The sequence below is a fragment of the Arvicanthis niloticus genome, chromosome 13, assembly GCF_011762505.2.
Source record: "Arvicanthis niloticus isolate mArvNil1 chromosome 13, mArvNil1.pat.X, whole genome shotgun sequence".
Lineage (NCBI taxonomy): Eukaryota > Metazoa > Chordata > Mammalia > Rodentia > Muridae > Arvicanthis > Arvicanthis niloticus.
The window spans coordinates 53225152-53354023 of NC_047670.1; the positions used below are offsets into that span (position 1 = coordinate 53225152).

Sequence of the window (128872 nt, forward strand, 5' to 3'; positions counted from 1 at the left end):
CCAACCTAGACTAATTAATGTTGTCCAGGTCCCAATGAGAGACTGTGTCTCAGGGGAAAAAAGGGAGATAACTCCCAAGGAGGGACACCTGAGGTTGACCTCAGCTTCCATAGGCACACCTGCACACACACAATCATTCACATGTACACACACATACACATATGTAATATGAAGAGAAACCAGCATTCAAGAGCCATGACATGGTAGCTCATGCCTGTAACCTTAGCACTTGGGAGATGCAAGCAGGAAGATCAGAAGTTCAAGGTCATCTTTAGCTACATAGTGGGTTCAAGGCAATTCTAGGCTACATGAAACTCTGTATCATAAAACAAACAAAACCCAGGATCCAAGAAACTTTGAAAGTTTTAAAAATCCCTTAAAAGCACAAGGAGAAAACTCCAAAGACAGCCACCTCCTGCAGTCCTGTGGATTGTGTCTGACTACTTGAGCCATGTCCTTACCTCTCCTAAAGGGACCTTGATGGGCATAAGTGAAGCAAAGACTTCAAACTGAGCCAAGCTCTCACTGCTTGGTCTTGCACAATGCCTTTCTATCTCCACAGGACATCCTCCACTCCAGCCAAATGGGTGAGGTCTCTCAGGACTGGACAATTTAAAGTGTTATGCAAACTGAGGCCAGTGTCATCTCCATTTTGGTTGCTGTCATCCCTGGCTGAGACGCTCCTGTCCCTGCGGTCATCTTCTGTTCACATCTGCTCTTCTGCCTCTTGACAGCAGCCACAGGGATGTGGTGAAGCACAGATCACCTCACACTGCTTTCTTAAAATCCCTTATGGTTCACGTGCTTGGTACCCTGGGTGACCTGGATCTGACCATCTCTAGCTCCTGGCCTGTAATGCATTCTCTCTCTCTCTCTCTCTCTCTCTCTCTCTCTCTCTCTCTCTCTCTCTCTCTCTCTGGCCTGAATCTAGCCCTAAGTGTTTTCTTGCCCCAGGGCCTTTGCATGAGCTCTGTCTTCTACATGAAGCAAAAACACACTCTTCTCGTGCCTTTTCTGGGTGTCATCTGTTTCTTCCTCCATAGATGTCACAGAAATGTCATCTTTTTAGAAATTCATGTTTCTGTCTCCCAGACCTCCTAGATCTAACCGAGTTCCCTGGTTTTATTCTCCCCAGCAGGCCTGTTTCCTCCAATCTATCCAGTTTGTCATTGTCTTTTCTCTGGTTTGTTTTATAGGGCCCCATGTTATGCAGACACGGGCACCATGTCTGCTCTGTTTCTTCCTGCCCTTTCCGGCTCTAAGCCTGGCATGGTGGTTGTTCTCAACACTTCCAGTTGGACAAGCATGATGTTTGCAGCTCTTTGCTGGGTGCTGTGGGTACTTCCTGTTCTGAGCTAGAAAAGTAGTTGGAGTGTCCCTCTCTCTCAGGCACAGTGCTAGGCTATAGCTGTAGGCTCTGCCCACACCCCTGGGTTCATTTAACCTCCATGGCATTCAGGAGATTCAGAGAGATATGTGTGGCCATTCCTTTCTCTCTTACAAATGCCTTTGACCCTTCTTTAGGCAAAAGGTCTCCTGTTTTTCAAACAAGGACCGCTGAGGACCAGAAAAGTCAAACATTTTATCTGAGAACACAGTAGATCTGGGTGCAAGGTAAGGTGCTTGCATTTTATAAGGACAAGACTGTCGTTCCCACCTGCCAACCACGGTACAGCATCAGGGTCCTCAGACCTAGGGGAGGAGAAGAGAGCCCCCACCCCTGACACCAGAAGAGCAGCTGGCCCATTTCTCATGCCCTGTGCCTCCTCTTAGTCTTCAGCAAGCATCCTCCCCAAGGGCAACAGCAGCTGCCTCCACAGAGCTGAGCCCCAGACGACAGGCTTTCCCACACCAGGACCCTTGGGGGACACCACACAGAAACTGACCTATATTAATTTCAAGTGCTATTTGCAGTCTTGGTCCCTTCCCACCCAGCTCATAACCCAGCCCCACACAAGCTCACAAACACGTTGATCAGCCCAAGGACATTATAAAAATAAAATGATCTAAACCCGGCCTTCTGGGAGTCTCCGCCCTCCTGTGCCCCTGCTCCCAGGCAAGGGGACAGTGCTCACAGCCCAGTTTGAGGAAGGGATGCCATCCTCCTGGGAGGGGACAAGAAGAAGGCAGCAGCTAAAACAGGTGCAGGGAGCTGATGGATGTGACAAGCTAAGGGCCGAGGAGGGGGCAACAGAGGGAGGAGAGAAATTAATAAAGGCTCCCCGGGGGGCAGGTCACACCAGGGAGTGAAGGAAAGTGCTAGAAAGAACAGTTGCAGCCTCGTGGAGAATGAAGACAGAGAAGGGAAAATCCTGAGAAGACTATGTTGGAAACGGGGACAGTGACATCGGAGGACACAGAGAGCTCACGAAGGGAACAGACAGAGACATGGGAGGACACAGGCCATGAGAGCAGATGTTGGGACCCACGGCTAATATGATTAGGAAGGTTTTTTTTGGGGAAGGGGAGAATGTCCTGGAGAACGGTTAGGTGTGTGTAGAGGGTACCGCTGTTAGAACAGAAAGTTGAGGCCTGGCTTTAACATGGCTTTCAAATCAGCAGAAGCCAAGATCTAACACTCAAGGCTCTCCTCCGACCTTCATGTGGGAGCTACTGCATGTGTGCATACACACAAACACAAAGAAGATTAGGAGGGAGGTCTTGTGAAGATGTAAGAAGAGTATGCCATAACCCTGGTGTCACATTTACCTGACTTTGGAATCCCAGGACAGCAAGGGAAGGAACCCTCGTTCTGAAGCCTCCAGGCTGTGGAGTTTCTCGTGGTCGCTCTTACATACCACCCCCAGTCCCTCCTGTGACGTGTGCTCAGCTTTCCCCAGGCCTGTCTTTGTCATCTAAGTCAGGGCAGGCATAGTCACCCCCTTGGGGGAGTTCTTGAGTAGACAAGACAAGCTCTATTGTGTAACAGGAAGGGGCTTCAATATATGCTTAGATGTTCTCTGTCTCTCTGGAGGGGTCTAGAAGGCACTGCCGTGAGTCTTGGTGAGGTCTTACCAAAAGGCTTCACTGTCACACCCGTGGGTAAATCATCTTCCTGGTAGAGATCCCAGCTTTGAACTTTACCCAGAAGTCACTTCTCAAGTGGAGAACTGTTGTCAAGTGAAGTCTGGGAATCAGAAACATCCAAACCCAACCCATTTGGTTTATTTATAGTTGCTGTTTAGTCATTGGCTTCTCTTATTGACAGAGCCAGGATTTGAACTCAGGACCGTTACCTCAAACCTTGTGCACTGGCTGAGACCCTGTTGCCCTGGCATTGTGGAGCAAGTAGGAGTTTTGTTCAGTCCTGAAAGAAGGATGGATTTGAAGCAGGAGAGACACTGAGGAGCATGCCAGGCATGGGGTTGACACTGGCTAGAGGTACAGGAATGGGAGAGCACCAGCCGACAATCCGTTCCCACCCTTCCTTCCACCTTGCTCTGTCACTCAACACTTGGGCTCTAGCTTCCATTTCCTGGTGACCACTTTTTACGTTCCCTTTGCAATGTAAACATGACACTCTACTCTCCTGCCACTGGAGCACACAGTTCTATCTTCCTTTAGAATGTCCTTCCTCATCTTGCCCACCAGCACAGCGATGCTTTCACTGCGGTCCAACATGAATGACACCTCCACTGCAAAGCTTTCTGTATCAGTTACAACCCCTGCTTGTCTGAACGCAGGGTTTTCTCACTCTGAGCACAACGGAGGGGAAGCTGGCTAGTGAGGCTGGTATCACTCTAAGAAGCTGTGTGGTCCCCAGGTTCTTCCCACCCAAGGATCTGCCAGTGTCTAGGAGGGAGGTTTGCAACCTGGGATGGGTTTCTTTTGTAAATAAAGTTTTATTGAGACGAAGTCAGGCTGTTCAGTAACATTTTGTTGAGAAGACTGCTTTAGCACAGCACAGCCGAATTAACTGGCTGTGACAGAGACTGTATGCCACAGCCAAATTAACTGGCTGTGACAGAGACTGTATGCCACCAAAGCTTAAAGAAAACACTTGTTGGCCTTTGCTTTCGTGGTCAGGGAAAAGAAAGTGTGGAAGACTTGGGGGAGGACCAAGGATGTGCAGTTCCTTACTTCCTCTCATAGCCCACTGGCTGTGGTAGCTGATCACGTGACACTAACGAGCTGCAAGGATGTTGGGAAATATAGTCTTTCTCAGGTGGCTGAGGGAGTAGGTCAGCCTGATGTACAGCCTAGTATCTCCATACAGTGTTCCCCAAACTGTTTCTCTCTGCTCTGTGCAAGGGTTCCATTCCACCCACCTGCAAGACCCAGGCTGGAGTGCTGGGAGGCTTCATGCTTCCTCAGCCCTCTTACCACAGAAAGTCAGAGCTGGGTTGTAAATTCTACACATCCCTTGCCCCTTGGCAACCCATTCTGGGTGTTCTCCTAATAAAGGCCCTGGTGGCTGCAGTGGAGGCTTGGACTTACTGGTTCCCCTCTCCCTCATTTCACACCTCCACACTGCCATTGATATTACCTCCCAGAACAAATTCTGCCCCTGGACATCTATTTGGAGAATGTCTCTAGAAGAATCCAAAATAAGACATTGCTGTGTGTATATTAACTAGACAGGGAAACTGAGACATGAAGAAATTAATACCAGATATTGAAGAAGACGACAGCATTGAAACTAAAATAGTGTGTGTGTTGTGTGTGTGTGTGTAGATAAACCAAAATAAAGTCAGGGTTGGAATTTAGGCTACCAAGACAAGGGCACATGAGGCTTTAAAAGGCTTCAAGTAGACCAGTTGTCTTCTGAACTGTAGAGACAGGGTCACTATAACCAGTTAAGAAGCCTTTGGTGATCATTTGAGGGGTCATCAAGGCCAGGGCCACTTAATTCAAGGTTCTTTGCACTGATACCCCCCAAAGACTTCCCTCTAAGGAGGACACACACCTGATCCTCTTAGCATCCTTTCCACACCCTGTTCCCACTAAGGCCTCCCTCTCTTTTCCCTAGCCTTGCCTCTGCTGGGGAGGGTCTGTGCTAAAAGCTGGCATCTCTGCAGACTAGCCAGGGTCAGCAGCTTCAGCAGGCAGTCAACCTGGCCTCTGATGGCCATGCAGGGCCTAGAGGCAGCACGTGGCTGGCAGGATGCTGCTGTTTCTGCCTCAGTGTCCTGTGTTGCCCACACCACCTGAGAAGATAGTCTTGTAAGTGAATGGTGTCAGGAGGGTCTGCTGGCTCTACCTTCTTCTCCTCTGCTTCCACTGGGCTCCGCTACCCTTTTCTGCTGTCCTGGGTGAATTCAACTGGCTAGACTGTATGGTCTGGCCAGGCATGGTGTAGCCAAGCCCTGGAGCTCAGTGTGGGGGGAGCCAATTCTGGAGCTCTGCACAGCCTCAGCAGACGGCAAGCTGGGAGGATGGTCAAGTGGATGGCCACTCTGAAGATGAAGGGGCTGCTGACCTGAAAGGCGAGCATCCTACTGGATGTCTGGGCAATGCATGGAAGCCACAGGAAAATGAAGGTGTTTGCTGCAAGATGTGGACAGGGCTTCGAAGCACACGCCCCAGTTGCAGCTAGAGAACCCCACTCTGCTCCAACCCCAACTCCTCAGGGCTCCCACTGTCCTTCTGCAAAAGCCCAGAGTGGGGATGAAGCTTCTTCATTCTCTCCTATACCTTTCCATGCAGAGACCCTAGCTAGCTGCTTCCTCTGCAATGGGGATATCTCAAAACGACCCAATAAGAGACCGGGGTTCTCTCTAAAGATCTATCACTTTCTTCCAGAGAGTTTCCACCACTTGGTTTTATATATTTGTTAACTGCTTATTGACTCTTTATAACCCCAGAATCTATGTGCCTCAGAGCAGAGCAAGGGGCCATGTTTGAATTGTGTGCCTCGCAGTCTATATAGACAGATCCTGGTCCTGGGCCCTTGTACTGAGCTGGTTTTGTGTGTCAACTGGACACAGGCTGGAGTTATCATGGAGAAAGGAGCCTTGATTGAGAAAATGCTTCCATGAGATCCAGCTGTAAAGCATTTTTTTTTTAAATTAGTGATCAAGGGGGGAGGGCCTCTTGTGGGTGGTGCCATCCCTGGGCTGGTAGTCCTGGGTTCTATAAGAAAGCAAGCTGAGCAAGCCAGGGGAAGCAAGCCAGTAAGTAACATGCATCCATGGCCTCTGCATCAGCTCCTGCTTCCTGACCTGCTTGAGTTCCAGTCCTGATTTCCTTTGGGGATGAACAAAGTATAGAAGTGTAAGCTGAATAAACCCTTTCCTCCCCAACTTGCTTCTTGGTCATGATGCTTGTGCAGGAATAGAATCCCTGACTAAGACAGCCCTTCATAGGCTGTTTCTGCTTGCCTGCCTGTGTGAATGAAGAATCAAAAACCTTTAAATTCTACGTACTCAGAGGAAGTTGAGCCAACCTGTCAGTACTGGTAGGGGCTGGCTGAACTCAAGACTCCAAGCTCTAGCCTGATCACTCTTTAGTCTTCTGGAACTGTGTGGCTACCTTTCCCCCCTTAGATCACCTGGAGGCCTAGGTGAATAAAGGCCTTGCTCTGAATGAAGGGTGGGGGCCTCAAAGCTGGCCATTTGTGTCACCCAGGAAGAGGATAAGAGCAACCGCATTAATTGCTGGCTGTGCTGCCAGGGCTGGGCACTCTCTAGGGATCACTGTGTGGTGATCTTGGGCTCTCTTTGGGGCAGGAAGTAACTCCAGGTCCCTTTGGTGAAGTATCTGAGCAGAGGCCGCTAGCAGACAAGGGTAGACAGCAGAATCTGAGCATGCGCCAGGACTCCATTTGTCTTGAGGAACTGGCCATCCCTTCTTATTGGAGCAGGAACACTGTCGTGGACATCAGGAAGGACCCAACCTCTTCGGGGAGGAGGGTTCTCCTGAAAGTTAGATATGTTGAGCAGTGCTGTGGGTCTCAGCTGCCACTGGGAGTCTTCAGCCTCCTGGGGGGGGGGGCAGGGTGTAGTCTGAATGATACACAGAGAAGGCTGGGAAGATGCTGTGGCTTGGGGCTACTTCCCTCTCTTTCCCCAGCTACTGAACCAAGCAGTCTTTTGGGTCACTGTCAGGAAAGTCTGCAGGTAAGGGGTTTGAGTCAGAGGGAACCCGGGGGAGGTCCTGTTACCTGCCAGGCACATGTTTCGATCCTGTGAAGTTAAATGCAAAACATACAAGGGGTAGATGTGCCGGGCAGTGGTGGCACACGCCTTTAATCCCAGCACTTGGGAGGCAGAGACAGGCGGATTTCTGAGTTCGAGGCCAGCCTGGTCTACAGAGTGAGTTCCAGGACAGCCAAGGGCTACACAGAGAAACCCTGTCTCGAAAAACCAACCAACCAACCAACCAACCAACAAACAAAAAACAAAAACAAAACAAAACAAAAAAAACCAAGGGGTAGATGCAAGGAGACAGGCAGGTGTTTGTCCTGTGTCTCAGCCCTGATCCCCTCTCCCTAACTTTAAAAGGTTGTGATTTAAAACAGATCTGGGGTGTGAAATTTCACTCTGCCTTTGTATAACTGGATTCTTGTTCACGAAACTTGGCCTCGGCTTAACCCTTTTTTTTTTTTTTTTTGAAACAGGGTCTCACTATGCAGCCCAAGCTAGCCTAGAACCCACAATCAGCTCCCTATGTGCTGGGATCATACCGATGAGAGCGCACTACGCTTGCAATCTTCCTTTTGTACCAGCAAGAAGCCCCGTGACCTGGACTCTGCCGGCTTTTATTCAAGTTTTTTAGTGTGTGTTGCAGCAGCAGGGGTGCAGCTCAAGTGTAGAATACTTGCCTTGTGGAGTGTGTGCAAGACCCAGGGCTCCACCACCTGCTGCTGTTTTGAGTGTGTGTGGACAGAGGTGCACCCGTGTGCTGCTGTGTGCAGGATACAGGTTATCCCGGCTGCGCATCCTGAGGGTGATGTTTTATTGAGATGGCTTCTCACTGACCTGGAACTTACTGACTTGGCTAGGCTGGCTGTTCAGCAAGACCCAGGGATCTGCTTGTCTTCAGCCTCTCATGGGCCACAGTGTTTGCCTGACTCTCTCTCTCTCTCTCTCTCTCTCTCTCTCTCTCTCTCTCTCTCTCTCTCTTTCTCTCTCCTCTGTTCTCCAGTTCTGGGGATTGAACTCAGGTTTTCATGACCTGACTGCACCAGCCAAGGCATCTCCTCAGGCCCCACTCCTGCTCTTAAATACTGCCTTATAAATGATATGACCCCCTCCCCAGGTCCTCCGGATTTGGTGGCAGGTGCTCAGCAGATGCCACCGTGGGCATAGCTCTGTCCACTGCAGCAATGCTTGGCTTTAACCTTACACGGGTTTTGTCTGGGTGTTCAGATTCAACACATAAATATGGCTCCAGAGCCTAGAAGGGTGGGCCCAAGGCTAGCAGAGATCTTGGCACACACTTCTCTCTCACAGAAGACAGTCAGCCTAGCCCAGCCTGTAGCAACAGAAGCAACCTGCTCTCCATCTTCTCAGTGCAGAGCCAGGCCTCAAACTTATCTTCCCTCACACTTGAAATAGAGTTTAATTTTGAAGGCTATAGAAAGGAGGAGGGAGAGGGAGGTGACTGGGAGGAGGACTTGGCAGCAATGGCAGGCAGACAGGAAGAGAGGCATCGAGGAAAAGGGCAGGTATACACCTGTGCTACTGCCTTTAGCTGTGTCTCAGAGCAGAGTGAGCTGGCCTGGGCTCTGGGTCCATTTGTGCTACTTCCTATAGCTCTCAGATCCATCTTCTCAGTGATGGGCAGTGCAAGGGAGCTGAGCAGTGCCCAGTGCCAGGCTGTGGCCATTAGGGCTTCTGCTATGGGAGCTGGGGCAGGCTGCTCTCAGTTCTTCTGAAGAAGCGGCTCTTTAGAATGGATCCAGAGTCTCCACTCAGGGTCTGTTCTCAGTCCCCACTGAATCTCAGCTTTTGGGTTTAGTCTGCCACAGTTGCCAGTGGGCCGTGCCCGGAGGCTCTCCCTGCACCCTGCTGCTTAGGCAAGCTGGCTTGTATCTGGGAACTCCCCTGGGTCACTCAGCCCAGGCTCCTCTTCCTTTTCTCTCTTTCTCTGCATATTCCTTCCTTCCCCTTAATTTCTTGTCATTAACAAGTGCAGGTTGTCCAGGGTGCTGCTCCCTGATGCTGGGAATGTCAATCAGACTGGTCCCCTGGAGGACAGCTTGTCACGTGGTGCTAAAGCTTGAAAAGTACACAGGCTCCGAGCTGGAAAGTCCCCTTCTAGGAATCCGTCCCATAGACATCACTGGACAAGGGTCTGCTTTACGTGCAGAGGGGCATTGCCTGGGTGCTTTGTAAAAATCTAATGACATCACAATCTTGTGACGTCAGTGGAAGATTAACAGAAAAGGTCAAGTAAGGAGGAGATGAACTGGAAGGGAACCTTGAGCCTCACAGGAAATGTGGACTTTGGACACATGCTCTCGCTCTCAAGGAATCATGGCTGACTTCATTAGCAATGCTAATAACCATGGTGCTGAGAGGTGTGATGCTAGGTCTGGTATTCCGCTGAAACCTTACAACAATAACCCAAGAGGAGCAAGGTCGGCCAGAGCTGCTGGGAGGACAGGAACGTCTGCTCAGCTGTGCGGTACCAGTGAACTCTGTGTCCTCTTGTTGTGTATGTAAACACTTTTTGTGATTGTAAAAGAATGAGGGGCAGGGATATAACTCAAGGGTAGAGAGCCTTCTAGCAGGTATCAGGCCCTGGGTTCAAACCTTTGTACTGGAGAAATCAAGCAAGCAAGCAAGCAAGCAAGCAAACGAAATCTCTCTCTCTCTCTCTCTCTCTCTCTCTCTCTCTCTCTCTCTCTCTCTCTCTCTCTGTGTGTGTGTGTGTGTGTGTCTGTGTGTCTGTGTGTTTGTGTGTGTCTCTTTGTGTGTGGTATAAGCAAGAGGTTGATTTCAGGTATCTTTTTCAGTGGTTGGTTCTCCACTTTATAATTAGGGGCAGGGTCTCTTGCTCATTGGTTGGCCAACGAGTTTCCGGGACTCATCTGTCTCAGCTACTCTATACTGCCCCAGTGCTGGTGCACAAGCGCTCCTGGCTTTTTACAAGGAAGCTAGGGATCCGAATCAGGTCCTTATGCTTGTGAGCACTCTACTGATGGAGCCATCTCTCCAGCCTCTATTTCTGATCTGAAATCATGTCTACATGATACTCTACAGTCAGGATGGCTATGTTGGCACAGACCTGTCCCACTGGCATTGGACACGATGAGGCAAGAAGACCTTAAATTCAAGGCCAGCCTGGGCTACACAGAAAAGAAAACAAATGAAAGACACTGTCAAGTGAAAAGAGCCAAGTTCCCAATAGCACACATAGTGACACAGGTTTTTGGTTTTGAAATCTGTATTTTACATACAGAAGGGTGAAGATTCAGGCCACACACCCCTGGCCAATGTCGGTGTCTGTCCCTGAGTGGCTTGAAAACCTTCCATATTCTCATCTGTATTTTCTGTGGGTCTGCTTTTCTGCTTGTCTCTGAACAGGGTCTTCACTATGTAGCTCATGTTGGCTTCAAACTTACAGCAATCCTCCTGCCTCCGCCTCCTGAATGCTGGGATCACAGATTGGGATTGGATACCACCAAGCCGGCTTCTTTTCCTCTTTTTATTTTTTGTAGTTACGTGTACATTCATGCTGATAAACAAGCAATAATTATCATTGAAAATTTGAGCATTTCCTATAAGGTTGTACCTTCTAGATGGTGGCTGTGTATATCCGATTCCAGTCAAAAACACTGGTGAAGGTGGTGATACCTTCACCTGATAGATGGGGAACCTAAGGATCAGAGAGGCTAAGTACCTTGTCTAAGGACACACAGATAGGATACTAATCCCTCTGGAGGAGAAAAAATGTTTTTGTTTGTTTGTTTGTTTGTTTGTTTGTTTGAAATCAATCCCCAGCAACTTTTACAAGGAGGGCAGACCTCCACAGTCGGAGCTCTCTTGGTCTCCTGTCCCAAGTTCCACCCCCCTCAGCCACTTAAGTAATGGCTTTGCTGAGAACCAGCTCTGCACTCCAATCACAGGCGAGAGGCAAAAACTGCCCGTTCAATATTTCCTCCTAATGAGCCTCCACACTGCTGTCGCCTTTTAGGATGGAAGCGAGCTCTCTGCCACCGTCGCCCTCATATTTATCAGCTCTGTTTACCTGCAGGGTGGCAAAGGGAAGGAGCGGCGTTATACATAAATATCATGAAATCCACCGAGGGCAGCAGGCAGAGCGCTTAATCCCACCTCCGCCGCTAACGACTTACAATCTGAAGAAGTCACTCTCCTCTGTTCTCTCTGTCTCTAAAGTAAATAGAGGGTAACAGGCTTTAAAAAAAAAATCAATTGGTGTTCCGAAGAAAGAGGATGTGTGCTGACAGGGGTAACAGCTCCGTGTTGGACGGACCCGCACTCCCTTCGTTCTGATAATTTAGGAGACAGTGACCTTTGTCCAACCCCACCTGTCAGCTCTCCTCCCAGGCCTGAGAGTATTGACACCTCCCCCGTCACCTCTGAGCTGCTCTCCCAGGCTGCTTGGTTCCAGGTAAGTCATTTCTGTTGGGACCCTCCCTCTGGAACACACCAACTTTTCCATTTTGGATAAAAAGAACTCTGTGCTCCTGCCCTTCCTAGAGACAGTTCAACCTGTGCCCATGCCCACAGTGGGGCCAGCAAGTGCTCACCATCTTGCAGAAGACCACATAACCCAGGGACCTCACCCAAACCACAGAACCCCCAGGCTGCTCCCCCAGTCTGAGTCATACTGAGGCCCTGAGTCTGGGGAGCTATAGATCAGGACATTGGGGGATGGGCATCAAGGGTTTTTACACAGGGAAACAGTTTTATTTTTGAACACTGGATCCAAGACATGACCCCACTTCCATGGCCTCCCCAGCTGTCTCTGTGGGAGGAAAAGAAGTAGCCAAAGGCTTGGAATTTAGTACAGTTGGTTGAATGCGCACCTAACATGCAAGCTTGATTTCATCGGGCTTGATCCTTAGAACCTAAAACATTGGACCTGTTAGCATACCCCTGTAATCCTAGTACACCACAGGTCGAGGCAGAAGGATCACGAATTCAAGAGTCATCCTTAGCTGCATAACCAGTTTGAGGCCAGCTTGGACTACATGAGACCTTGTCTCAATGATAACAAAAGGGGTAGCCAAGGGCATTGTTGCTGGCTAGCTTCATGGTCCAGCTTCATAGAGTCTCAGACCATGAGCCACAACGGAGGACCATGGGCAGAGCCCGCTCCCCAGTGTCTGGGTTGCTGTGTTCCTGAGGTGGTCTGGAGAGACTTTGGGCTGGATACTCCATGTATCCCCCGGAGGTTATAGGCCCGCTGTTGTCTCATTATTCTCTTCAGACTGTTGGCAAGGGTAGAGCCGAGCTGCATCCATGTGCATGGCTCCTGTTCATGGGGCTGAATCCCTGTCCTGGCTGCTGCAGAGGGAAGGCTCCATCTTTGAGGGTTGCAAAGGATACCAGTGGCTCTGCCCGCTTCTAAATCCAACTTCAATGGCATCTTTATGGAGAGATCTTCCATGACCTCCTCAATTCATATTACAACACTCATCTTGACTCTGCATGGCCTCTGTTCTCCCCTGCTCTTTTGGCCCTTGACAGCAGGCACTAGTAACCTTTGTCATCCGACTTCTCTCCCATCCTACAGGAATACAATCTTTGAGCATAGGCATGACTCCCTGGAATGGGTTGGTATGCAGCAGGTGCTCACACACATCCAGGACACTAGACCCGAGGCTGGGAAAACAGTCCACTCAGCAAAAACACTTACAGTATAAGGACTTGAGTTCAAATCCACAAACCCATGTAAAGTCCTGGCACAGACACGCACGTCTGTCACCACACCACTGCTGAGGGGATACAAGCGAGACAGGCAGATATCCAGAGCTTGCTGGCTATGCAGTCTGGCTTAATCTATGAGTTCCAGGTTCAATGAGAGACCCCATCTCAAAAGTGGGAAGGGACAGAGGAAGACGCCTGATGTTGACCTCTGCCCCCTCCATCCAACCTACACCCATAGTTACACTGTGAATGGCTGCTCACAGACAACAACTCTTCAAAGGGGACAAACCATTTGCCAGGCTTCTGCAGCTGCAGGAGGATGGAAGGGACACACTGTTTCTTCTAACTGGCTTCTGTTGCTTTGGAGTCAGACACGCGTTCCTCCCACCCAGGCCTCTGCGATCCACCTCCCTGTTTCCTTTCTCAGCATATCCTAGACTAGCCATCATTGGCCTGGAGCTCCTCTCCAGTGGAAAGCTCCAGAGTCTTTGGACCATCCATCCTTGGTACCCATGACTATGCCCCAAGATAGCCACATGAAGACAGACCTCAGTTCCGATATTCCCTCTTAGGAATATCTAACCCAGCCCCACCCACTACCCCAATTTCCAGCTACCTCTGCTCCATTTTATCCTCTATACTGTTTGAAAGGATCTCATTTACTGTAGAACCAGCTTGCCAGGGAATCTAATGCCTAATGCCATGGGCTCAAAACCCAAGCCCCATGCCTTCTCTATTCAATGGAGATCCGGCTGCGTTCACCAAGGCTTCTCAGCGTGGTCAGGCACGCTCACTCATTATGCCTTCGATCAGCCAATCTAAAGCTTGTGAGTCTGTTCAAATCTCTTCCTAGGAAGGGGAGGGAAGCATGCATTCATTCTCTCTCTCTCTCTCTCTCGCTCTCTCTCTCTCTCTCTCTCTCTCTCTCTCTCTCTTTCATGCCATGGAAGGAGTGACACACTCCCCACTCCCCAAGGTCCCATCTCCTTCGGGTTTGGTCTGCAGTAGTCTCTGTAGATTTAGCACACCTGTGCCCCTTGATGATAAGAGGCAGCCAGGACCCTTTCAGCTGTCATCTGATCAGTGCCCTTCCCCCGCTCCCCCTCCAGCCCTTTTCCAGGTAGGAAGCAGCTTTTGCCCAGTGCCACCTGGTTTGAACATGACTCCTTTCCACATATCTCCATCAGAGCTCTCTGCAAGGTCTCTGGGAAGCAGGCACCCCTCCCCTCCATGAGTGCCCAGAGGAGCAGCCCAACTGCAGGGACACTTCCTAGGCTCCTACAAGGGCACTGGCACCCAGTCTGCAGTTGTCACCAGCTCTGCAAGCCTCTCTGGCCTCCAGCCAGGGAGCCTAGTGCCAGTACTTCTTCTTGGCGGTGCCCCTAGCTGCAGGATACTTGGGGGACTTCCTTCACTAGCTTCTGGGGTGTAGAGAGGTGACATATTTTAATTCCACTTTGGCTACCTTGATCTCACAGAAGGGTAGAGTCGGGAGAAGACGGGTCAGAGGTGGCTGAGGGCAGCCACAGAGACAAGTGACCTTTTCAACATGCTTTCTGTAGCACAGGGGTTCTGGAGAGATTCAAGGGTCCGAGGAATCAGTTTTAGGGTAAAGGAAAATGCTTCCTGGTCTCTTGGCTGCACACTGAGGACTTTTTGTAGCCTGGCATTGCCAGTGTCTAGACGTGTGCCTGGCCTGTAGTCAACCCTCAGCTGTGGTTTTCTGAGGTTGCCAGCTTGTGGTGGCCACAGTCAGTGCATGCTAAGGAGTCATGGCATGAGGGAAGATGTGAGGGCTGGGGTGTTGGCTGCTGCTCTGTGCCAGAATGCCCTGCGCACAGTTGTTTCTCCTTCCTGTGACCTTGGCACAAAGTCTGACCTTCCCCCTCTGCAGGGCAGCATGGCCTCCACAGCTACTGCCACGCTCAGGGGGAGGGAGGAGGGAACCCAAGAGCTGCTGGCTCTGGTGTCGAGCGTTCTGGCTCTGCTGCCCCTTGGCTGAGCTTAATTCTCTCCTTCCAGCTTGTCATTTGTAAAAGTAGGATATTAACAGACTCCACGCTGCAAGGACAGAATCAGTGGATGCATGTAATGTGCTTAGCTCATGTAGAGACGTGATGGGTCACCAACAGCAACCAGAGCCATCCCGTCATGGCCATTATCACAGGGACACACCAGGGGCTGTACACTATCTCGTGCTGTTGGCATGACACACTCTCCCATAATATAGAAGTCTGCGGGCAGGAGGTGACAAAGCCCTGTGGGCCAGGGGGTCATGGAGGAAGTAAGGGTGTCCAGGGAAGACCGAGATTCCCAGGAGGCCTCCGGTGCCAGCCTGTAGCCACAGCTCTGGTGTGGACAGGCCTTCCCTGGGGAGCAAAAGGGCGAAATGGTGATTCGGGACTAATCTGGAGGCAGTGACAGCACAGAAAGCTGTCTAACTCAATGCAGAGGAAGACACAGCCACATAGCTCTTGAGTGGAGAGGTGGCCCTTTCAGGAAGAGGGCATCTCTCGGCTGTCTGTGAACTCAGGACTCTTAGCGGTTCAGTGGTGTAGCTGGGAGAGGCTGGCTGACCCCCATGCTGAGCAACAGGCACACAGCAAGGCAGGCAGGCAGGGGCCATTGATTTCCCATGGACAGTAGCCCCCTCAAGAAGTGTGGAACCTGGAGGCCCTCCAGACAGGGGTGCTTCCATGGACTGGGGCCGCAGAAGCTCACAGTTACTTTCAAACCAGCCTGGGGTTCACCCTTTGTACTGAAGGCCTACAGGGGGCCTGCAGAGCAGGGAGGCCCTATACACAAAGGGCAGACAAAGGGGTCAGGTGTCCTCTGTGACTGGCCAGGGAAGCTTTGGAAAAGGCACAGCCCCCAACTAAGAACGGAAGCCGCTGCTGCTCTTCTCTCCTCATTTTATTGAAAACCGTAGTGATATTGAGAAGTACCAGGCAATCCCGTCTTCTGTCTCCTGGAAAGGCAAAGGTCTGCTGGGCTCACAGCAGCCCAGCCCACCAGAGCGGCCAGCCCTGTGGGACAGTCCCCTGTACCGTCACACCAGGGTATGGAATATGTCCACCTTCTCCCGGTACATCTGGTAGAACTGCTTGGCCAGACAGTGGAACGGGGCCTCGTAATTGTCCATCTCCTTCTGTAAGAGGTGAGAGGGATGTGAGAGTCTAGTCTAGAGAAGCAGGCGCCTGCTAGAGGCTTCTCTCCCTCTGGGCTCCTGACACTTGGTGTTGTAGCATCTTCATTCTATTTGGGCAGCTGCTGTGACAAGGCAGATTTTATAGGGAAACGGAGACGTGCTGACAGCTGCATGACTGTGATGAGTGGAGCCAGGGTCTGGGCCGAGGTCTATCTGTGGAGCCATCCTTGTAGCCACTAGGGTTCTGTGTGGAGGACATGAAGATGAATCCCCTTACTTAGCTCTGACAGAGATCCAAAGGCCAAAGCAAAACAGCAGACAGATGTGTTACAGGAGAAAGACTGACCATAGGCTGCCTCCTGGCCACAGTCCAGGCAGGAGAGGTGCAGCACACGCAGCCAGCCCCCTACTCAATATGCCAGGCTGCAGAAGAGTCCTTCTACTCACCTCAGAGACCAGGAAGGCCAGCGGGGTGGACGGCAGGGCCAGCTGGGAAAAGGCTTATTTCAAAGGAATAAGCTGAGAAGTCCGGGATGGTGCCAGGTCCCAGCAAGCATGCATGGCTCCTCCCATGGGGGAGTAGAGGGAGGGCATCTCTGACACAATAGGAAGTACAGAGCTGGCTCTCTGCTGGGGTTTGACGGGAGTGGGGGAAGTTTTCTTCATCCCTGACCCCTGGGGTAGCACTGACTGAGTGAACACTTGCTCTTCATAGCCAAAGGTGCCCAGCGGACATTTCTATTGTCCGGAGAATCGGGAAAATTAAGGAGCCTGCTTTAGGTTGCATCTAAGAGGAGTCAAATGGTGGGCCCTCCAAGGCGAGGTCAGAGGGGCTGAGGGGAGGAAGGGTGCACATGTGCACAGCACCCTTCTGGCACTGTGGCCACTACACACCTGAAATGTGGGTGCCTGTCTTTTCTGTCTGTGTTCCTGTCCCCCAAGCTTTGCTTTTTTTTTTTTTTTTTTTTAAATTGGGCCTAATGTTGAATCACCATGGGACCCAACACAGGAGCTGGTCTCTCAGACTGCGTGTTTGTTTGTTTGTTTTTTGAGACAAGGTCTCACGTAGGAACTCACTAGAGCCAAGGTTGACTTTGGATTTCTGATCCTCCAGCCTCCACCTCTGGAATTCTGGGATTACAGGTATGTACCATGGTGCTGGTGATCAAACTCAAGAGTGCCCTGCATGTTAGATAAGCACTTGACCACCTGAGGCATATCCCTAGCTGCTACCATCATCATCATTATCACCATCATCACCATCATCATCACACCCACCACCACCTTCACCACCACCACCACCACCACCATCATCGCCATCATCATTCTAAGATAGGTTCTTGCTAAGCCATCCAGGCTAGCCTCGAATTCTTAATCTTCCCACCTTGATCTCCCAAGTGGTAGGATTACAGCCACACACCACCATACCGTCTGGGTATTTTAAAGCGGCAGACAGGACCTACCACACTGCAGACAGGAGCTGTAGCTAAGAGCCTACAAGGGCCTGTCTGAAAGCTTTTCAGAGGCTGGCAAAGGCACAGCCTGGATAAGAGGCATTGAAGAGTCCCTGATGGAGCGGGAGGCACATCCCAGAAGTCCGTGTGGCCATACTTTACGGAGGAGTGGATGAAGCCAAGAGGGTGGAGTGGCCCAGCTGGACAGTGTACCCTGATCCCAGGCAGGTGACTGTTTTATGGTGTGGCCATAAAAAGGACAGAAGGGCACTAGGCCTGGGGGAGAAAGCTGCCTGGACCCCACAGCCAGGGAGAAGGAAGTGCAGTCGGCGGGGGAGTCGCTGAATACAGGGCCTAGTGCCGAGAGCATGCTGGGCCAGTTGGGTGGTCTGCCACCCAGTGAGCACCCGTGCATGCCAGCCTCCTCAGTCCCGAGTCAGGGGGAGTCCCTGATCAGGGCCCAGTGCCCAGTGTGCTGAGCAAGGTGGACAGTTTGCTGTCCAGTGAGTGGCTGTGCGAGGCTCCACACAGGCACTCAAGCCTCTCGCTTCTGCTTGTGTGGCCGTCGTGTCGTGTCGAGGCCAGTCAATGTCACTGAACAGCTTCCCTCCCCCTCCCAACCAAAGTGTCCTCAAGCACTGAGTGGACACAGGAAGGAGCCTGTGAGACCCTGTGGGAGGGTTTTTAGACAGAGTCAAAAGCTCTCCAAAGCACTAGCTGGGAGAACCCATCATAAAACGTAAGGAATTCAATGCCCAGGAGCCTCGACAGACACCATGGAGCGCGTGGAAATAGATGGAAATTGAACCATTTTCCAAACGCATTAAGGGGGCTGCCAGCGACAGAAGCCCTTTTATCTGATGACTAATTATCATCTTGTGCACAGTTTGGACACTGACAGAGCAGGCTGTTGGGAGGCAATGTTTGGAGGGAGGCTCAGGCTAGCTCTTGGTTTGACTTAGAATTCTGTCGCCAAGAGCTCCCAAGCAGGTCTGCTAAGGGGGTCAAGGGTTCAAACTCCTGGAAGACCTGACTTTCCAGGTGGACAGGGCTGCATTCTCATATTGGTTCTGTTTCTCCTTAGCCGTGGAACCAGGGAGAGACGCACAGCCTCTCCAAGTCCGCCTGCTAATTGAACAACAGAGACAGGAACAGCTGCCTTGTCAGGTTGCTAGGAGGCTGGAAACAATCTTTGCAACACCAATCAAGCAGTAGGTCTGCCCGGGAGGGGTCGCCTACTCACGGAGATGAGGGTTGGCCTTGCTCTTGTACTTACACGTCATCCCACTTTAGTGAGAAACAGTGGATTTTGATTTGGGTTTTGAAAGTCCTTTAAACTTTGTTCAAAGGAATCCTTTTTGACTTTGTTGTGGGGTGGGGGCTGGAGATGTCAAGACGTGGAGAGGTGCTTAAGAGTCAAAGGACCACAGAGGCTGCCACACTATGGAAGAAGGGAGGAGGGGATGGGCTTGGCAGCATCTCAAACCACGTTGGGTTATGTTCCCTTTTTAATTACGGCTTTCTTAACTGAGCCACCAGTGGTGCCCCTGTTAGCAGCAACTCAAGGGGGACTAGTTAACTTGCACAGTTAATACGGGAGCGGGAGCGCTCAACCGCAGCCTCCTCAGGCAGAATTTATGCGCATCCTTCCTGACACCTGAGCAGGAAGCTGACCAGTAGCTCTGGGTGACTGACTGATGATGCACTGGGGTGGGTTTTAATTTCTAGGAAATATGGGGCGTCGGGGGAAGGGTGTGTGACTGAAGAAGGCAGAGGAGGAAGGGGTGAGGAGTTACTTCTGGGGCTATAGGCACACAGCTTGCTGCCTGCTCAAGGACGTGAGGCTCGGCACAGCCGGGAGCCCTGTGTAGTAGGAGCTCTCCCCTTCGAACTAATCTAGCATTGTGATATTCGAACTCAAGACAGAGGTGACTTCCGTCTCTGTATCAGCCGCTGGTTCTGGGGTTTAGTAAGGAGTAACAGTAAAAACCCTATAGTAAGGGATCGTGTCTGTTTAAGAACACTAGCATGGTGAGTGTTCACTGGGTACCAGACTTGGTGGTAAGTGTTTTTCATTCCTGTGCGTGATGGGCCCCAAAGGGCAGCTTCCTATCCCTGTATCTACAGGTGAAAAGCCTGAGGCCTCACAGTGTACTGCCCATGCCCAGGGTCCCAGAGGCAGTTTGGCTTCTTGCCCATGGAAGGCAGAACACTTGCTTTGGAAGCTATGCCTTGTCTGGGGAAGTGTGCCAGTGAAGGACACCATAGATGCCCACATCCACACAGCAGCAGAGTGCTGGCTCAGGCTGTTCTTTAGGCATGACAGAGCCTGCGGCTGGAGGAGGCGACTCCCAATGTCTATTTTGGAAAGCTATATGGTTGGGTCTAGAGACCCTAAAGTGAGACCACATACGTACGCCATAGCTACCGCAGGCCAAACAGGACTCTCTGGCAACGATCCTGAATGAGAGCCATGGCTGCCTATGAGACAGTGGTGTCTAGGCCCCCTCATGCCGGCGGTGGGGGACACAGAGCAAGGGATCTGACTGGTGTGATTAGAACCATGTGGCCGGAACCCCGCAACTTTCAAGGTTCCGGATGTAACCTTGAAATGCCTGATGGCAGTTGCCCATCATTCTGAGTCTCCCACTACAAGATGGCTCTTACATCAAAAATGACACTAGATGTTCTTCTGGGTATGGGAGAAGGTGGGGGTTCCCGGGACTGGGTACACCCTGATCATGTGGGCCTGGGACTACTCATTTTTTTTCCACATCAATGCTGAATTTGGAACCAAATTAGGGGCCAATTCCTGTCTCACAGAACTACCCAGAGGGCTCTTTGAAACAGTGCACAACCTTCAGCAGCTCTCAGAGTCCAAGGGTCAGGGAAATGGTACACCCCTCCAACGCCCCCTGCCCCCGCACCCCACACTTCAAAGTGTTCTCAAGAGAGATGCGCACAGCTTTGCCCAGGGTAGGCTGTCTGCCCTGCTTTATTCACAGCGCCACACAAAGACTCTCATGAAATACACTGAGCAGAGACCCTGGGTAAAATATGAGCATGGGGTCTAATTTAGACTTTGCATCTGGTGGTAGGACCACTTGACGCATCTCAGGTCATGATCAAAGCTCCAGCACAGAGCAACCCCTCCCCCCCCCCCAGTGGCTCAGAGGGTAGGGGTACTCACCACAGATGTCTCAAAGAATTCCAGGCCTTGACTAAGCGCCCATGCCTGGGCCTGAGCAGAATCCACTGTCTGTCGGCCAGCCAGGTCTGTCTTAGTTCCCACTAAAACACCTACGCAAAAGAAATAACCACAATATTGGTTTCTGTGGTGGCAGGATGGGAGGGGCGTGTGGCACATCAAGTGACAGAAGCTGCCCACTTGAGGTGGTAGGTGCCAGTGGGGAAGGTCCCCAAGGGCCACAGAAGGCAGACTGGCTTTGCTGTGCACATGCAGCTCAGCTCATGGCTTCAAAATGTATCTGTTTCTCACCTCCTTAGGGCTGTAAGCACCAGGCAGGCCTGGATCAAGTTTAGAGAAGCTAATTCTCAGCTCATGAAACCAACCTCGGACGTGGTCATTAATGCTAATCTCGGGCCTGGGCTCGGAGTCAGGGACTCAGGTAATTGAGCTCCGTTCCCAGCTGCCTCGGCTGCGCTAATTTCTCAGCCCGTCTCTGGAGGCCGCTTTCCCTGGCCTCTAATGAGGAGAATTTGTTGATCTCACACAGGGATGAGAAAGAAACTGATTTAGAGCACGCAGGAGTGGCAACCAGGCTGGAATGTAACTTGTGCCCAGCGTACTGGGGAAAATGAGGGATTCTTCCCTGGAGTTAGCTTTCTGGAAACATCCAGCACCTTCCTTCTTATTATCTCAGCCCTCCCAGCTCTGCCTGGTGGGTGGCATCATCTCCCCACCCCCAGGCTCCGGGAGGTTTTCAACACCATTTCGAGGCTGAGCAAGGACACAGTGAAGGACGCTGAGGTCAGAGAAGTCAGGGATTCAGGCTCTGTTCTATTTCCACAGCAGCTTGCATAGTGACCCGAGGCCGTTGAGTTGAAGGATGGAAGTGGGGTTGGAGAAAGGCCCAGCTACAGTTGATACCTGGGAGGGAGATGCCCGAAGTCTGAGACCGGACCTTCTCCAGCCACTTGGTGCAGCTGATGAAGGACTGCTCATTGGTCACATCATAGACAAGACACAGGACGTTGGGATTCTCCCACTAAGCAAGAGACAGGAAAAGCCCGTTTCAGGGATGTGACAAGGACTCTTGGATGGGCACTGGGGTCGGGGGAGAAAATGGACTTTTGGGGAGGTGGGTGAGGGAGGGGTGTGAGCTGGAAGACTGTCCCACCCTCAGATGGTCACAGGTCACCATAGATAAAGGGAGGCCAGGTGCAGTGGCACTCATGAGGGACAAGCATTCCCACCTCAGAAAGGGAAGCTTGAAGCTGGGTTGAGGGAATTCCTACCCAGAAGCAGCAGTGACTGTCAGGCATCCCTCCCTCAGGAACTGCCTGTGGATCACTGGGATGGCCCCGGGCAGGAAGGCTGTCTAGGAGAGTCTCACTCTGTAGCCGAATCAAATAGCTCAGACAGGCCCCATGTGACAGGCTCCAGGGGCAGCCAGGCTGGGCAGGACAGGGCTATTTGTCACCCGGAAACCCTCTTTTGTCTGTCGTGGTTCTACTAACTTATGCACCGCAGTTCTTTTGGGAGCCCACCACTACGAGGCTATGGTGTTCTCCCAAACTGCAGGCTGCAAAGGGCAGCGTTCCTCCATTGTCTAGTCCCTGGATCTTCTTCACAAGGGTGGGCTTTTCAAAAAGTTGGGGGCTCTTTGGCTTCATGTATGGTGTTGCCATCAACCTAATGCACATACACTAACACCCGGAGGCGGCTCCGTCACCCAGTGAAGAGCCAGGATTCCAAGCTGAGGACTGTTGGCCTAGGGTTGGGGAGGACTCTGAGTCCCTAAAGATTCTGCTGCCCGTGATGAGGTCACGGGATGTCCTTGCCTGGGCTGTGAACCCTCCCTCTGATACACACATGCTTTCATCTGGGATATCAGTGACCTTGTGGGGCCTGTGGTGTCCTATATTCTAGTCTCCTCAGAAGACCAGCCCAGCAGGATAAGCCCAATGCTATGCATGATCCTTCTTGGTGAGGTAGAAAGGGCTGGGCCTCATTTCTGGCTCTAGGCCTCCTCAGAGGGGTAGGGATCAGTGGTCCTGTCCTGGGAGGCTGGAGGGGGCTGAAAGACTCTCAGGAAGGGCTATTAAAAAACAGCAGGCTGCGGGGGTGGGGGTGGGGCAGCTACAAGGACTGACCAGCTTCATGGCTCCTGGAACATTCTGGAGCTAAGGCTGACTATGATGGGTAAACAGGAACATTCTATATTTGTCACGTGGCTCAGAGCCCCAGGAGGAGGGATGCCCCTTAAAGGATCCTGCCTGGCCACTTCTGATGCTCCCAGGGTATCCCCCCACTGGGTGTGCCACCGGGAAAGGGGTCAGGCAGAAGTGGGTGGTGAAGGTGGGTAGGAAAAAAAAAAAAACCCAACACACTACTTGCCAGTTTATCCAGCATCTCAGAGAACAGCTCCTTGCCGGCTGAGTCAAAAATGAAGAGTTCCTGGGCCCACAAAAGCTCGTGTCAGAAGAGATCTCGGGACGAGTCAGGCTGAGGTTTCCCACTCAGCTTCACGGACGTGAGGCTTGCGCACAGACCGAGTGCGCATGCCCATGCACATGGCTGCCTTCACACACGTGCTATCTTCTCCGAGAAGATCCCCAGAGAGATGGCAAGAACAGCCCCGAGTGCCCGAGAGGCAGAGGTGTAGCAGCTTCCGTCCACCTGGTGTGACCTGGTTGGCAGGTGGCTCACCTTTCCCAACCTCAAACACAAAAGTCTCGGGGGAGTGGCTGACTGCCCACCTGGCAAGACAGAACGCTAGGCAGGCCGGCAAGTGTTCTGGTGTCCAAAAGGCCACGCTGTGCTTTGTTAACCAAATGGACTCTCAGATCATCTAACAATTCTTGATAAAGGAGGTCACTGAGGAGGCCTGGGGAAGGCGCTTAAAGTAGGACAGCCTGTCACTGCTCTGAGGCAGTGAACATGTGCTCTGTACACAGAGTACCTTGCCTTCCGAGACCAGGTGGAGACCTTCCCAGATGCCGCTGCTTGCTTGGAACCCCCTGAGATCCCTGAGCCCCATCCTGGTACCCACCTCCTGCCTGGCTCTAAACCCTGGTGGGCAGCACTGGTCTGCCCTGCATAGTATGGTTCCTATCTTGTCCTTTCCTGTGGCACCAGGAAGCTTCTGTGCCTTTTTTTTCCTCAGAGGTCTCCTTAAGCATCCGATGGATGCAACAGACCCTGTCTCCCTGTCATCGATTTGTCTCGTGCTCTGGCGAGGCGCGATTTTGCCAGCCAGACAGACATGATATGTGTGACGCTGTACCATACCAGTCCTCCCCGAGAGCTGTGGGAGTCTTTGGAGGGATCCGATTAAGAACTCAGATAAAAGATGACAAGTTCCTTTTGGTGAGGCCTGAATCCCAATCCCTCCCTCAAAGTGTTCCTGTGTCCTTGCTCCAGGACCCTTGGAGTGAGGGAACCCCAGCCTACAGGAATAGCCCTAAGTGCCCTGGCTTCAGGGCAAGGGTACCACTCACCACACTGTCATTTGTGTCAAGAACTGGCACTGTCTTCACCACCAAATCCACTCCGGTTGTCTGCAGGGGACACCAAGATCACAGGCCTTAGGAGGCCCCACACTGGGACAATCAGAATGAGGCACGTCCCCACCTCCCTGCAGAGGTGTTCCCAGTCAAGCAGAAGTCAGAGGCTCTGAGGGCCTCCCAACTCCATATAGTGAGAATTTTGATTTCTTTAAAAATACAGATATGTTATGTCAATATTATTTTGTTCTAATCCCAGCTGTGGGCTATGGGACTGCTTCAGTCTGTCCACAGCAGCTGACTACGATTTGTCTCGTGCTCTGGCGAGGCGCGATTTTGCCAGCTGAAGATAGTTTATATTTGGAATTCTGGGGCCTATTCAGAGGATATAAAAATGCCATAGCCTGAGGGAGGAGGCTGCTCCCTGCCGACCACTGTTCCTGGCAACCATGTGGTATCCTGGTTGGTCCCTTACTGGCAGTCAGTGGAGGCTGGATCTCCATGTGGCCATTTCCCCATCTTTTCTCAGGCCTCTTAGGGCATCATCTAGGGATCTTGACAAGTCTCCCTCTCATGGCTGACCACCATGTTTCAGTTACATAGTGGCCAGGCGGGGACTCTTGGGTCCCAGCTCACCAGAGTGTAGTTCTTCTGGAAATGGGTCCCGTCGCTCCGGAACATCTGCACCAGGGCCGTCTTGCCTACGGCTGGGTCTCCTGAGGCCAGAGCAGAAGAAAAGTCATTGCTTGGGTCCCATCAGGCATGAGAAGCTCCTCCTGCTCTAGAGTGCTTGCCTCGAAAGCAGAGACCTTGCTGAGTTTTCAGAGCAAGCGTCTGCAGCTCTTGTGAGCAGCAGAGGGGTTGCCAGCAGAGCAACGGGTCCGGGAGACCCAGCTTACAAGCTTATGTAGGCCAGAGTACGTTTCTATAAACCTCACAGCCCCGTCAACTAGAAGACTGACCTAGAAGGTAACGGCTCTGGCAACAGAAGTTACACTCTTCCACCAAGGTACACCCTGTGGGGAAACCTGTCACTTTCAAACTCCCATTTACTCTCGATTCTGGTCTGCAGAAAGGGGTGAGCAGCAACTCGAGACCCCACCTGGCTGAGCCACTGCCTGCTCCCTCATCTGCACAGCAGTGAGGAAGTCAAGAGGCCGCGTCACTGTGAGAAATCTCATTTTCAAGTGATGTTCTCCATCATGGTGTGCCAGGTGGACGCTGAGCTGCCAGACTTAGTTGCATGCACGCGTGCGCACGTGTGAGCGCGCGCACACACACTCACACACACACCCCACATCTTCAGTCACTTCCAATGGCCTCTCTGCCCAGCTGTGCCCTTCCCTCTCTCTTTGTTCAATAAACAGCTCCAGGACCCCACACATCAGAAACAAAGTTTCCTGTCAGCTTTCAGGCCCAGATCCGAGTCTTTTCCAAAATAGGAGGGAGTGGTTTTATATAGAGTTCATCCAGGGCTGTCATGGGGACAGCTCAGGGTGCCCTGCTCTCTCCACTGTCCCACCTGACCTCCGCTGACATGGTTGCTTTACATATTCGGGTGTCTTTCCCACCTTGAGAGCAGGATACTGATTCTCACTCCATTGCCCAGGTGTTTTCAGGACACCTGCTTTCTCATGTTCCTGATCCTCAAGGATGTGACCATGACGACGATGCCCACCACCACCATCAGCACCACCGCCAACACCCATTCCTTGTTTCTTGATTCCCAGTGTTTGGAACAATCGCTCTCTTCATTGTACTTCACAGCGAGCGGCTCCCTCTGCCTGACCTCTCCAGGCTGCCTCTCTGGACACCTACGCTCTTGACTTTTCCCACCTGTAATCTTCCTATATGAGACAATTACGAGACTGCTGTGGTGTCTCAGTGAGGGCTGAGTGAGCTATACAGGGCTTCTTAGAAGGGAACAGCCTCTGGCCAGGCTCTCCTCACAAGCTCTCCATCACTCTCATTCTGTCCCTCCCATGCTGTGCCCTACACCCCCCCACCCCCGAGGTCGCAGGTGAAGACAGCCAGGCTCACAGAAGCTAGGTGACTATCTGAGATTTTAATACTACCTTGTTTCGCCAGGCTGGTCTGGCTGACTACTCCCCAATACTGCCTTCAGCCTCTTCACTATGTCTTCTCAGGGTCTGTGGGCCCCACCTACCCCCGGGCACAGGGCATGCGGCCCAGCATTTCCTTCTCCACGCTTACCTTGACGACCCCTCACTCTGGAATGGGAGTCAAGTCACCACCATCCTGACACCCTATTCTGTTCCTAAACCCGGGAGGAAAATTGGCTCTTTCTCCCTGGGAGATTCCCCACAGATTGGCTTTCGGTTAATTTCATGAATCTTTCTGCTGACTGCCAGTCACCAAGGCTGGCAGCGGAACTCCTGTGTGGGCTGCGAGGAGGGATCTGAGCATGGAGAGGCGGGGGAACTGATAAACACACTCTAGGAGCAACAGGATGACAAGCGGAAAGCCAAACAGCACAGCTGAGAAGCAGAGCATCCGAGGGAGCAGGGGAGACCTGAGAGCCTGTGAGCCCAAGTGGTTGCTGGGTGCAGGGGTTCCCCAGGTGCGGCTGGGGCAGGAAGACTGGACTGCCTTGGGAAGGCCCCGTGAAAGGCTACTAGTGATCTCGTAACTAACTGCCAAGTCTGGTGGCCACTCCTGGGCTCTCACTAGTGAACTCTCTAGATGGGGTGGCAGCCTGCAGCAATCCCCGTCCTACCCCCTACCCCTGTCCTGTGGTTGTGAGGACCCTGAACAGGCTCTATTTTGTCGCCATCGCCTGCTCCTCTGCCATGCCCCGACACGTGTTTATCCGCTTCAGTTTTCCCAAAGGTGGGCACTGCTGGGGTCTGTCCTCTGCGCTCTGATCCTGGCTCTTTTGCCTCAGCTAGCCCCTCCCCCTCATCTTAGTTTGGGCCTCCAGCGTGTGAGGAGAGGGCGCTGCTACTGCTACAGCCACGCCTTGGCTTCTCTTATCCCTTGACCCTTGCTGTCCTAGGCCGGCTCCTTCCAACCCTTGTGAGGGCTTCCACTGGTTTTCTGTAGTTTGCTTGTCCACGGTCACATCTTACCACAGACCTTTCTCCATCTGTCTCTTTCTGCTCATAATGAAGCCATGGACTCATCCTCACTATCTGAGGGTATGGTCACCACCTCCTCCCTATCCTGCTGTCTTCTCTCTAGTCCTTCTGGTTCTGGGCTGTCTCTCAAGCCTACACTTTGAGCACTTGCCCCATTACCCAAGGCTGCCCCAGGAGCTCACACATCATCTGTAGAGCTGGGAGCCCCCTCTTTGAGCTTCTATCTGCCCAGCCCTGGAGGCATGATCCCCACCTCACCCCCCACATGACTACCCCAGTGCCCCTACATGACAGTCCCTGATGTACAGCATAGTCGTTGCTAGGAGACAGGCCTCACATCTGTCCTAAACACAGAAATGGACTGGGTTGCACCTGGCTCTGAAGCTGAGCTGAGTCCCCTGCCAGAAGAAGCAGGTCCTGGTGGCAATGTGGCATGTGGTAACATTGCTCTAGTGTGACTGAACTGAATGCTGTCCCAGCCAGGCATCTCCCCTCCCCAGAGGCCTGCACCTAGCTCAGTGGCCTCCTTCCGGTCTGCACCACTGCTCTGTGTCTCTGTTCCTGCAGGCTGACTCTGGTCTCTTATAGTCAGGAACTGATTCTGTCATTAACTTTCCCTGACTCCCAAGCCCGCCCAGCTCAGCCTCACCAGAGAGACAGTCACAGAACAGAACAGCTGTGAGCCCCCTCATTCGCCCACAGCACACATCTGTAGCTCTTCCATTCAAGTGCTAGGTGACCACTCCAACCATCTCCAGCTGTCCCTTATAGAAAATCTGAACCAGTATTCTTATTCTTTTTTCCCTGGACCCTCCTTCCACCCCCCTGCCCCCCTGCAACTCTCTCTCTCTCCCTCTCTCCCTCTCCTCTCTCTCTCTCTCCCTCTCTCTCTCTCCTCTTTCCATTCCAAGTCGGAATCCTGTTCTTTCTTTGTGGCAAAGCTCAACTGGCTTCCTGTATGGCCTCCGAGGTCACCTGTCCTTCTGTTGTCTCACCAGGCGGCTATGATATCAGGTTCATATAATCGGGCCGGGTGCTTTGGCTATACTCCATGAGGGTGTGACCACTGTCCCCACATCCCTAGACAGATGAGCATCCCCTGGCAAAGGCTTGGATCCAGACTCCAGTGCCACACTAGCTGTGTGTTAAGTAACTGTGCCACCTAAGGCCTCTGGGCTCAATTTACTACATCTGTAAGATAGGCTAACAGCTTCTGTGAAGGACCCACTTCAAAGAGTTGCCAGGGGTAATGAATCAGTGTAGCCCGTGTCTGGTGCATGGTGCTGTTGGTTCAATAAATGAAACACAGATGCCTGTCAACTGTGCTCCCTCTCTCTCCATCTCAAGCCAAAGAAGCGGCAGTTGTGTCTGAGGCAGTTGGCAAAGTCTGACACGTGAAGGGCCCATGATTCACACTTGCACATCTGGGTTCTTCCTGGTAAAAGGGTTGGGCTGACTGCAGCTTGCATGGTGATTCAACATAGTAGATGCTCAATAAACATCTGCTGACTGACTATACATGTGGACTGGCGATTATGTGAGAGAACATGTGGGCCTACGAGGGATGAGAAGAAAAAGCTAGAGGAAGGGTTTGTGTTTGTGTGTGTGTGCACTCGCACATGCGCTCGCACACGCACAAGGGAGGCATGGAGATTAAGAATCTGAATGTGGTTCCATTGGGGTCTATTGGTCCCTGGAGGCTCTCAAGGGGAAACACTCTGGAGGCCTTAACCAGAAGCTGTAGACTGAGGACCAGACTGGAGTGGAGACCAGGAGCCGCTGATGACTCTGGTTGGGGCTGGAATCATGACAGGTATAGTGCCAGGAGGACTGGGGTCAAGCAGATCACCGGGGTCTGGACCCAGGGTCTGAATCACATGACCCAGGGTAAGTGTCTCCATTGCTCTGGGCCTTGCTGGCCGCTGTGAACATTTGGCCAGGAGACACTGAGGGCGTGACACGGGACCAGCACACAGTAAGTCTAAGGAGAGGGGCTCACCACAGGAGCTCCCTGAGAGCTAACCCGCTAAGAAGGAGCTAGCCAAGAACAGCAGGCAGAACCGCCCACTTAAAATGAAATTTAACTTTAAAAAAAATGTCCCCAACTTACCCATGCAGAAGCTGAACACTGTCCAAAGCAGCAAAGCCGGGCAGGGACTGGCTGCTTTTGTTACACCACACTGCCTCCCCTGGAGCCCTGAGAACTACAATCCGCAGAGCCAGGCTTCCTTCTGCTGCACTAGGGTCTTAGTGATAACAGTCACTCATCTCTCTGCATGACGCTTTTGTTTTCAAATTATTATGGGCAGTGCCCCCCTCCCCACACTCCCATTCTTACTCTGCAGGGTAAAGATAAAAAGACATCCCTGTTGCTAACCTTTGGATTAGACAAGCCTCTGGGCATGCCTGTAGGAAATGGTCTAGCTTAGGTTAAGGTGGAAGGCCCGCCCCCAAAGGTGAGTGGCACCTTTCTAAGGGCTGGAGCCCCTGACTGAATAAAGGGGAGAAAGAGAGCTGAGGGCCAGAGCTCATTTCCCGACTATTAATGCCAGCCTGCCTCCCATTCCTGCCACCATGCCTTCCCCACCATGATGGACAGTCCTCTGGACCCGTGAGCACAATAAACTGCCTATTTCCTGTCCAGTATGTTGTCCCAACAAGAAGAAAGGTAGCCAACACTTCTGACCCACAGGCAGAGCTCTCAATGCATATGACCTCCACTGGGGGTTCACCCATGGCAACAGCACTCAGTGCCCCAGTCACATCAGGATCACACGGAACCTACCCGGGTGTGCTGTGGCAGGGAGGGGTTAAATGAAATACCCCCAAATGACACTGGCATGCAGTGTCGACTCAGTAGACTCGCGCGTGCTCTGCTGTTAATTAACCAGACTGCAAGCTAAGCATATAGGCTTCCACATGTTCAGACTGACTCAAGGCAAGTCCACAGGCGTGAGCACCACGAACTCACTCTGTGTTTTTCTATATAATACTCATCCAACACTCGGGCTTTGTGCAGGCTATTTGCCTGACAGTCAACAATAATAAGCTTCTTACTTCCAGGGAAACTCCAAGTTCATGCTCTCAGTCACACCACACCGTTAATATACCCCACCCCATCTTCCTGACATCAGAGGGAGTGGCCCCTGACTCTGGGGTACAGTCCATGCTTGTACTGAAATATTTGCTCAAGTTTGTCAAGTCTACCTGGTGAAGGTGGTCTCAAAATATAGGAGGGAGCTGCATCTACAAATGTGCCCTAGGGGAGGGGGGCATCATGTCGTGTCCCTCACCCCCCCCGTGCGTCTTCTAGAATCTGCTCTGCTGGTCACTACAGCCATTCTTAAGGCAGGCAGACAGTGGACGCGATCGTGAACCAAACTGCCTGAGTTAGGACGGCTCAGGCTCTGGGGACCACGCGTTCAAGCACATTTACCACTCACCTGCCAGGATGCATTTGGCGGCTAGCTTCACCATAGTAACCAGGTACTAGCAGAGACGCGAGGATGGGGGAGGGCACTGAAAAGGGGTTAGGATTCTGGGACAGCTGAACCCAGGGTCTGAGGCCGTGATGTAGGGATGGATGGTGGCCCGGGTGCTAGGGTTGGGTGGACAAAGGGCCCCAAGCAGCCGGCAAAGGTGCCGGAGAATCGGAGCGGAACCCGTTTCAAACCTAGCCTTGGTCCCGGCCGAAGAAGAGTTGGGACACAACCACTAGTCCTCTGGTCCCAAGAGTCGCGCCAAACAGGCTCCTGGCAACCATCATCAACCCGCCTCCTCCCTCCATATTGCCCTCTAATTGGTTGATATCAAAAGCTCGGAGACTTCAGAGACCCAATAGAAGAAGGAGGCGGGGAAAATCGTCTCCCACAGCGGGACAAAGCCGAGAGGTTTCTGCTCTTTAACTGCTCTCAGCTTGGCCAATGGCTTGATATGATGTCAATCACCGCTGGGCTCCGCCTAGCGCCTTTGGAGAAGCAGCCCAACCAGGATGCAGCTGGAGGCGGGGATTAAGGGGACTTTTTGATTGGCCAAAACAAGGCTTGAACCATCGCGAAGAGTTCGAGGTTCGCTGCACCTCACCCCGTCTTCCTGGGAATGGGTTCGCCCACACGGGGTGGGGCGACGCCAGGGGAATGGCGCCTGCGCAGTAAAGGAAGCTGCAGTCGTGGGTCCTCGATGTTGTTCGGGCTTTTCCCAGACCCCAGGTGCAACGGAACACTCACAGACCTAACTCTTGCTTCATGTCCAGAACCAAAATGTCATTTTTAAGGCCTAAGCATGTTATGACCCTTAAAACCTGAAATAGCGGTGACGGAAGGATGTGCAACGTTGAGCAATGAGGAAGAAGTTAACAGTGTAGATGAAACAGGAAGGCCCTGCATGCTTGCACAGCAAACAACTGCGGACAGCACCATGCTGCGCACCTTCAGGAAGCGGGGCAGTAGGAGGAATGTTCACAAAGAAAGTAGAGACCTTAGCTCTAATGAAAACTCATACAGTATATTCATATGTAAATACATATCACTTGCTATTATATATCAGTTAAACTAAGCTTAAATATAAAATCTAAAGTAGGCATAGTTTGACGTGATACCTTAATGGATGGCAGGACACACCTACTTTGTTGGGCAGATTTGTGCTTTCCTCTTAGTCCGTTTCTGCTCTGGAGGAAAGAATGCCATCCTGGTGTTGCCCCTAGTGAGGGTAGGGTGGGTAAATGCCACCTGAGTTTCATGGGAGCTCCTCTTGCGTTGTCACTAAGAGGGATATGGCTGGGCAAGGCACGGTAACCTCTAGACCTCTGAAATAGATAGAAACCCACTGCATGAGTAAAGAAAATAGGCAAGTGCCCATGCACTGGAGTTTTGTTACTGTAGCAAAATACCTGAGAGAAACTATTTAAAAGAGGAAAGGTTTAGTTTGGCCATTTGGTTGAACATCTTAACAATAGCAGCATATAAGCATATAGCCACCTCATGTTGGGAAAGGAAGAACTAGTTCCCAGGATGTGCTCCCAAAGTCACACTCTCTTTCAACTAGGTTCCATTCTGCTGTATCCCACTGCTGCTTTCTCACTTGTACTGGATGGCAGGATTCTGACCGCAAACACTTAGAGAGGGACCCATCTCTCTGGGAAGATGCCTGCATCAGGAGGAACTGTTGGAGCTATTGTGCCTCAGAGTTTCCCAGGCTCCCCAGTACCCTTGTGTATGCCGCTGTAACAACCCTTATAATCTGATTGGTTTGTCCCACTGGACATGGGCAGGGTTTCTCTGGTCTGTCTGTCCTGTTTGTCCTGTTCTGCCTGGATGAAGAGGTGTTTCTCTGGAAAAGTCAGGTGATGCCTTCTTTGAGGACTTCATCCCATGGATATTTAGAGAATACTTACAAAGGGCAGAGTGGAGAGTTGGGGGGAAGAGCCAACAAGCCCAGCTGGGAGGCAGGTGACTGAGAAGACAATCCATAGATATTTGGAATCAGTGTTGGGTAAGGGAAGATTTAGGGCAGGACCACAGTTGCTCTCAGGCTGTGATCCGTAAGCCCCCTGGGTAATTTCAAGTGAGCTCTAACGTGCAAGTAGCCATTCTTAGATGGTGCCAGGGCTGCTCTATTTTTCCTTGAGAGCATTCCTACCCCAGGGCCTTTACACTTAACGTTGTTCCTAGCATGGCTGCAGGGCTCTGTCCCTCATGACCTTCAGCTCACAGTCCCAGTGGCATGTTCCTAGCAGTCCATCCCTAGCCATTCAATGGAAAGACTTTCTTTCCATCTGGCAGCTTGTCACCTTGCTTTACTGTGCTGTCTCTCTGGCATTGGCCACGGATGGAAAGGGTGTGCCATGGTGCTTTGCAGAATTCTCCACTTGAAGGTCAGCTTCATGAGAAGAGACACTTAATAGCGCTTGGTTATTGGCCTCTAGGACAGTCTCCAGCATGGTGAGACAGACATTCAGGGGATGTTTTTGAAGGGATGAATCTCATAGGGTTTACCCTTCTGGTATTATGACAAGTACTAATTGTTTATTTATTCTTTATTGTCTGTGGTATTGGGACTTGAATCCAGCGCTTTGTGTCACTAGGCAAGGGCCCCACTACTGAGCCATGTCCCCCACCAACAAGCACCTGATCTCACACAGATAATACTGCCAGTGGGAGGGGTACAGGAATCATTCAGATGGGGCAGCATTTGGTCCTGGCTCCTCTCTCCCCCCTGACTGCACTCTAAACGAGAGCTGAATTTTCTACTGAAGAGGAAGGGTTAACGGTGCTGCTTTTAAAGCTGGAGGTGTGGCTGCGGGCTTTGCATGGAGGGCTTTGCTTGACAGTGGATCACAGAGGCAGCTGCTGACACATTGTTCCCAGGGACCTTTGGATCATTCTGGGGTCATGGGGCTCCTGACAGCGTGGACAGCAGCATGGGTGAGCTGCAGTACAAAGCCAGTTGGTGACGGCTGCCACACTCTGTGCAGGAGGCATGGGCTACTCAGGCCCACTGCACAGCCTGGGCTTCTCCATCATCACACTGTGAACGGCTCAGGGTTCTTCCTCCCTCAGTCTGGATGACATTAGGGTCCAATCACCCACACAGTGTAGTAGTAAGATAGCTGGGGGAGGCGTATCTTGTGTAGTTTAGACTGAACCTTGGGAAGAATGATTTCTGGGGACTAAGACTCATTCACTTTGGTGCATGCAGGTCTGAGGCAGTGCCGAGTAGAGACGGCAAGGACTTTGTGGGTCTTGTGAATGTGGACCACTAAAGCAGACCTCATGCACCTCCACAAGGAGACCCTGTGCCAGGTTGTGCCAGGCTTCTCCTGGACACAGCTGATACTTTAATATGGGGGTGGCCTTTTTGTTTGGGGGGTGGGGAGCTGCTATGAACTTGCATCTCTGACCCACTAGTTACCCAAACCACCAGACCTCTGCAGACAACAACAAAATGTCTCCAGACATTGCCAAATGTCCCCCTGGGGTCAAACTCTTCCAGGGACAGAAACCAATCTCTTAGAAAAGGCTACTGATTTAAAATGGAAATTCTAAGGTCTTTGGACCACACTGCTTAGGTCTAAAACCTCATATCTCTCTCTCTCTCTCTCTCTCTCTCTCTCTCTCTCTCTCCCTCTCCCCCTCCCCCTCCCCCTCCCCCTCCCCCTCCCCCTCCCTCCCTCTCCCTCTCCCTCTCCCTCCCCCTCCCTCTCCCTCTCCCACTTCCCCTGCCCCCAGCTTGTCCCTTGGGTCCAGGCAGCTCAGTTGTTGGCCTACCTATTCCCATGACAGAACATAGATGTTCAGCACGAACACTCATAAACACTGGCTCTGATGCACAGCCTGGGACGTGATGGGTCTCCTGGGGGGCTGCCTGAGGCTACAGGCATGTTCTGCTTTACAACTGGCTGTAAGGCAAGGCACTGCATCTGGTGTGAAGCTTCCGGTGGCAATGACCTTTGAGGTTTGTGTGCCCTGCACTCGTGTGGGCCCATTCAATTGTGGGCCTCTGCTGGTGCGGTGCTTGTCAGTGGACATCTCAATAAAGAGCAGAAGCTGTGGGACTGACTCACCTCCCCTGTGTCCTGAATGCAAAGTGGGAGAGCCCACAGCTGTGTGTCCTGCCTGCTGGGAAGGCTGCCATATACTGATTTGGTCAGCAGGGGGCAGCAGTCGCTGGGGAAAACGGCAGCCACAGGCAGGCGCCAAGGGCTTAGACTTGGCTTTTCCTAGTCTTTGGAGCTTCTTTTACTTAAAGTTGAGCAAATCACCTCTCCAGTCACGCAAGGCTTTCTTTAACAGCCCTCTCTGACAGCTCATCTGTGAAAGCCAAGACATGCTCTTCCAGGACGTTTTATGTGTGTCTTGTCTTTTCTTGGGTAGATGAGGGACTAGGAGACTGGTGGTGGGCAGATAACTCAATTGGCTCTCCCTGGAGGCTCACAGCTTGGATGTACACCCCGGTTGCCAGCCCCTTCCTGTGCTGTGCGCATAAAGTTTGTGTTGCTATGTTCAGAGGGCTCAAATAGCACAGATGGTTTCGTTTGTCAGAGGCCAAATTCCACTACAACAAAGCAAACTTTTCTTTAGTGCATTTCTTTGTTTTTCCTTTTGCGATCCCGTCACACTCCGTAATGCCCCAAGACTGGAGAACATACCACTCTGCCCGGACTGGCCGTTACTTGTTCCCTGAAACTACTTGGACCCCATCTTAGCTTGTCCCTTGGCCTCCTAAAAACAGCACAAGCTGCAATCTCTGGCTTTCTTAAAATCCACTATTGACCCCCGTTGTCCCTTTCCACTCAGCAGTGAGTGTCATCCTTACACATTTTTAGGGCGAGAGAGATGGCTGGACGGCATGGGGGAGGGGCGCATGCAGGGTGGTGGTGGTGGGGAGGTTAAAAGGCCTGCTGCCAAGCCTGGTGACCTTGAGTTTGATCTTTGGGACATGTAAGCTGTCCTCTGACCTCTCTACATGTGCCTATGGTGCATGCCTCGGTGCTTTGCTCTCTGTCTGGGACTGTTGGCTTCCTGGGACCAGCAGATTGGACCCTGACTGTGCTGCCCCAGGGCCTTTGTGCAGACTATGCTTTCCTTGTCTGAAAGCTTTATTGCCGACTGGCAGCTGGCAAGGTATAGCTGGCACACTCTCTGATGCTTCTCTAATGTGTTGGGGCGGCTCCAAAAGTGGTAGTCCTCTAGGGCTCTGGCCCCATCCGTCTTTCCTTAGTGCCTCACTGCTGAACATAGTCTTTCTGTGATTGTCACATAGGAGGCCACTTCTATGGCTAGATAGGGGAACACACACATCAAAGTCTCTTGCTCTCTCAGGAGCTACTATGAAGGTGCAGCCTGAGAGCTTCCACTGCCTAAGACATGCGATGCAAACTATAAAGTCCTGGGCAAAAACCAGAGGTCTCCCTGCCACCAGGATGGACTCCATCCAGAGGCCAGTTACCAGGCACCTTCTCTAGGTAACTTTGGAGTGTTACCATCAACACCTCAAAGGAGCTTTTGTGGCTGACACACAGCAGCGTTAAAAAGATACCTGCTGGTGGCCCTCAGGACAGAGCTGAGGGCCCTTCATGGATGAATGGGACTAGCCAATCATATTAACAGGGGTTGGGTGAGGTAGGGTATGACTGGAGCCTCCAGAACATTCCAGAGCCCTTGCACCTCTGAGGTCTTCTGTGAGTTCCCACAATAGCATCTGTCACATTCTGTAAAGGGAGCTAGTAAGAGAGAAGGTTCTTCAAACCTCCCAGCTTACCAGGCCAAGTGTCACAAAGGGACATTCCTGGATCTCTCAGGTGGCAGAGGGACAGGTAGGTGGACCTTTAAGTCAAGAGATTCCATTTGGAGTCTGACTGTAAACAAATTACACATCAGGGAGCCAGGAGCCAGAGGCTGCCTCAGAAAAACAAGGGCTATGGCTAAACTACAGTTTGGAAACTCGGTTGGAAACTTGAGGATCTGAGTTTCGTCTTCAGAGCCCACATAAAGAATCTGGGTGTGAAGGCAAGGGTGAGTAAGCCCAGTGCGGAGGATGAGGAGAAGAAAGATTCTCAGCACTCAATGTTCAGCCATCCTAGCCTAGCCTACCTGGTAAACTCCAGACCAGAATGAGTCCTTGTTTCATAAAATAAGTTGAAAGGTGACTGAGGAATGACACCAGAGGTAACCTCTGGACTCCACATGCAGCTACACACATGTGTAGTTCCTAACACACACACACACACACACACACACACACACTCATTATGAAGACACACAGGCAGTGGTGTGTACCTCAGATCACAGTTATTTAGAGGGCCAATGCAAGAGGATGTCTCCAGTCTAAGAGTTCAAGCCCAGCCTGAGCACCACAGATACTGTCTCAAAAAACCAAACCAAACCAACAGGAGTGCATATGCTGGAGTCACCTGCATGTCCCCCACCTAGAAGAATTTTAGAATTCCCCAGATCTGATCTGGTGGGAACAAACACTTGGAGTCTGGCAAAGCTAAAATGCAGATGCCAAGTTGTACACCATCTTGGTCTTGTTCGAGCTTCTGCTTTCAGCGCAGACATTTGCCAGAGGAGGACACAGAGGTTCTGAGACACTCATCAGACTGGTGTTTAAACTATATGACTGAGTTTAGTGTTCTGATCTGCCCACAGCATGACTCTCCCAACTGCAGGCTGGGCAGCCCTGGGAGAGCAAATAAACCCAACTGAGCCTCCGTCTCCTTCTGTGAAAGATGGAATTGCTCACAGGACCCACCCTGAGGAGATGCATGGTCTAAATATGTGCAGAGAACACTTTGCATGGTGACACCGTAAACTCCAGACAGGTGTCACCTGTGATTACGATTCTAGAACACCCTGTTTTAAAAACTAATGAATAATCAAACGGGTAAACTCATAATCTAAAGACTCTCTCCTTTCCAAAGACAGGAAGCTTCCTTTGCAAGGATTGTGAGACCCAGAGGCAATGCCTTTTAGGCAGAAATAAAATACCAAAGGGAGGCATTTAGGAGAACTGGGTGTCTCTGTAACATCTACATTCTGAAAGAACCTTTCTAAGGCCGGCCCCACATGGTGGCAATGGTCTCTATAAGCTTGTTGACAGAGCATGGAGGCTTGTGACAACTGGGGAACAGCCTTTCTGCAGCAGACCCCTGCTCCAGTGTGGGATTTTGCAAGGCAGCAGGAACGCTGCCGTTTCTCATACAACAGCGGCATGTGGGGCAACTTTCTCAGGGCAGTCTGCGGGACTGATCATCCTCCGCCCATTTCTTAAGAGTTCACAGATGTGAGTCTTACACACACACACACACACACACACACACACACACACACACACACACAGTGACAAGTGACTTGAGACCTGGAGTAATAAGAGATGGGAGCTGGCTTCTTGCTGGAGAGCGGCCAAGTCGGCAAGGCGGGTGCTGTAGTGAATACAGAATGTGATACAACACTCTCTGTTTCCCAGCATGACTGTCAAGAGCCTGCAAGATCAGAACTATTGCCATGCTGGTCAGTCGGCTGCTGAGTCCCTTCAGTCTGCAGAGAGCCAGCTGCTTTCTTGTGAGGTCCTGGATCTAGATGACACACATCTGGGCTGAATCCCACCCAGCCTCTTGGGCCCTTTATCTTGGGCTCTTGGGTGAGCCCAGAGGTCAACATCATCTTGATCTGGGGCCTCTCCAAGTTCACCCTCAGCAAGGAAGCAGTTCCCATAGCAACCCTTTAACAATAGGGGTCAGTAAGCTGGGGAAGGAGGTAGGGCGGGGCATCCACGCCATACTGGGGGGCATTTGCGCAGGAGCAGGAACTGGGAACTGGAGAGATCTGGGAAGCAGGCTTGGAGATAGCCCAGCTGCAAGGAAGAAGCTGCTGCATTTCGATCCAGCTCCCTGCCCAGTATCCACTGCAGGCTTTCCACTAGAGGAGCCCCTGGCTGCCTGCTAGGCTGTGAGGCCTTCAGAGCTAGTAATCAGGAGCCTTTGGACAGTAGGCTTGGGTCTTCAGGATGGGAAATGAGGGAGGGAAAAATCTCTGCATCCGTGATGTCACCTCTCTAGCTCTCTGAGATTGTGGCAGCGGGGACAGAGAGTCCCCCACTAAAGAGCACTGGGAGTGTGGCTGTTACTGCTACCCAACTATCTGGAAGATTCTCCTCTGTCCTTCTGTGAAGATGCTGCGGCTTGCATGGCGCCCTTCCCCTCATCTGCTAGCTTCTCAGGGCTCCTCTGACAAACAGCCACAAATGTGCTTCCTTAAATGACAGAAATTGAGGCTCTAGGTTCTGGAATTCACATGTCTGAGATCAAGGTATGGGGGCCACCTTCCCTTAGAAGGTTCCCAGGGAGCTTCCTCACCCCTCTGCCGCCGGCTTCTGGAGACCCCTGGCCATCCTCGGCTGTGGCTGTGACCCTTTTCTCTCTGACCCCAGTTCTACACAGCCCTCTCCCCTAAGGGTTTCACTTTTATTCTTTGTAAGGTCATTGGTTCAGGGCCCACTCTCATCCAGTTGCCTTCACAAACAAAGCCCTTACCTGAATGACATCTGCAATCTACCTAGTTTTATTCCTGTTATGGTCACAGCTTGCAGTTCTGGGAGACAAGCTTCTTTGGGGGAATGAATGGTGTGTGTGTGTGTGTGTGTGTGTGTATGTGTGTGTATGTGTGTGTGTGTGTGTGGTGTGTGTGTGTGTGTGTGGTGTGTGTGTGTGTGTGGTGTGTGTGTGGTGTGTGTGTGTGTGTGTGTGTGTGGTGTGTGTGTGTGTGTGTGTGGTGTGTGTGTGTGTGTGTGTGGTGTGTGTGTGTGTGTGTGTGGTGTGTGTGGTGTGTGTGTGGTGTGTGTGTGTGTGTGGTGTGTGTGTGGTGTGTGTGTGTGTGTGGTGTGTGTGTGTGTGGTGTGTGTGGTGTGTGTGGTGTGTGTGTGGTGTGTGTGTGTGTGGTGTGTGTGTGTGTGGTGTGTGTGTGTGTGTGGTGTGTGTGGTGTGTGTGGTGTGTGTGTGGTGTGTGTGTGTGTGGTGTGTGTGGTGTGTGTGTGTGTGTGTGTGGTGTGTGTGTGTGTGAGTGTGTATGTGTGTGGTGTGTATGTGTGTGGTGTGTATGTGTGTGTGTGTGTGGTGTGTGTGTATGTGTGTATGTGTGTGTGTGTGTGTGTGGTGTGTGTGTGTGGTGTGTGTGTGTGGTGTGTGTGTGTGTGTGGTGTGTGTGTGGTGTGTGTGTGTGGTGTGTGTGTGTGTGTGTGGTGTGTGTGTGTGTGGTGTGTGTGTGTGTGTGTGTGTGGTGTGTGTGTGTGTGGTGTGTGTGTGTGTGGTGTGTGTGTGTGTGTGGTGTGTGTGTGTGTGTGGTGTGTGTGTGGTGTGTGTGTGTGTGTGTGGTGTGTGTGTGTGGCGTGTGTGTGTGTGTGTATGTGTGTGTGTGTGTGTGAGTGTGTATGTGTGTGGTGTGTATGTGTGTGTGTGGTGTGTGTGTGTACCTACAGCAGCCAGAGGATGACATCATATGCCTTCCTCAAACATTATCTGCCTTAGTAAAGATTTTAATTTTTATTTTATGTGTCTTTTTGTTTTTTGTTTTGTTATGTTGGGGGTTTTGCTTGAATTACATAAGTGTACCATGTGCTTACAGTGCCCATAAAGGCCCAAAGACCACATTGGATCCTCTGGGACTGGAGTTTCAGATGTTTGTGAGCCACCACGAGGTTCTGGAACTGAACCCAGTACTCAGTAGCCAGTGCTCTTGACTCCTGAACCATCTCTCCACTAGCTTTGTCTTGGTCAGGGTTCTGGTTGCTATGACAAACGCCTTGACAAGCAACAGGGGACGAAAAGGTTTATTTTATCTACAGCTTATAGTCTAACCTGCAGCCAAGTCAAGGAATGAACTAAGGCAGGAACCTGCAGACAGGAACTCAAGCAGAGGCCACAGAGGACTGCTGCCTACAGGGCTGGCTCAGCTGGCTTTCTTATGTACTCCAGAATGGCTCCGCCCACAATGGGCTGGGCCGTCCCTCACCAATTACTAGTTAGGAAACCGCTTCACAGGCTTTGCCCTGAGTCAGTCTTATGGAGGCATTTCCTTAACTGCAATTTTAACTTCTCTGATAACTATCTTGTGTCAATTTGACACAAACCCACCCAGCACACCCTTCTAGCTTATATTTTTGAGACTGAGTATTTCTGGCTATAGCTCAGCTCTCTGGATTCTCCTGCCTCTGGTTTTCCCAGCCTTAGGATTGCTGGCATAAGACACCACGGTTGCTTTTTTTTTTTTTTTTTTTTTTTTTTTTTTAAAAAATGGGTATTGGTACTTGAACTCAGAGCCTCATGCTTGTGTGGCAAACATTTCACCAACAGTCATCCAGCCCTTGGGCATGTGCTGTGATTTTTGTTGTATTGGCTAGACTTAAGTCTGCTTCCTGTGTTACCACAGCCATTTAACTAAACCAGAGTCTGTTTTCCCTTCTGACACACTAACCATCGAGGTCGGTAGCTCACAGCAGACACCACAGACCTAGAATCTTTTTTTTTTTTTTCTTTTTTTTTTTTTTTGAGACAGGGTTTCTCCGTATAGCCCTGGCTGTCTTGGAACTCACTCTGTAGACCAAGCTGGCCTCGAACTCAGAAATCTGCCTGCCTCTGCCTCCCAAGTGCTATAACTATGGTGGCTATGCCTTCTTTCAGTCCCTCACTGTGAGAAGGGCAGCGTCACCTCTGGGTCCTAAAGCTGCCTGGGGGTGGGGGTGGGGAGGCCAAATCCAAAGCCTTTGGCACTCCACCTAGGGACTTCTCATGGATAAAACTGTTGTCTGCTCAGAGGTGTAATCCCCTCTACCCTCAGGGCACATTACTGCTCCCCATCCAAGCAGAGTTCTTGTGGAAAGACGGGAGGGGAGCAGGGTATGGTGGTAGGACCTGGGTGAGGGGCACATGGCCATGATCCAGCAGTTGGGAGCAGAGATAGGATGCTCTCAAGTTCCAGGTCAGCCTAGACTATGAATAAAAACACAATAAAAATAAAATTTAAAAATCATCACTGAGCTGGCCACCATAATAAGTAGCAGGCAATAATATAATATTGTCACCTACAAAATGTCTTTGATTTTCATAACTGCCTGAGGAGAAAAGATTAAAATCACCAGTGTATGCTTCCGTTGACGTGCCTGTGACCTTCTGAAGGTCACTGTCACGAAATACAATGCAATGAGGCAGGTACCTGGCAGGACCATGCCAAGGTGTGCCCCTGAACAATTACACCATGCAATAAACCTAGTATAAGAGGATTTATTGGGGGAAAGAGTGGGGAAAGGGTAGAGGCAGACAAGTGGACATGTAGACAGGCAGACAGACACACAGACGGGGAACAGCCATGAGGGCAGAGAAAGCGGGGCACAACAGAGAAGGAGAGAGAGAGGGGCGTGGGAACAGAGACTTGAGTGGCGGGCAGTCCTTTTATACACCACCCACCTGGTGCACCTGGCGGTGGCAGGTGATGACTTAAGCCATGCTAGGTCCCTGGGAGGAGCCTAGTGAAATTGCCTGAAGCTAACAATTACCCCTACGTACCCACCCTATTTCTTCCCTTAACCTTTTCCCTTCCCAGGTTGCAACAGTCTCCTTTTATCCACCCAAGCCTGGTTCTGTAGGGCCCCCTCACCCTGGAAGCTTATCAGACGCCATCGAAAATATCAGACGCCATCGAAAGTACTGGCTGGCAGTGAAATCACCATAGGGGTCAGGGAGAGAGAAAAGGCACACATGGGACTAGGTGTCCAGACAGAGAAACCCCAGAAATGGCATCACACACAGACTCTGTCCTCTCATCCTGATGACGTCAGCACACGAGAGCCTTTCCTAGCTGATACTGTTCAGGCTGATGCTGTCCCCTCTGTATCAGGTTGGAAAGGAGAAATTCCAGAGAGCCTGGCCACTGTCTCTTTGATGTGGGCTGTCTTCTTTGGGTCTCCCTGTGAGGTCTGTGCTTTGTGATAAGTACCTGAAGAATCCATCCAGCCGTTGGTCAGCAGGAGATGAACTGGATTTTTAGGGTCTGTAGGCTGGCTCAAGTATAGCGCCTCCAGGCTAGGAGGAGTGTGCACTCATGACAGCTCATCTGCAGCTAAATCCTTTCAACAAGTGCCTTCATCTCACCTGCATGCCTCTACTGACAGGATGCTCACTTCCTTGAAGGACAGCTTTTCTTCCAGGGTAGACAGGGCTTCTCAGGCATAATTAAGGGCTATGGTGTGTAAGCTCCATCACTAGTCCTGATTTGGTGCCGGTGGGCCCACATGAAACAAGCTCACAGATCACACCCTTGTCCAAAAAAAGGCTTAACACGACTGTCCTTGTTGGTCTGTGAGTGGTATCTTTGTTTTAAGAGTTAATTTGCACAAAAAAAGATCAACTAGATACTCCTTTGCCACTGGTAACTGTTTGGCGCTTGGGGTCCAGTGCCAAATGAGTCTCATTTCCGAGGAGCCTAACAACCAAACATAGAAGGTAGACGCTGATGGCAGAGACGAACGTCATGGGCCGGTTAGCTCGCCGCGTGAGAGCGGCGACTAGTGTGTTCACATTTACTCAAGCTTTTCCCTGGACTCAAAACTTTTTGTGCCCCCAGAACACTCTGCATCTTCAAAGTAGCCGCTGCCCACTTCACTCCTTGATTTCCACTCTGGCAATAGTAGCCGACATTTCAGAGAAAAGGAATCATTTCAGCGGAATTACGGTTTGAATATAAAACTTCTTCAAAGGCTCCCGTGTCAAGAGCTTGGTCTCCCAGCTGGTGGCACTATTGAGACGTGGTTGCCTTGTGAGGGGAACACTTCCTCCTGGGCTCCTAGCGGGATAGACCATTAGGAGGTGTGGTCTAGTTGGAGGAAGCGCACTATTGGCTGTAGCTTTGAAGGGGATTACTCTTCCTGTTCTCAGCACCTACAGCCTTCCTGGGTAAGCAGCCTCCGCTCGCACACACCTCCCTTGCCATGATATTATATTCTGCCTCAACTCAGTCCCAAGGCAATGAAGCCAAGCAAACACTACTCAATCCTCTAAACCATGAACCAAATCCTGTCTTTTTTTATATAGGTGCCAGGAATCTGAATCAGGTGGTCAAGCTTCTACATCAGGTGTTTTATCAGCAACCATCACCCAGCCTCTGCCGTTTGACCCTATTCATACGGCAGAGTTCCCAGGGCCCATTTCTTAATCTACTGAACTTGTGATTAGAGTTCAACAAGAATTCTGGAGGGATGTGGCAATAAGCTAGCATATTCTCTAGCTAGCATCATCTCTAGTGTATTCTGTTAAGCAATGCCAAGCCAACAAACACAGTATATACAGTATATATATACATATATATATATATATATACATATATATACATACACACATTTTGCATATATTATACTTTATGATACAGCTTGGGGTCCAGCTGGCTCCCAGGCTGGCCTATGCTTGGCAGTGTATAAGCATGCACCAGCCTTTTCTCCAGGGAGCTGCTAAGCCACAGCCCTGTCCAGAGACCACCACAGTGGTTTACAAGAAATGCATCTAACAGCTGGTGAGATGGCTCAGCCTGTATGATATCGGCACTTGCTGATCCAGCCTGATGACCTAAGTTTATTTCCCAGAAGCCACATGGCGGAAGGAAAGAACCTACAGCATGGAGTTGTCTTCCAACCTTTCAAAGGACATCTGCCTATCGGCTATCTCCACCCTCAACTTGACATTGTGCCTGTCTGCAATCATGGTGGCCAGTGGCTTCCATTTCAGAAGATCGCAAGATCCTCCTCACCCTTGTCTTTCAAGGTATCCCCTTGCCTTGTAAGAACGAACCAAACTGAAGCCATTTTGAGTAAAACTTCCATTTTGAATAGGGGTCAAATAAAATTTAGGATCCCAAGACCTCCCTGGGTAACTGATAACCTGCTTGGCAGAGAGAGACATGTGGGTGGGTAACTGACATTCTGGTTGGCAAGTTGAGACTTGAATGCTAGCCAAGTCTCCCTGCCACAGTTGAATAAACCAACGTGTGAGGACAGGATAAAGGTACCACATAGGAAAATGGCCCTAGGAGAGTCCCCTGTCCCTGATTGATGGGAAAACGTAACTGTAAATTCACACAATGCTTATGGTTTTTATGCTTAAAATGCCCTGTTGCATTTTGGCTCTGGGGTCGGTGGTCGGAGTAGGTTCACAATTCAGCTTCTGGGTCCTCTCTATGTCCCTGACTGATCAGTAGAGGCCTCATTACAATACATTCGTACTTTCTGGATTGACTTGGAGTTTGAGTTGTGTTGGATCTCAGAGGACCCTATCACAGCCTCACCCCATGAGTCCACACTTCCCGTACTGTGGCTGTGCTCTCCCAGGGCAGTGACATCCCCGAGCAAACTTTAATCTCTGTCCAGATTGTTCTCTGCTGTGTTTTTCTGCTCAGTGGTTGAAAGAACTAAAAAGGCCTTGCTATTTTCAGTTGTATTAGCTCTGTGGTTTGGGGAACTCCCCCAACTTCCCAAAGTCTTCCTTTTCTCAGGTGTAAAATAGGCTTGTCCTTGGACGCCTGTGGCACGGGCTAAGAGGTGATGTCTTGGTCCACCCCAGATGCTCTAGCAAACACTTGACACTTGGCAGCTTGTGTGTGGCAGAGATGAGCTGCTCACTGTCCTGAAGGCTGGAATCCAAGGTCAGGATTCTGGTAGACTGGGAGTTGGCTGTAATAGCATTTTTGTGTGTGTGTGTGTGTGTGTGTGTGTGTGTGTGTGTGTGTGTGTGTGTGTGTCTGGGGTGGGTTCTATGCCCTATTTGCTATCAAATAACTGCAGGGTGTTTCTATGCATTCTCCAGCCCAGTTTAGCTTCCAAATAATTAACACGGATGCCTAATAGATTTATTAGCAAGCTGGCAGCACTGCTGGACAGGTTCTGAGCTATTCTAACCCTCTAGGGCTGCCTGTTTCCCAGCCACGTGGTCCTTGACCTGCATCTGAGTTTGTCCTGGCTCGCTCTGGTCCATGTGTGTCCTCATGGCTGCTCTGTCATAATGACCTCATGGTGACTCCTCCTGGTTCTTCCACATGGTCTTCTCCTCCTTCTCCTCCACTCGTCTTTCTCTTTGGTCTCTTTGGGACTCCCTCAATGGGCTTGGCTGTCCCCCTTGCTCTTCTGTTCTTTCCTGATCAGCCATAGGCTGATCAGTTCTTTATTAACTGATCAGAGATGATGAAGACAGTTTCTGCAGAGCATTGAGAGCAGAGATGCTTGACCATGCCAATGTCTGGGCTGCAAACAGACGTCTGGGCATAGAAATCAGCATCTGAGTACAGAGTGCACCAGACCAGCCCCCAACAGCCGCCTGTGGTCTCTGCTTCATGAGTGGAGCATCTTCCATGTGAGGAAGGGGAAAAAACAGGCTTTTCAATGTCTTTTAAGTTTTGCTTGTTTGTTGTGTGTGCTAGTGTACTCACATGTTCCATGGTGCATGTACGGAGGCCAGAGGACAACTTTTGGGAGTCAGTTCTCTCCTTTAACCACATTGGTCCTGCAGATCAAACTCAGGTTGTCAGACTTGGCAGCAATAGCCGTAACTCCCTGAGCCACCTTGCCAACCCTGTTTTGTTACATTGTGTTTTGTATATGTGTTTCAGTGTGCATGTTTGTGTGTAGGTACATGTATATGTATGTACATACATGAGGGGGAAGGCCAGGAGTCTACTCCGTGTGTCTTTTTTTTATTGATTTCTACCTTATTATTTTTAGTTTGTGTGTATGGGTGTGTTTTGCCTACATGTATGTCTGTGCACCATGTGCATGCCTGGTGCCCACAGTGGTCAGAAGAGGGCATCAGATCCTCTGGAACTGGAGTTACATGTGAGTGTGAGCCACCATGTGTGTGCTGGGAACCCAGCCCAGGTCGTCTGGAAGGACACAGCGCTCTTAACCGCTGAGGCCTCTCTTCAGCCTTCAGTTTCCTTACTTTTTGAGGTCGGATCCCTCAGTGAACCTGGAGCTCATTTAGCTTCTGGATAGCTAGTAAGCCAGCCCCAGATAGCCTACTGTGTCAGCCTCGCCAGGGATAGCAATTACAGTGTGTGGCACTACGCCAGACATGTCTGTCTGTCTGTCTGTCTGTCTGTCTGTCTGTCTATGTGCCAGGAATCAAACTCAGGTCTCCTGCCTCCACATTAAATGTTTTATCAGCAGCCTTCTTCCCAGCCTCTGTCCTTCGAGCCTATTTAGAAAGCAGGGCTCCCGGGACTGCCAGCCACATCTCTTAATTTACTGAACTAATGATTAGACTCCACCGGGACCTCTGGAGGGATTGGGCATTTGGATGGTGATGGATAGCAGCCCAAATCCTCTTGAGACATGATAGGTATGCAGGGGAAGAGGCAGCTTTGGAAATCAGCTTGTCCATCCCCTGCGATGCAGCAGGTGGTTGAGCCCGTGATTCTGGGGATCTCCTGAAGTCAGTTCTGCCAGCCAGCCATGCCCACCTCTGCTCTTCTTCCTGACCACTCTCGCTCCTCTGTCCCCAATAACTTCCTCCTGTCCTGAGACACTGTGTGCCTGGGTGCTTAGGTCACCACCCCCCCCCCCGTGACCTCCCAACTCAGTCTTGATGGGAGCAGGTAGAGGGTGGATGGGGACCAGGAAGCTCCCATGAGCTTAGGAAAGGGACATTGGGTCCTGTTCATCTGGGGGATACAGAGAGGGTGCAAAGGGTGATAGTAGAGCATCCTAGCTGGGTCACCCGGGGACCTCAGAGCCCAGCGACAGGGTCACTGAGGAGGGTGCTAAGGGGAAAGGGTCCCTCTTCAGTCCCCCTTCCTTGGTGAGTTACTAGCTCTCTGTAGATGAGGCCCCATGGGAAAGAGAGACAGAAGAGGCTTAAGGCCAATCTCTCGGTCTTCTCAGTCCATCTGTCTTTACTTTTAAAACATGTGCATGTGGTGCTGGATGCAGGCCAGGCAAGCCCTCAGCCTCTTCTGTGTTGACTGAGTCAGAGCTCAGGGAGCTCCTTCAGTGTCTCTGTATCCCAGTGGGTGGCTCCCAGCACTTTTGTAGGATTAGTCCTGGCCTCTAGTGGGGGACCCACAAGAATTCCCTACCTGTAAGGATCGCGTGGCCTCTGAGAGAAAGGGATGGGACACAGTTTCTTATGTCCATTTCACTAGCAGGAAAGGCCTGAGTTCTGCTTCTTGCTGGAGCAAGATCAGAGTGGTTGTTTTTGAGCCAGGACAGATGGTTGGGAAGGGTCCAAGTAGGATGCCAACCCAGAATAACTGAGGAGCCAGGTGGAGCCCTTGCTGAAGAGGCAGGGTCAGGGAAGGCTGGGCTACCTTGAATCCAGAAGTTGTGCCCAGTGCTGCAGTTTCTTTCAACAGATTGGGAAATCCCTCAGTTTCTAGCTGAACACTGTGACCTGACCTGTATTGTATAAAACACCTTCTACTTCACGTGTACAACTGTAGCAGAGAGAAAAGGGCAGGGGACAAGCTAGGCCACCACAGTGGTTCAGGGACTGCCAGAGTCCCATCAGTGTCTCTCAGAGCTGAGGACAACGAGCCACCCCACCTCCACATGGCAAAGGTATCAGCATATAAATATGTCAACCCAAAGTTACAGCAGTGACCAGAGGAACAGCTCTGGGAGACAAAGTCTGAATTGGAGGTTCTCTGTGTTCTTTGCGGTTCTCAGAGTGCTCCCCATCCTCCTCCCCACTTTTATCTCAAGGGTCTAAATGGAGAACTCTGAGAACCTCATGGAAACCTAGGTCAGCCCTGGCCCTGCCCACTGCCCCCGCTATCTCCACATGTGCCTGTGTGCTCACACACACTGGTGCACACTCCCATGGCCAGCACTCCCATACACTCTGCCTCTGGCCATTGAGACAAGTCTGTGCACATCTGCACAGGGTTGTTCTGGGTCTCCTCCAAGGCCTTGTCCTGCTTGTTCTTCCTGGGGGCCACTCTACAGCCTGCTCATCCATACAGAGCATAGGGAGGACGCTCCAGTCCATCCTCCCACAGGCAACACTAAAGGGAACTTCTCTTGGGGCCCTCCGATCAATCGTTTAGGGCTGCCAGGTCTGCATGCTCACCATCTACCCAAGCTTCAGATTTCCAGAGGGGCTCTTTCCTCCTTTATCACAGGATTGAGCTAAGTGGCTGACCCTCATTTCTGAGGATGCATGATGCAAAGTGGCCCGCCCAGGGTCCTTCTGGCCATTGGGATGTATTTGTAGAGGGGCACAGGAATCTGGGAGTAATCTGGGACTTGGGGGTCCTGGTTCTATTGCTTCTGTCTGTGTGACCCTACAGAAACACTTAACTTCCCCCAGTCTCATGCTCTTTGAGTATCCAAGGGAATTGTGACAGTGTATTCCTTGCAAGGCTCCTGCAAATGACGTCCTGCAAACGCCTCTACAAACACATGCTCCTGAAACCTTAGCAAGGTTAGTAAGTGCAGCTGAGTTTGGGCCCTTGGCGGGAATGATGGGGAAGGAGGAGTCTGCTGTTCTTGCTGTACGCACACTTTGAACTTCCTGGGAGTCCTGCTAGCACTGGGATTTGAGAAAGCCTGGCCTGATCACTATTTTAGCAGGAAGGGAGGCAGGGCTCAGAGACAAGCAAGGAAGGGCACTTTTGTGGGTATTTGTGATGGTTCATCCTGCCAACTTGAGGGCAACCTAGAATCATCTAGGAAATAAACCTAAGGGCGTGCCGGTGTGGGAGTTTGTAGATTCGCCTGAGGTAGGAAGACCCCCTTTAAATGTGGGGAGAGCCACCCATGGTCTGGAGTCCTCGGCTGAAGAAAATGAAGAGAGCCAGCCGAGTACCGGCCTCTGTTCTTCCTGACCTGTGGATACACTGTGATACAATGTGGCCTGCTACTGCATAGCCTGCCTCCTAGGGCTTCCCTTCCGTGGTAGACCGCACCCTCTGAGAGAGCCGAAAGAAACCGCTCTTCCCTTAAGTTTCTCTTATCAGGTATTTTATCACAGCAAAGTCAAAAAGCAATTGGTAGAGTGTCATTTGAGTCCTTCGATCTAGCTATTCCTGAAGGCCTATTCAGGTACATAAAGTAATCACCTGTGGACTCAACCCCTTCCCTTCCGCTCTTTAAAATGCAGCTCTGTATCTTCAAGATGGACGGTCCATCACCCCCATCCCCTTGTGGGAAAGGTACAAAGATTGAATGAGGTGGCCCATGTGAACACTCTGTACTCTCACTTTTTTTCTAAGATACCCTCACTGCCCTCAGAAACACGTGCCAAACCAATACCCTACCAGGCCTGGGTCCTCCCTACATTTATCCAATTGGTACAGCCTTTATTGTTTCTCCAGCATTTTCCAGAAGAATGGTGTCATCCGAGGGCCATAGAGGATGGGGGGAGTAAAAAATAACATAAAACAAACTGAACAGAAACTCAGGAGGGCCGCAAGAAGAGCTGAGATGGGGTGTTGGGGGCGGAGAGGTGGGAGACCCAAGCAGTCAGCGCCACTTAGCTTTCGGCCACCAGAGTGGAGAATTCTGCAAAAGAGAAAATGACACACTGTTATCACCAGCACTCATCCACGCCTCTGCTGTGCGCCTGTTATCTTAAACCCTTCATGTACAGTGTCTCCTTGGGCTTCAGCTCACCAAGTTATCACCAAGCCTAGTCTGCGGATGAGGAAATGAAGGCTCTGAACCCGGCAGATTCTTTGAACAGCAGCTGTTTGAACCAAGAGGTCAGAGTAGACATAGAATTTGCCATTGTTGTCTCTGAGAACCCCCTGAAGTTCTGGCCCACCAATTCCTGTCACCTCTAGAAATGCTCCTTTGTGAGGACAGTGAAAGGTTTAGGCCCTTCCTGGAGACATTCCTAGGATGCTTCTGTCCCTTCTGCATCCATGGAGGGAGGCAGAGCCAATTCCCTGAGTAGATCCAGTGATGGATGAAAGACCAGTGTGAAGCAGCTTTGAAAAGCCACCAAAGGATACTGGGAACCCCCCTGAAGTCAGCTCTGTCAGCCCAGTTTGAGTACAGGACATGGGTGTATGTCACTCTTCACGTGTCACCCTGTACTGAGGTTACATAAATGTTAACCCCAGGGAGGCTGGGAGAAGGACAAAGGGACTCTTCCTGCTACTGTCACATTGTGCAAATATAAATAATGCTTTAAAAATTCAAATTGACCCCAGCAAGATCAGCTGTACCATGCAGCTGTCCCAGTCCTGGTTCTATGAGGAGACAAAGCCTGAGACCTGGGAAACAGACACCACACCTCCTGACCTTAAGGCGGTGTCCCTGGATGTGTAGTCCATGCAGGTGAAGAAGCTCCTGAAATCTCAGAAGGCTCCTAGACTTAATGGTGAGAGGAGTTGATAGGGACTCAAACATTTAAAGAATCTCCCCAGGCCGGGGTCAATGAACCTGTCTCAGCTATAAGCCCCAAGAGCTTGCAGGACTGGAGGGAGGGGTAGTTCTCTCAATCTGTCTTTATCCTGTTGTTAGAATTCTCATTAACACTGTCTGTGTCATCCATGTTGACAGTCTTCGAGGAATTCACCAAATGTCTACGTGGGAAGAATCCAGGGAGTGTTACCTCATGGAATTCTTATAACTACCGTGGACAGACAGACACACTCTTGCTTGCATTTTACTGGTAGGGAAACTGAAGCCCTAGAGCTTAGCTTTAACGTGGTCACACCCACTCTCAGAGTCTTTCTTCCTGGGGAGATTTGTGACCTCTGTTAACGTAAGTATAGAGTGACAGATGTCTTGGTTCAAGTATCGCCGCTGCTGGCTCTAGCACACTAGCCCATTTTTATGACGTCACAGCCTTAGCACAGCAAACTACATGGTCTTGTTTATGTTCTGGCTTATTTTCTTCGGTCCCCCTACCCCTGCACCATTTCTCTGCTTCATCTCTTTCCCAGTGGCCTAACACTCTTCAGGGGACAATAATTGGACATTGAGTGACTGGAAGGGGAGTGGGGGGGGTGTGAAGGGTGGCACAGATGATTCCCATTTTACAGATAGGAAAACAGAGGCTGAAGCAGTTAGGATCAGATCAAAAATAAAGGACAGGGCAGTCATTTGTCCTCTGGCCTCATAAAGTTCCTGTGTGAACCCTCATGACCAGGCCAGCGGCCCAGATCCTGTGAATAAATAAAATTCCCCAGTGTTGCTCACAGGATATCAGAGGGGAGCAAGGCTTTACAGTCACACTAGGGATTGTGGGCTCCTGACTGCTCCTCAGCAAGACTCCTCTCATCTCCTGCCGGTGAGCTGGGATCAGACGAGAGCTACATAGGATTGGGTGAGGTCTAGACAAGATGGGGGTACAGCCAGTGTTGGAGGACCAGGGGTATTGCTGAGAGCTCACCAGAGTGGGCTTCTGGGCTTTGGGGAGCTGGACCTGGGAGGTTTCCAAAAGCCTAATGCATCAGATCAAGGGATCTTCTGAGAGTTTGCTCGGATGTCCTTAAGGCCACTGAGCCTGGCTTTTAGCAGGGAACACAGGATTCTAATTTTATCCCCCCCTAGAACCGTGATCAGGGCACTGTAGACAAACTGAAAGCAGGGCCAGTGTACTTCAGGACTTCCTGACTGCCTCCAGGCAGCGCTATTAGGAACTGCCAATCAACTAACAGCTTTCTGTGCAAAGGTCTCCTCTAAAACGTACCCTCTTACCCCAAAGAAGAAGCAAATGACAAACACAGAGACCTTGGAAGTCTAAGTCAACAGATTTGTCAGTCGGGTCCCAGAAGCAAACCAGGTGTAGGACGGTGGAGGTGGGGGTCTGTGCTCTGTCATCCTCTTGGTTCCCTGGACCAGATGTTTCCTCATCCCTCCTGTCCCAGCTGGAAAGGGTCCTTCCTGGTCTAACTTGGCATTTGGAGCAAACAGGGAGGGGGCGGGGGTGAAGTTCCTCTCCTTGCAAGTTTGCCTAGACTCTCCTGCCCCCATTTCCTCATCTTTAAAATGGAGCCCAGGAGTCTAGCTGCTTCTTGGCGGTGTTCATCCCCGCTACCACCACAGTCACAATTCCCCATCACAGGCCTAGTGCAGAGAAAGCCCTCAGCTCCTGGAAGTGCTGTTGTCAAGTCACTTCTATACCTCAAGCCACTAGACCAACCCACAGATGCCCAACTGCTCCCTGGCACAGCAAAAGGGATCTGTAACCTTCCTCTGTCCTTATCACTCCCATTGCTAGTGTGGGTCATCACCTGTCCCCATCTAGGCACCTGCCCATGACCTCGAAGCCACCCTGACTTGTATTATTACTGGCTAGGTAGCCATGGGCCACCATGCTGCCTGTCTGAACCCCAGGGTTCTGCTTTGTGAAGTGGGAATAATGCCAACTCACACAGCTTCCCTGAAGAGCAGCCAAGGAAGGACACAAGAGCGCTTGGCACATAGGAGAGGGTGGCTTTTGGTAGCATTTGGTAACGCCACCACCCTTGGACCTCCACAGCACATCAGGCAGTGGTGTAACAACCTCTTTCAGCAATCCCTCAAATAAAGGTCAAGCAGGATGGAGTCAGACCATCTAGGAAACCCAAACACCCAACGGCCAACCTGGTGTAACCTCCTGACACAATCCGAGTTAGAACCCCACCTCAGTCTCCTCATTGGTAAAATGGGGACAGCTACAAGGTAGTGAGAAAGACTTCGTGGGACGCAGATGAGAGGCACCTGGCTCGCTGAATGAGCACAACCAAGTCAGTTACAGATGAGGTGCAAAGAACATGGCTTCTTTAGGAAAATCTAGAATGTTCTCCTGCAAGACATATAAGAACAGCACCAGCCCCAGTGTCCCCCACCCCCACCCTGAGGACACTTTCTGTTATCTTCCTTGTCCAATCAGAAAGAGAGGAAGACACAAGGGAGCATAGCAGGAGGGAGGCAGGGAGGTCAGGCCATTCTGCTCTTTCCCTTAGGAAACTGAAATTAGCCTAATTAGGGCTGCCCCAGTCCTGGGTGCTGTGGGGATGGGACAAATTTAGAAGCTCTTGACAGGTGAGGCCAGCAAAGGCTGATAGCCCCAAGTGAAATTGAGACTCAAGGAGTCAGCGTCTGGAAGGCCTGCCTTCCCTCTGTTCTGATGACCATAGCAAGGGCTAGCTCCTGGTTTATCACCTCACCTCGCCTCAAAATAGCTACGGGGCTCAGTTTCTTATAGATGGGTGCCGCAAACAGGATCACTTTCTCCTGCTGCAGAATGAGGAGGCAGGGTCACCTGGGGTCAAGCCAGCAGCCACAGGGAGGTGGCATCAACAGTCTCAGGGACTCTCTCTCTGCCAGACCGGTCCAGCTACCTTATCCCATTTCGTCCTCCCAGGCTCTGATCCTCGTGATCTAAATGGGGAAACTGAGGCTGGGTCTCAGCCGTGAGGAGGCTAACGGAGGCTTGGCTGGAGGCTGGCTGCATTTCTGATCAAAGACTGATTGGAACAGCCCTGCATCTGACTCCAGCTGCAGCCTTAGCAGTGGAAGGAGAGGAGTAAATGGAGAGAGGACGTCTTGTTCCACTCTGACCGCTGCTCCATTTTTCAGGAGGCCGGTTATATAAGTAGTGCCGTGTCCTCTCTCTGCTCCATCTTATCTAGCGCAGCATAAGGCCAGAGCTAGCGGAAGTCCGCCCGGGAATAGAGGAGCAGATTGCTAAGTACGGAAACATTTATAACTCCAAACGCTCAGCTCGGCGTTGGGGAGGAAGCATGTGCAAAGGAGATCCAGGTCGCACCCCAACAAGGGCATGCCCTGGCCCTCAACATTCACTGGGCCTCAGTTTACACACCTCTCAGTGAGGACTGTGGCCCTTGTCTCCTGGCCTCTGGAGGCTGCTGTGAGGGTACAGTGAGATATGACCAGACACTGTCCACCTCAGGGCTGTGGGCTGTCCCTCATGGGTACCCTCATATCAAGTCCCACGGGAGCAGATCACAGTGAGGCAGGGGTCTCCTGTCCTTCCTGCCCTGTCTCCCCCATCTCACGCTCAGTTCCATTTCTGTGTGGATTAGGATGTAATTCCTTTTAAAAAGAGGAGCAGGGTGGCTTATAAAGTCAAAGCAAGAAGGCCAAGAGGTGTGTATTTACACCAACTTTGTAGATGAGGGAACGGATGCCCAGAAGGTGGAAAAGCCAGGCTGTTTTGGGGTTGGTGTCTATGTACAGGAAGTTCTGATTCTCACCGCCTGTGACACATGACCATCACTACCCCCGACCCCCAAGTAGGCTGCCAAGGACTTTGCCAGAAGGAAACAGAAGGGCTCCATTCCTATAACAACAACAACAACAACAACAACAACAACAACAACAACAACTACGTTTTCAACCAAAGGAGAAAACCCAGAGCACAGGCGCTGGAAGCTGCAGCTGGCAGAAAGCACAGGCAAGCAGAACCGTCACTGGTCCTGGGTCACAGGTGGAAGGATGCCCAACTGTGAGGCGTGTGGTGTACAGATCCATCTAAGACTCAGTGGGCAAAGAAGCAAGCTCCTATGCTTCCCAAGGCTCAGTTTCTCTGTCTGCACAGAGAACAAAGCTCTGTGGTGAAGCTCTGTGGGGTCTGAGCTGGATTGGGGAGACATGGCTGTAGCGCCCCGCCCCGGCACACAGGAAGCAGCTGGCTGGATGCTAACCTCATCCCTGTCTGGTATGCATTCCTTGCATATTGAGTGTGGAAAGCCAGGCTGGGGACACACTTTGTAGAGAAGTAAATAACACAGGGTCCTGGCAGAACCTCCAAGCTCAGCCCTCCTGAGGGGTCCCTGGTACCACATAACCTTCTATGTTTTGTGGCTTCACTTGTAAAGGGGATAGCAACAGCCCCTGTTTTCTAGAATTACCGAGAAGCCCCAGTTCTGTGGGGTTCCCTGGTCCATCAGCACTACCATGTAACTTGTTAAAATTGCAGGCACTTGGGCCCCACTCAGGAAGCAAACATTTCTGGGTGGGAACCAGAGGAACCAGCCCAGCCTGAGATCCATGGCTGAGAAGTGGATGCCACTGGTGTATCTGTGTCTGGACTTCAGGGCCACAGCTGGGCTGTTGCCCCTCCCCCCTTGTGGTCTCTCTCTCTCTCTCTCTCTCTCTCTCTCTCTCTCTCTCTCTCTCTCCTTTTCTGCTTCCCCTCCCCCTCCCTGCTGGGTCCCAGCCTTTTAGGGTGGCCACTAGCAATTGATCACATCTATAAATGCCTTTAAACTTCCTGGAAGTAGCTGCCCTAGATACCAGAGTCTGAAGGAGCGTTGCTATAACGGTGTCTTCCTTCTCCCTTCCTGCAATCGGGCTCTTAAAGAACCACAGAAACATCATTCTCTTTGGAGAGTCAAGAAGAGTGGAGGAGAGCAGCCATCGCTGGCTCTGCACTTCCAGAGCACCTGTGGCTACAAGCCCCTAGCCCATCAACACGCCCCCCCCCCCAGCCTTCTTCTTGGTGCTGGGTTGAGAACAGAAGAAGGGAAAAAGAAGATGCTTTAGGGACATCCAAGCATGGTGGAGAGAAGCAAGCCACAAGGTAAGGATCTAACGCCATCTATGTTAGGTGTTCACTAAACTCCAACCACATCCCAGGTGTGGAACAGGAAGCAATAGCCATTGCTGCAAGCAAACAGACCTCCACACTCATCTTGCCCATCTCCCTCTTCCTTGCCTCCGAGCCCCACTATCCCTGCCTCTAAAGTGGGAGCCCTAATGCTATCCACGTCACAGGCAGCTGAGAAGTCAGTGGAGGACAGCGCTGAGGGCCTCACGGCTGAGGCCAAGTCCCGATTCAAGGTCTTTCGTGCAGTGGAAGAACCTCAGAGACAGGATGGGGATCTAGCCTTGGTTCTAAAGACCAGGGTGGGCACTGTGAATTGCCTGGGTCCACCAGAAGTTGAAGCATCCTCAGGCTGGAGGTGAGGCTCAAGATTCTCTGGTCACAGAAAATTCTGGGCCCCAGAGAACTCTATCTCCTCCCATGGCACTCTTGTTTGGCATCAATCCTTCTGAAGCTGGGTTATGGAAGGGGGGGCATGTGCACCTTCACAAGGCAAGCACAGGCTAGGGCCCTCATGCCACAGTGCCACCCTCGAACCCTCTCTCGTCCCTGCTGTCCTGCTCCTCCAGGACCCTGAAGTGCTATGCAGGCTGCACAGCTTGGTTTAGGCCTCCACTGTGCTGTCAGATAGACTACGGTTGAAGCCTGGATCTTGAGCATAGTGTGACCCTGGCCTCCTCGAGCTGCCTTTTCTGGATGGATGTCCCTCTGTCATCCCAGGAGAAAAGGAGATAACACCACACAGCCCAGCTCCAGCCTGGGACATACTACATGCCTAAGGAGTAGCTCTTGGTCAATCCTGGCAAACCAGTCTGAAAACCTTTCCTAACCATCCCTGCCTCAGTGGGTTCACTGGTACTAGGATCATGCCTGGGCCTGTCCCTGCCTGCTGGATCCTGACCTGTAGTATGCTAGCCTCTGGCTTCCATGTCTCAGCTGCCTGGACATGGACCAATGTACCTAATACCAAATCTGGAAATCTGAAAGCCATTCAGGGCCATGGCCACACTGTGTGAATCCAAAATCCAAAAATGTCTGGGATTCAGTACACCTTTGGTCCTGGGCTTACTGAATGACCGTGTGTGTGTGTGTGTGTGTGTGTGTGTGTGTGTGTGTGTGTGTTGTGTACACAGGACCATACTCAGAACATGTACAGTACATCATGAACAGTACATAGTACCAGTCATTTGGTACTTACTAAATAAGCTCTGGGCACTGCCTTCAATGATGCCATGTTTTCATGGGTGTTTTACCCATGAAGCCGCAGCTCAGGATCATAGGCCTGCTGTTCAAGGATTCCTTATCAGGACATGGTGCTATACCCTTGTCCTAATTATGGGTATTTTGCCTGTAGGTACAGATATGTGCACCACATGAATGCCTGGTGCGATGGATCCCCTGGAACTGGAATTATAGACAGGTGTGAGCTGCCATGTGGGTGCTAGGAATTGAACCTTGGTCCTCTAGAGGAGCAGCCAAGGCTCTTAGCCACTGAGTCTCTCTCCAGCCCCTGTCCTAATTATCTTTATTTTATGTGATGGTAGGTCATTTGTGAAGAGCAGAAAGGAAGTGGAGTGTGGGAGTCCTGACTTTCCCCTCAGGCAACAGGTGTTACTAAGTACTTGCTGAAACCCTTTCAGGGCCATTGCCACACTGTGTGAGCACTTCAAAATCCACTACCCTGATGGTAGGGTTTGCATTGCTTCTTGGCAACTGCCTATGAGTCTTTGAAAGAGTTTAGTTGGCTCTATAAGACCCAATATGGCCGAGGGCCAGGGAGGCAGGAGGGAACCAGGTCAAGAACTGCTTGCCCTGGTTTTCTTCTTCACTTAGGTTGGCAGGGAGCAGCCAGCTTGAAGACCCTGCCTCCCATCTCCGAAGACCCAGCTCCGAGCTGCATCTCAGAAATGGGAGTAGGGGCAAACTGAGTTGCAGTGGAAGCCATGCTTGGCATGGATCTGAGAAGACAGGGGTATGAATGCAGCTGCCAGCAGAATCACTAAGAGCTGTCAAGCCGCTAAGAGCCTCTCCTACACTTTCTGCTCAGGTCTCTTAAGAGGTCCCTTCTTCCTGCCACCCAAAAGAAGAACAGCCATGTCCCGTGGCCAAGGCACGCCCTGCAGCTGAACTTCATTCTTGCTTTCATTAAAAATCTCTTTCAAAGTTTCGGAGTCCCTTCGGAATCTTGCACTTTGTCCAAAGCAATCTGTGTCCACACCACTTACAGGACTCAACATGAGCTCCTGCCACAACCCATGTGCCAGGCAAGAGAACCCGGGTATGGGCAGGGGATGTGTCCAACGTCACTTGTGATGAGGAGCCAAAGCAAAGTGAGTGTGGGAGTCAGGACTTTCAGCTCATCATCAGGTGATTTACTAAGCACTTGCCTCAATTCTCCGATAGACCCTGGGGGTTGAAGTGCAAATGTTATCTAGGCCCCTCCCCCCACCCCATTTTTTTTTTTTTTTTTTAAGTTAACAGGCACACAGAAGGCACTTGCTATATACTCTACCTGGTCCTGTCCTAAGCACTTTACATATTAGCTCTCTCCTCCTGAGAGAAAAGCCATCATTCCCCCCAGAGATGAAAGTGCTGAGGCCTGCCAAGGTTATATGACTAGAAAGACCCGAGAAAGGCTGGGTGGGGTCTGAGCCCCAGAGGCACCTAAATACAGTTTCCTTTTGTGTTGGCAGAAAGGGCCACCATACAAGCATGTGGCAGAGCACGCCGCTCAGACACATTCAGACTAGACTTGAAAGCCCTGTCACCCCATGTCCTAGCTCTCTGAACCACGCTAAGGCCATGATCACCCTGTTGGGTCACGAAACTAAGAAAGCTGACAGTTCTGGCATGTGCCCCACAGATGCCAGACAGGTTGACCAAATAAGGATATGGGGTAGTGGGCCAGCAGGCCTGTGCCTGGGCTCAGCGCAAAGCTGCAGAAGAGCACATCCTAACTCCCAGCTGGGAGTTGGGTGCTGGTCGGCAGTTCTTTCCTGGCTCTCCTACAATGATGGAAGGAATCTGAATGAAGCCAAAAACTTATCTGAGGTTACAGGACACCAGGGTGAGATTCGGGGCAGGGCAGTAGATAAGGAATTTCCATTCTTGGAATCTGATACAAGGGCCTGAGGGTCCTAGGGGGATCAGTGGGCCTATCTCCTCTGGTTGCAGACATGAGCCTCAGGCCCAGAGAAGGACAGACACTGCCCAAGGTCACACAGCCAATGTAGGCAGATCCTGGATCAGAAACTAAGCAAAAAAAAAAAAAAAAAAAAAAAAAAAAAAGTAGGGAAATTCTCCAATTTTCCCTCCCACATTTCCTTACCCAAAGGGAAAGTGGGAGTGTGGGAGGGGGAAGCATTCCTTATGGGTTGTTCGAATTTTGGAAAACAGACATAGCCAGGTTTCTCTGCCTGGCAGACTTGGACTTGGCAGAATTTTCTGACCTATGGGTTTTTTCTTTTTTTTCTCCTTATCTCCCATTCCTTTCAACAGACCAAATTTTCAACAGCCACATACCCCAGAGTCCCAGCGTTCCCAGAGTTATGGTCACGGCTACCCACCTTCAACCCCAATCTTGCCGTCCCCATCCTTGTCCCCAGCGGCCAGCAGCGTCTTTGTTTCTTTAGCAGACAAGTCTCTGGCATCTGAGGAGAAGCCCTTCAGAATGAACCTGGGGGAGAAAAGAGAGGAAGGAAGTCAGGTCAAGGTCACTGGCGGAACCTCGTTGGATGGTGGGCTGGCATCCTTACAAGGTTAGGGAAGCCGGGACAGGTGGCAGGTGGTAGTAGACCTGTGTGCAGCTGGGTTGGCCTGGTGGCATGTTCTGGCTTGCCTTGGTGGGTGTGGGATGGGTGACAGCCCTCTATGCAGGGTTGACCCCAGTTTTGGAGACACTTGCCTTTGTCTATCCAGTAAATATATAAAAACTGGGGTCACCACAGTGGTTGTAATAAGCTTTCTGTGTAAATGGGGAAGAGGGCAAGTTCCCACAGACAGATCTCCTGCTCATGTCTGATGGAGTGATGGGCACCCAGATGGAGGAGGCAGAGGAGACTCGTGCCTCCTACCGCGGTGAAGGAAGAGTTAGGAGGCTCCCTAGAGATGATGAGGAGCACTTAGCATGCACACGTACTTGTCAGGCATACGTAAGTAGATGAAAGAAGGTTCTAGAAGAAGGTGCCCTTGGGGTAAAGTTTGGAGGAAAGACAGGATAGGCTGAAGGGGTTCCTACTTAAAATGCATCTCCGAACACCTTCTGCCTCCTGTTTCTAACAAAATTCAAAACAGTCTTGGCTAGAAAGCAACAGAAGGCACAGCTGGGCCATCAGATACAGACCAGGTGGCTGAGGAGGGTTAGGGCAGAGGGCTCTCTGCTGATGCGGGTTTACGGTCTCCTCTGAGCTTGGCTCCAAGGACCCTGAAGATCCAGAGCTGCCTCTGCCTCCCTGGCTTACCCAGAAGTTGCTTAGCTGCAGTTCTGGTCCAGAAGCGTGGGGTCTGCAGACCAGACCAGTGAAGGTGCCTTTCAGACACACGGAAATCAATGACACTCTGAGGAGACTGTCTCCTGGCTTTGCTTGCGGTGGGAGGCAGCCAGAATAAGTGCTCCTTCACTGGTATTAAATTATTAAGTAACTCCATTCCATTAGCGATATTAAGTGGCTATAGTTTAACCTAGTTAGCTGCACTCTGGGCTGAGGGTTTGACCCTCTAGGAAGCGGGAAGTATCTTTCCCTGGTACCTGGGGCATTGCCCTGCAGAGACAAAGCAAAGCCTGCTTGCTAGGAGGGGTAGATGGGAGCTTGGGAAGTTATCACCAGCCCCCCTTCGATTTACCCCAACTCATCCTCCTCAATGAAGCCACTTTTGTCTTTGTCCAGAATATGGAACACCTTCTTCACATCATCTGGGCTCTTTTGCTTGAGGCCCACCATCTGGAAGAACTTTTTGTGGTCGAAGGAGTCTGGAGCTGTTGGGGGGAGGGAAAGAGGAGGTTAAAGAAGGATGGGGGAGGGGCACTGGGAAAGTCAGGGAAAGGATATTGTAGCATTTATTAAAGGGCACCCCTGCATGGTTGTGGGGGACAGGAGGGCAGAGGGAGCCCAGCTAGGAAAGGATGCTCTGCCCAAGGTCGGACCTTCTTGGTTCCCCCATCCACACACTGAGGAGCCACACGGAGAATGTTGGCCTTTCAAGAACTGTATTTCTATGAAGCCTTTTGGGTGAGGGCTGGGTGGGCTGCGTATGGGCACGGGGTGGATGGAAAAGTAGCTTTCTCTCATGGCCACATACTGTTGTTAGAAAATCAACTCTGAGAGGACACATTTCTGTCAAGGTCACATCATGGGAGGGGGAGGGAAGGACCCAGAAGTCCTGCACAAACTCCGAGACCCATTTCAGCGGCTGAGGCTGGGATGAAGGACTTCAAAAAAACTCAAGCTGAGTTTCATCCCAAGGTGACAAGCTGGCTCAAGGCACTGTGAATGGGTTATCCAGTGCTCCAGGGGGAGGGGGCTCCCTGTGTGAGCCTGGAGGAAACCGAGGCTATATAAAAAAGCAGATGGGAGTGGCTCTCAGTACAGAAACTCTTAAGAACTATGGTCTTCCCTCAGCATGGAATTGGAGGGAAAAAAAAAAAAAAGCTGTTTTGTCCTCTTACACACCAAGGTGGGGCACCGAGACCTGAGGTCATCTCAGATCTCATTCTTCCTGTGCTGAACTGGGTGACCTTGTACGTATTTCATCCTATCCCAGTCTGTTTCCCTACCTGAGTGACAGTGAAGAGCATCAAAGCTCTTCAGGCAGAGGAAAGAGATCACACAGCTGAGTGGGTACCCCTCTCTTGGACTACCTAAAAGGATTAGATGCTGGGGTACTGATGGGGAGCTGTGACGGGCTGACCAGGCTAGGTGCCTGATGCAGAAAGGTCACTGTGCCCTCAGGTCTGTCCTGGGAGGGGATCTTCACCGATGGGTTACCTTCCAGGAAAAGTCTTGTTGGGGAGGGGGGTAGAGGAAAGGGGTCTCTTGAAGAGAAAGCTCAGGCTTGGGGATCCTTCTACACTTCTCAGAGAGGAAGCCTGGGCTCTTGTTTCTTCCCACCCTGGTCTTAGGGTTTGGTCCTGGACCCTCGTGAATCCTCCCGGAGAGGCCACTCTTTCGCGCCCTCAACTTTGTGTGGCTCAGTCAAGGAGCACAATTCGTGCAGCTCTTGGAAAGCAAAGGACCAAGGAGCCAACCCAGAGGATGGAGACCGGTGCGTGAGGGAAGAAACTGGGAAGGCTTCACAGAGGGATGCGGGGTGCCCCAGGAGCGGGAAGAGGGCAAGGGGACAGGGCTGGGCAGGGGAGTGCACTGCTCACCAGCAAAGGCTCCTATCGCCTTCTTGATGTCCTCAGGGCTGAGCAAGTCTGTCATCGACATCCTGCAACTGTTTGAGCGGGCAGAGCAAGTGCGAAAAGATTAAAAAGTGTTCTTCTCATCCTTTCTGCTCATATGACCAGCGCTGCAGTGTCGCGTGCCAGGCGCACGCCCGCCCCGTCCTGGCTCCGCGCCAGGGGGCGCCCGGCTCCGCGCACAGCTCAGCAGCTCAGTCCCGCCGGACCGCCAAGCCGAGCGGGGCCACACGCCCATGGGGTCCTACGCATTTGGAAGGCTCAACTAAGACTCCACCACCAGGGGCCATCTCCAGATCTAAGAGGCCACCAGCAGAGACTGGAGAGTTCTGCTGTTGTCAAGGGCATACAGGAGGCAGTGAGGCTCCGATCTGGGCAACTCGGATAATGTCCTCTCGCTGGGAAAAAAATGATTCTGACCAGCCTCCACCCCAGAGGGGAGCCTTGGCTTTGCACTCATTGTCTCTCCAGTTGTCTCCAGTTGCCTCCTGTCCTTTGTCCTGGATGCAAATTTATGCCGCGAAAAATCTGAATGCTAAGAACTTGAAACCTAAGCCGCAGGACCCAGGGAGGAGGTAGACTATCCGACCTACCGGCAGAGGCTCTCTGTCTGGGCTCCATCCCTCACCTGACCACATTCTGAAACTTGATTTGGTTTCTGGGAGGAAAGCGCCAGTTTATCTGTCAGGGACCCTTTTCTCACACTTTCTGGTCTCCAGGGCCACCACCACCGCTGAGTTGTGTTCTATCTGACTCCCGTTAGAGAGGCTAAGGTGAGGGAGGCCCCGTGGAATAGCTATCCATCTTTCAAGTTGGCCATATTTTGGGGATAAGGGATGGTACCATCAGACCATACTTTCTAGACTACCAGGTTTTGTGACCAGAGTATCATCTCTGGGAACCGGGACACTTTCTATCTCCTGGGAGCAGAGAACAGCGCCACCTACTTCCCTCAGGTCTCCCAAAGATTCAGACGGTGGCTAACAGCCTTCGAAGTGTACGAGCACTAGACATACACATAGAGTTCTAGATGTGAGCCACACTGGATCCCCCCATGACCTTGGGCTATAACCTTTATCTCAGGGCTGTGGCCTGCTTGTGCTGTGTTAAAGATGGGTGGATCTCTATGTGGGACCTGAGGCAGGTGGGCAGTGTCTGGGATGATGATGATATTGGGGACCGAGGGACAGCTTCCCAGCTGCCCAGTAGCTCAAGTTGCCTGACAACTTGCTGTCAACACCGTCTCCCCTGGCGGAGCCCTGGAAGGCTGCCCCTCCTGGAAACTTTAGGAGTGCCTGGCTCCAGCTGCTCCCTCCTGGTGAGTCAGCATCTTCGGTCCAGAGCCTGGCAGCTGGCTTCCAAGGCTCTTAGACTGCAGCCCCTGACTTCATGGCTCTGGGCATGAGGCTTCCTCCAGACTCCCCATCTGTCCTGGACCCTTCAGCTGCCTTAGCTCCTATGGCTCCTACCTCAGTTGACATAGTGGCCTCAGCTTCTGCCCCTTGTTCCCAGCTGGACTGCGAGCTCCAATGTGCCAGGCTTTTGTGCTGACAGTTCTAATCCAGGCTCTCTTTATCCTGTGGCCTAGTTACAGCATCTCAACTAAAGACCCTTGTGCTATCATGAGCCAGGAGTCTCTAAATGCCTAAAGACCCATATCGAGGCAGAGGCAGAGCAGGGTCAGCTTATTGGTGTGACTTGGTGTGCTGTAAACCTCTTAAATATCTTTCCTCATGCCCCAGCCTCAGTCTTACAAACTGAGCCCCATAATGGCTCTTATGGTAAAGGTTCTCACCATTTCCCCATTGTTCCTCCTCCTCCCTCTGTCACCAAGTCCCCAGCAGCTGAACCTCCCTCCCTGGCCCTGAGACAACCTTAGTGAAGCATGCATGATGTCAGCTTAGCCAATCAACTCGTCACCCATGTGCTTGCCTCACCCTCTGCTCTCTGCTCCCCGATGGAGCCAGTAGACTTCCGCAGATGTATGGCTCTGCCTTTCAGGTCCATCAGATGGAGAGCTGAGGTCCAGCCTCGGGGCAAGGATTTACTCAAGCCATCCAAGAGGCTGGGCGAGAACCCAGGAGTCCCATACTCCACAACCTTCATTTTGATTCTAGAGAAATAGCAGCGTGGTTGTCCCTTCCAATTGGCCCGATTCTGCCTTCTCCATCCTCCAACCTCAGAGGCTACCACTTACCTTGGAAGAGCAGAGGCCGGAGCCTATACAGAAAAGATGGGCTGGTGGGAGATCCTGTTGGGAAATGAGACTCGTGGTGGGACAGACACTTAAATAGTCTACAGCCCTGGCTATTTTGGGAGGTGGCGCTCCCCCAGCCCCTGGCCCCCTCCCCTTCCGGTGTCAGGTACTCCCCAGCCATGGTGCTGGGTGTCTGTATCACATTCACCCCCATCCAGGCCTATTGAGCCAAGCCTATTAATAACCCTTGGCCTCTACCTCCCTACAGCACCTAGCACCAAGGTCCAAGCAGGGCACACCTCTTGCATGAAGCCTTCCGTGATCACCTTAGGTGGTAGCCAGCCTTTGTTCCAAGTTTGCAAGAAAAGGAAGAGGGAAAGAAAGGAACAGGGGTTGCTTGGAATGAAGGGACTAAGCCAGGCCTCTTACACATACCATCTCCTTACCATATCCTGAGGCATTGTGGGTACCTCCTGTGGCAGAGATGTGTGAGTGGTGGGTCTGTAGCACACAGCCCTGGCACTGCTGCTGGGACCCAGGCTGGCACTTCCATGTGGTAAATCTGTGTGATGGAAGGAGAGGCATTGCCCACTTTGGGACAAGCCTCATCTTTAGTGCCTCAGTTTTCTTTTGTGTAACCCTGCTATATGGCATAAGCTTGAACTTGAAGGGAGCTGGGAACACTTGACAATGCCAAATGTCACTGGTAAGGGTGCTTTGGAAGGAGAAAGGTGCATCACTTTCATGGTTCCCAAGGGTCTCTGATATCTCAGATTGCAGATGCCATGCGAAGGCCTGAATTTGGAGACGTGTGGATGAATGGGTGAGTTTCACAAGAATTTATAGTGTCTGACATAACACCACAAAAGGCTCCTCTCCTCTCTGCTACCCTGAGTCAAACTTCCAGGTGTTGACGTGGTCAGCTCTGGGGTCCCATTCTTGGCAGTGTCTTCTGAGTTCCAGAGTCCCATGGAAGGTAGGAGATGAGGAAGCCCCACACCTCCCTCCCCACTGTTAGCTGAAAAGACTGGACAGTGGTCCACAGTGGGGAAGCCTGGCTGGGGCCTGGATGCACTGTGAAAAGAAATGTATCCAGTACACCAGGTGGACATCCTTGTGTGTTAGCATTTGCCTGTGACAGATACCAAGAAGACCATCTATAAGAGGAGGACTGGCTCTCAGTTTCAGAGGCGCCAGGCTCATTTAGCTGCCCCATTGTTACAGGCCTGTAGCAGGTAGAGCTTTGTGCAGTAGCATGACTCACCCCATGGAGGCCAAGGAGCATTGAGAACTAGAAGGAAGAGGCCATGTTAGATGCCCTTCAAAGGCTCACTTCTAGCCTACTGCTTCCTTCCACAGGTCAGCTACCTCCCCAACAATCCACTCACACTCTGGACCTTGGATGGAAGCGGGGACTAGGCCAGAGTCTCCCAGGTTAATCTCTTGAAGTGTTTTTTGTTTGCTTGTTTGTTTGTTTGTTTTTAAATCCTAGGGGCTATAGGTCAGATCGATGATCAAGATCAACAGCTCACAAAATAACTCATTTTTCCATGACTGTCTACAAAGGTTTTGAGTTCAGAGACGGCAGCTTCAGGGTTCAGGGAGAAAACACCAGGACTTGATTATAACTTGCATTGTATCTACAGCCCACTATGGCCAAGGTCAGATTGGCAGACCCAAATCCAACCAAGAGGACATGGCAGCCAGGCCTTTGTGTTGACTTGGGCACACCTTGGAAGACACTCAGGACACCTGGAGGGAGGTCAGGGCCTGGGTTCAGGGCTTCCATCTCATCATGGATGACTGGGAGTGGGAGTCATAGGCAAGACTGAGCTCAGGGAGACTGGACTCCAGCCAGGTTGGTGGAGCACTCTTGAGGAAGATCTTGACGAAGGCTGGTAAACAATTGCCTGGCCTGCAGGATACTGTGCGGGGCACAGTGTTCATCCTCATGTCTTCTCAACAGGTAGAAATGCCTTTCCCACTTAACTGACGAAGGAATAAGGCTCAGAGTGGCTGGTCATTTTGCTTAAAGTCACAAAGGCAGAAGTATGATTCAAACCCAGATTCCTTTGGATTCAATGTTTCTTTCTTTGTTGAATTTCTTTCTTGAATAAAAGCAATAGATGGCGCAGGGGCAAGCTCCACCAGAGGGAAGCCCTGGCAACCAGCATGTCCTTCTGTTCTGTAAGTAAGCAATGCTAGATGAACCGCATTGCCAGGGTACATTTATTGAGTGCCTACTGTATGTCTCGTGATCCAGGCATATCTCTTCACTGAACCCTTACCTAGAACTCAGAAATTTGAAGAGATAGAGTCTAAGAGATGTTTAGAACCTTGTCCAAGGCCACACAGCTAGAAAGCCAGTGTTGTGTCCTAAAGCCCGAAGAGGTGATCCTAAAACATTTTCCAGCCCTTCTGCTCCAAGTCCATGGTAATCCTGGCAGCCCTGACTATTTAGCCTAGTCAGTCTTTACAAGAGTGTAAATCAGAAGTTTGAATTTACCAGTGAAGACTTTTGACTCTAAATGACAGGACAGTGCAGTTCAGTCTGCCTTAAGATGAGGGGAGATTTGCCAGATCTATAAAGGTTCAGATATGGCTTGATCCAGACCAATAAGGATGCTCTTCCTCTGTATTCCCCAACCACACCTGGTGTTACACTGGCTGCCTTCTCAGACTGACATCCCTGGAGGGTTACAAAAGGGCAGTCCCCTGCTGCACTAGAAACTCTCCGGTCCAAGTTCTGTTGGAAAGAGGGAGTTGGTCTTGTGCTGGGTAGGATTGGTCTGATGGGGAAGGCTGGCATTAGGTTTCACTGGCTGTGAGGAGCTGGACAAGGTTCTCCATCACTGTGCAGAGCAGGGGAGGCCTGGGTCTGGGCCTCAAGGGACACTGCAAACTTAGAGGGTGAGGTGTGTCAGCACTGTGAGAGACTCACATGGAGAGGAACTGGCTCTGGATAGATGGGTGTGAAATCCTGGCATTTGGAGCCCAGGAAACAGTCACCGAGGAGGGTCCTGGAGTGGACAGCTGTGCAGGATAACGGAGGTCCCCTGAGAGGCCAGTGTCCTTGAGGACATCACACTTCTTGAGAATATTCTGAGACTCAAAGTGGCTTTTCTGGACTTGAGACCCCTCCACCCCAGTCGCCTACACCCAATAGACATTCTAAAGTCAGAAACCACATACAGTGGAACTGCCTTCCAGCCTCAGTGTGTGTGTGTGTCTGTGTGTGTCTCTGTGTATGTGTGTGTGTGTGTGTGTGTGTGTGTGTGCATGTGTGTTATGTGCATAGGTTGATGTCATGTGTCTTCCTCAATCTCTGTCCACATCTTTTGAGACACTGAACCCGAGGGCACTGCCTCACTGATTCAGTCAGAACAACTCTCCTGCAATCTGCCTATCCCAGCTTCTCTCCTAAAGCCATCAGATTTTTATGTGGGTGCTGGGAATCTGAACTCAGGTTCTCAGGCTTATGTGCCAAGCACTTTATTGACACTGCCATCTCCTCAAACCCTTTTTGTTGTTGTTTTTCTTTAATTAGTTTATTTTTTATTTTTATTTTTTTGTGACAGAAACCAGGTGTCTGGCACAAAGGCTGATGATGTATCCCCATACTATCTTGTCCCTTGTCCCTTCTATCCCTCAGATTTTAATAATTGCTCACAGCCTCCAGCAAGACACACTCATGCATGCTACACTTATACATATGTTCCCCAAACGAATCTCCTATTCTCTTTTCACAGATGAACAAAACTGAGGTTCAGAGAAGCCAAGTCACTTGTCCAGGCTCGCACAGCCTGGTCAATCATGCACACTTATGTCCAAAGCCCACTCTGCCTTCCAGTCCCTGGAGGGGGGCAGGAACCCATGTATTTGTGGGTCAGCACTCTCTTAGCCACTCTCTGCCAGGAGACAAGCGTTCAGCTGTTATCTTTGCTGGTGAGATTTCTTTAGTTCACGCTATTTCCACCTGCTGCGGCAGGGAACAGGATACAGAGCTGCTGCGGTCCAGGGCGCTGGCGGTAGGAGGACCTGAAGATCCAGTGATATTTGTGTGGTTAGTCCTGTGGGGTGACGTACATTAACTCAAGGATTCTCTGCCCCATTCCCAGCAGGCAGATCCTGAGCTGATGCCCCTCCCCCTTCCCCTTCCTCATGGAGGTCCAAAGCCCAGGATAGTAAGAAGAGAGCCCAGACCTGACGCTGTCCCTGAGTGACCTTGAGCCAGTCAGTAGGCCTCTCTTGGCCTCAGTGTTTTTGTGTATAAAATGGAGCTGGTTAGGGAAGCTGAGAGAGGCAGTGAGGCAGAGGGGAAAGGCATTTAGAGGTCATAAACTCCTAACATAGGACCCAGGAGGCTGAGGCAGGAGGACCAAAAGTTCAAAACCATCCTGGGATGCAGAGGACATTCAAGGCAAGCTTGACTTGCTTAACAAGATGGTGTCTCAAAATTAAACGCTTAAGAAAAAGGCATGTCCCCCCCACACACACATACACACACACACACACACACACACACACACACACACATACACACACACACACACACACACTCATCTCATCATAATCTTTTCTAACTTGCTCTCTAGACAAAGCCTGCCTTAAATCCCTGATCCTTCCACTGCTCTCATGTACTCATCTTATACACATAAACACTCCAAGCAATTGCCTTTTTTCAAATCACTGCTTTAGCTTCCTGTCACGGTAGTTGATATAATATTCAGTTAATTTATTTTCACTTTTCATTGCTATATTGTGTAAATGATTTAAAAGTAACCTGTCCAATTACTGATGTTTATTGTCTCTCAGATATGCTACTTTTAAGCTTATAATAAGTTTACATTATTCTATTTTTAAACATATGGAATATTGTATAATTGTCTTTCATGTACACAGTACTGGTAAAAATATACTCATTCTTGAATATAATGTTCTGAAACAACAACAAAAAAGGCATGGAGGTATTGCTCAGTGGTAGAGTATTTACCTAGTGTATGTGAGCTCTGAGGTCCCAATACGACACACAGATGAACAAACAGATCCCATGCCTGCTGGGAAGCGAGGACTCACACAAGAAGGGAGAACTAGAGAGTGGGAATAGTAGACAGGGCTGGGTGGTCTCAGAGTCACCAGGGCTTGGAAGGGATCAAGGCTTGGGCCAGAGAGATGAGCTAAGGGCCAAGAACACCAAGATGACAGTGTCTTTTGGCCACCTGAGTTCTTTTCCTGAAAGATCACTTGTCTCAAAAGTGCTCAGAGGAGTTGGGGAAGGTTTAGTCCATGCCAGGTATAGACTGGAGTTGTGCAGGAGACGGGACAGCCAAGGGCCTGGGCATGAACTTGGGAGGCCCTGGTACAATTCTGGTTATACCAGGGTGTCCTGGGTTAACAAGGCCATCCCCCAACTTGAGAGCACCTTCCTCACCCACCACCTCAGTCTCTGATTCTTTCATAACCCCCAATAAAGCACATCATGTAGCAAGATGGAGAAAAATCCCAAAGTGCTGTGGGTTCACATGTGTTCACATGTTTGCCTGTGTCTGTGTGGGTGCGTGGGGCAGCAAAAGCGAGCTTCCATTCATCTTTGGGGACTCATGTCTCACTTTCAAAATGACCAGCACCTCTTCTTCCACACAAGCTGGCCAGCTCCACCCGTACCCCACTCAGGGTATGTGTGTTCTCTCTAGGGACAGCACTTTTGTGAATCAGCATCACAAAGCCTAGGTGTCCCCACCTCCCACTGCAAAAGGAACAATTTAAGATTCACCTCTCACCATCATTGTGCCCAGAGTTATAAGCCAGATTGAGTCCTGTCCCCAAGTGTTGAAGTCCCAACACCTAAGACTTTCAATAGTGACTGTGTCAGGTGACAGGGTCTTTATGGAAGCTTTCAGGTTTACCAGAGATCATGTTAGTGGGTTCTGGTCCAGAGTGACTTGAATTATGAGAGAGAAGTGGGACACATGGAAGGAAAAGTGGGACACACAGAGGTCATGGGAGGTCACCAGAGCAACCTACCATCTGTCTGTGGCCATCTCACAAGAAACAACCTGCTGCACACTGATGATAGACATCTGCCTCCAGAGTGTGAAATAGCGCCCCCACCTGTCTAAGTATCCACACCTTCTCCATAGGGACCCCACCCACAGCAAATCATACCCAGTCGGTAATGTTAAGAGGCAGTCTAGGCTCATGAGGGAGGGGGTATCACAACCACATCCCCATGGAAACTCCTAATCTCTAGAGACAGTTTCTTTGTAAAAGTTTGTTGTAAAGAGGACAGGTATATTCTACTTAAATAAACAATGAAAATGGAGGGATCAGGAGCAGATGTTATCTCCAAGCCATGTACTCGTCTTATACACATAAGGCTAGTCCTGCATTGCCGAGAGCCATATAGTGTTTGGTGCTATGGGCTCTGAACATCTCTGGGAAGAAACGGGGGGGGGGGGGGCGCTGGGGCAGCTGGGAGCACCTGCTCAACTGTGGAGGAGGAGCCAGGGGGCTGGGGGAAGGAAGCAGAGCCTTCAGTGTTTAACTTTTGAGCCCGTTGAGTTTGAAGCTGTGGAAGATGTTCTTACTCCAAACACAAGTAAACTGTACAAGAGTCCCAACATTTGATTGTGAACATTTCAATAGAAAGGTGAAAGTATTTTATGGTGAGCATCATAGACCCTCTTCTGAGAATCCATCAGTGCCAGGTTTTGGTTACTGGCTTAATCTTATGTGAATTCATTCTTACAAAAAACAAAAAAACAAAAAACAAAAAACAAAAAACAAAAAACAAAACAAAAAACCCAAAACAATATGTGCACTCATTCTTAAAAACAAAACCAAAAAAACAAAACAAAACAACCCAAAACTGAATTTAACTCTGAGGATCATGAAGTTAGTTGCTACTCCTAATGTTCTTCTGTTGGGTGAGATACATGGAGTATAGCTCTGTTGTTAATTCTGGTCAAAGTGTAGATCTGAACCTTTGTTTTTCTCGGAAGTCTCGCTGGCCAGCCCATCTCACAGACCCCGCAGCTCCCTGAGGTCCTGTGACAGCCACAGTCTTTCTATACTTGCTATCAAATTATGGGTCCACATAAACTTTGGATGACTTTCACTTGTGAGCTCTGTGCTACAGACTTCGCAAACATTCCTATTTGCTGTTTAGGCATCCAGCCACCTACCCACCCATCCATCCATCCACCCATCCATCCATCTATCCATCCATCCATCCATCCATCCATCCATCCACTCATCCTCTCATCCTTTTCTTTATTAATGTATTTATCAATCTATCTTTCCACCCATTCACCCATCCACCTATCTGTCTATTCTTTCTTATATCCAACAATATATCCATCCATCATCCATCCACCCATCCATCATCCTTCCATCCCCGCATCCATCCATCCATCCATCCATCCATCCTCCATCCATCCATCCATCATCCTTCCATCCCCACATCCACCTGTCCATCCATTTATTCATCCATTCATCCATCTCTTCATTCATACATTCACCCACCCACCCAACCATCCAACAACCAAACATCCATCCATTCACAAATTTATCTCTTTGCTTTAACCATCTGTCAATTCCCCCATTCATTCATTTTTGCCCATCTATTTATCCACCCACTCATCTGTCCATTCACTCACTGATTGGAATCAACACTAGCTGGATAACTAAGATATACACACTCTATAACAGGTCCCAGGACATCAATGCATACCACATTGTTACCTTCAATGAGCTCATAATGTAAGTTGTGTAACAAATTAATAATAATAATGTCATTACCATTCTACATATTATTTCTTAATAGCATTCTCTGTGAACCAAGTGCTGTGCTAAGCAATTTACACTTATCATCATCTTGCTTAGTACTAACAACAGCCCCAAAAAGTCATGTATTGGTCAGTATTTTGATCTTCTGCTGAGTAACAAAAACCCCTCAAAACTCAGTAATTTAAAACAGTTGTGTGGTCACCTTTCCAGATTCTGGAATCTGAGCTGGCTCCACTGTGTGGTTCCCCATGGCAGCTCTCAGAACTTCAGGTTAGGTCCAGTATTGTTGCAGCCCGCCCCCCACATACCTCATTCCACTGTTTGAAGCAAGCCTCCCACAGTCACACAAAGGCATGAGTACTGAAAGATGCTCCTCAGGAGCCATGGCCATAGGACACAAGCACAGTCAAGATTCTTTCTTTCTGTTGTCACTAAACAAGTTTGACTAATGTATTTTCTTTTTTATAAAAAAGGAAGGCAGTGGAAGAGGATTTGTTGATTGTGTAACTGGAAGCTCAGGTGTGCCTCCATCTGTCTTCAGGGATGACTGGATCAAGGGGCTCCTTGGTATCATTAAGGGCTTCTGATTCTGTCTGTATCTCAGATTCTTTCTACATAGCTGCTAAGATGGCTGCTTACACCTTAGAACCGTATCCCAAAGCCGAGAGGAGCTGTGATGAGGAGGTTTTGTAGCAAGTTCTAGGCAGATCCAGAATAGCTCGTCTGGGGCCACACGCTTGCCTTTAAACTGGTTCCTGTGGCGAGCATACTGAGTGCTCATATCAGCCGGGTCTAGAACCCTGCTCACCACTGCAGATCTGGCAAACTGGGGGGTAGGGGTGGGGAATGAATTACCATTTTAAAATAGAAGGAGAAGGAGGAAAACATGAGAAAGAAAGAATAAGTGGATAGAGACAGAAAGAGAGGGAGGGAGGAGGAAGGATGAAGAGAAGGAGAGGAGGGAGGGAGAGATAGAGGGAAAGAAAAGTGGGTTCGGATGCCAACAAAGGTTAAGACAGCTAGCAGACAGGTGGCAGTGCCATGCTCACTTCAGTTGAGAAGACTCAGTCCCTCGCTGACTGTCAGGGAGAGCCTGGTCCACATAAGACGAGAGAGGGTGACAAGGGCTCTGGTCTCGCAGATGCCAACGAGGCTTCTCTCCCCAGTGTCTGGATTACACAATGGTATTGCAAACAAACAGTGACTCTCAGAGTGGTCCAACAATGACCGAAACCCAGCTATGGTTCTGAGGTGATGGGCAGGGCCAAGTGCTGGGCAATGGTGAGCGATGAGTCAGGGGACTTGCCCAGTAGGCTGGCCAGGCCTGAGAGACGGTCATTCCAGGACAAGGGAGCAACATGTTCAAACGTGCCTGGGAGCTCATGACTCTGAAAGACTGATGGAAGGAGAGTGGCTTCCAAGTTGGGTGCTGATGGTCTCTGGTCCAGGTTGTGTTACAAGGGTCCCCAGAATTGAACTCTACACCCAGCCTGAGCCATAGGCTAAGAACACCAGTGCAGCCCCCAGCAGCTCCTCAGCTAGTCTGAGAAATGTGACCACATCCATGGTGAATTTTTGTTTACAAATGTTTTCTTTAAAAAAAATTGTGCCTTTAATCCCAGCACTTGGGAGGCAGAGGCAGGCGGATTTCTGAGTTCGAGGCCAGTCTGGTCTACAGAGTGAGTTCCAGGACAGCCAGGGCTACACAGAGAAACCCTGTCTCGAAAAAACCAAAAAAAATTTTTTTTGTTTATTTTTATTTTATGTAAATTGCATTGGTGATTTGACTGCATGTATGTCTGTGTGAGAGTGTTAGATCCCCTGGAACAAGAGTTACAGATACCTGTGAGCTGCCATGTGGGTGTTGGGAATTGAGCCCAGGACCTCTGTAAGAATAGCCAGTGTTCTTAACCACTGATCCATCTCTCCAACCCAGAAATGTTTTCTTTAATCTCTTTAATCATGAACAATTAAAGACTATTTACTATATTTACAGGATTATCTTTTAAGTTTTAAATTAATAAATATTAATTATATACAACGAATTTCATTTTGACATTCTCATATATGTATATAATGTGATTTGACTTTATTCATCCCCTGTTTTATTTCTATTTGCTATGATAAAGCACCATGACCCAAAGCAACCTGGTCAGGAAATCTCACTCCACAGTTTACAATCCACCAAGGGAAACCAGGACAGGAATTGGAGGCAGGAACTAATGAAGAGGTCATAGAGGGACGCTGCTATCTGGTTTGCTTCACATGGTTTGCTCAATCTGCTTTCTCATACAACCCAGGATCACCTGCCCAGGGGTGGCCCCACCCACAGTGGTTTGAATCCTCATATATCAACTATTAATCAAGAAATAGCTGCACACACTTACCTATAGGCTAATCTAATGGGGGCATCTTCTCAGTTGCAGCCCCCTCTTCTCAGATGACTATGGTTTGTGTCAATTTGACAAAAAACTAATGAAAACTTTTTTTTACTTCTTCACTCCTTCCCGACTCCCTTTCTATCTAGTCTCCCTTTCATCTCCACAGTATTTTGTTGTTGTGAGAATTCTTCCCAGAGATGTACCAGCATCAATCTCCCAATGACAAACTGAGATATGAACCCACTAAAATTCAACCAGTAGGGTGTAGCTAATCTGATAAAAATGGTGGCTATTTCACTTAGAGAATCACATTCAACAGCAGTGGCAGAAGTGAAATTCTGGCAAGGAGCAGAAAGGGACTCCTAAGGCCCCACCCCTCTCTGAGGATGACAGGCTGTTAATGGTTGCTGGGGAATGAGAGTCATTTTCTTTGCCTGTGCTTCTATAAATAGTCCCTTACCTGTGCTCCTGTGGAGAACCCTAATTAAACTCTGTTGGGTCGTTTAACTATTATGAAGGAGGCTTCACAGCACAAAGCACCAAGAGACATTGATCCCAAAGGCACTGCAAAGGGGTCATGTTGAAACCAAGGTGATTGAGGGCACCGAGTACAAAAACAAGTTTTGCTCTCTTATGTTCTACCTTAATGTTACCATGTAAATATGCATATGTTCTTTACTGTGGGATCTCACCCCTAAAACTCAAAGGCTGTGATGATCAAAAACAGCTGTACTATAAAACTTGATGGCCCTTAATATTCTTACAAAAGGAGCTGAGGGGATGAATCAGTAGTTAAGAGCATATACAGCTTTTGCAGAGGGATGGACTTCAGTTCCCAGTACCTACTACAGGCAGCTTACAACCATCTGTAACTCTAACTCCAGGGGATACAACGCCTTCTTCTGGCCTACATGGGAAACTGACTTTATGTGTATGTACCTGCCCACAGACACACATGAATATACAAAATTCAAAATAAATCTTTAAAAAAATTCTCACAAAGGGAAGCTATTCCATTACTAGAGGGATGTTGTGTGCAGCAGACAACCAAGACAGTATGTCCTCATCTTCTAAGATTTACATACACAAATTAAATGTCCATTAGTTGCTACCTTAAGTTTAATGTTTTACCAATATCATGGTTATTGGACACCCCATGATAAAGAAGTCCTGCTGTTTTGGGTGCCTATCTTTGTCATAGTAATCTACTACATGTTTTATTGCATATATATGGTTTGATGTCTCCAGTAATGACAGAATCTCTCCAGATTCTTCTTTGAGAAACTCAAATGTATACTGTCAGACATGTCTGTCTTTTCTTCTGATTGCTTCTCTTTCCTTAACGACATAAAAAAGTCTTTATTCATCCCCAGCTCTGCTTTGTAAGCTAGCTAGTCCTAAAATTATTTTCTTTCTCAAGGCCACAAATCTTAGATTGACCAAAGTCAAGGTTCCCAAAAGTCTAAAGGACTCCCCCAGACTGCTGTGGATGACAGTAGAGATCTGTGCCTTCTGCTTGGCCTACAAAACATGACATTCTGGGGGCTCGTCTGGGATCCCTTTGAAACACTGCTGCTTGGTTTTCTTTATTGTTGTTTAGCATTTGCACTCAACCCTTGCATGATACTCTTGGTTCCTCTGCTTCTATTTTTTTCTGTCTGGAGACCCACATAAATCTAATGAGTGCCACTGGCATTAAAGCTAGAAATCTTTTACTTCATCATGCCTTATTTCTGGATTAGGAAGAACTCTACCAGCTCAGCCAAGCAGGCATGCGTGAGGGTTGATCAGCCAGTGACTTGAACTCCTCAAGTTCCTAAGAGCAGGCAGGACAAGCTGTGTCTCTTGCCTCTGCGCCACAAATTTTAACATTCAATCCTGGATTGTCTCTAACCTTTTCATTTTTCTAGGGCATGTTTTGCCAGCTCTGTAACTTAGGCTTCCCCTGTGTGATATGAGGTAGTTGACCGTATTTTTTTCAACAGAATTGACTATACTGAACTCTAAGTTCTAAATGGCCATGACAGTAAATTCAATGCCATGAGGCATGAGTTCAGAACTCAATACTTGGGTACATTTTTAAAAGGTGGGCATAGCTGTGGGGGCCACTGTAGCCCTAGTGCTGTAAAGGGTGGAGACAGAAGAATTGCTGAGGCATGAGGGCTTCTAAACCAGATCCAGGTTAAACGAAAGACCCTGTCTCAATGGAACAACGTTGAGTGTAATAGAACAGAACACCCAGAATCCTCCTATGGACTTCCTATGTCCTCCACACAAGCTAATACATACCTCACATGCATATTGTTCCAGTTTGTTTCTCTGCTTCTGAGATCAAATACTGTGACAAAATGCAACTTTGAAAGAAAATAGGTTATTTAACTTACAGGTTACAGTCCATTGTTGAGGGAAACCAAAACAGGAAGTCAGGGCAGGAACCTGGAGGCAGGAGCCAAAGCAGAGACACAGAGAAATGCTGCATAATGAACTGCTCCCCCTGACTTGCTCAACTACCTTTTATATACAGCCCAGGCTACCTGCCCAGAGAAAGCACCATCCTCAGCAGGCCCTCCACATCAACTAACATAAAAAAGTGCCCCACAGTCATGTCCACAGACCAATCTGAGGGAAGCAACTCCTCATGTTCACAGACCAATCTGAGGGAGGCAACTCCTAAATGGAGGTTCCTTTTTTCTGGTATGTCAAGTTGTTAACTGAAACTGTCACACAGACAGACAGACAGACAGACAGACAGACAGACAGATTCATACACATAGACAGACAGATACCCAGACAGACAGACACACATACTGAGAGAGAGAGAGAGAGAGAGAGAGAGAGAGAGAGAGAGAGAGAGAGAGAGAGAGAGAGAGAGAACAGTCTTGGAATCAGGATAAAAGGAAAAAATTATTTGATCAGAAAAAAACATCTGTGTGTTATCCTTCAAGTGCACTAATAGTGTTTCCTGGGGCTCTCCCACTGGGTCCCAACCTGAAGCTCAGCCCCACCAGAGACTCAAAGATTTAAGGAGCACATGCTCCAAATGAGGTTGGTTTCAGATCTCCAGTTCCCAGTACCCCACATCATGGATTTTGAGGATCAAAACTCATGTCTTCATGGTTGCAAGGCAAAATCTTTACTGACTGAGCTATCCCCCAGCCTCCAGAACAGATCATACACAGCTGTGTGTGTTATACTCTTGTGTGACAGCCTGTTCATCTGTGTTCGTGACTTATGATGCACTACATTGGCAACTCAGCAGGTGATAGACTCTCTGTACTTTATAGCCTAGCCTTGGATGTATGTATGGTCCTCCCGCCCAGTCTCCTGAATGCTAGACTTGCAGGCACATGCCATCATATCCTGCTCACTTATGACCCTGAGGGTTTGCCGTCATTTATGAAATCTGTCATTAAGCAAACTGTCATTACTTGGTTCCTGTCAGTGATTTTCTCCCTAAGCAGGGTATTGTTTTGTTGCCTCGGGTCACTTCAATAAATTAGATGTCAGTCTACTGGGCCAAGTGTATCTAGATCAACCTTTCTCACAGGTCTGCTTAGAGCATCAAAGCTTTCATGAAGAATTAATCTATAAAGATAGCCCAGTGTCCCCCGCTGTACATGTGTGCCAAGCTGGAGTCCCCTCCTCAGGTCCTTCAATGGGCACAGATGACCTGTGGCTCACTTTGATTGAGAAGGGTGAGAGAGGACTGTGCCTGTCTGGAACTCAGAGCTCAGACTTGATGCGGTTTCTACCTATGCTCTCCCAGCTACCAAGACAGAAGTGTAGATAGATTGCTAGCTGATGAGAGCTCATGGGCCCACCCTGGCACCCACTGTCCCACAGATGGACACAGTCCCATCAGTGACTCCCCTCATTACACCATGTGGAGAACTGCCCACCTTAGTCCAGTATGTCCACAGAACCATTAGTCCAGTGTGTCTACAGAACCATTAGCCCAGTGTGTCTACAGAACCATTAGCCAAGTATGTCCACAGAACCATTAGTCCAGTGTGTCCACGGAATCATTAGTCCAGTGTGTCCATGGAACCATTAGCCCAGTGTGTCCACAGAACCATTAGTTCAATGTATCTATGGAACCATTAGTCCAGTGTGTCCACAGAACCATTAGTCCAATTCATCCATAGTACCATGAGTCAAGCTTGATAGTTAAAGCCACAAATCACCACAGTAGAAAACTAAAAGAGAGACTGGTACCAAATTTGGAAACTGTGCCATTGGCTTCCATGGGCAGGTGGAAATGGGTGGGCTAGGTACAGAGCATCTGCTGAGGCTGGGGAGTCAGGAACCAGAGGCTGCAGAAAGGACTGCTCTTTGTGAGACTCTACACCACAGAGGCCCAACTTTGACAGTCTTTTTCCGAGGGTGTCTGAGATAGCACAAGCTGGTTTTGAACTTACTATAGCAAGAGAGTGACCTTGAACATCTGATTCTTCCTGCCCTTGGAGTGCTGGGTTTATGGGTATGCATCACCAAAGCCAGGTTGTTTCGTTGTTGTTATTTTGGTTTTTGGGTGTTTTGTTGAGACAGGGTTTCTCTGTGTAGCCCTGGCTATCCTGGAATTCCCTCTGTGAACCAGGCTAGCCTTGAACTCAGAGATCTGCCTGCCTCTCTGCAGAGTGCTGGGATTAAAGGCATTCACCACCATCACCTAGCTCAAACCCAGTTTTATTCAGTGATATAGATGGAACCCAGGGCTTCATGAAGCAGAAAAAGGATGTGGTAGCAAGAGTCCAAGCAAGAGATGAGTCCTGACGGTTCTTTCAGTGAGTAGGATTCAGTCTAAGTAAGAAATCACTTCCAGACCAAGATAAAGCCCTGGACTTGATCCTTAACATTGCAAATCACAAGCAAGCAAGCAAGCAAGCAAGCAAGCAAACAAGCAAGCAAGCAAGCAAGCAAACAAAAACAAACGGAACAGATCCATTATGATAAAAAAACTAGTAAGTAAATAGAATAAGTTTTATCCAGCCTTTCCTGTACCTGTGCGGGTGGACACCTGTGACCCCAGCAGAGTCACAACTTTTGCACTGTGGGCTCAGGGCTCAGTGAGTCACTCAAGACTCACACTGGAAGTGCTCATGAATCCTCTCATCTAGACTACAAAGGGCTTTTAAATCTTGAGGGTGTTTTCTAGTTAGCCCACTGTGATGCCTCATCTTCACAGCTAACTTGACTGAAATTAGAGTCGCCTAGGAGACAAAGGAGGTGTACTTCTGGATGTGTCTAGAGGGTGTTTCCTAAGATGATCAACTGAACAGGGAGACTCCTCTGCAGATAGGTAGTGTCCCCTCCCTTTGGGCTGGGTGGAGGAATCTACCCTGGATATAGGCAGTAACCTTACATGAGCTGGGCAACTGGAAGACATAAAGGGGGAACAGGAAGGAAGGTAGACAGGGTTCAAGGTCTCCTCTTCCTCTGCTTCCTGGTCTTCTATGGAGCAGACAGTTTTTTTCTCACCCACACTCCTGTGCCATGGTGGTCTACCTAAGTGCATGGGGCCAAGAGACTCTGGACTGAAGCCTCTGAAGCTAAGCCAAGCTTGATCTTTAAAGTTGTTTTTTAATCAGATACATCTCAGAGACATGAAAATAGCTAAGATAGCTAGATAGATAGCTAGATAGATAGCTAGATAGATAGATAGATAGATAGACAGACAGATAAGGTACTTATACCAATAACTATGTAATATTAATTTTTTGGAAAGAGATCTTTGGGACCCTCAGTTTCACAGGAAGAAAGTAAAGGGAGCTACTGGGCTGCCAGTGTAGACATTTACCATTGTAAAGGACAAGTGACTCAAAAGTTAGAGCCAGGGGACCAGAAGGCAGAGTCAGGAGGCAAGGATAACATACTGGGGAATTATTTCAAGGTGAAGTAGTGGTTTTTGCCCTGTGCCTTCAGCTGGATCTCCGCACCTGCGAGAGACCAAGGTCAACTACAGACTTCCTTTTTTTTCTCCTGGGTTTGAATGAGGGTGTCTCTGTGTTTACCTTGCCATTGTATGCTTTGGCGTTTTACTGTTAAAATATTCTCTTTCTAATTCACAACGTTCTGAGTCAAGAGGAGCTATGCTTTTGAAGCCTCAGACACTGATACCCAAGCCTCCTTCCTGATGTCTCCATGAGATGAGCGTTCAGGGGCACCGGGGTGGAAGGAAGGTGTCTTTAAAATAAAAAATCTTTTATTTGTTCCTTGATAGTGCCATACATGTAAACAATGTATTTTGATCATATGTACCCCCAAATTTCCCTCAGCACACCCGTCTCTCCTTTCCATGCCTTCCCTCACCTCCCATTTATTTATTGTCATGACCCACTGAGGCAAATTAGTGCTTCCTGCTGACAGGTTGGCTGATCTTGCTGGCTTGATTTTGTGCAGGTAAACATAGATGCTGAGAGTTCATGAGCACGGTGGTCACATCACGTCCAGAAAACAGCACGTTATAGCACTCTTACCTGTCCTGTGGCTCTTACTGTCTTCTCTTCTCAGATTCCTTGATGTTCCTTGAGACTTGGTGGGTAGGTGGGGTTGAGGTATAGGTCCTGAGCATTGGTAGGCATGTGAGGTTGAGACATAGGTCCCATATAAGACTGAGTACCCATAGTTTCTTAAGAGTGAAGATACCTTGCATGTGAGAAATATCTGAATATTTGTGCTGAAAGTACAGATCATCATGAACTAACAAATTCTTTGTATCGTTTCTCATCTAGAAATGGGGTTCACTCTCCCCTCTTGTGGAGTCTTGGCCGGTCCTGTGATGCACTTCTCCCAGCAACAGTGATGTAGAAACCACTGTGAAGAGAAATCTTGGCATCAACCTAGCAAGACAGGCCACTTGGGGGAGAGAGATCCTTGAAAGTGACAGATGACATTCTTTAGGAGTGACAGGATAGATGACAGGGAAGGCCAGTCATTCCAGCTACACTCCTATGGCAGTGTTTTAGATCCCTTAGCTCTTGGGAAACCAACTTAACTAGTACCAACTAGTACCACGAAACAGTGATGAGCTTGTCCCACTACATTTTGTATGGTTAAAGAGTAATGAGGGAAACTGATGGTTTCTTTAAACTAATGTTCCTTTAAGAAAATAAATGTTGATATTAACAGTTGCTCTGTAAAAGAAAGCTTATATGAAAATTGATACCAGAATTAGGGTTTAATTTTATTGGTGACAAATGTTTGATGCATTTCAAATTACTATGTCATATAATCTCTGTCTGTCTGTCTTTCTGTTTCTCTTCCAGTAAAATTAAACTTTTGTTAGATGTGCTTATATAGGTTAGGTGATGGTACAAATAAATTATCTTTTTTTTTTTTTAACTCTTAAGTCCCCAGATCAGATCCAGAAGATGTCCTTGAGGCTCCTCATCAAAATCTAGACCTAATGTTGACATCAAGACACTGGCCATTGAATTGCTATAGTGATTGGACCATATTTGGAATGCCTTGGGAAGGCATGGTATGTTTCAACTATTGGAGATCTATGGCTATAAATGGTCATCATGTAGAAGACTATGGCTGATCCAAAGATGGCTGCCACCAGTGGCTCTCATTCCTAACTGTACATGCCATTTCTCTTATCAAAAGGGAGGATAGATTTCTCCATCCTCTTGACTCTGGGATGTCCTTGGGTCTCTCAGATGGACAGACTTGAAATACCATGTGAGTTTTCAGAGCCTAGGCTTAGTGCTGCTTTGGAGTTTACAACATTGCTTCCTTTGGACACAGTCACAACATAAGCAGGTTGGCTAAAGCCTTCAGTGATAAAGACCCTTATGAATGAAGTTTGACCAACCTCCAGGCCTCCAGCCTAACCCAGGAGATGTTCCAGGCTTGCGGTGAGGCTACCTTGGGATTTCAATGTATATTAGCTTATTTTCTGTTGCTACAACAAAACATCCGAGGATTTTAGTTTATAGAGGAAAGAATATTGCTTTGGTTTATGTTTCTGGAAGTTGGGAAGTTCAAGATTATGGTCCTAGGATATTTTTGGCTTCTGGCAAGTTTTTACATCATGTAGAGAGGACTACCTGCTCTCTTGGGACTCCTTTAATATAAAGCCACTAATGCTATTATGGGGGGCCCCATCCTCCTGATCTAATATAATCATAATCACCTCCAAAAGATTTCATCTCTAACTGCTATCATTTATGAATTCAGAGATTAAGCTTTCAACATAAAAAATTTGGGATGGGTGGGTTGCATTGGCACCATAAGACAATGCTAACCAAAATGACAACTAAATGGCCCTTGGTTACACTACATGGATTAGAAGAACTGACCAACCAACCAACCCAAGACCCATTAAAGATAATATTTCATAAGGCTGGAGAGACAGCTTAGAGAGCAAATGCTTTAGCTGAACGAGCCCAACAGTCTGACTTCCATCCCAGACCCATGTAAAAACAGTGGAGTGTGTTGGACGGCCAAGACGTTCTTGGGCCAGCTATCCTGGCACGTGCAGCATAGAAGAAAAAAAAATAGAGAGCCTCTCTCAACAAGATGGAAGGAGACTTGCCTCTTGGAAATTGTCCTCCGATGTTCACAATGGCCAGTGTGGGCATGCGTGTGCACACTTGTTTGCATGCATGTGCATGAACATGTGCACGAAGGAGGAGCAGGAGGAAAAGAAAAAGGAAGGGAAGAGTCATTCATTTAGGGAAGAATGCTTCTTCTTGTGAAGAGCTGAGATATATGCAACCGTTTCTCTTTGGAGTTGGGGTCATTATAACAAAACAAAACACCCTTCTAAGGAACTACCTTCAGCCTCCAAGCTCTCTGTTTCTCCCGTTTATCTTCTTCATACATCATAGTGGATGGGAAGCCAAGAGTCACTTTTCAAACTTGCATTTGACACTCTTGTTTTCTAGATCAACTAGGTGCTCCAGAGCAGAGAGCAGAAAAGCCAGGCCTGGCCCTTCTAGCCAGTCTCCTCTCCCAGCTTTTTGAACAACTCGTGAACAATGGCCATGAAACCTGATGTGTGCACTGTATGTGTGACACTTGCAGAAACTCTTGCATTTAGACTCTCATTTGGGACATGGGAGCATGGGGCCGCCCCCGTCCTGCATCTTCAGCTCACACTCAGGTGGAAGTAACTCCTTGTCATCATGTAGATGCTGATGGATCTAGCATTGAGGCCAAATAAACATGCAATGCATCGTGGGAAAAGAAATGATAAGGCAGCTTCCCTGACTTCGGGATTCTCTCCAAGGGGACAGGAGAGCTAGAATGCTCCATGTTACTTCTCTCCTAGGTTTCTTTCTGCTGAGGCATCTTTTGTGACTCACTTTGACACCTGCTTCTCCCAGATGCAACAAGTGGCCCTGGAGGAGGGCATCACAGAACAGTGGAGCAAAGTGGGCAGAGCTGCTCAGTGCCTGTGTATCAGGTGAAGCTGGCCATGCAGCCCCCAACCTGCCTGGCTCTGCCTTCCCAGTGCAGGAATTACACATGCACACTGACCCAACTGGCTTGTTTCCCCCCTCGTGTGCATAGTGCGTGTATGTGAGTTCGCATGTATGTATACGAGTATGCACATCCATGTGGAGTTTTTCCCAATCACTCTCTACCCTGTTCAATTAGGCAAGGCCTGTGAGCTGAAACCCAAACAGCTAGTCTGACTCCAGAGGTCCCTGCCTCTTTCTTCCGAGTGCTGGGGTTGCAGGCAGGCACCATCTTACATGCATTATTTATTTTATATTTTATTCATACACAACAAATGTGCAGCTTTCTGGGGCATCGGGTGATGCTTTGGTATCTGTTGATCTTCTGTAGCTGCCAGTAAGGGCATGTAATATTTCCATCTGTAGTGGTTTGAATTGAAATCACCCCCTCACCCCAGCCACCACACACACATGGGCTCGTATGTTTAAATACTTACTTGTTCTCCCATTGGTAGAACTGTTTGGGAAGCCTTAAGGGGTGTGGCCTTGTTAGAGGAGTAGAGTTTGAGGTTTCAAAAGCCACTCGCCATTTTCTGCCTCATGCTTGGGGCTCAGCTGCTCCTTCCACAGTGCCTTCACGCCGCCATCATGAATTCTAACCCTCTAGAACCATTAAGCCCAATTAAACAGTTTCTTTGAAAAGTTGCCTTGGCCATGGCATTTCAATAGAAAAGCAGTGGCTACATCTTCCTATGCTCATCTCCTCTTTGGCATGAAAACTCAAAACCTTCTCTTCCAACCAATTTGAAAGCTACGTCACACTGGTTAGTGTGAGGTACAGCCAGCCTGCTATGAGATACACACCTGAGGACTTTCTTCCTCTGTCACTATCTGTGCACCTAGTGGCCACCCCCAGGCTGCTAGCCCACTCAGCTCTTGGTAACTCTCCTCCCCATTGTGTGTCTGGACCACATGTCCCTCATCCATCCACAGATGCAGGTTGGGGCTGTCTCCCTGCATTCCCCTGGTTAATGCAGCCACAGATGTAAGAATGTAACTATTCCCTCAACACACAGCTTCTTCCCCTTGCTACATACTCACTAGTACACTTTGTTCCCAGTTTTAGTTTTTAAAAAGATATATTTATTTATGTGAGTATACTGTAGCTGTCTTCAGACACACCAGAAGAGGGCATCCAATCCCATTACAGATGGTTGTGAGCTACCATGTGGTTGCTGGGAATTGAATTTAGGACCTCTGGAAGAGCAGTCGGTGCTCTTAACCGCCAGTTTTACCTTTTTGAGAGGCCACGTACTGTTTTCCATGATGACTGTACTTCCTAAGAGAGCTGAAGAGCCCCTGTCTTTCCTTCATCTTTACTTTTCTGCTCTTTCTTCCCTGGATTCCTCTGGATGTCTGCCCATCTGGTCAACAAGCCTGGTTTAAACTACAGAAACTCACAAAGTCCTTGGAGGGAAATTAGAGTAAGTGGGAAGTTAGCCTCCAAGGGGCAACAGGAAAGGGCACAGCTGAATCCCAGGATGCTCACCCTTTCCTTCTTTCTTCTTTGTCATCAAAGCTGCTGCCTGCCACTGGGCTCCTCCACTGTGCCAGTTCTATAGTTTTCAAGTGTTTCTTTGAGCAGGCTTGTGTGTGTGTGTGTGTGGTGTGATCAGAAAGATTATCTTATACCAGAGGACATCTGTGTGCTTAGCCTGATGTCTCTTCCCAAGCAGCTAGACTCCTCTGCCTGGGGATGTTCAACACCCCTCCGGAGGCCCGGTCCATGCTGTCCCCTTTGATGTGTTCAGAAACGCTCAGCTCAGCGCCTGCACTCTTGTCTGTTGCGGGCGCTGCTCTCCTACCCTCTCTTCCTAGAATTGAGCACAGTGAACTTGCTGAGCAAGCAACATGGGGATACTCTGCTTTCTCTGGAAGTGCATTTGGGCTTAAAGAATGGTTTCTGCCTATTTGTGAGCAAAAGCCAAGGCAGTCTTTTCTTCTCCACTGGACCACAGGATTTATGGGCACGTGTGACAGTCACAAATGTCTCCCACCCCTGCCCCCAAGCTTTAGTGATTTACATTCCTGAGTCAAATTTCCTGATTTATATCTTTCATGCCTGTAATTTTTCAGACAAGAGAAGAAGGGGGTGTTTGGGGGTAACACCTAGTATTCTCTGTGTGTTACCCAGTTGTCTGGGACCATACCTGATCCACATGCTTGGCTCAGTTCTGGGAGAGTGGGCAGCTTCACTCTGGAGCAGTGCTGTGGAGAGCCAGATCTGGTGTGTGGTATCTGCATGGGCTGGTCCTTAAAAGCCAGAGCATCCTACTGTGGTCTAGCACTGGGACACAGGGTTACAAGAGGATGCCGCAAGGAGCTTACTGCGTCTAGATGTGACAAAGGGGCTTTTTCCCTTCAGATGAGAAGAACAAAGTTGAAAGTTCTTGCAATGTGACACTGAGTCCAAAGCTGGCAGGGCCCTGAGTATTGATTTAAACCAGTGATTCTCAACCGTCCTAATGGTATAACCCTTTAATACAGTTCCTCATGTTTTGATGACCTCCAATCATAACCCTGTTTTCCTAACTGTGATTTTGCTACCATATGAATTGTAATTAAATGCCTATGCTTCCTGATGGTCTTAGGAGACCCCTCTGAAAAGGTATTTGACCTCACAGAAGCAGGGGGTTCCCACCCATAGGTTGAGAGCTCTTGCTCTAAAGGGTCCCCAGCAGCAGCAGCAGCATGCATGCATGTGACTCTGTTAACTCAGACAGTTGACAGGAGCTAGGTCCAGAACCTGAAACAGCCCCGTTGGCCCTCTCTTGCCCCAAGTCCATGGCTGACTTTTGTGTATCCAGTTGCTGCCGAGGTCAATACACAGGGAAGTCTCTTACCATGGAAATGAGATGGTTCATCTCAGGTCTCACCCCTCCTCTCATTTACCACTGCCTGTGGAAGAATAGCCTAACTTCTACTGGTACCAGCTGGCCCACACCACAGGACAGGTGGGGGAAGTCCTGCTGGTCTGTGACATGTGTATAGTCATTCTCTGCCCCTCACTCGGGCCCTATAACCCCACTACTTTCTCTGTCTAGAACCTCCGTCCAGACACCCACATGGCTCCTGCTGTACACGAGTCACTTTATCAGTGAGGTAACTTCTGCTACTTCAAAGGGCCATGGCCGTGGCTTCCACCATCCCCTCCTCTCTCTTTCTCTGCTTAAAGCTCTCCTGCTATTGATTGTGGCATTCTCGCCCATGTGTGCATTGATGAAACAAGATCACAGGTATTCTCCTACCCCACCAAGTGCCATGAAAATAGTAGCATTCATAAAGTTACTGGCAGAGGGATGGAAGGATGGTTCAGCAGTTAAGAGCTCTTAAATGCTCTTCCAGAACCTGAAGACCCAGGTTTGGTTCCCAGCACACTCACAACTACCTGTAACTGCAGTCCCAGGGGATCCAAGACCGTCTTCTGGCCTCCTTGGGCACCAGGCATGCAGCTGGCACACAGACAGATATGCAGGTTCACACACACACACACACACACACACACACACTCACACACACACACATTCACACTCACACACTCACACACATACTCACACTTACACACTCACACTCATACACTTACTCATATACACTCACACACTCACCCATATACACACACTCACACTCACACCCGTGCACAAACACACATTCACACATGTTCACACACACTCTTATACTCTCACACACTCATTCACACTCACACACACACATGTTCACACACTCACACTTTCACACACACATGAACTAAAAAAAGGAAAATCTTTTTTTAAAAAAATGATAATTAAAAAATGTTTTGGATAAATGAATGAACCTTGGTGGTAAAGTTTCTCTGTAGAAATTGACCTGCATGACTCAAAGAGGGTCAGAAGAGTCGTACGGACTGGAGGGAGGGGAGGGCCAACTGAAGGGGTGTCTTCAAGGCCACTGTACTCATGCGCTCACAGCAGTCACAGCTGCCTGCATAAGATGAAGCTGTCAGCACTCAAACATGGAGGCAGGGAGGGATCTCAAGCCCCCATGCCTCGCTTAGGGATTAATGACAGTTGAAGGTTTCTTGTGAGAAGGAGGAGTCCGTTTTCTTTAAAAGTGTGGCCTCTCGTAGGTTAGCCGTACTCCAGTGGACGGCCACACACCCATGAGTGTATGGGCAGTGCAGATATCACTCGGGGTTATCTCTAGAGATAGAAGGTGAGTTGGGAAGAAATGGGGGGTAGGGGCGTGGACCTGGGAACAGTTAGTGCTGGGGACGTGAATATGATCGAAACTCATTGTATGAAAGAATTAGTAAAAACATTATGTTTAAAAAAGAAAAAAGGACCGGAGTCATGGTAGCTAGTGGGGATAGTAGTGCCTTGGAGGGAAGAGAGAGGCCCCCTTAGGTGCTTTGACCTCCAGGCCTCAGGACAGGTCGGGTGTGGCTGCCCCCACCACAGCTCACAGAGCCGCATCTGATACACCGTGTCCACCGCTGTGGAGTTTAATTTAGCCAATGTCTTGGCTGCAAGGGACAGCTGGTAAATTTAGTCGGGGGATTAAGAAACGTATAAGATGCATAACTCCTTAAAAGGAACTGGGTGTCCAGGGAGAAGCAAAGCCGGAGCACCCCAGGTTTGGCCGTGAAAGGCGAGGTAGTGTCCCTCTCGGTCGGGTGGAGCAGGCCAAGGACCGGGTTTGCTGAGTCTTCTGAGGGGCAGCATGGGGGTGGCTCAGCACTGGGGGCAAAGCCAGTGGCTGAGAGAGTACCCGGCTCTAACCTGCTGACAAGGAGCCTCCTCAGCCACCAGGCTGTCTAGAAACCAGAAATAAATAGGTGGACCAGCTACTGTGAGAAAACAAGAAAGCTCGGGGGGGGGGGGAGGGGCGGGGGAAGAGATGGAGAACTGAGCCTCACACAGCCTCACACAGAGCGTGTGGAGGTGGAGATGGACAAGCTGGCAGGAAAGGGTCCCCGGCCACCAACAGGATGGTGGCAAGAAAGAAGACCAGGTGAGGGATGCTTTAGACTTGTCTCCTAACAAAGAAAGACAACACTAAGCCAGGTGCCAAAACCATCAGATTCTAACAAATTTAAATGCTGATCAGAAGTGACAGTGAGGAGGGGGGAGGCCACAAAAAGTTCACTTATGGAGCACATGCCCTTTGACCAACAGCTACTCCCCTATGCTTGCGTACCCTAAGAATATTCTTCTGTTTTTCTTATTTCTAGACAGGGTCTTATTATGTGGCTCAGGCTAGCCTTGAACTCACTATGTATCTGAGGATGATCTTGAACTCATGATCTACCCAAGTTGGGGAGATGGCAAGTATGTGCCTCCCAGACATTGAGAATACTTTGGTAATAGCACCAATAAACAACACTTCCAGTCTGCACCAGTGAGAGATTAGATCGCTCCAACAACGTCTCGTGCAATCTCTCAAAACCTGAAAACTTCAGGCATGATAGAACTTTTCTGAAATCCCAGCACTCAGAAGGCCAGTCTTGGATACTTAGGGAGACACAAATTATTGCAGTCTGTGACAAGTGATGAGGCCATATTACATGGTAACCTGGGGCTTCTCTATTTCATTTAAACCCATTATTTTGTTCAGTCGCCCTGAAGTTCAGAATCTACCCCAATACATTTTCATTCTTATGTTTTTGAGGTTCCTCTTCCTCTTCTTCCTCCTCCTCCTCTTCCTCTTCTTCCTCCTCTTTCTCCTCCTCCTCTTCCTTCTTCTTTGATTCATATGGTTTTGGTTTTATGTTGGTTTGTTCTGTGCTTTGAGATAGCATCTCTTCACCAAGACTAGCTGGCTAGTGAGCCCCCAGAGGTTCCACCCGTTTGTTCCCTGCCCAGTACTGCTACACCTGGCTTTTACATGGCTTCTGGGATCCTGAACCCAGCTCCTCAGGGTTATGCAGCTGCCAAGTCCTTCGGCACTTCAACAGCTGAGCCATCTCTGTCTCTCATTTTCACATGTAGATACAAGAACATGGGACCTTGGTGATACACAAAGGCCACAATCCCTGCTTCTCTTGGCCTCCCATACAGAGCTCAGTGTGACTCCGCAGTGTGGCTTTGAAGGCCTTCCTGAGTGGCTCACAGGGACCTTGCATCATTTCCTGTCTCATATCTCCCTTCCTGTTTTATTTTCAACCCCATATACCATCTCCCAGGCCTCGATTTTGAGCTGTGTCTATTTCTCGTTTGACGTTCTCTGTGCCCCAGGGGCCTACCTCAGTGTCTGCCATGCATACCAGGCTCTGTAGAGCTTGTGCATCAGTCAGGCCATGAGCAGAAGCAAATGCTCTGAGCCACAGTGGAGTCCATGCCTGATGAAGTCATGACTCTTCCTGTGAGTCACAGTCAAAATCCTTAAGCACAACGGTGTGGTCATCAAGCAGTGTCCAGGGGCCTGCTGATGTGCCAGACATTAGCCCTTGCAATGCTAGAAAGGGTCCTCGGGGGTCTGGGAGGAGCCTGTGTTAGTATGTCACCCAGAGGAGAAACTGCCTTTAACCAACCAGTAAGGACAGCCTCACCTTCCTCTCTAGAAAGTCCCTCTCATCCTGGGCTTCAGCCTCTTCTCTCTCTACTTACCTGTGCCCCACCCTGCCCCTCTGCAGGTCACCTCTGTCTCTAGAATATTGTTTTTTGGAGGCTTTTATTTTGAAACCTGTACAGGATTTAGAAAATGGGTGACCTGTTTCCTGTTCCTACCCCCAACCCCGAGTTTATCCATAGGGCTTGGAAAGTTTCCTTCGCTACATGCCACATGGCACGGTGAACACCCATCTGGCCCCACACTTTCGCCTAAAGATCCTCTGCTCCCAGGACCCCTAGCCCTCAGAATGGGGACATTGAGTTTTGGAACGTAAACAAAGGTCAAGGCTGTAGCCCAATTTTAGAAAAGCCATTGCACCCGATGTTTACGCTGGAGTGATGGCCACTTAGCTTTGAAGTGATCTCTTGTAAATAATCACTGGTTGTTATCTGAAATTTATGGGGTTGCTCTTGGGAATTTCAGAACCTTAGTGTGACCTAAGTCATAAGACATCCCTGAATCCTTAAAATGACTGTGTTTGCTTAGGTAATGGTTCCCTAAGATCTGATAAGAGATTTTGGTATGCTAGAACTGACTTTTTAAACGACCTTTTGTATAGCAATCAATAAGGCTTCTGCGAAGCTGCTGGTGTTCAGTCCTTGAGAGGCTGGTCCTTCTGCTGCTCGGAAGCCTAAATTCACCTGCAGTGTCTGTCTTCCATCACTCAACCCACGTAATCCAGAACAAGGACACAAGACGTGGCCTACGGATACAAATCTGTAATTACAGCCTCATGGGAGACTGAGGCAGGAGACCTCTTTGGATGCAGCAGTTCAAGGCTAGCCTGAGTAACATTGGGAGACTTTTCTAGATAAAATAACAAAGATGCTGGCTCCCAGGCAGTTGAACCAGAAGTTGCAGGCCATGTGGAACTTTGAACAGTGAACAGTGCCTCTCTGGGATGCTGAGACACATCTGTCAGGTAGGCAGCAGTCTTCAAGGGGAAAGGCTCTCTCTAGGTGTCTGTTTCTTCACAGACCTCACAGTGTCCATCTCTGAATGTGTGGTGCAGGCAGTTTGAAATGTGACAGGAGGTGGTGAAGAGGAGTGGCTGGACAGGGTGGGAGTGGAGCTAATACCACATCAGTCGGGCAGTCCTGGACCCCCATCCATTTGTAAATGACAGTTGCTACATGTGTGTGTGTGTGTGTGTGTGTGTCTGTCTGTCTGTCTGTCTGTCTGTGTGTCTGTGTGTCTGTGTGTGCTTACACATACCACAGCATGCATGTGGAGGTCAGGGGACAACTTGAGGGAGTCGGTTCTCTCCTTCCACTATGTGGGTCCTGAAAATCCAACTCAGATCATGAGGCTTTGAGGCAGGTGTCTTTGCCCACTAAACTATCTCATCAGCCCTGTCTGTACCCACTTTTTGGAGTCATTGCCTATCTGCCTCTACATGTGACTTAACTACGTTGTTGTTGTTGCAGTTGTGGTTAAGGTTGTTGTTATTTTGAGACAGGGTCTCTGGTAGCCCAGCCTGGCCTAGAACTCACTATGTACCTGAGGCTGACCTTGAACTCCTGATCCTCCTGCCTCTGTTTCCTGTGTGCCTGGGAGACTTTTTTACAAGTCATGTTGCAGATGAGTTCTGTAAAACTCCTGTATCTACAACAACATAGATAAACGTGACGCGCCTCTATCACCCCCCAACGCTAAAGCTGAGGCTGTGCTCTGTACAGCCTTGTCCTTGTCCCGCCCCACTGCAGCCATCTACCTGCTGTCGTGACCTCTGTGCTTTATAAACATATTGATCCATGCCTTTCTTTCCTGTGTCTATCAAGGCCCATGTGACCTTTTCCACTCAGATCGTGTCACTCAGGGTAACTCAGAGCTACGATCCCCTGGCATAGCCATTCAGCTCCGACTGTCCTGGAGACAGAATACATCATTGTCTTATTTCCTGAGGGTAGAGTTGATGTTTTTCCATGGGCAGCATGGGGCACTCTGGGATCGCTCTGGGAGGAGAAAGAGCCTGGCTCAGTAGAACAATGTTGATCCTTTCCACCCACAGAGAGGCTGGAGCATAGGAGCATAAGGTTTGGGGGCCATATGGATGAGAGGCCTGGGACAGGAATACCTTGAGAGACAGCCCTTGACATAATCTACAGACAGAGAGGGCAGTGTGATCTGGGACATTGCTGCAAGGCCCTAAAGGAGGCCAGATGCACACCTAACAGACTGTGTAGGAAGGTGAGGGAGGAGCCCAGGTGATGCCTAGTGAGCAGGGGATTTGTGAGGAGGAGATTCTATTTAGTGAGGGAATGATGGACAATTGGGACAAGAGGAGGACCAGGGACAGTGGCACATGGATCTGGCTTAGGGAGAGATTGAAGACCCATGGGAGATGACACACACATACACCCAGGGAGAGCGAGTGACAAGAAGGCAGCCAAGGAACAGTTGTAGAAGGCTCTGGGAAAGAGCCCCACACACGGGGCAGAGAGCCAGCCCAGGCAGGGCTGAAGCTGTGGCCCCAGCTGAGAGCTGGCTTCAGACAAGTGCTCTAGGTGAAAGTAGCTTACCACAGGGCATGGGGCTGGGAGGCCAGTAAAGACAAGTCTGGTCCTAGTGATGGGAGGATCGGCTATAGGCTGGGAACACAGCTCCAGGAGTCTGGGGAGGGGCGGGGTTGGCAGCAGGGAGAGGGAGAGAGGAGATGGTAAAGCAATTACTGTCATGGTGTGGGTCTGACAAGGGACAGCTTTTCCCTGAAGACCCAGGGTGGAACCCATGAAGATACCAAAATGGCCTCAGTCCCTCAGAAGGTGCTGTTGGAGCTGGAAGCTCAGTTCCCTGTCCCTCTGACTGTTTGCTTGCCTCCCCTTGTCTCCCTCCCCCTCTCTCTCTCTCTCTCTCTCTCTCTCTCTCTCTCTCTCTCTCTCCCTCCTTTCTTTCTCCCCTACACATGTGGACCCTGTTTGGACACTAACTATTTCTCTATCAGCATGACTCGTGACTTGCTTTAAACGTGCCATCCTGCATCCCAGGCCATAGCAGGAGAGGGCAGCTCCAGAAGCACAGTGATGGTGGCAGGAGACTGCCTTGGTCTCACAGCCAGGCAAGAGGTGTCCCCACCAAGCCGGAACCTTCCCAGTGTTCCTCAGTGCTCCTCACCTAGAAGCTGTGGCTCCTCCCTCTTGACTCTGGAGTGAGTTCAGTAAATACAGAGCTAAGGCTGCATCTGGGAAACTGGAGGACTGTCAGGGATTTAGTGTTTACTGCTGTTTTCCTGCCATGACAACAGAATTCAGCAAACGTGACAGAACAGCAGCCGCAAAGCCCGAAGTGTTAACTATGTAGCCTTTTCTGAAAATGGCTGCCAGCCCTATGCTGTCACTGGGCAGAGCGCTGTGGTGATTCTCTCTTCCTCACAGACAGTCCAAATGGAGCAGGGTGACAGGCTGGAGTTCACTGTCACCCAGCCATTTTCCAGTAGGTAGGAGGAGAGAAGGAAGACGGAGGGTGTGCTGTGTTCCCTTAGCAAATACGAGCGTACCCCTGGCTTCCCTCCCCAGGGCACTGGCCAGCATATGTGTTCTGTTGCAATGCAGCTTTGAGGCAGGTTGGTGACGTACTTTAAATGTGGTGTGTCACCCAAGGATTCCTGTGTTGGAACATAAGAGGTGGTGACAGAACATTTTTGAGGTGATCCAGTGTGGGGGCCTCTGAAATCACCCACTCGCAGCCTCTTGAGACGTAATAAATTCATACAAGACCTGGGTATATAGATGCATAAACAGATACGCAAATCAAATATTTTCTGTCAATAAAATTTTATTTTAAAATAATTCTTTGATATATAATTTTAAATTTATTAAAGACTAAACACTTATTAAATATTAAATAAGCATACCAAGAATGAGAAGGACATTCTTGCTATTTTTAGTAAGTAATTAAATCTTAGGTAAATATATGTCAAATGTCTTCAATGTTTTTCCAAGTTGATATTTTGAATTTTAACTATCAACAATGGAGCCACCATAGACAGTACCAAGTGACAGTGTGCTCAAAACCACTTCAAAAACTGTTGAAAACTCTATGCTAACTCCTGGCTAAAATTCATCAAATGATACTTTAGAACAACGAAACTGGAGTCAGCAACTCAAACAGCAATTTTTAACATTCAAACATTCTAACACAACACAATCCAGAAATAACCCAGTCTGATGCTTATGAATTGAGAAATGATGGAAAGAAATGTTAGTTCTTCCATTGTGTTTCTATGAAAGAAGGAAATCGCTTATGTGTTTCATAGTGTATGTCCAAGCCCACGTTTCAGGCAAAGCTCGCGCTCGTCAGCGCCACACCCTGGACAAAGTGAGCATGTGTTCAGAACTGCTGATGCAGTGACGTCACACAATAAGATTAGAAACGCTAGGGTTCATTACGCTTTTGATTTAGAGTGAATTTTTGGTTGAGTGTGGTTCAGAAACTTTTTAATGATTTTTTTTTTTGTGTGTGTGTGTGTGGTTTCCACAGTTAGTTATGTGACCCCATGCAGCAGGTAGGGGAGTCACATGGGGTCGAGACCCAAGTGGGTGATCCTTATTTCTCTGAGGGCCCCACCCTAGGAAGGAATTAAGGTGGTGCTAATGGGACCCACCCCAAGATGGCTTTCAGGTGTTCTTTTAACTGGATCCTGACTCCTGAGTCCAGCTCCTGCTTCCTGTCTCTCTATGTATCTTGTCACATGCACCCTGTGACATCATCTACTGGTGTGATACAGCCAGGGAGTGCCTCAGTAGAGCCAACAACATTATGCTATTTGGACTTTTGGCTTCCCAAACCATAGGCTAAACAGCTTCTTTTCTTTATCAACTCACTAGCCTCTGGCATTTCATTACGGTAAGGGGACAACAGACTAACTTAACTGGGAAATATTACTGTTGCAGAATCCAAATAGGATACTCAAACCAGTGCATTCCCTGCTACCCTTCCCAAGTTCTCAAATGAAACACACACACACACACACACACACACACACACACACACACACACACACACCACCTTGTATTTTAATATGCCTTAAACAGCTCAATGGCTGGGCCACTTCCCAACCTCTACACGGCTTACGTACTTTCCGATAATCCCAACTCATCACTTAACTAAAACCTATATTCCATCTTGGCTACCCCAAATCCAGACCTGTAGCCCACCTGGGCCACAATCCCCAACTCTTCCATGATGTCTATGCTCTCTCTTCTGCACCTCTCAGGCCTGGTGTCTCCTTCTTCCTTCCCAGGATGGTGGCTATCCCTTTCTCCTCCCTCAGTCCCTTGTCCTAGAATCCTAAAAGTCCTGCTTCTGTCTTTCTGCCCAACCATTGGCCCTCGGCTTCTTTATTTACCAATCAAAACCAACTTGGGGCCAGGATCCTCAGTGTCTAGACCTGTGGACAAGTGGATTCTCCTACAGTTTTGCCCACCCTACTAATCTAATACAAGCATTAGACTAAATCGCAACATATTCATTTTAGCTGGGTGGCCATGAGTCGCCTTGCTAGGCTTTTTGGATAAAGGAGATGGAAAGAGTGGGGTGTGCTGGGTGGCAGTCTTTGCCACACTAGTCAAAAACTTAGGCAAAGTGTGTAACGTGCTCAAATTGTGCCGATATCAGTGGCAGGTAAGAAATCTCTCCTTCCCCCACTACTCTCCTTAAATACTTATGAAGCCCTCGGTTAGATGAGGGTCTAGCCAAGTGCCCTTTATAGTCAAGAAAACCAGAGAACAGGAGCCAGGTTTCGAGCTGAGAGGAAATAATTTTACCACCAACCAGGGGCTCTGATCTTTGGGACAACTGTTCCCAGACTCTGCAGAGCAGGTGTCTAGTCCTGGAGCCAGTAAGATGTAGTGCCTGGAAACAGCCATCTCCTGTCCACTGAGGACAACCTGGAGCCAGGCCCACATGAGGTATCTGTGGACTCCTGGAAGGTCAGGTCAGTGCCAGAAGGTGACAGCATGAAGAGCCAGAGCCTAGCCTAGCCTAGGTTTTTGGTTTTGGGTTTTTTTTTTTTTTTTTTTTTTTTGACCCCTTGTTTTTCCCTGACTCTCTTTGCAACAGCAAGGCTGCCCACTATGCCCCTGTGCGTGGCATTGCACTGGAAATGAGATAAGAGAAACTAGATACTAAATGTGGGTTTACCAGTCTCTCCCTCATTGTGCACGTATCAAAGAATATGTGTGGCATGCATGTGTAAGTCGATAGCTCCAGTGCATGGGTATGTATGGCTGTGTATAAGGGCATGTTTGTATGCATGAGTAAGCATGCATAAGTGAGTGTGTACATGCATCTGTCCTTGTGTGTTGTACACAGGGTTCACTAGTGTACCTTAAGAGTGTTCTGAGAGGCTTGGCAGCAACGTACTGGATTTGTCTCTATCTACTGTTATCTGCTTCAGAGTGGAGGGCAAGTGAATGCTTGTATAGCAAGTGAATGAATGAATGAATGAATGGCATATGGCACAGTTAACAACAGTATGAGTTTTGGAGTCACACAGTGGAGCGCCACACCTCACTCTGCCACTTACTGAGTTACTTTAGCCCCCTAATCTCATAGCGTCTTAGTCTCCACATCTCCAGAACAGGCAAGAGATCATTATCCAACCTATGCACTCCAGTGCAAGGGAGAAGGAAGAGTAATCAAAACCGCCCCATTCCAACCTGGCCCACGGTTCTGTTCTAAGGGCTACCGCATAGCTCCTCCCCACAGTTCATGGACTGTGTGGTAGCTCAAACTCTTCTCAGTGCACACCATGCAATTTCATATTTATGGTCAGTGGACATCCAAGAAAAGCTCAGATCTTAACTTACGATCGGGGGTGGGGGGGGTGGTTGGTGGGGGGGTTAATGCTTAAGTCGTCCTCTAGGTGGCGCCGAAGAGAGGAAACCTGACTACTGAGTCATAGCGCCCCCTGGTGTTCGTTGACATAAAAATGTAATAAATGAGGAATTATTCTCCTAGGTGAGACTAAAGGCGGAGGTGAGGGGATTTCAATATGATAAATTGTATCATAGACAGGAGCAAGGCAAATGGGAGACAGATGTGCTGGGGAGAGAAAGAAAAGGAGGGGTCAGGTCATACTAAGGAAATTATCATGGATAATGTTAACATCTATAATTCCCTCCCCACCTATTATACACTTGATGTTGGACTAAGCTTTCACTTCCTTGGTCAACACAATGGTCACAAGGTGTGTTTGGAGCTATGCGTGCAGTAGGTGCTCATTAACTTGTTGACTAGATGACAGCTTTTTACATCTGTTCTTGTATTTTTTGTGTAGGTTTGCACGTGCCAACAGAATGCATGTGGAGTTCAGAGGCCAACATTTAGAAATCTGTTCTCTCCTTCCGTCATGTGGGTCCTAGGGATCAAACTCAAGTGGGCAGGCTTGACCACAAACACCTTACCCACCGAGCCATCTCGCAATGCCCGAGATGGCTAACACACTTCTGTGAGACAAATATTATCTCAATTTTGGAAACTGGACGCACAAACTCATGGTCAAGCAGGGGGCAGAGCTGGGTCATGTGACGCTTGTGAGCTCACACCAGCTCTGCTTCCAGAAGGGTGGGGCCCTGCCTTCAGGGGATTTACCTTTTCCACCTTCCCACAGCCTCTGGGCGCTCAGCTCTGCCTGAGATCTGCCAGTGATGGCTATTTATGGCTCAGGGAGGTGTCCAGTGAAACTCCCCTCATAAATTATGAAGCGAGACACATGTGGGTCAGGACAGGGAACTCGGTGCGTGAGGGAACCCCAGGACTCTCGCTCTCTCTAATTAGGGATTTTCCTTCTCTTCCCAAGAGAGCAGCTGACGCAGACAGCAGAACTGCCAGCCCCACAAGGGGTCCCAGGGTCCCCTCAGGTCCTGCTGTTTGAGGTCTTAGCTCTGACTGCTGACAGCTCTCTGTCTCATCACCTAAATGGGGCTGTCTGCTGTTTCATGTGTCCTCTAGCCACACAAGGAGGGATTGAATGCATCATATTCTCTCTCTCTCTCTCTCTCTCTCTCTCTCTCTCTCTCTCTCTCCCCTCTCTTCTCCTTCCTCCCTCCCTCTCCCTCCATACTTTGGGGACCCCAGCTATCTTCAGACCATGCTCAGTCTTGCTCTTGGGGGGTTACCCAAAAAACTGCATCTTCACGGAGAGGTGGAGGTGTTCCTTTCTGAATGGTCCTTGACACCTGCTTTTGAGTTTGTGGTGCTTTTTTTTTTTTTTTTTTTTTTTTATTTCTGATTCAGTTTATTGTTTATCATTAGTTTTCCATTTAACTTCTTCTTGCAGTTCATTCCTCCTTCTGACTTGCTCATCTCAAGTCTCTAACATGGTCACTAAATTGTTGGTTTTGGGGAGATGCTGAGGAAATCCGATAGAAGTAAGGGGTTGAGAATTTTCTTCTGTGAATGAAACATGCCCATCGCCATGTGGCTTTGGAGCTTAGAGGGATATCTGTTTGTTTGAGACAAGGGCTTGCTGTGTAGCCCAGGCTGGCCCATGCTGAGTGTGGAGGCCATCAGAAGTCAGGCTCGAGTCGGGAAGATTGCACCAGGGGCTTCTTGGTATGTGTACAGAGCAATGGAGGCTTTCTTATTTAAGGGACACAGGAGGAGCCTGGGTGATTCCTCCCTCCCTGGGACAGGTGGTATCGTGAAATGAAGAGCCAGGGCAGGGAGAAGAGCAGGAAGCATGGCGGCTCAGGATGGGCGCCCACTGCTGACAGGGTGTCTGGCTTCCAATTACACTGCCTCAGAGCTCTGCATAAAATTAGCAGCAGTGTTCTCTGTAAAAAGAGCCAGAGAAATAGTCACATTCAGCAGAACCCCAAGCAGGGACAGAAGACAGAGAGAGAAAGGGCAGGGTTGGCCCAGCATGGACTCCAGGCCCCTCCTAGGGCAACCTTGGTCCCTGCTGCCCAGGTGGTTCCCAGGCTGAGTCAGGGACACAGGATAATCCTTCGGGGAAGGGAGAGACGAGGGCTGAGTGTGGGAAGGTGAGAGCTGAGGGAACCTGGTCAGGTGGCCTAGAGAGCTCAACACTCAGGGACACACACACACACACACATACACACAGCCAGAAAAAAAGAAATAAGTGAGAAATGGTTTAGAGTATGTTGGCTTGTGGGAGGACATACTGCCATTGTGTGTGTGTGTGCTTGAGTGTGTGTCTGTGTGTGTGATGGGTTTGTGTATATGGAGTGTTTGCATGTGTGTGTGTGCATATATGTGGGCGTGCATGTGTGTATGTGTGTGTCTCTCTCTTTGTGTGTCTGTGTCTGTGTATGATGTGTATATGTACGTGTATATATGCATATACATCTGTGTATATGTCTGTGTTTGTGTGTGTGTCTCTGTGAGTATATGTGTCTGTGTGTGTCTCTCTCTGTGTGTATGTCTATCTGTGTGTGCATGTGTATGTATGTATGCTTGTGTGTATCTGTGTGTGTTTATATATATGTGTCTGTGAGTATATGTGTATGTGTCTGTGAGTATATGTGTGTGTCTGCATGTGTCTTTGTGTGTATGTAAATGTATGTGCATCTATGTCTGTCTGTCTGTCTGTCTGTTTCTCTCTCTCTCTCTCTCTCTCTCTCTCTCGTGTGTGTGTGTGTGTGTGTGTGTGTGTGTGTGTGTACATGGGCCACCACCAAGACTCCATCAGAGAAGAGTGTTCTCTCTGCTTGTGATGTCTCCACTCTCCAAGTCAGAGGCTCCTTAGAGACCCTGCAGAAACACGCATGCCTGCCCACACTCAGTTGAGTTCATCTCTGCAAAAACTGGCCTTGAACTTGATATGTAGCTAAGGAGGCCGTGAACTTCTGGCCCTCCTGCCTCTGCCTCCTGATGCTGGGACTACAGGTGTCCTCACCCTTGTTTTATTTGGTGCTGGGACTGAGCTGAGGGCTTCACTCATGCTACACAAGTGCTGTACATCCCAGCCCCAAACAAGCACATTTTCAAGCCAGGACAGGTGTGCTGTGACACAGTCACTAGCGTTATGTGATATTCTCTTGTGGAAGCGATGTCATCATTTCCTGTTTCCTGACCACCTATTGACCAACATTCTTCTCTCCCTGGGCCAAGCTTGTACCTCTGTGCTCACAGACACCCTCTTCCACTGCCCCCTCCCTGCATCCCTCCCTGCACCCATGGTTGTTTCCTCCAAAAGCTGGGATGCCTGAGCCCCGGGGCCCAGCCAGAGCCTCTGCATCATGTCTAGCTCCTCAAGTGTGAATTCTTCTGAAGCCCAAGGCGCCTGGTTTGCAGTTTTGCGTAGTGCTGACTCCAAACTGCTTCCACAGCACAGTTCAGAGCCAGCTTTCTCTGGATTTCACACCAGTGGGGGCTTCCGGCTTGAGGCTCTGACCCTGTGCGTTAACTCCCTCTGTGTACCCATGGCAGGAGGGCTTCCTTCCTTCACTCCCTCAGGTGCCCGGGCCAATGGCTGAGAAACCCTCTTCGGAGACTGCTGTGATATCCAGCTTCACATGAGAGCTCAGGGTGAACTTCCTGCCAGCATGGGACATGTGACCTGTATCTGGTCTCCGGCCAGTCACTGGAGCCTCATCTTTAATAAGACATGTGTTTGCTGTTCTCTAGGCTGGGTTGCCAGTCTCCAGCCTCAGTCGTGGGTATAGTTCCTGCTCATCTTAGACCCTGAAGATCACCTTTCCTTGTCTTGAGCGGGGATTCGTATGCTTAAAAGACCTAATCCCATGAACTGCGGCACTTTTGCGTGCTTGGAGCAGGACAGACCATCCATCCTACGTTCCTCTGCCACCCTGGTCTATCTGTGTAGTGCAAATGCTTTGATGAACATACTGTCACTGGAGGAGTGTCCCTTTCCCGCTTTCCTGTTTCTTCCTGTGACTTTCTCCAACTTCGCTTCTATCTCTCCAGGAGCCCATGCCCTGCCTGGCCATAGGGAGGACAGTTCTCACTGGGCAGAGTCTATCCTGGAACTCTGGATCCATTCACTCTGGGCTGAGTCAGGGCCAGAAGATCTCTTGGGGTGGCAGGATGGGGGGCATTTTAAAGTATGGGTCTTAAAAAGTTCTATATTCTTGGAGCCAGATCCTGGGGATTCTTGAGACTGCTTCCAACCCAGCCCTATTTAAGGGGAGAAACGTGGGTGGTTCCAGATTCCTCAGGGAAGGCCCTGTGTCCCCACAGCCACATCCCCAAGCTGGGGAGATAGGATCCTGATTTCAGGCAGGATGGGCAGGCTGCCATCTCTCCTTCTATCTCAGCACACCATCGAGTGAGGCTGGGGGTTGGGGGCAGGAAGTAAGGAGGGATGTGGACATCCTGTGGGCTGCTGGGTCCATCCTCATTGTAGGCTTTGGAGAACTCCCTACAGAATCAAGCTGACAAAGAACTTCCTCTTTCTGCTCACATAATATGGGTGTCCGCAGGGTGGTGCTGGCTTGGAAGAAGCCTAACACACAAACACACATGTGGAACACACAGAGATAGGGACCCCCAGCTGGTGGGCTGATGAGAGCTTGCTGCAGGAAAAGCCCAGAGAGTAGCAGGGAGGTCTGGTGAGGACCTTTCTCAAAGGGCAGCTTCTGAGCTGAGACCTGCAGGAGATAGGAAATGAGGAGGCAGTGAGGGAAGAGAGAGCTTGGGAGAGCAGGCTGCCTACAGGGCCTTGGGGATTCTAAGGCCAGCAGCGGGGCATGGAGCTGAGTAGGGAGGCTGAGGGAGATTGTAAGGAGAGCCTGTGTGTGGTTGGAAGCTCTGGGAGAGCTGAACGAAGAATCTCAGAGCCCAGAGCACCAGGGTCTAGAGAAGATGGGCCATAAGCCAATGACATCCTAGCATAGTAGAGGGAGGGGAATCAGGAGAGTTTCTTGGAAGAAGCAATATCTCCACCAGACCTTAGGGATGGCAGGTCTTGGAAGCTTGGGCAAGGGATTGAGGAGGACGCATGAGTAGTAACCACAGGGCCACAGGTCTCCTTGATGGACCGACTACCCAGGGTTAAAACTGCTTTATGGTGGGTGGAGCTTAGCACCAGAGACAGACACCGAGGAAGTCCCCAAAGCCAGTGGCCTCACGCAAGCCCAGCACCCAAGGGTGATACTTCCTCAACTGCTGTGCAGCTGGGAAGTGGGTGAAAAGAAGTGTGTGGCCAGGCAGCTCAGAGCCTCAAGAAGGTTCTTTAGGGAGGGTCCAGAGAAATTGGGGAGGGAGAGACCTCCTCAAAGGCTGCTCCTGGAGACACCCCAAGCTCCAGGAAGCTCCCAGATGCACATAGGAGGAAGTGAGAGGTGAACTGAGCCTGAGCCTGGCTGGGCACAGCCCTCATCCAGCTGCTTTCCCAGCTACCCACAGCCATGGCCCTGGCCCAGCAGCTGCGATCGGAGAGGTGAGAGTGTGCCCCCATTCTCGCTGACCCCAACAGGCTTGGGTGGGGGTTGGTGGTGGGATGGGCATGGGGTGGTAAGAGGCTGCCCCTCCTGTCACCTGGTATCAGTGGATCAACACAGAGTCAAATTTGAAGGTCTTGCTGAATGATACTGCAGGAGCTGCAGGCTCCGGGAGCTGTTCCTAGAAGGTTGACTTTGTGGGTCAGTAGCCTCGTGAACCAGCAAGCATCCTAAGGCTCAGAGGGGGGAGGGGCTTGGATGTGGCCAGGGCCACAGGATGAGTGGGCTTCCCGGGAGCACAGGTGTCCTGGGTGCTAGGTTTGGGTTCCGGGTTCCCGGTTCCACACTGCGATCAGGAGTGGCTTTTCCATCTGCCATTCAGACTGAAACGGGCCTCTGCGTTTAGGTTCAGATCGCCCAGGCTCTGCCGTCTGACCCCTCACTCCACTTCCTTGTCCTACACAGGGCTTAGATGCTTGGCACAGTGTTGGGGGAGAGGGTCTCTGCTCTGCCTGCTCTGAGGGTGTTTTAGTTTTTTGGATCACAGTTGTGTCTCTGGGAGGCAGAACAGCAATGATACACACTAAGTGTTCAGTAAATCTGCTGGAGCTCAAGAATGACCCAGATCTATCTTGTACAAAGCTGACATTATACAGATAGGGACAATGAGACCTTATGGCCTCGGGCCCAGCTACCTCATTCATTCGGCCCTTGCTCGGGGTCTCTTATGAAGCCAGCTTTGTACTCCCATTTGCATGTGGTGATCCAAATGGCACAGCCGTCCCCTGGATCAAGCAGAAAGCAACATTAGGAGGCGAGTGTCCATGTGAACCACTTGAGAAACACCAGAGCTGGTCTGCTGATGAGGCCCAGGTGCGAGCAAAGGACATGTGGGATCTGGAAAAAGGGATGGGGTTCCTGTAGGTCAAAGGTCAGAGGAGGTTTGTCTGTGTGGTAACAAGAGTTAGTGTTGGGGTGAGGGATCAGAATGGCCTTCCTTCCATAGCTACAGAGAGTGATACTGGGGTGCTGAATAAGGTTGCATGTCATGACTCCAGTCCTTCTAACCCCCAAGTTCTCCTAGGAGACTGACAGACATGAAAACTTGAATCTTCTAGAAACTGTAGCCACTTGAGGCTTGGGTCCCTTCTTGTTTCTTGGGGTGCAGGGTTCAGATGATGCCTGTGAGGACCATCAGGGCTGAGTGTTTCCTCCGCTCCCTCGGCCCTTTTCACAATTGTCCCCCGCCCTCTGAGAGGTGGCTCCCCTCCTTTGCCCCTGATGGGAGCATAGGCCCAGGTCCTAGGGTCATCAGATCCAGCATCTCGTGTCCTTTCTGAGAACCAGCCCAGCAGAGATATAGACTAGGAGATGAAACATACAGCAATAGCATGTTCTAGAACCTTGTGGACAAATGTTCAATGCTAAACAGGGTCTCTTCAAGGTCAGCTGCAGAGTTTGATTCCTGTAGCCATATATCCAGCTCCTACTGTGATTGAGGCACCACGAACCTGCAGTTTTCAGGACTCTTCTAGATCAGGTCCCTAAGCAGACCCCCATGAGTAGCTTCTGTGTGCACGGAGCCTGGTATCTACCCAGCAAAACCTGTGTGAGGCCTGGGAGGGGGAACTATCTTCCCAGACCCCTCCTCTATCCCCACAGCACAATCTTCTTGCCAACTCAGCAAGCTGCCAGGCTGCTCACCCTGCACCTGCCAGCTTGCTGGCCAGGCACACGTGGAAGAAGCTGCTGAGAACCTACTAAGCGCCTGGCACCACTCTGGGTACTTAGAGACGCAGTATGCTCTTATGGGATTACTGGGATCCTGTCTGTCACAGGGGGAATCTCTTGACCATATGGCATAAGGACTTAAGGATTGTCTCCATTTTCAGAGAGAGGTAGGAGGAGCTAGAGGATGGTGAGAGGTCCCACAAGGTCTCTTCTGACAGGTAGCTGAGTGGAATTCTGGTCCTAGGCCAGGCTAGAGTCTGCCCCTGTCTGGACTATTATGTCTTCTGACACCAGCGCTGCCCAGAACACTTCTGGGTTCTTCTAGCCCAGAGAAAAGTTGAGGTTCTTCCACGAGGCAGGAAGACCCCTTGTGTGGGAGCTGCCTGCTTCTGGCCTCTTTTCCTTTGCTCTGTCTCCTGTCCTGCGCTCTGGCCATGCCTGCATCCCTGAGGTTCCTTGAAATTGCCCCTCTTACATATCTCCCAAGAGACCTTTGTGCTGTCCACTCCCTCTCCTGACTGAAAGGTCCCCCTAATGCCATTGCCAGCTCTTCTGTGCTTTCCTTATCCTTAGGGAACCCCTCTGCCCCATGGCAGTCCTGACCCCCACAAACTGTCCTCGGTGGTACTGTTGGTTGCTTGAAGGGCGTGATGAGGGTCACCGTGGAAAGTCCTAGGCTGTGATGAAACAGAAAGATTACTTATTGGGTATTCCATTTCCCCACCCCTCAGAGCTATGGGGTACAAGAAGCAGCGATCACATCCTCATGTGCTAAGTAGTGTCCGTTCTGTGGTCCAGGCTGCAGAATGTAGGAACAGACCCAGTGCTGGGGCTCATCCACGGTCTCACAGCTTCTTTGTCTTGAATCCCAGTTTACTCACCTGGGAAAGTTCCACAACCTCTCAGTGCTCCACCATCCACACTTTTCCCAAGGTGGCTCTGTCTCCAAGGAGTAGGTGCCTAGCTCCTGGTGTGCTGTGAGTTCTCCTGGCCATTAGTGTTATCTAAACTTACAGAATGGCCTATGGCCATTTCTCCCTTTCCAGTTCCCTCCTGCCCCACCCCGGCCTCTGGGGGAAGTGGATGAGGCCACTCTTTCCAAGGGTGTCCTCATGGGACAAGTTGAAAAATGAGTGGGAAGGCACCAGTGGCCACAGAGATGCCCCATCCTGGGGGAGACAGTCCCTGCTGCTGGTCTGCTGACTTTTCCAGTCACTGCCTGGTGACTTCTTAATCCAGATACATGAGCCTGGGACAGACCAGGTCTGAGGGGACCAGGGAACCAGCATGGACCCTGTGCAGGGTGTGCAGGCTCCTGGGGACCCCATACTTTGTGAGGTATGGGACACATTGTCCTATCTCTCAGGCACTGCCAGGAGAACCAGGAGAAGTTGCTTCTTCAACTCTTTCTCCTCCTCCTTCTCTCCCTCCTCACCCTCCTTCTCCTCCATTTTCACATTACCTTCTCCCTTCTTGATCTCACCCTCCTTTGCCACTTCTTTCTCCTTTCCCTCCCCGTCCTTCTCTCCTCCATCCCCTCTTTTTCTTCCATCTCACCTTCCTTGGCATCCTATTCCCCTCCCCACCTCCTCCTTCCTCTCCTCCCCCTTCCTCCTCCATCTCTGCCTCCTCTTTTGAAACAAGTTCTCACACTCTGCAGCCCGGACTGATCTAGAACTCCCCATTCCATCCTGACCCCCTCTCCTCAGCCTCCTAATTTCAGAGATCACAGATACATGCCACCTGTGCCTGGCTACACCCACTTCCTGTTCCTGGTCTGTATACAAGTGACAGACTGGCTGAACTTGGCTGTGCCTGGTGGCCAGCTTCCTCTTTCTCTGCTTGCTCTTCTCAGCCTTCTCCAATTCACTTAAGGGTCTTAAGTCTTAGCCACAGCCATGAGCCACAGGCAGGTGGCTCTCACCTTAACCACACCACATTAGCCCCACCATGCCATCTCCACACCTGCCTCCTGCTGGATGCCTGCCCAGAGACCCCTCACCTTAGCATGGCCTGAACCAAGTCCGACAGCCCTGCCCCTCCCTCTGCTGGTCAGAAACGGGTATCACTCTGGTCATGGCCCTTTCTATCAGTTCAGCTCGGCTGCCATACCTTGGTCACGTGTCTCTTGGAAATGCATTAGGCTGCAGGGAAAAGCAGGACCAGTCTTGACTTAAATGGTGACCAGTTGTTCTTTTTCACAGTAAAAATTCAGAGGAAGGCTGCAACTCGTTCTGTAGCTCAGGGGGCTCAACACCAGCCCCACAGAGCCTTCCATTCTGCATCATGTTTTCGCTTCACGTCTGTGCTGTGGCTGCTGCGGTTCCAGATGCCACCCTGCTCCATCTCATTGACCAGAGCTAGTCACATAGTTGTGCTGAGCCTCAAGGGCAGGTTGGAACAGGAATAGGTGTGGTGTTTGGTTCAGGCCAATAGTGACATACTGCCTCTCCAAGCTAGGCACACCTAACACTGAGCAGGGCTAGCACTCGATGGGCCAGAAAAAACAGCAAACAAACAAAACAACAAAAACCCAACCCCTCCAAACAAACAAACAAACAAACACACACACACGCACAGGGACATACAAAATGCTGCTCTAGCATTGTGTTGGGGTCCTGTCACTTGCGTGTCCTGGCCTATATCATCACTCACTCTTTGGGCTTTTCATGGAGCTGTTCTGTTAAGTCCCTGACCCTCCTTCTCTGACCACATGGTTGGTTACCTGTGGTGACTTCCTCAAACCAGGATTTTCCAAAGCCCACTGAGTTCCTTAGTCTCAAGACCTTCAGATGAATGTATGCACCTTAAGATCCACCAGGCTCTGCCCTCAGCGAATCTAAGCTCTTCCTCAGGACTCAGAACCTTAGCATAAGCTGTTCCTACTGCCTGGAAGAACCTCCCTAGTTTCCAGTGAATTCCAGTTGACCCACCTAGAGCTGGCTCAAATGTCACCTTTCTGGGGCTTTTTTTCTTTTTACTTGGGCATAGTCAGCTGATCTCTTGAGTGGAGGATGTGAGTTGCTCTCTGTCAGTCAGCCTCATGGTACTATAACAAAATATGGGAGTCAATTAATAAATGAAGTAAAAAAGGCTTATTTAGGCCACTGGTTCTATAGATCCCACTCAAAAGCAGGGCATTCCCCTTGCCTTGAGCTTCTAGAGATGGCAGCAAATTGAAGCAGAAGTACATGGCAGAGCGAACCAGATGCAAGCTGAGGAGCTAGAGAAGGAACATGGTCCCTCAGTCCCCTCAAGGCAATCCCTGCAGACCCAAGGACCTCCCATGAGGCTCCCTTCCTAGAGGCCCACACACTTCCCAGAGGTGACACCCTGGGAACTTAGCCTTTAACTGTGGATTATGGGGGATGCCCATACAAACCACTGCGGGCTTCCCTGTGACACAGAGCCTAGCGCAGGGCTGGCACGAAATGGGCACCAAGGCCTGGCAGGCTCATGGATGGACGATGAGGCTGCCAAGTGGTAGGTTGGACTGGAAGCCGGCTGGTGGTACCAACTCTAACTCTACATCCTGCATTCTCAGGGCTTGACCTGTGCCCTGACATCCTGAGGTTCCCTGCATTGGTGAGGTGCCAGGCATGGACAGTGTTCTGAATAAGGTGTGCAGGCCTCCATCTGCTGGCTGTGTCTAGAACAGGCAAGGTGGTGAGATCCCCTCCCTCTGCTCTCTTTCAGCGACTTTGAGCAGCTTCCAGACGATGTGGCCATCTCGGCCAACATTGCTGATATCGAGGAGAAGAGGGGCTTCACCAGCCATTTTGTAAGAGTCAACAATCCCTGTTTCTTTGACCTCTAACCTCCGGCCCTCCACCTTTCATCTCCTGTCTCAGTGGGTCTCAGTAGGGACATTCTTCTGTTTGGAATACCTGGAGATTCTCTCAGACACCTTGACGGTGGTTTCTCTGGTCAAGGTGGTTGCTGACACATGCTGGGTAGAACGTAGGGGTGCTTCTGAACACATCCGAAAGCATGGGACACCCCAGTGAGGTTACCCTACTCAGACAATGCAGGGCTTGAGAAAGCCTGTTCCCTCTCTGTGACCTCTGACCTCATGCTGTGCTCACCTCTGGGATCCCTTCTCCTCCCTGTCTCCCAGTCCCCCTACCTCCCCAGCCCTTCCACCTCCCAGTCCCTCCTCAGCCCCCCAACCCTCTCCACTTTCCAGACCCTTCCATCTCCCATCTCCTACCTTATAAAGACACCCAGTCTCCCAGCATCTGCCCTACCCGTTCTAGCTCCCCTCCCCCAGCCTCTCTCCTCCTCAGGTTTTTGTCATCGAGGTAAAGACGAAAGGAGGATCCAAGTATCTCATATACCGCCGCTATCGCCAGTTTCACGCCCTGCAGAGCAAGCTGGAGGAGCGGTTTGGGCCCGAGAGCAAGAACAGCCCATTCACCTGCAGCCTGCCCACACTGCCAGGTAGGCTGCACTCCGTCCGATGCCCGGAGCTGGGCCTGGCCCTGCCTCACCTTCCAGCTCTGCAGGATGTCCATCCCCCTTTTGCAAACTATTCATTTGGCTGGTGCCCCTCTTGTAGCCATAGGCTGGCCATGTTTCCCAGCAGCCCCCTGCCTGCCACCCCTCTGTCTTCAGGGTACCTTCACTGCTGCAGTTTCTGCTCCATAACCCTTGACCTCTGGGGACCCAGTACGGCCACCTTGCCACAGCCATCGCTACCAAGGGAGCCTGGGCTGGGAGCACTCAGCACCTGGGCTCTGGTCTTTCCTGACTCTCAACCACTCATGAGGCCAGCTCTCCAGCCACACAGCCTCAGTCTTAACAGACCTCTGGGGCGCTCCCTCTCTGTCCCTTGGGGAAGCAGGAAGCCACATGGGTAGGAGTACAAACAGTCTCTGATCCCACCCCCTGTTCTCCCCTCCTTCCCACATGCCTGTCTTTCCAAATCTCCTATGCCACCCCCTCCTGAGCTTGCCCAAGAAAGTCCTTGGAGATGCCCCTGACTCTACCATATCACATCTTCCTTAAGCCTCAGAGGCCTGCCCATCTTCCCTTCTTCCAGTCCACCTCCTGGGGTGCTCTGCCACCCCAAACATATCCTCTTCATCCATCTCCAAAAAAGACTGAGCTGAGAGGCAAGGGACCACCTACCCCAACCCCACCGCCCACCCACCACACACAATCTGAGCTGACCCCTCTCTCCATCCTCCTCCTCCCCTCCACTCCCCACACCCTTTCCCTGCACTCTGGTCCATTTCCTTGACACCCCCCTCCCCTCTGGAGCATCTGCATAGGTTCCTCTCCACGCCCCCATCTGATGAGCTGCAATCAAGCATCCCTGTGGGAAGCCTCTCTTTCTGAGCCTCCTATCCCAGAGTCCCCAAAGATCCTGCTCATTCCTTTGCGGGACTCTTCTGCCTTCTCAGAGTCTCACCTTCCATCCCAACACTTCCTCAGGACAAAGACCTGTGCTTCTGATCTGATGTCCAGAAGCTGAGGGCTCCCCCTTGTGCCCAATCTCTTCCTCCATTAGGCCCCCTCCACTTCTGGTCCCCCTCCAGCCTTCTTGAGTCCTGTTCACCTTTCCTGCTGCAGACTCTGCTCTCTTGCTCACCCTGGAATAGGACACTCTCCCCACTGTCCTTGCTTGTCTCATCTTCTCATTCTGAATAACTGGTGCCCGTGACTTTGTCCCTTTTTGGTTTGTGGCTCCTGGGTAGTCTCAACCTTTATATACCAACCTCTTGGCATCACAGGTGCCCACCGTGCCTGCCCTGTGTCACAGGGCCCTCTGGGTGGCAGCTCCCCCAAGTGTCTGCCTAAAGGTTCCTGGCAGACCTTCATCGTTTGGTTGGACATTACCTGTTTCCTCTTTCCCAGAACACTCCTTGCATTAGAGGCATGGCTCATTCATCCACACAGCAGATTCTTAGTTCTCTGCACTGTTGGTATGTGTGAATGGGGCTTGGGGCCCATAGTTTCTAACTACGGTAGCCTGCTGAAATGGACCTTAGGGAGGCCCCTACCTCCAGGAAGTAAATGTAGTTGTTCTGGGGAGCCCTATCTAGTGGGATGCTCGAAATCTCCAATTGCCTGAGTGTTATCCAAGCCTGAACCCAGGGAGATCACTGTGAACCAGGCAGGCAAGAGGTCCTGTGAGTGTGTGTGCATGCATACATGTGCATCTGTTTTATGTATGTGTACATATGTTTGTGTGTAAAAGCATGTTGCATCTGTGCACATTTGTGTATATATATACATATATACATATACATACATATATATATGCATGAGCATGTATACTTGCACACATAGGCCTTATATGTGTAATTTGCACATATAGGCCTTACATGTGTATGTGGGTATACTGTATATGTGTGCATGCATGTATATACATGTCACAGAATGCAGCTGTATGCATGCATATGTGTGTGCACATATGTGGGCATGTATATATAACAGTTCATGTAGATACATTTGCCTGCATGTGTGCTCATACATGCACGTGTGCTCATGCATGCATCTGAGTGTGTGCAGCATGCATGTGAGTGTGTATGCATGTGTCTATGTGAATGAGGGTGTATGTGCATGGGCAAATGTATGTATGAGCTTTGCATGGGTAGATAGAGTGTGTGTGTTGTGTGTGCATGCATACATGTGAGTGCGTGTGTACCTGTACACACCTTTGTGTGTAGGAGCAGGCATGACATAGAGAACTCCTTCTACCTTCTAGCGACGGAATGATGGGAAGATGCAGTTAGAAAGTATCTCAGTGACACTCAGTACCATGACAGAAAGCAGGAGGAGCTTTGAGCTGAGGGAGAAGCCCTGAGCAGTTATCTAGCTGAAGGAGTAGCAGAAGGGCAGGCACCACAAGGTCCAGGCACTGGGCAGCTTTTCTCTTTACAGCCAAAGTCTACATGGGTGCAAAACAAGAGATTGCTGAGTCTCGGATCCCAGCCCTCAATGCCTACATGAAGGTACCTGCTGCCACGCCCCCTTGATGTTTGAGTGGGGTATTACCGTGGGGCATAAATTTGAGAATGGACATTTCACTGAGGCCCCCATGGTCCCATCTCCAGTCCTGAAAGGCCTGGCTGGAGAGAGAAGCAGGGTCTGTACTCAGGATCAAGGAGCTGGGTGACAAAAGTCACACTTGAGGAATCCTTGAGTGCACCAAGCTCAAGAAATATTTGTGCCTGGCTCTAGAACACAGTGCCTGCCCCAGAGCACCTGTGGCCCAGGGGAGACCCTTGCAAGGTAGTGAGCACCCTGTCAACAGAAGCATCCAAGCCATGGTTTACAGCTGGAGAGCTCTGGCTTTGGAGACTTTTGTTTGGATGGGTGCCTTGGAGAGAGCAAGCAATCTTCTCTCGGGAAGCCCCTCCAGCTCTCAGCTCTCAGTGAGTGAAGCTGGGGGTCTATTGAGAAAACGAGGGGAAGGCATTTTTAGATCTGTGAACCTGCTTCTAGATTGTGATCCTGAGAGGTTTTCCACAGAACTGGATGCCTCTGGAACTGAAGCTCTCATCCAGTGGCCTCAGCTCCACAGGGTACCCGAGTCCCGTGGGCCTGAATAGGTAGCCATGCCAGTCTCCCCTGCTCTGTGTCCTCATAGCTTAGTCACAGTGTGTGCACATGGGCAGAAAGAGGAGTGTGCACATGATAGAGGGCTTTGACCTGCAAGTCTCCTGTCACATGCGCCCTCCCAGACCCCCGTCCCAACCACTTCCCGGATCTGCCCCCGTCCCCACCCCATACACGCACTGTCTCTCCTTATGATTCATTTGGTAGAGTGCTTGCCTAGCATTTGAGAAGTTCTGAGTTTGTTCTCCAGTATCAAATAGAATGGACATGGTGGCCCACACCTATAATCCCAACACTTAGGAGGTAGAGGCAAGATGATCAGAAGTTCCAGGTCATTCTTGGTTACAATGCAAGTTTGAGGCCAGCCTGGGCTACATGAGCCCTGATGTGAGCACCTCCAGTACCTCGGGATGCCCCAGCTGTGTTACTGAGCTGTGTGGCTTTGGGCTGATCCCTTCCCTCTCTGATCCTAATGTATAGGTTTCTGGTGTAATCAACCCCCTTCATTAATCTCTGGAGACCTTTAGGTGATTTCAAATGACCTCTCAAGCCAGCATCCCTCCCATACCAACACCCTGCTCACCCTGGGCCAGGAGCAAAGCTTTGGAATTGAGGTACCGAGGGCTAGTAACTCGGTTTTATTATCAGCTGAGAATGCATTAGCAGAGATGGTGGTGTGTTGACAGGACTGTCTAGATCTTTATGTCGAATGCCCATCTGTCCCACTTCACACAGAACCTCCTGAGCTTGCCGGTCTGCGTGCTGATGGACCCCGACGTCAGGATCTTCTTCTATCAGTCTGCATACGATGCGGAGCAGGTGCCCCAGGCACTCCGCAGGCTCCGACCACGCACGCGCAAAATGTAAGTGGCCACCACGGCACCTCTGAGTCCGCGACTGAATCCAATCTCTGGCCTCCAGGGGTCGCTGCTGCTTCATGTTCCAAAGAGTCCAATGTTCATTTCTCACCCTGTCCCTCTCAGCAAAATGAACCAGGCAGGCCTTGAGGCACCAAAGTAGTGAAATGGCGCTAGTTTTCGTGCGTGACACTTCTTTAAGAAGCCAAGGAAAAGCAGGCAGGGATCCCGAGCCCTGACCTTCCCAATGTAACTTAAGAGAGCAGGGTCTGAATTCCAGCTTCGCATGAGAGTTTGGCTTTGAAAGCCGAGCTGAGGACTGGTTACAGAGTTACAGGCACTGAGCCATGTCTCCTCTTCATTCCTTCTCCAAGCTCTCCCTTTGGCTCTTCTGTCGGAGAGCAACCTCCCCTGGGGCAATGGGAAGACTATAAGACGAAGGGTGGGCTGCAGGAGGAACCAACCACGGCTGGTGGCTGCGTGTAATCTTTCTCTCTACTCCTCTCTGGGGATCCACAAGGCTGACACCCCCTTTTCTTTCCATAGCAAGGGTGTGTCTTCACAAGGGGCCGGCATGGATCGCATGGAAGCTCCAAGAGCAGAGGTACCCACACACAGGCTAGACCTCACCCACTGCACTGAAGCGCTCACCTGCCCGCCACTGTGCACTTTGAATGGAGCTGGGTGCACAGCAGAAAAGAGACACTAGAGCCTCAGCTTTGATGCTGGGCACCCTTGCCCAGCTGAGGGCAGGAAGTATCCAGCATGCAGAAGTAGAATAACTGGCTCTTCGTTCATCAGATCATCCAGAGAGCTTGCTAGGCTTCTTGGGCTAGCCTTGCCTTGAGGCTAAGTCTCAGACAAGGCTCTGTCTCCAGAACGACAGAGCTCCAGAATCACACAAATGGCATTTTAAAAATAGGTGTGGGTAATGTCCTGATAGAGAGCGATGGGGTACAGGATGGATACGCTCACAGGCAGGCCAGCGAGGTGGAGGAAAAGGACAAGCCAGGCTCAGAGTTTGGGTCGCTCCCTCCCAAATGTGAACCCTACCTGCTCTGAAAGGACCACCCACTCAGTAGTTGGGGAGAGTAGGGGTCTAATCAAAGTCTTCCACAACCAGAGGGGCTGCATCAGCACCCGTCCAAACCCTCAGTTTCCTTGCCTGCAGAGAGGGACACTAAAGTAGTGAAGCCCTTCAAAGACTCAGCATTTTCTCCTTCTCAGCAATGCTGTCCTTCTCCTCAGGCCTTGTTTGACTTCACTGGGAACAGCAAACTGGAGCTAAGTTTCAAAGCTGGAGATGTGATCTTCCTTCTCAGTAAGATCAACAAAGACTGGCTGGAGGTGAGCTGGAGAGGGGGGGTCGGAGTCAGAAGACTAACTAGAGGCCAGATGGAGGGTGATGGCAGAAGAACATGGATGAGGCAGTGAAAGTGAAGTTGGAGGTGAGGGTGGAGGTGAGGATGGTGGTGAGGATGGAGGTGAGGATGAGGTGAGGATGGGGTGAGGATGAGGTGAGACTGAGGTGAGGATGGAGGTAAGGATGAGGTGAGGATGAGGTGAGGATGGAGGTGAGGATGAGGTGAGGATGGAGGTGAGGATGGAGGTGAGGATGGAGGTGAGGATGAGGTGAGGATGAGGTAAGGATGGGATGAGGATGAGATGAGCATGGGGTGAGCATGGGGTGAGCATGGGATGAGGATGGAGGTGAGGATGAGGTAAGAATGGGGTGAGCATGGGGTGAGCATGGGATGAAGATGGAGGTGAGGATGAGGTGAGGATGGAGGTGAGGATGGAGGTGAGGATGGAGGTGAGGATGAGGTGAGGATGGAGGTGACGATGAAGGTGAGGATGGGGTGAGGATCAGGTGAGGATGGGGTGAGGATGGAGGTGAGGATGGGGTGAGGATGGAGGTGAGGATGAGGTGAGAATGTGGTGAGGATGGAGGTGAGACTGAGGTGAGGATGGAGGTGAGGATGAGGTGAGGATGGAGGTGAGGATGAGGTGAGGATGGAGGTGAGGATGGGGGTGAGGATGGAGGTGAGGATGGAGGTGAGGATGGGGTGAGAATGTAGTGAGGATGGAGGTGAGGCTGAGGTGAGGATAGAGGTGAGGCTGAGGTGAGGCTGAGGTGAGGCTGAGGTGAGGCTGAGGTGAGGATGAGGTGAGGATGGGGTGAGGATGGGGTGAGGATGGAGGTGAGGATGAGGTGAGAATGTAGTGAGGATGGAGGTGAGGCTGAGGTGAGGATGGAGGTGAGGCTGAGGTGAGGATGAGGTGAGGATGGAGGTGAGGATGGGGTGAGGATGGAGGTGAGGATGAGGTGAGGATGAGGTGAGGATGGAGGTGAGGATGGGGTGAGGATGGGGTGAGGATGAGGTGAGGATGGAAGTGAGGATGAGGTGAGGATGGAGGTGAGGATGAGGTGAGGCTGAGGTGAGGATGGAGGTGAGGATGAGGTGAGGATGGAGGTGAGGATGGGGTCAGGATGGGGTGAGGATGGAGGTGAGGATGAGGTGAGAATGTAGTGAGGATGGAGGTGAGGCTGAGGTAAGGATGGAGGTGAGGCTGAGGTGAGGATGAGATGAGGATGGAGGTGAGGATGGGGTGAGGATGAGGTGAGGATGGAGGTGAGGATGGAGGTGAGGATGGGGGTGAGAATGGAGGTAAGGATGGAGGTGAGGATGGAGGTGAGGATGGGGTGAGCATGGGATGAGGATTGAAGTCCTCTCTCTTAGTCCATGAGGTCCTGGACGGTTTGGGTGACCTGTGAGGTGACCTGTTTGGGGGCCAGGTGTTTTGGTTAAGCAGGACATCCATGCCACAGCAGCAAGGATGTGAGTGAATGTCCGTGCCTGAGGCAGCTCAGCGGAGGAGCGCTTGCCTAGTGTGCAAGGCCCTGGGTCCCACCCACCATACTGTGAAACAACAGAAGAGAGCATTGACTTGTTTGTCAGGCCCTGTCACTGTTTTATCTGGCTTCATGTACTTCAGGAAGTTACTCAACCCCATGGTTTCCTTTCCTGTAAATGATAAAAGCAGTTTCTCCATCGGTTCCTGGCTGGGACAAGGGAGAGGCGGATGTCCTCCAGTCCTTGTCCCCAGAGAGTCTAGGTACCTCATTCTCAGTGCGTGTGAGGGGACTGGGAAGTCTTGAATGTGTCCCGGAAGCTGGGCCTCCTGGGTGTTACTTTACCCCACACTGGCAGAGAGTGACTGAATGCCATGTCTCTGACCTGGGCCTGGCTGTCTCTATCATAATACTGTCACTTTTGGACATTCTCTGGCCCTCACTCTGTCTTAAGGAGGCAGGGTTCCTGGTATCCTGATGCTGGGCATGAGTGAGCATGACATGAGTGGGTGTGGCAGCTGTAGGGATATAACTGAGTTCTGCCTCATTGTGCACTGACTCTAAAAGCCATGTCCACCAGAGTGGCTGTTGTGACCACCACTGTCATAAGAGGAACTGTTGACTGCCGTCCTGTTCTCTGGAAAGTCTTACTGTCCAGCATGTCGTCACCATCAGAACTCAGGCTGCAGGAAGGGCCTCAGTGGCGTAGGAGGAGGAAGGAGGCACAGTCTGCGAGAAGACGTGAAGAGGATGTGATTCCTGGGGTTGCAGAGATAACTAAGGCAGCAAACAGGACCTGACCTCAATCCCAGGACGACGCACACTAAAAAGCCAGCCATGACAGCTAGGCTTGCCATCCAGCTCTGGCGGAGGCAGAGGCAGGGAGATCCCTGGGACTTGCTGCCCAGTCACAACCAGCCACAAATTGGCCAAGTTCTAGTTTGCTTTTTGTTGCTGTGAGAAATACCATGGCCCGAGGCAACTTGGGGAGGAGAGGGTTTACTTGGTTATACATTTCAGGTCACAGTCCATTCCCGAGGGAAGCCAGGACAGGAAGCAACCTGGAGGCAGAAACTGAAGTTAAGGCCATGGAGGGGTGCTGCCTACTGGCTTACTCTCCATGGCTTGTTCAGTCTGCTTTCTTGTAAAACCCAGGACCACCTACCCAGAGCTGCTCCCCCTACAGTGGGCTGGTACCACATCAATCATTGATGATGATGATGGTGGTGGTGGTGATGGTGGTGATGATGATGGTGGTGGTGATGATGATGATGATACTCCACGGACTTGCCCACAGGCTCATTCAAGGCATTTTCTCAGCCAAGGTTCCCTCTTCCTAGATGACTCTAACTGTGTCAGTTTGACAGAAACCAGCCATTTCAAATGAGTCACAGGTCAATGAAAGACCCTGTTTCAAAGAGGAAATGCAATGTAGCTAAAGATTGAAGAGTGACATCTGAAGTAGTCCTCTAGACTATGTCTGTACACATGCACGCATACATGTGCACACTCACATAAATACACATACATGCTTATGTGCACACCTGCATATGCGTTCACACACATAAGTGCACATACCTATATAAACACATGCATATACATAAGCATACACTTGCACACACATATAAATAGGCATGCACACGCATGGATACAGAAAAGTATGCGTCTTCTCTCTCATGGTCATGGAGGTTTTAAGTAATCACATGAGCAACATAGAGACAGGATTGGGGTCCTGCACTTAGGTGAGAGGCCCGAGCCTCCGGGTGACACCCAAAACCTGGGAAGGAGCATGAAGCACTTTCAGTTTCCCCTACAGCCCCAGCATCTGCCCCCTGCCCTGATTTCCCCTTTACACATGTAGCTAACGGCCACAGAGCGCCTGTGTATTCATGTGTCTCCTATCATTCTGTGCCCCCAGGAGTGCTGCACAAGGGAACAGTGCTTGTGTAACTCCTGGGCCCAGAGATTGTGCTTGAAAAATCTTTGCTGAAGGAAAGAATGAATGAGGAAGAGAGGGAAGGAAGAAGGGAGATGGGAGAGAAGGGAGAGGAGAGAGACAGAGAGGCAGGAAGCTTCCTGGATAGACTCAGGGGCTCTTGTAAAACTGAAGTGCAGGTCTCTGGGTTAGGCAGCTTGGTGAATCTCCTCACTTTGTCTCTTTGTGTTAGTTGGCTTTGGTCACTGTAATAAAACGCCCAAGGCATCTAGCTTATGAAGAAGAAAGGTTCACTATGGCTCACTATGTTGAAAGCTCCAAGTCCTGTGCTGAGGCCACTCATCATGACAGGAGTGTGTGAGAGTAAAACGCTTGCATTATGGTCAGAAAGAAAAATCAATAAGTAAAATTGATTGATTGATTGATTGATTGATTGATTAAAAAGAGGAAAGGAGCAGGTCCCCACTACCTGATTAAGGGAGACCTCTCCCCATCAAGAGAAGGCATTTCTCTTAGTATTTGTTTCTACAAGCTCCCATAAACACCATGAGGACCAAGCCTTTGCCACATGCACTTTGAGAGACAATCTATGACAATCGTTGTTGTAGAGAGTGTGGGGCTCTGACACATGGCCCTGGGCTTCACTTTCCCATGACACAAACTCTTCTTTCCCCTCCAGGGCACATCCCAGGGAGCCACAGGCATCTTCCCGGGGTCTTTCGTGAAGATCCTCAAGGACTTCCCCGAGGACGAGGACACCACCAACTGGCTAAGATGCTACTTCTATGAAGACACAGGCAAAACCATCAAGTTGGTGTCCTGCTGGGAGAATGGGGCCTCCTACTCCTCCTTGCCACCCCTACCATGCTATTCTCCCGGTCAACGCTCCTGTGCTGTCTCTCCCCTCTACTGAAGCTGCTGAGGCTCCCAGATAAACCACAGTGATTTAGCAAGAGTGGTTTCTGGTCCCAAACATGTCCCCCTTCCACCCTGATGATTGTCTCTTCTACTGCCCCCCTTAGGGACATCGCAGTGGAGGAGGACGTCAACAGCACCCCCTTGTTCAAAGACCTGCTAGCGCTCATGAGGTGAGAGGTTGGGAAGGGAGCCTGCAGAGGAGAATGGGCTAGAGGTTGAGGCTACCACCTGTGACAGCTCTAGTCCACAGTGCCTTGAGAGGAGCCAAGCAGGCTTCAGAGGGCTAAGGGCTCAGCTGAGGTCCCAGGGTGTGTGACAGTGGATCTGCTATCAGAACGGTCTTTCTAGCAAAAAGCTTTGGACTTGGGGATACACACACACACACACACACAGAAAGAGACAGACAGACAGACAGAGAGAGAGAGAGAGAGAGAGAGAGAGAGAGAGAGAGAGAGAGATCTGGGGAAATCACCACCCCCTGAAATCCAGGCCATAGCTGGAAATTTTCCTCATAGAACCCTATAGCACTGTCCCATCTCTCACGATTCAAGAAAGTACAGCCTGTATGAGAACTATATTTCACCCCTCTCGTTAACTGATGTGTGATCAGATTCCGTCAGTATATGCACACACATGTGTAAGCACACTCACACACAAACACATTCATACACAAAAACAAACACACACAAACACACGAAACAATACACACCCACAACATATAACAAACGAGCACAAATACACAGTGCACACAAACATACAGAAACACACAAAGATGTAAAACATAAACATATACACAACACACAACACAGACACAAAACAAACATGTACACAGAAACACAAATAAACATAAATACCTGTAACACAAACATACACGTAAAACAAGCACACAGACACATACACAGATACATACACACACATGCACACAGACACACACACAGACACACACAGACACACACACATGCACACAGACACACACACAGACACACACAAACACAAACACATGCACACAGACACACACACAGACACACACAAACACAAACACATGCACACAGACACACACACACACACACACACACACACACACTCACAATGTTCCCCTGACCATGCCTATCATTCTCAAGGCCTCCCAGTGGCTTAGCCCCACTCCCCAGGTTACCACATCAACAATATTGTACCTCTTCACTCACATAGACTGTCTCATTATTTTCTGGGGATAATTTTCAAGAAGTGGAATTATGGGATGGAAGTGTGTGCAAGGTGATTAGACTGGGCCTGTTGGATCAAATGGTGAATGGAAAGTTCCTTCAGATATTGTTCCCTCCAGCCATGGGGAAGCATGGCCCTCCTCCCAGAGTTGTCTGCTGATTTCCACAGGCCTCCCCCGGCTGCCTTGCCGTCTCTTTGGAAACTCCTAAACCTTTCACTCACTTATATACAAGAAACTTCAGGCTGTACCATTATTGGATTACAAAGTCCCCTCTTCCTTTGAGGTCTCAGTTTCCCCATCTGAAGAACAGGAATAAGGCTGCTCAGACGATGAGGGTCTATACCACTCAGAGCCACAGATCCAAAGGCCCTGGGTTCTCCCAGGATCCACAGACTAATCCCGGTGTGTTTCTCTAGGCGTGAGTTCCAGAGAGAGGACATTGCCCTTAATTATCAGGATGCTGAGGGGGACCTGGTTCGGCTGTTGTCGGATGAGGATGTGGGACTCATGGTGAAGCAGGCCCAAGGCCTCCCCTCCCAGAAGCGCCTCTTCCCCTGGAAGCTGCACGTTACACAGAAGGACAACTACAGTGTCTACAACACTGTACCCTGAGTCACAGGGACCCTGTGGCAAGGCAAGGACAGAGTGCTCAGCAAAGGGCCTTTACCTTCTTTTTGTTTTTTCCAGACAGGGTTTCTCTGTGTAGCCCTGGCTGTCCTGGAACTCACTCTGTAGACCAGGCTGGCCTCGAACTCAGAAATCCACCTGCCTCTGCCTCCCGAGTGCTGAGATTAAAGGCGTGCGCCATCACTGCCTGGCTGGGCCTTTACCTTCTAAGAACATGAAGATCTTCTAGGAGGCTGGCATAAGATGCGAACCTCCTGAGACAGAGTACCCACTGGACAGGATTCTACTTTGACACTTTACCTTTGAATTCAATAAACCATTGTGTCTCTAAGGGCCACAGTTGGGAAATGGAATTTTGTGGAGGACTGGGGAGTAAAATGTAATTGATTTAGACCCCTTACCTTTCCAAATGATGCTATGGGGAACATACTGAACCCATGTTTAATAGGGCATTAGAATCATTTACTTAAGGTCTCTAAAAGCGCACAGTAGGGAGAAAAGAGTCACTACCCATCAGCAGAGTTTGAGAACTATTGGGTCTGTGGTATTACATCCATACTTGCTCTGTCCCAGATCCATGGGTTACAAATCCCATCCCAGCCACTTCGCTCTGGGTAGGTACAGTCAAGAAGATGGAGTTCCCTCCACCTATGGCTCTTGGTCTCCTGCACAGTGGTCAGCCTGCCAGAATCCCCTGCTCTTTACAGCCTCCCCCACCCAGGCTGGTGGTCTGTGGAGATGCAATACCAGGCAGTTGTAGTTAATAGCCTGAATCCCAGAGCTGCCATGACAGTACCACAAACCAAAGACTTGAAAGACAGAAAGCAACTGCCTTGTTGTTCTGGATGGCTGAAGTCCAAAATTAAGGAACCCACAGAACCCTCTCCCCATGGAACTTGAGGGAAACTGTCCTCACAACTCTCCAGCACCTGGTGACCTGCCAGTCACCTGCGATGTTCCTCAGCCTTTTGAAGCTTCACTCTGATTTCACGGGAGCTCCCTTTTGTGCGTCTCCTCTCTGTGTGCACCTGCCTCGGTGTCCAGTTGCCCTTTTTAGAATCAGGATGCCTGTCAGACTGAATTAGAGCCCACAGCAATGGTCCTGTTCTTACCTTGATCACCCGTCTCCCAGAACTGTCATGTTCCACGCTGCAAGTGGGGAGTTCAACATGACATTTTTTTAACCTGGACACAGCCATTCAGCCTGTAATAATCACTTCATTCATGTTCCCACTAAAAGGGCGAGCGCTCTGCTGTAGGTGCTGTAGGCCAGAGGTATGGGAGTGCAGCTTTAGTGAAGAGAGAGGTTTCCATGACAATAGGGAGAACCCAAGCCCATCAAGAAACAGTCTTCCTCTGGGATTCACCTATAGAAAAGACTCCAGAAGAGGCAGGCTGACTTCACCAACATCACCCACCTTTGACATCACCCACCTCTGTTGCATACATAGGCTCTGCCCATGGAGAAATAAATGGTGAATCACATTTCTCTTGAAGAGAAAGCTAGAAATGTTACCAAAAATACTGGAAACTGGAATAGAGGAAGAGGCCAGTGGGCAAAGCACTTGTCACATAAGTGGATCCAAGTGCCCAGAACCCACAGCAAGCCAGATGTTGCAGTGCCGGGCTCTGTAATCTCAGCACTCACGAGGCAATATGAAAAGAGGAGGCTAGAGATCGCCAGAAACTCATGGGCTAGCCTGGCATGCATTGAAGTGACAACTAGAGACCCTGTCTCAAATGATGTAGAAGGTGAGGACACTTAAGGTTGTCCTATGATCTCCATACATGCACTCACATAAAAGATCTCAAATAGTAGAAGTCCCAATGAGCAGTAATGCAGAAGGGATTGTCAGCTTCAGACATGTAAGGTCTGTAGCGGCGAGCCCAGGGAGGCACAGCCAAGATCAGCTGTCTAGGACTGGGGCCATCTTTGAGGGCTGGGTAAGGTTGCCTCTGTGGGCAGCATCCACTCAGGAGAGGTTAGAACAAAAAGTGCTTCTGACTTGAGATCATTCCCCAAACTTGGAGAACTTGGAAGGAGTCTAGTCAGCTCAAGCATAGTGAGCATGGCTCAGGCAGGCCTTGCCGTTCTTCTCCATTCCCTCTGCCTTGCTCAAAACCATTGAGTTGCATCCCTAAAGCTAGCCACCAGGGTGCACTACTTTATTTGGCCACTTTCTCCAGCTGAGGCTGACTACCAAGAGCCAACTATCAAAGCACTGAAGTCCATCAAACAAAAATTCCTTTCGGCTCACCTAACCCACATGCCCAGTTACAATGAAATACCCCATCCCGACACAGGGTTTCCCCTTGTACCTTTACAAACCTCCATTTTCCTGTGTACCACATCTGTCTCCTCTCTATTCAGAGGCCGTCCTTTGTCCCCCTCCAGGACAGATATCCCTGCCACCTGTCCCTTGTTCCCTTCCCCCATCCTCCTCTATCTCCTGTCTTTGTCTCTTATCCCTGCCCTCTCTTGCTCTGGGGCAAATAAATCTCTTTTGTGCTGAGAACTTGGCCTTGAACTTTTCTTAACAGAACTCACAGGCTGACTGACCAGTGGGGCTCATGGCTGATGCTGACTGAGCAACAAGCTACTCTGGCTTGAAGGAGATTGGTAGGAAGGCAGGCTTGCCAGTGAAATAGCATTGGTTTCCTGGGCTGGAAGCCTGCTGCACAGTGCACCCTCAAGGCTGCCTGCTCTCAGGACAGGCTGGAGGAAAACTTGGAACCAAACTAGCACAAGATGGAGGCACGCAAGATCCCAGCGGAGATGGGATGGACAACTTCAAGACCCGCCCCTTACTGAGGAGCTGTTAGCGGTGGATAGTGGTGGAGAGAGGGAAAGTCTTTCCTGTGGTAGTGGTTGCTGGTATGTTTATCTTGTTCTAGTGGATGGCCACTGTGCCATGCACAAATGGACAGCCTTAACTGAACTTAGTGGGATGGCCACTGTGCCATGCACAAATGGACAGCCTTAACTGAACTTAGTGAGCCGTCAAACTTCCTTTTACAAAGCAAATCTTACTTGGTGCAGCGCTCAACTCTAAACAGTTGCATCTAGCAGCCATAGTGGCTTCTGCTATTCTTCCCTGTGTTAGTGGATTCCCTTGTGGCTTTATGTCTGTCTATCTAAGGTAAAATGTTCAAATTGGAAGTGAGAGAGTGGTGGCTGATGATAGAGATCCTGATAAGGGTAAACTAGCTAATGACAACTGTGTCACTACCCCTGATGTCCAATCTTGTGACATCCTGGAGCAACTAAGAAAAGGTATCATCTGCTATCTTTAAACAGATAATCCAATTTATAATCTGTTATTCTTCAGTTAAATCTTTCTCCCTCTTTCTCCCTCTCTCTCTTTACCTCTTTCCCTTCTCTCTTTGTCTCACTGTGTGTTTCTCTGTGTCTGTCTGTCTCTCTGTCTGTCTCTCTGTCTCTCTCTCTCTGTGTGTGTGTATATGTGTGTGTGTGTGTGTGTGTGTGTGTGAGAGAGAGAGAGAGAGAGAGAGAGAGAGAGAGAGAGAGAGAGAGAGAGAGAGAGAGAGAGATTTTCAGGCATCTTCCCCTTTTGGTTTGAGATAGGCTCTCTCCTTGGCCTAGAACTTCATCAAGTAGGGCCAGGCTAGCTGCCAGCAAGCTTCCAGGGCTCCATCAGTCTCCCACACCCCCATCTCTACTCCGACTCCCATCTCACCATGACTGAGACTGCAAGCATGATCCACCATTCTTGGCGTCTATGGGGTTTGGGACATTAAACTCAGGTACTTGTACTTCAGTAGCAAGTCTGTACTGGCTGAGGCATCTATCGCTCCAGCTCCTGCGCCATGTTCTAACTCACTGGGATCTCCTCAAACCAGGGGGACACACCCAATGGTGGCATTCTGGACTGGGAAGAAGAATTGTAGGGTGTTATCATGCCTGCTCACCAGCCCTTTCCCAGACTTATGTGAAAAGTATTGTTCTGTTTTTATTTCCCCCTAGGGTGTATGCTCTGTGCAGCCTCTGTACAGGGAATTTCGGAGGAAGAGTGAGTGATTTTTTTTTCAGAGTGTAAACATGTTACAATCACAAAGCCCAAGATTCCACAATTCCCTCAGGGTCATTCACACAATGGCCGGGTTTGAGGAGTTTTGGGTTGCTAATAAACCAGAATTGATTGCTTGACCCAGATTAAACTTGTAAAGATGTTTGTAGACAAACGTGCCCGTTAGGGTATGGACAATGTCTTGTGACTAACAAGATGACATCAAACTTCATCCTTACAGTAAGCAGTGATAAGCCCAAGAGTGTGGGCAAGCCAGCCAGCCAGCCAGCCAGCCAGCCAGCCAGCCAGTGGAGCTGATGCGGAAAACCAGGTTGCCTGTGACTAATCTGTTGCTCCTTCTTTGCGTGATGGGGAAATGGCTGGTGGAGACAGATAAGAGATAAGAGCAGAGGGTGAAATGATAACCACACAAACTTGATAGTGCCATGTGTTTGTATTTGTTAATTACTGACCTTGAACCAAAGGCTGACCAGAGGATCACTGGAAATGCCCTTGTTTTAAAATGGCCTCTTTTAATTTGATATCCTGTGGTGTCTAGTAAGGGGCGTTGTTGTCCCGTCATTAGGTGATGCCACTTAACTCTTAATAAATGCATACGTATATATACACACACACACACACACACACACTCGAAAGTTTCCATAGTAGGTTTCCATTTTTTGTGAAACATCTTTAGTATTATTCATCCCTCTCCACATTCTCTCTTCTACCCTGCCCTACCATCTTGTCTTTCTGCCTTACCTCACTCAGAATGAAGGTTTCCAGCTCCTCACATTTACCTTGAATTTTGTATTTCTTAACATGGACTAATAGCCAGTGTGTAAATGTATAACATTGGTGTTACCTACTCTTCAGTTGACACACATATAGTGAGGGATGGATCTGCTTCTTTGGCATTGTTGCAAATGAGGTGTCATAGGGTCACCCTCTCAACACTACAGGCTATCGTCAGTGCTCTTAGTGCTCCAGAACTTGACAGACAGGTTCAATTGCAGAAGACAGCACATAGTTGAGTCATAGAATGTGGGGAGTGCTATGTACACCGCTAATGGAGAAAAGAAACTACCAGTCTTCCCTGTCCATGAACCTTGTGTGTTTAAACAATGGTTGCCTGGAGAGACATGCCCACATACCCACTAGTGCATATAGTCACACAATCACTATTGCACATACCCACTAGTACACATATCCACTAGTGCACATACCCATATACCCACTAGTGCACATACCCACATACTCACTAGTGCACATACCCATATACCCACTAGTGCACATACCCACATACCCGCTAGTGCAATACCTATATACCAACTAGTACACATACCCACATACCAACTAGTGCACATACCCACATACCTACTAGTGCACATACCCACATACCCACTAGTGCAATAGTGGCCTGAATGTAATGGGACTGGCAGACCATTTTCTGAGTGGCTTTAAGGCTACTCCATAAGTTAAAACCCATAACTGGATCTCCTTACTGGGACCAAGGTCCTGAGGCTAGACATGCCGTAGGCCCTAGGGAGACCCCACTATGGTTACTCTGCTAAATAGATTCCTATACTCTTGCTTATACCCCTAAATTAACGCATGGTCAGTGCTCACCAGAGAAGCTTCTTTTTGCAGTAGATGGAGATTAGCATGGAGAGCCACAACTTATAGAGATGTAGACAATCAGAGGCAACTGGATGATCAGCCCTAAATAAAACACGTGCACACACGCGCACGCACACACACACACACACACACAAACACACACACACACCCTTTCACCCAGGGATTATCACAGAAGAAGAGATGTGTATAAGAAAACTGTTTTCCAGGAGCCACAGGGAAGCTGTCCATACGAATTCACAGCATTTGAAACAGTGTGCACATCAGCTCTGTAGACTCAGGCCACACACAATCCCAGCATGGAGAGTGGGGCAGGCGTGACGTCCTACCCCTGCCAGAGGAGCTGCTGGCAATGGGTGGCTCCTAGGAGAAGCAGAGTCAGTTTTCTTCATGGATGTGGCCCCTGATGGGTAGAACACCCTTCAGTGATGGCTACACATCCCAGAGCATGTATGGCAAACACAATTGTATTTGGCTTTTTAACTTGAAGAGGACACAAAGTTGGCTTGGTAGAAAAGGTGGATAGACCTGGGAGCAGAGAGACAGAGGGTGAGTGCTCAAATGACTGTGAGGTATTCTCAAAGAGCTAAAAAATGGAGAAAAACAAAAGAGAAAAAAAACAGATCTCATAGGCAGGAACTTAATTGTTTCACCTTCCTTCTCCTCCTCTCCTTTTGTGTGTAAGTGTGTGTGTGTGTGTGTGTGTGTGTGTGTGTGTATGTGTATGTATATATGTGTGTTTGTATATATATATATGTGTGTGTGTGTGTGTGTTTGTATGTATATATGTGTGTGCATATACATATGTGTGTATATGTATATGTGTATGTATATATGTGTGTTTGTATGTATATATGTGTGTGCATATACATATGTGTGTATGTGATATGTGCACATGCATGTGCAGGTGCATGTGTTTATATATTTGCTTCTAGATGCCAAGGAGGACATCAGGTGTCCTGATTTATTACTTTTACTTTTGACTCTCTCTGTCTCTCTGTCTCTCTGTCTCTCTGTCTCTCTCGCTCTCTCGCTCTCTCGCTCTCTTGCTCTCTCGCTCTCCCTTCTCTCTCTGGATCCAGAGCTACCCCAGTGGTCAAGCACAAGCAAGCCCTAGTAATACTACTGTTTCCACCCTGCAAGGCTCTTTGGTTACAGATGTGTGCTGTGGACTTGAACTCAGGTCCTTGTAATTATGCCACAAGCACTTGTCTCCTCTGAGTCATATCCTCAACCCCTTAGTTGGGCCTTAAGATAATGTCATGTGACCTTGAAGAGTCATAAGAAAGTCATTATTTGTATTTGTGTATATCATGTGTGTACATGCATGAGTTTATGTGCAGCATATATGTACACATGTCTGTAGAGGACGGAAGAGGACAGAAGAGGGTGTCACATTCCCCAATGCCCCAGTCCCACAGGGCGTTGAACTGGGATCAGAAGACCTAGGAGAGAGAACCAGGGGGCGAGGGTACGCAAGAAATCGATAACCTGTCTAGAGTCTGATCAAGCTGTCAATTTTTAATTTTTCCACACTGGGGTTATATACACATAGAAGCAGGATATGGGGAGGGGATGATGTAGGGTCTTCTTTGTTTCTGGGGAGCGCAGGTGATCTCAGGAACAGGATATTGGCTGGGTGAAGCGTTCATATAAGAAGCAGGGCAGAACAGGTCACTATGTACCTGTCTATAAGATCTATTATTCATTTGTTCTGATCTAGGCTAGTACTTTCCCACCAAGGGTACCTGTCCATAAGATCTATGATTATTTGTTCTTATCTAGGCTGGTACTTTGCCACCAGGGCTACCTGTCTAAAAGATCTATAGCTATCTGTTCTAGGGTTAGTACTTTCTCACAGAGACCAAGGCTTTGAGTCAGTAGGCATGTATGGCTGACTTAGGCCTATGGCTGACTTAGGGCATTAATGTATAAGCAAGGTCACTCCCATCACCCCAGTACTGGAATTGCGTGTGGTTATGAGCTACATGATACAAGTGCTGAGAACAAACCCTAGCTCCTCTGAAGGAACAGGAAGTGCTTTTAGCTGTTGAGTCAGCTCTGCAGCCCAGCAATCATCACTCTTAGTGATAAAATGCTAGAATAGCAACAGTTCCTTT

The 128872-nt window shown here is 49.9% G+C and overlaps 3 protein-coding genes and 1 long non-coding RNA gene across 10 annotated transcripts in view; 2 read left to right on the forward strand and 2 right to left on the reverse strand.

Annotated features, from left to right (window-relative positions):
• The window catches only part of LOC143434108 (uncharacterized), a 30128-nt gene extending 26281 nt beyond the window's left edge, over positions 1–3847 (forward strand). The window contains exons 4-5 of one of the 3 annotated variants that reach the window (XR_013103356.1): positions 563–1614; positions 3209–3847. This is a non-coding gene — a long non-coding RNA (uncharacterized LOC143434108). Of the gene's footprint in view, positions 1–562 lie in introns of all 3 variants that reach the window. The other 2 variants (XR_013103354.1, XR_013103355.1) reach the window with 2 other exon arrangements.
• Positions 3848–10314: 6467 nt separating this feature from the next.
• Ift27 (intraflagellar transport 27) lies at positions 10315–31151 on the reverse strand. 4 transcript variants are annotated; one of them, XM_076911583.1, is made up of 7 exons: positions 30616–30949; positions 24711–24790; positions 24069–24128; positions 22966–23025; positions 21496–21613; positions 20575–20684; positions 10315–10623 (listed from the first exon to the last, which is right to left on the reverse strand). In XM_076911583.1, the coding sequence occupies exons 1-7, from the start codon at positions 30647–30649 to the stop codon at positions 10594–10596; spliced, it is 492 nt and encodes a 163-aa protein (XP_076767698.1). In that variant the 5' UTR covers positions 30650–30949; the 3' UTR covers positions 10315–10593. The 4 variants fall into 4 exon arrangements, with proteins under 4 accessions (XP_076767698.1, XP_076767697.1, XP_034373425.1 ...); XM_076911582.1 differs by lacking the exon at positions 10315–10623 and adding an exon at positions 10632–11136 and having other exon boundaries at positions 30616–30951; XM_034517534.1 differs by lacking the exon at positions 10315–10623 and adding an exon at positions 15678–15930 and having other exon boundaries at positions 30616–31151.
• An 18822-nt stretch (positions 31152–49973) lies between these two features.
• Positions 49974–64900, reverse strand: Pvalb (parvalbumin). Its single transcript, XM_034516835.2, has 5 exons — positions 64802–64900; positions 62572–62639; positions 61047–61179; positions 59771–59880; positions 49974–50200 (listed from the first exon to the last, which is right to left on the reverse strand). Exons 2-5 carry the CDS (start codon positions 62630–62632, stop codon positions 50172–50174), a joined length of 333 nt encoding a protein of 110 aa, XP_034372726.1. The 5' UTR covers positions 62633–62639; positions 64802–64900; the 3' UTR covers positions 49974–50171.
• Positions 64901–89328: 24428 nt separating this feature from the next.
• Positions 89329–121425, forward strand: Ncf4 (neutrophil cytosolic factor 4). Of its 2 annotated transcripts, none has more exons than XM_076911584.1 (10): positions 89329–89423; positions 108818–108902; positions 109408–109561; positions 112010–112080; positions 113423–113550; positions 114091–114148; positions 114793–114891; positions 119014–119144; positions 119357–119422; positions 120876–121219. In XM_076911584.1, exons 1-10 carry the CDS (start codon positions 89401–89403, stop codon positions 121069–121071), a joined length of 1011 nt encoding a protein of 336 aa, XP_076767699.1. In that variant the 5' UTR covers positions 89329–89400; the 3' UTR covers positions 121072–121219. The 2 variants fall into 2 exon arrangements, with proteins under 2 accessions (XP_076767699.1, XP_034373061.1); XM_034517170.2 differs by lacking the exon at positions 89329–89423 and adding an exon at positions 103090–103389 and having other exon boundaries at positions 120876–121425.
• The last annotated feature ends 7447 nt before the right edge of the window (positions 121426–128872 follow it).

Bases quoted from the DNA above. Each gene is read 5' to 3' on its own strand.
- Pvalb (XM_034516835.2), bottom strand. From the start codon at position 62,632: ATGTCGATGACAGACTTGCTCAGCCCTGAGGACATCAAGAAGGCGATA. The intron at 59,881-61,046 runs GTAAATCGAAGG...TTTCTCCCCCAG, and splicing joins ATTGAGGAGGATGAGTTGGG to GTTCATTCTGAAGGGCTTCT. The intron at 50,201-59,770 runs GTGGGTAGCCGT...TCTCTTTTGCAG, and splicing joins CGGCAAGATTGGGGTTGAAG to AATTCTCCACTCTGGTGGCC.
- Ncf4 (XM_034517170.2), top strand. From the start codon at position 103,358: ATGGCCCTGGCCCAGCAGCTGCGATCGGAGAG. The intron at 109,562-112,009 runs GTAGGCTGCACT...TTCTCTTTACAG, and splicing joins CAGCCTGCCCACACTGCCAG to CCAAAGTCTACATGGGTGCA. The intron at 114,149-114,792 runs GTACCCACACAC...CCTTCTCCTCAG, and splicing joins TGGAAGCTCCAAGAGCAGAG to GCCTTGTTTGACTTCACTGG.
- Ift27 (XM_034517533.2), bottom strand. From the start codon at position 30,649: ATGGTGAAGCTAGCCGCCAAATGCATCCTGGCAG. The intron at 24,129-24,710 runs GTGAGCTGGGAC...TGTCCCCTGCAG, and splicing joins TCCAGAAGAACTACACTCTG to ACAACCGGAGTGGATTTGGT. The intron at 16,175-20,574 runs GTGAGTACCCCT...TCCTCCACACAG, and splicing joins AATTCTTTGAGACATCTGTG to AACCCTAGTGGCTACAAGGA.